General features: G+C 32.4%; 15 protein-coding genes and 2 pseudogenes across 20 annotated transcripts in view; 14 read left to right on the plus strand and 3 right to left on the minus strand.

The window, feature by feature from the left end:
* Positions 1-3,843: 3,843 nt before the first annotated feature.
* LOC114378456 (probable calcium-binding protein CML48) lies at positions 3,844-6,592 on the minus strand. Its single transcript, XM_028337050.1, has 5 exons — positions 6,184-6,592; positions 5,829-5,875; positions 5,314-5,489; positions 4,956-4,974; positions 3,844-4,307 (listed from the first exon to the last, which is right to left on the minus strand). Exons 1-5 carry the CDS (start codon positions 6,470-6,472, stop codon positions 4,197-4,199), a joined length of 642 nt encoding a protein of 213 aa, XP_028192851.1. The 5' UTR covers positions 6,473-6,592; the 3' UTR covers positions 3,844-4,196.
* A 2,370-nt stretch (positions 6,593-8,962) lies between these two features.
* On the plus strand, positions 8,963-13,130 carry LOC114378358 (rho GTPase-activating protein 5-like). The gene is made up of 5 exons (XM_028336940.1): positions 8,963-9,662; positions 10,052-10,172; positions 10,366-10,485; positions 11,803-12,033; positions 12,334-13,130. Exons 1-5 carry the CDS (start codon positions 9,313-9,315, stop codon positions 12,772-12,774), a joined length of 1,263 nt encoding a protein of 420 aa, XP_028192741.1. The 5' UTR covers positions 8,963-9,312; the 3' UTR covers positions 12,775-13,130.
* A 1,941-nt stretch (positions 13,131-15,071) lies between these two features.
* On the plus strand, positions 15,072-16,442 carry LOC114379168 (protein FANTASTIC FOUR 3-like). Its single transcript, XM_028337769.1, has one exon. It carries the CDS (start codon positions 15,361-15,363, stop codon positions 16,069-16,071), a length of 711 nt encoding a protein of 236 aa, XP_028193570.1. The 5' UTR covers positions 15,072-15,360; the 3' UTR covers positions 16,072-16,442.
* Positions 16,443-18,828: 2,386 nt separating this feature from the next.
* LOC114379080 (N-carbamoylputrescine amidase-like) lies at positions 18,829-23,026 on the minus strand. The gene is made up of 9 exons (XM_028337641.1): positions 22,824-23,026; positions 22,097-22,145; positions 21,059-21,150; positions 20,728-20,879; positions 20,606-20,652; positions 20,458-20,491; positions 20,034-20,200; positions 19,610-19,706; positions 18,829-19,319 (listed from the first exon to the last, which is right to left on the minus strand). Exons 1-9 carry the CDS (start codon positions 22,907-22,909, stop codon positions 19,144-19,146), a joined length of 900 nt encoding a protein of 299 aa, XP_028193442.1. The 5' UTR covers positions 22,910-23,026; the 3' UTR covers positions 18,829-19,143.
* Positions 23,027-30,672: 7,646 nt separating this feature from the next.
* On the plus strand, positions 30,673-31,522 carry LOC114379006 (germin-like protein 9-3). The gene has a single exon (XM_028337573.1). The coding sequence runs from the start codon at positions 30,673-30,675 to the stop codon at positions 31,294-31,296; it is 624 nt and encodes a 207-aa protein (XP_028193374.1). The 3' UTR covers positions 31,297-31,522.
* Positions 31,523-32,167: 645 nt separating this feature from the next.
* On the plus strand, positions 32,168-33,271 carry LOC114378385. Its single transcript, XM_028336973.1, has one exon. The coding sequence runs from the start codon at positions 32,298-32,300 to the stop codon at positions 33,024-33,026; it is 729 nt and encodes a 242-aa protein (XP_028192774.1). The 5' UTR covers positions 32,168-32,297; the 3' UTR covers positions 33,027-33,271.
* A 15,003-nt stretch (positions 33,272-48,274) lies between these two features.
* Positions 48,275-50,646, plus strand: LOC114379210. Its single transcript, XM_028337816.1, has 3 exons — positions 48,275-48,533; positions 48,993-49,140; positions 50,242-50,646. Exons 2-3 carry the CDS (start codon positions 49,018-49,020, stop codon positions 50,293-50,295), a joined length of 177 nt encoding a protein of 58 aa, XP_028193617.1. The 5' UTR covers positions 48,275-48,533; positions 48,993-49,017; the 3' UTR covers positions 50,296-50,646.
* A 16,103-nt stretch (positions 50,647-66,749) lies between these two features.
* On the plus strand, positions 66,750-68,522 carry LOC114379417 (NAC domain-containing protein 90-like). The gene is made up of 3 exons (XM_028338067.1): positions 66,750-67,014; positions 67,138-67,427; positions 67,874-68,522. The coding sequence occupies exons 1-3, from the start codon at positions 66,861-66,863 to the stop codon at positions 68,162-68,164; spliced, it is 735 nt and encodes a 244-aa protein (XP_028193868.1). The 5' UTR covers positions 66,750-66,860; the 3' UTR covers positions 68,165-68,522.
* Positions 68,523-75,537: 7,015 nt separating this feature from the next.
* LOC114379007 lies at positions 75,538-77,357 on the plus strand (annotated as a pseudogene).
* A 1,320-nt stretch (positions 77,358-78,677) lies between these two features.
* LOC114378083 (mitochondrial fission protein ELM1-like) lies at positions 78,678-82,794 on the plus strand. Its single transcript, XM_028336607.1, has 10 exons — positions 78,678-79,027; positions 79,116-79,327; positions 79,424-79,520; positions 80,325-80,474; positions 80,599-80,725; positions 81,459-81,571; positions 81,669-81,732; positions 81,836-81,929; positions 82,143-82,251; positions 82,396-82,794. Exons 1-10 carry the CDS (start codon positions 78,833-78,835, stop codon positions 82,495-82,497), a joined length of 1,263 nt encoding a protein of 420 aa, XP_028192408.1. The 5' UTR covers positions 78,678-78,832; the 3' UTR covers positions 82,498-82,794.
* Positions 82,795-83,532: 738 nt separating this feature from the next.
* LOC114379407 (casparian strip membrane protein 5) lies at positions 83,533-84,738 on the plus strand. 2 transcript variants are annotated; one of them, XM_028338057.1, is made up of 3 exons: positions 83,533-83,896; positions 84,094-84,217; positions 84,289-84,738. In XM_028338057.1, exons 1-3 carry the CDS (start codon positions 83,580-83,582, stop codon positions 84,415-84,417), a joined length of 570 nt encoding a protein of 189 aa, XP_028193858.1. In that variant the 5' UTR covers positions 83,533-83,579; the 3' UTR covers positions 84,418-84,738. The 2 variants fall into 2 exon arrangements, with proteins under 2 accessions (XP_028193858.1, XP_028193857.1); XM_028338056.1 differs by having other exon boundaries at positions 83,536-83,896; positions 84,305-84,724.
* Positions 84,739-85,797: 1,059 nt separating this feature from the next.
* Positions 85,798-91,146, plus strand: LOC114379934 (mRNA-decapping enzyme-like protein). 2 transcript variants are annotated; one of them, XM_028338772.1, is made up of 8 exons: positions 85,798-86,117; positions 86,214-86,254; positions 86,373-86,422; positions 86,944-87,088; positions 88,207-88,263; positions 89,161-89,287; positions 89,951-90,415; positions 90,589-91,146. In XM_028338772.1, exons 1-8 carry the CDS (start codon positions 85,959-85,961, stop codon positions 90,646-90,648), a joined length of 1,104 nt encoding a protein of 367 aa, XP_028194573.1. In that variant the 5' UTR covers positions 85,798-85,958; the 3' UTR covers positions 90,649-91,146. The 2 variants fall into 2 exon arrangements, with proteins under 2 accessions (XP_028194573.1, XP_028194574.1); XM_028338773.1 differs by having other exon boundaries at positions 85,799-86,117; positions 90,592-91,146.
* Positions 91,147-94,218: 3,072 nt separating this feature from the next.
* On the plus strand, positions 94,219-98,403 carry LOC114377930 (leucine-rich repeat-containing protein ODA7-like). Its single transcript, XM_028336408.1, has 10 exons — positions 94,219-94,370; positions 94,466-94,537; positions 94,633-94,725; positions 95,633-95,714; positions 95,795-95,851; positions 96,539-96,603; positions 96,691-96,786; positions 96,941-97,027; positions 97,113-97,193; positions 97,279-98,403. The coding sequence occupies exons 1-10, from the start codon at positions 94,272-94,274 to the stop codon at positions 97,960-97,962; spliced, it is 1,416 nt and encodes a 471-aa protein (XP_028192209.1). The 5' UTR covers positions 94,219-94,271; the 3' UTR covers positions 97,963-98,403.
* A 9,087-nt stretch (positions 98,404-107,490) lies between these two features.
* LOC114379008 (F-box protein At2g27310-like) lies at positions 107,491-108,752 on the plus strand. Its single transcript, XM_028337574.1, has one exon. It carries the CDS (start codon positions 107,491-107,493, stop codon positions 108,472-108,474), a length of 984 nt encoding a protein of 327 aa, XP_028193375.1. The 3' UTR covers positions 108,475-108,752.
* A 2,225-nt stretch (positions 108,753-110,977) lies between these two features.
* LOC114379009 lies at positions 110,978-120,896 on the plus strand (annotated as a pseudogene). The gene is made up of 6 exons (XR_003659404.1): positions 110,978-111,499; positions 113,270-113,523; positions 113,854-114,153; positions 114,252-114,605; positions 117,185-117,352; positions 120,424-120,896. The product of XR_003659404.1 is annotated as an NAC domain-containing protein 40-like (transcript).
* Positions 120,897-128,197: 7,301 nt separating this feature from the next.
* Positions 128,198-129,503, plus strand: LOC114379455. Its single transcript, XM_028338118.1, has 2 exons — positions 128,198-128,358; positions 129,019-129,503. Exons 1-2 carry the CDS (start codon positions 128,244-128,246, stop codon positions 129,351-129,353), a joined length of 450 nt encoding a protein of 149 aa, XP_028193919.1. The 5' UTR covers positions 128,198-128,243; the 3' UTR covers positions 129,354-129,503.
* A 12,393-nt stretch (positions 129,504-141,896) lies between these two features.
* The window catches only part of LOC114379469, a 3,869-nt gene continuing 3,833 nt past the window's right edge, over positions 141,897-141,932 (minus strand). For all 3 annotated transcript variants that reach the window (XR_003659501.1, XR_003659500.1, XM_028338136.1), the window contains exon 2: positions 141,897-141,932. This exon is cut by the window's right edge. The gene's annotated coding sequence lies outside the window, so the exon portion shown is untranslated.

A 141,932-nucleotide genomic window follows, 5' to 3' on the forward strand; every position in this document is an offset into this window, starting at 1 on the left:
TATTAGAACCAGTGTGACTTAGGTTGAATTGGGTGGGTATTTGATTAAATTGGAATGAATCTTTTATTGAATTGAATTGCTCTTTTTTAAAAAAATTAAAAATTATGATTTTTTATGTTATTTTTTGTGAATTTATGATTATTTTAAAGGTATTGAATGTTATTTGTGTTTAAAATTTATTTATAGACTGATAGTAACATATACATTGGTTGTTATTTAAAATATTAGATATTTTATAACGAAAATCATTTTAAATTTACAGTATTGAATAATTAAATTATGTTGGTTATTTAGTTATATTTTTGTAATATATATGAAGTCAAATCAATTCATCAGTAATAATCGAAATTGGTTCAATAACTGATTCAAATATTAAAATATTGCTCTTGGTGGTTGTTCACTAGTTGTGTGCGTTAAATATGTTAAATTATTTGTGTATGTTAAATAGAATTTCAGAGATTTTTTTTATTATGTTACTCTTTTATTTATTACGAAATAAAGTTTCAAAGATGAATAGTTCTCAGTTTTTTTAAGTGACCTAAAAAAAACTACAGTAATATTTACAATGACCTTACTATATATAAAAGTCAAATTTAAGGTGTTTTATTAGCATTAGATAAATAGTGGACAATCTAAAACCAAATTTATTCCAATCTCAATAGTGCCAATTGGTGGGGTAGCTTACTTAGGTACATGTGTGTAAATCGAATAGTTGAATTAAAATAATAAAGTCAAACTATATTTCTGCAAAAACTATTTAGATTCGGTTTCCAATTCTATCAGTCTAAGCAATTGGTTGTTATTGAATTAAGATATAAATCTAGATGACTAGATCATTGATGGCAATGCTCAATATAGTGAGGGGCAGATCCAGGATTGAAAAATAGGGAGGCCAATAAACAGATAAATTTTCTAAAAATTTATTTTCATTTATTACAAACTTTTAACACTCAATTTTGTTCAGATTATTTATATTATTTTACGAAAAACTGAGAAAAGAATTGAAAAGAATAATGATAAAAAGAGAGAAAAAATGAAAAGAAAAAAAAATCACAAAAGAAAAGAGAGAAAAAGTTTCACAACTTTCTGATTTTCAGATTACTGGTGAAACTCAATTCAATCATGAACTATTAACCCAATAAAATCAATTCAAGTGAAATACCCATAACCCAAACCCACTTAGGACCCAACTCACCCTTGCATCAGAGAAAACCCTTAACTCCATACGTGTATACTCTCATGAGTGACTTATGATGTGTGGCTCTTTGTTCTGTAGTCTTCGTGCACCATTCATTGCTTTTAGTTCTCGGTGTTTTTGGTTTAAACCTGAAGATGCATGTGCAGTGATTGATAAAAAAAAAAAAAATGCTTTTAGCTCACGACTTTAGTCTTCCGTGCTGTCAGTTTAACTGCAGAAGAAAAAGTTCATTTGCAGGTATTGATATGCAATGAAATAGTCACTGATATTCAAGTTCAAGTGTATGGTAATATTGCTGCTGGGACCTTTCTTTGGAATATTGCTGTATAACTTTTGTTCTTAATCTGTTATTAATTTACTTCATCATAAATTAAAAAATATTTACGCTTGCAATAACGTTCTTATGTCAAGAAGTTTCCAAAGCTCGATTAATTAGTTCTTAGCTCATGTAAGTGAATCCTATTTCACCTCATGTTGCTTATTTCTTTTGCCTTTATGTACATATTTTATGATAAGAATCTTCCTCCTAAAAAATCTCCACGCTCTGTTTTAGTTTTGAATGAATGTATTTCCTTTTTACGTTTTCTTAGATATATGACTTTTGGCAGTTAATTATTCTCCTTTTTAATTAAATGAATTAATACAATCTGTTTATTGAAACTAATATCTCTATAGAATAATTTTTAAGCAAAATGTTTCTAAGGATTGACTTGGGTGTACACCTTTATCAATTTTACATTTTAGGATGTATTCTTGTGACAATTCATAAATCCTAAAGTTCAATAAATATATAAAATCAAAAAATAAAACATTAACTCTCTTTTCCTCAAAAATGAATAATAAAATTTGATGTTCGTCATAGTCACCATTTTTTTAGAGTGGGACATATATTTTAAAAGTTAAAATTAGTTTGCTTAATTAATTAGATGAGACTATTTTTATGATGTGCATCATAGGCTGTTAGCACCTTTCTTAAATGTAATCAACTCTCTTGAACTCGAATTTGTTTGCAAAAGTTATAATCTTTTGAAAATTCTTTTTTTTTTAATTTATCTCTCAATAAACTATGATGGCAACTCCTTTATTTTTAAATTTTTTTCGTTGTTCTGTTGCAACACTAACAATGGTAAAAAAACGGGAATTAAAATAATTAAATTATATACACAAATATTTAACTTAATTAGATTTTTTATAGATACAATATTTTTTTTTGATGATTTTTACACATACGAAATAAATTAACACGTGAAAATAAATAAATAAATAAACTTCATTTTTATGAGATACGAAACAAATAAAACTATCAAAACATGCTTGCTAATATTACAATATGAAAAAAGAAATATGCACTAATAATTTCTATAATAATTTTATACAATCATTTAATTACAAATTATCATTATAATAAATTTTTTTAAAATTATATATAATTATATAATTAAATAACAATATAACATTATTTTATATGATCAATACATACTAATTAAACTCTTTTAATATACTTATAAGTCTATATGGGTTATGTAATTAAATACAATATATTCTATTAATAAAATGATTTATTAAGATATGTTCTACACTTCTACTAATAAAAGAATTTAAAAAATCCAAAAAAAGTTTAAATTGAATGAATTTTTAAAATTTATCCTATATTTTTTTTAAGGATATCTGTTTAATATTTCATGGACTGGAGTCACAAAGAAAAGGCCACATTCAATATTTAACAAAGCCTTTAAAATAGAGTACAGTCTTATCTAATAATTAAAAATTAACAAAATAAATCACCTAATAATTAAAACATTTATATTAATTATGAAATTTTCAAAAAATCGAGGGGGGCCATGGGCCCCTTGGCTAACACACAGGTCCGCCCCTAATATAGTCAAAACCTACCATTGATATATACAATTAGACTTGAATAAAATTTTGCTGCCATACAAAGCTTTCTTTTCTTTTTCTCTTTTAATAATATTAGCAATTCTTAATACTAGCTTAGGAAAAAAAAATCTTAATACGAAACAAGTTGGAGAATATTCTATTAATGTATGATGTAAGATTTGGTGAATGATTAGAGATAATGGCTGCTCAATCTTTTAAAACCTAATTATATGTTCAAATTATAATAGCTGGGATAAAGTGCAAATTGTAATTTCATGTGGTGGATGGGATCGACTAAAATTGATGGGGGTGGAACCCACGTATCTTATGGATGGGGTCAACTAAAATTTTAGAGTAATACATTTACAAATTACAACACATCGAACTCATGACACATGGAGTTATGTCATCATGTCCTCAGGGTAAATATTTACGTAGAAGTTAGTGTTTTGGCTTTATTTTTTTAGTTACCTTTCATAGTACGCAGGGGAAAACAATTGTCACTGGTTTTGCTTGGCATTAGTGAAAACAGACATACTAATTTTATACGGAGTACTATTTTTGCAAACATTATTTATATTAATAATTTAATAAACATAATTATATAAAAGTTATTCCACTAATAAGTAACCGGTCATTAACTTCTTATGTTTAACCACTTTTCTTGCAACAAACCCTTAATTAACTTTAAGTATGTAGCTGATTAAATTAGTTGGATATTTAGTTTGGGAGAAGTAATGAGAAACTTGTGTGTGAAATTGTGCATGTAAAATTATTCATATCAATAAATATTGAAACAAATTCTTGGAACTTGCACATCTTTTACATAATGTTTACAAGAGAAAAAAGTTTAAATACATACATTCTTCTATATACACACTTTCACCACTCACCTACTAACGCTTAATCACTTCTCTTGCCACAAACCCCTTAGCTATAATAGGTAACTTGTTGGTTAAAAAAAAATGTAAATGAATGAGATGTATGTGAGCATTACTGGAACACAAATGAATATAACAAATCGTTGCACCCTAAAAATTTATTCACAATCAAAGTCATAAAACAATCAATTGAATGTAGGACCAAAGAACTTGGAAATCTTGCCGACGAACATCACTTATCAATCATAAGATACAAGGAAAGGAAGGACCATAGTCATAAAGGCATCGTATGAAAGTGTAGCCGAACCCGTATACCGTGTATCCTTCTCCTTAAATTTATCAGTCAGACCCTGAAAGTGTAACAGGTAATTAGCACAGCAACAAACACAAGTAAATAAACAAGAATCAACTCTTGGTTACAAGAGCATGTATTTTTCATGACAATGCTAATTTCTACATATTGAAATGAACAAATGATGCTCCAAAATGTTTAGGCCTTCGGGTTTTTCTTGGCAAAGTTTATTAGAGATGGGTCCTGTTTTGATGAATTTCTCTATAAACATTATAGGAGAATGAAATAAAATAAACTTATCATAAAAGTTAAAATTATGCATTAATAAATTTGTAAAAATCCTCTCATACGAGTTTCTTCAAAAGTTATTTTTTTTTTTATTTTGAAAAGTTAATTTTAAATTATACATAAACTAATTTTAACTTATGAAAAAAACTTTTTTTTTGTTTTTTTCAAAAGTACCATATAACACCAACCAATTGTTTATTTCTCATCACATATCAGAAAGTGAAGATAATGCATATGCTAACGAATGTAACAGGATAGAGTATAGACATCTATGTCCCGAACTACATATATCAAGCTAAACAAACAATGGAACAGGTGAATTGGCCCATATCAAAGGAAAGGATGAAAAAGAAACACAAAGGAAGAAATAGAGAAATGAGAGGCACGTCCATGGCTTCAAAAGCTCATTGAGTTTTACCTTAATAATCATCCCACACCTGCATACATCCAAAAACAGAACATTAGATATATAATGACATTATTGACATTTTCAAATACAACAAAAGCCAATTTAGTCCTTGAAAGATTTCAGAATACCAATTTGGTGCTCCAAACATAAGCTACACCAAAATGGCCCCCAAATCATTATGTTATCATAATAGTATGTATGACAAGATTAAGTCTTTTTACTATTTTGATACAGAAAAAAGAAAAACATCATTTGAGGACAAGATTGATGTAATAACATTTCGAGGACCAAATTAATGATTAAAAAATCTCTCAACTACCAAAATGAAAATTTACTCTCTTCAAAGACCCAGATAAAAAAATCTTACTCGACAAAACTGTCAAAACCAAGTTCAACCCTCCTACCACTTCCATCACCGTATTTGGAAAGCAGAAGTTGTAGAACCGAGCCCGGTACAGCATAGCCAATACCATATAGAGCATCTCTGAGTTCTAATGGATCAATTTTCCCACTCCTGTCTTTATCGTACCTCTCAAATATGCCCTACAAATTGAAGTAACAGATTCAGAGACTATCACCTGGGGTGAAGTTCTATTGTAAAACACAAATTTCAAACCCAAGCAATTTGGATAAACTTCTTTGTAATCACTTATAAGAGAAGAACATAAAATAAAATAAAAACAAGTTGAACTTTTTTTCTCTAACCTAAAATCAACTTACATTTATATGTTATAAAACTCATTCAAATAACTTCTCTAAAAAAGCTGATAAGTATAATAAGTTAATTTTACTTATGAAAAAAAATTCAATTCATTTTATTTTCTTATTTTCTTTTCCTATATCTTGAGAAAGAGTAAAAGAAGAAATGAAAACAAGACTCACTCGCCAATGACCAAGGCAACTCCAGAGTGCTGCAAATTCCTTTGGTCCTGTGAAGGAACGAGCAATAGCCAATTGATATCAACACAATTGAAAACTCCAACCCAATGAATTGAATTAAAGGATATTACTAACTAGTGTCGTTACGACATTGGTTAAGGAATTAAACAGAAAAAATAGTCATTGTAGAAATCATTGGAGAACAGCAAATGTATCTCATTAAAAATCATAAACCGCGGAATTTTATGGATCTCATAAAAAATATTTTTCCTTTTAGTTTCTTAAGTCTTAACCAATGCCCATTAATATTTGCCTAAATTAAAACACTAAGAAAAAGAAAAGAATAGAAGTTAGGTACCAATTGTGAGGGGTAGGTTTGGACTCTTGAAGAGGAACATGAGAAAACGAATGGTCCTGAGGTTGAAGTGGTGGAATCCAGAAGAGAGAGCTTGCTGCAATTCACGTTCATCAATGAAGCCACTTCGGTCCCTATCCACCATCTGAAAGCTCCTAATGACGTCATGGGGTGTCCCTGGTGGAAAACTCGATGATGCTGATGAAGAAGTGTGATGGTAATTGGAATATGGAGGTTGTTCTGGCGCAGATGGAGCATAGGACTGAGATTGAAAATGGTATGAAGAAGACATATTAGCTAGTTACAATTACAACCTTGGATTCAGATTGCTTAATTGCACGAGCACGTTGAGAGAGAGAGAGAGATAAAAGTTAGATAACGGTACTTTCTAGTTTCGGGTTTGGTAATATAGGCATGTGTCTTATTATCATAGGATTTGACGAATGACGGGAATCCTCACACGCAACCACAGCGTTGTTTGCCAAGACGGTGGTCAATATCGGTATGCCGTGTCTTTTTCAACAATATTTATCCTAAGCCCTAATATTTTATAACAATTTGATTTTAATTTTAGCCATCAGAAATAGGATTTTCATTCTTTGATATTCCCTTCAAGTTTCAATTTTTTGAATTGAGTATGAGATTAATTTTAAGTTTAACTTTCTCCACCCTCACTAGAGTGTTTTTTTTAATATCAAACCTAGATTCTCCACCATTGTGAAGTGAATTAGATCATTAAATATATAAATATTTGATGAAAGTAAAGATGAATTCATTTGGAGGAGAACTCTTAAAGATGAAGTTAAAGGTAAATCCAAATAATAAATGTTTATGATAAAATGATGAAAATTACTAAAAAAGATACCACAAGAAGAAAAATTAATTTATTAATCTGCTTCTATAAAATTTGTTTTTTTATTTGAATAAAAATGTATGCTGTCCGTGAACTATACAGTGTCTTTAAAACTATTCCGGTCTTTTCGTTTCATTTTTCTTATTTCATTTTCAAAATAATTTTATATTAAAAATAAGTTTATGAGTTGTTTTATTTTTTAGAAAATAAAGTAAAAATAATATATATTATATAACTTTACAACGGCGAAAATTAGCAATCTTGGTCACGAGAATTTGGGCTATTGTGGGCTTCATCACTTGTATGAGTTTGGTGTACATCTTTCATAATGAAGGCTGTTCCTACTTGCACCCCATAGTTTCTCTCTCACCCTTGTGTCCCCTAAGCAGCAACTTGTTCAACCCCTTGCACTGGACCTCCTTAAACTCCGCTACTTTTGTCCTTTTCTGTTTGTAAAGCTTTCTTCTTCTTCTTGATCCACTCAATTTTCCGGATTGACGAATCCAGAGTCTAAAATAAGGTGTTGCTTTTCGGAATAACCATTCTAAAATTTTATTCTTAACATAATTTTGGATTAAGTTTTTTTAAAACAATATGTATTTCAGGAAACATAATCCAAAGTTATGTAAGAATAATTTTTGAATGACTATTATGCAAAGGAACACATTTAATATATTACATTTCTCTCTCTATATATAATTATAATTATAAACTACTTTGATAAATTTTTTTGGTATAAAACCACTTTCATAATTTGAAATGTAGTAAAAAAGTCAATTTGTAATATGAGTATTATCCTCGACATGTTTCTAAATCCATCACTGAATATGAGGATTACAAACACGATTTTTCCTCCACAAAAAACACAATTGAGAGGTTTTGCATCAATGGCCCTCGGTTGTATGATTGCAAGGTGCTCAAGCCTCAAAGTATTCAAACAACATTTTTTGGAAAAAAAAAATCATTTTCCTAATATTTCTTATCTAAAGAAGAATCTTGTTGTATCAAAATTAATTTTAACTGTAATCAATTCTACAAAATCATGTTTATCTAAAATTAATTCTATCCACATACATGCAGACACACATGATACCGCGGAAATTCTTATTAATTAGCTACTAGCTAGCCTGCAAAATTATCATATTAATTTTTAACGTATTAGAAAAATATGAACAAGTATTTTTAAAACATTGAATGGAAAACTAAAAATAATTTATTTCTTGAAATGTCATTAATCAAACTATCTTTTTTATAGTCATTAATATAATTTTATTGTATTCACACAAAAAATTATTGTGATTTTTAATATTTATTATTTATTATTTTCTTGATCAATATAACAGGACATAACGCATAAAAGCTATTACGTAAAAAGGTTAGGGTATTTTTTAATTTAATGAAGACAATCTCACGCGTATTAATTATATTAGTTTAGGTAATAAATACTTTATTCATCATTCATAATCAAAAGGACAGATTCGCATAAATTCTTTAAATAAAAATATATTATTTTAAATTATTGGGTCATCATCATATTTAGCTAACTATATATATATTATAAATTACACTTGTGTATTATTTTATGGTACAAAGATGGTGTGAGAAGGAGCTGGTAACATAAAAGAAGAGGTTTTGTAGAAGCTAAAAATATATTTAACTTTGGTGTACTAAGCTAATTAATACAATAATGACATTATTTTTTATTAACATATGGGATACAACAAACTGATATATAAAACAATCTGCAGTGACTTTAATGTATATTCGGATCTATGTCAATGATCTAAATAGATTGAACAATATAATATATGTGAATTATTATATATTTTTTGACATTATCTTTGATTCATATATATATATATATTAATTATGAAACCCCCAGTAAAAAAAAACCTATTATATATTATGAGATTCTTTTACAAGTTTTCACCATCTTCAAGTGTTCATTTCATTTCTCACCGGTTTGTTTTTTTGTTGTCTATCTGTCTTTAGTTCTACTCTTCCTATCCTTGTTGGTGACTTTCTCTCTCCACTCACTCCAACACATACACAAGCGTGACTACTACTTTGTTCAACGCTCCACAGCACGCAACATAACATAAAAAATATGAAAATTAAAAAGAAAAACTGAGTTAATGATTCTCACGTCCCACACCCTAGAAACACTACTGCACTTTCCTTCAATCCAACTCCAAGTCACAACCTTGGCATTTTCTGAAACAAAATCTTTGTGCTTTCGTTTTTTATATTCCAAGTAAAGGCCTCTTTCATTGCCAGCCATGACCGAGGTCCTCCACTCCTCCCCACCTCGTTTTGTTGCTTCATCACCACCAACAAAGACAAGGACAACAACAACAACAACAACAACAAAGACAAGGACAACAACACCAACAACCTCTTCATTCTCTTCTCCCAATGCCTTTCTCCTCCGACCTCTCTTGGCGCTTCTTCTGACCCTTCTCAGGAAATCCTTCCAGCTTCCTCGCAAAAACATCGGCTCCATTATGGACATTGGCTCCCCAACGAACGTGCGCCATGTTGCGCATGTCACCTTTGATAGGTTCAATGGTTTCTTGGGCTTGCCTGTTGAGTTTGAACCTGAGGTCCCCAGAAGGCCTCCTAGTGCTAGGTGTGTGTTTATGTCCATGCATATATATTAAAAGGCATGAATTGAAGACACTTGTTCATCATTGAATTAGAGTCACATTTCTGATCGAATGCATGTTGGTTTTTATTAGTTTTTAAATTTAAGAGGAAAATTATGCATTATTTTTAATGCACATTATAGTTTTGATTCCGAGTTTAATTTCTATGCATCCTTAGATTTTATAAAGTCAACGAATCAGAAACAATATGGTTTTGATTATGAGTTTAATTTTTATGCACGATTGGTCGGTTTTTATTAGAGAATGTCAAGATCTTTTGCATTTGTGAATGCATTTATATTAGAGTCTTTGATTTAAAGGTTGTGTTGTTTTGTTTATTTATTTACGCTTTTGTTTGATTTATCACATGTAGTGCATCTGTTTTTGGAGTTTCAACAGAATCCATGCAGTTGTCGTATGACTCAAGAGGGAACAGTGTGCCAACAATACTGCTGTTGATGCAAAGGCATCTGTATGTTCAAGGAGGGTTGCAGGTTTGATCATCTATATTTGTCTGTAAATTTCTGATGATGTTGCTGGTTATCTGTTGGATGCAATTTGTGTGAAACTAGCAAAAATGATAGTCCTGCTTTATCATGTACTACTCCATGGGGACTTATTTGTTCACCTTGCAAATGATTGCATTAATGGTTCTTCTTGGTTAAAAAGTTGAACTTACACATGCAGGTGGAGGGGATTTTCAGAATTAACGCGGACAATGGTCAAGAGGAACATGTTAGGGATCAATTGAATTTGGGAGTGGTCCCAGAAGGCATTGATGTACATTGTTTGGCAGGGCTAATTAAGGTATAACTCTTGCAAGATGATTGTTTGCTTCTGGCTCCTCTGTTGATGTACCTGTTCATAGATGCTTGTTTGGTGAATTGAACTGGATCATCATATTGACTAAAAAAAGTATCTTCTATGATATAATGATTACTTTTGCTTGTGGAAATGATTATTTTTATGCAATAATTCTTTTTCTCTTTTATTATAGATCTAACATGTACTAGAATCATTTGTGCAAATAGAATTGATTCAACATGTAATTGATTGTAGAAAGTAACTTATCAATTTCAAACATTTATCTAAGTCTAATAAATTAGACAAATAAACATCATTTCCAAATTCCGCAATGTATTTGACTGAATAGTACCACATTCCATATCTAGACCCGTTTTAATGGATCAGATGAATAGTAAAATTGTCTGCCCATACAATATCTGGTTTATAGACTAGATGGTGAGCTAGAACATCCTGCAGTTTATGAGGGAGGCTGTATTGTCATTCCTATTCGTTTATTGCATCTCCTATATAACTTTTTTCTCATCTTCCTAAGATGTCCTTTATTAAATAGTTGAGTCAGACAAATGATCTACTGCCACTCCTATGATCATCCAAATTTCTAATTAATATTTGTTTTATTTTTAAAAAATATAAAAATGACTTCCTAATTACATGATTAGTTTTTCCTTTTTAATTCAATGTTCGTCAGGGCCAACAAACAAAACTAAACTCTACAATACAAGTGTTTTCAATGTGTAAACTTTATGATCCTGTTGGAAAGTGGAAACTGAAATGTCTTATGACCCTTGCTTGTGAGTCTTTTTAAAATTATTTGCAAAACAATTTTATCCTTTCTTTTTATTCCGTTTCTTCTAGACAAGCTCAATGAGAACCTTCATTTTTCTATCTGTTTTCTGTTCTTCCTAAATCATATGCTGACCAATTGCATCCATATCATCCTCTGCTTCTGTCTTAACCTTCCAACTTATTTACTGCTAGCCACTAACAACCTGTCAATTCATGTCTTTAGACAAATATAACAAGTTTCCCAACATCTTTATTTCAATTGCTGCTTCATGAAACTTTAGCACTACTTAGTTGGAATATGTCACCTTTCTTGGTGTAGTTTTATCCTAGCAAGTAACTATCAGAATCCATTCCAGAATCCCATTTAATTAAACTCGCGTACATAGCAAACTATCTTTTATATGAAAGGATATAAGGTAAATGCTACAAAACACTGCTTTTGTAGCTTCTGCTTAATTCTTTGTGCTTTTTTTTGGCATAAAGAAAATGCATGTTATTAGATACTATTTTGATATTCTTGCATTTTTCAAGGCTTGGTTTAGGGAACTTCCTACAGGCATTCTAGATTCATTATCACCCGAGCAGGTAATGCAATGCCAGACTGAGGATGAATGTTCTGAACTAGTGAGACATCTACCTCATACTGAAGCTTCACTCTTGGACTGGGCCATCAATCTGATGGCTGATGTTGTCCTACATGAGCATGTTAATAAGATGAATGCGCGTAACATTGCCATGGTTTTTGCACCAAACATGACTCAGGTGTGTTTCCATATTTTTTCATTCTCAAGTGACTGCAAGGAAGAAAAGATGTACCATACAAGTGCTATATATTTTCATTTTCTACTTTACTAAATTGCATATGGAAATCTTTTGAAATCCAATTGTTTTCTTTTCTCGGGAAATCTTTTCTGCACTACTTGTCTTGACAATATTTTTACCTTTAGTGAAGTCTTTACTATGCTGTGTTTTTCCAAGAGTAAATAAAGATGCCAATGTGATAGTTGTTCCATCTGATAGTAGGTTCGAGTCAATGAAAGTATTTGGTCATTCTGATTGCAGATGGCAGACCCTATATCTGCATTGATGTATGCAGTTCAAGTAATGAACTTCTTGAAGACACTTATATTAAGGACAGTGCGGGAAAGAAAGGATTCTGTGGTAGAATCATGTCCTAGATTTTATCTACAACCTTCTGTAGATAATGAAAACCGTAGAATTTTGGAGTCCTTCCGGCAAGATACTCCTGCAGAAAATGAAGAGGCTCAAGAAAACTTTGTTTTAGAGAAAACTGCCTTAGACCGTTCCCCTGAATCACTCCAAAACAACTCAACTGGAGGAGAACCTGGCAGTTTGACAAACTCTTCTGAGAATCTTGTTTGCAATGAGGATTTGTATTGTGAGTTTCCACCCGTAGGAAACATGGGGAAGAGTAAAACTGGCCAATCAAGTAAGTCAAATGCTAGAAAAGAGTCCAAAAAGACAAGAGGCAGCAACCTGTGATCCATCAAATAGTGCCTGTTGAGAAAAAAAAAGGAATTGGTATTTTAAGTCACATAGATACAATAAATGAATAGATCAAAGCGTGGCTGTGAAGAACAGAAGAGGCACTGAAATGTAAATTGATTATTTGACATTGTGGCATTGTAAGTTTGTTTATGTCTCAAGTTGCAAATTGCCAGGGGAAGTTTGTGAATTGGTCCTTTATGATTTCTTTTTCCTTTTTCCTTTGTTTGTTTAACTTATCTGATTTCAAGAATAGTACTATGATCACACTAACATTGTAATGAAATATCATTCCCTGTGTGTTTACTTGTGTTCATAATTATTCCTTAATAATAAATTAATCTTCTGTTGCCCTTTGGAATGGTCTTTTGGATCCTTACTCTACAATTTTGGTTTCCTGCCAGAGTAAGGATCGTCCAATAAGTTTTGGTCAGATGATAGCAATGAGACATGCTACGCGTTTAGGTAGAAGTGGAACCTTTTTCCCTTGGACCATAACAGTAGTAGTGGCCATAGAACTTCAATACAAAATTTTATGGAAAAAATATTGTATGATTGATTTGGGAGGCATCAGGTCCACAAAGGTAGACCAATGGCAAGGAGTTTTATGGAGGTGAGAAATATCAAGAGGAATGAAAACCACAAAACTATCAAACTTTAAAGAAAACGTTGCAAGCTACTTTTCCCACCAAAACGCATCTAAGGGTTAATTGTATGTACATTTCTATAATGGGACAAGGCAGTGAAAGGGAGGGCTAGCTGAGAACCACAACCATTTTCCTAGAAAGGAGTCAACAAGTTTAAAGGACTCAATCGAATATTCCTCTCCTTCTTTCCACCAATGATAAATTATGATCACAAGTGGAAGTGGGAACGGTGGAACTTGAAGCCATACATGCATAAGTTCTTGGTTTGTGGCAATTCTATTCTGTAGACTAGCTACTAGCCTTATCCTCCTAGTGCAGAAAGCTGAAGGGGACTGTAGTGTTTAATCACACTTAGTAATATTTGATAGGGAAGGATTCCAAATTTAGATTATTAGTCCATTACCAATTCCCTATAAAACAAAATTTATGAGAGTACAAACTCCAAAATAGATTCATCTTAAGGACAATTTGTGTATTATTGCAAGAAAGATAATACCGTATAACTTTAGTCTTTAACAAATGCAAATTAGATAATGTGGTACCAAGGGTCACGAGACACTTGTATATAAGCGTGCCACGTTGCCTGCAATGTTCAATCTAGCAGAGCCACTTGGACAGTTACAACAAGTGAAAACGGTTAATTGAACGTGTACCCACATTCAAATGTGTTAGAATTTTAGAAGATTTTAGAGAAGGGTGTGGCTGTAAGTGTAGGTGTGCAAGTAGTAGTCTTCGCGTTCACATCATTGTACTCTGGACAGCACCATGGTAGGATCGAATCATTGCTCAAAATTTGCCCCTCACAAAACCAAGAAAGTTGTTGTGGTCCCGTCCCTTGTTTCCTTCCCCAAAAGGAACGTCCAATTGGAGTGCCATCTGCACAGGCAAGCTCTCTTGGTTATACCATTTTTATGTATTCATCTTCACAGACAAATTAATGATTATACCTTTTTTCTTATTATTTAGGTAGAAGCCTAGATGGTTGAAACATTTGTTGCCTGATGCAATCCGTGTATTAGGTTTACACCCAAGACTGGGTCTACTATGTTTTGGAAAATACCAAGTCATCAAGTCTTTTCCATGACCGTGTATAAAGGTAACTTTCAGGTTGGAAGCCTTTTTTTGCTGGAAGCAAGATATCTTTATAACCAAAAATCATGAGACTCACCCGAGATCACCGAAGTGGATTTTATCTCTCCCAACGAAGTATTTTCCATATGCATGGTAGGTATGCTTAAATAACCCAATGTTGGACCTTGTTGGTGGTTGGAAGCCCTTTTAATAAGGCTGAGAGTACCTAGACAACTAACTTTAAGAATACATGGTATACTAAATTAGGATCGGTTTTGCATGCTAACGTGATGCTTAAGAAATCAATTCACCATAATTTTTATAAATTTCAATTTATTGTGGATAATGAATAATAATCTGAATTTATATAAATCTTGTCACTAAATACATGCACGAATTAATGCAGAATTGTTCTTGTTTAAACAACTTCAGGTTTAAATCTTGAATATACAACCTTCTTAAATATTCGGAAGGCAATTTTTATCACTGATTACCTCTTGTATAAAGGATAATTAAGTGCCATCTCTATCCAAAAGAATTAAGATAAATCTCACCATATAGTTAGTTACCTAGGACTTTTATATGGCCAACAACAAATCCTGGCTAAGCTACGTAAGTATAACCACTCGTTGGCCATTTATAAGCCACACCAACAGAAAAAACAAGAAACCATAAATCAGAACTTCCTACTGCATATATATAATAGCATCTTCCCCTTGATTTTTTCATCTCATGCTATTTTCGTGCCACTTTGCTCTTTTCCCCTATCTCTCTACTGCCAAAAGTTAGCACTTACAATATCCTATTCCTTTCTTTCTGTGTTTAGTTCTACACAAAGTACCAAACACTGGCTAGCAAGAAGGGCATGGCAACATGTGGGAGCCTGCATCACATCTTCGACACCCTTTTGCCAGAAAAGTCAACCCTGCTTGAATCCCTCTCATGGAACCAAATAAAACCCCTAAAATCCACAGACCAAACCCACTCCTTCACTGAGATATTTGGAGAACTCCATTTCAAGGAGAGTCCTATATCATCACCATTCACTCCCCACGTTTCTACTTCATCATCATCATCGTCAACTGAGATAACAAACAACACCAACAGGCACAAGAATAGTGACAGCTTCTCATCCTTGAGTTCTGAGAGTTTGCACCTTTGCACTGAGGGTCTTGGCTTTGAGAGTTCAGATGATGTTGAAGACTTCAAGGATGGAATGAGTGAGAGTTGTGAAGTGTATAAGGAGAAAGAGGGTGTCAAAAGGTGTGTGAGTTCAAGGGTGAGTGAGTACCCTCCTCCTATTTCTTGCATAGGGAGGAGTGGGAAGCCTTGGGTGTGTTTCAGGTCCTACAGAAGTGAAGGGAGGTTTGTTCTTGAAGAGATAAGGATTCCAACACATGAGTTCTTGCATGCTTGTAGAGAGGATGGAAGGCTGAAGCTGCATTTTGTTCATCATGAGGATGAACCCATAGAAGAAGAAGAAGAAGAAGAAGATGATGATGATGATGATATTGGTGTAGAAACAATGGATGAAGAGGAGGAAGAAGAAAACATGGAAGAGAAAAATGATGATTAATTGTGTGGCAGATCATGAAGAAAATGAGATTGATGCTCAAGTGATGACTAGCCACTTACTTGATGAAAGAGCAGAAAATTTGAATGCTAAGGAAGATTTACAAAAATAAGAGAAGAAGAAACAAAATAATTTTAAGCACTGTTGTGTTTTTGTATCTTTTCTTTAATATGTTGGCTTTTGTCTCTTAACTTCTAAAGATTTTGTCTGATGGAAACAGGAGTTGACACCTCTGATCGAGTTTTCATTCACATCAACTGTGACTTAAACTTGATTTTCAGACTTGTATTGATAAGCATGTAAATCTTGTTATAAATTTTCATTGCAGTTGGTGATCTTTTTCTGACCTTGTCAGAAGAAGTGTCTTTCATTAATCTAAATATTTTATATATAAAAAAAAAAAAAAGTTTTGTGTGGTGTGTTCCAAAATTAGTGGACTAACGAGAAAATTGCAATCTTCTGTCAAGGACTCGATATTGTCCCACGCTACCTACTTCCCTTGTAAACGAGTCACGTCTATTTTATATGTTTCTTAGTCATGGGAAGTGGAAATTCGGGGACTTTCACGTGAGACAAGGTAGATGCATGTTATCTAAGGATTATCTTAACTAAACTATAATCCAAGATCCTATGAGCACAATGGCCGGGGAGGGTTGAATCGAGGTTAGCAATGACACATTTGAGTACTGCAACGCGTGAAGCACTTTTTCTTACCACAGAAAATACGAAGACAAAACCAAGGGAAAGTAGGATAATCTAGAAATAAATCAGAACCCATAATCGTAGTAGCAGAGATAAGATTGTAAAAGAGACACGACACACAAAAAGAAGAAAAGGGCACCAAGATAAGAGCATATAATATGTGATCCAGGGCCATGGTATTTTAGACAAAATTTTGTGATATAATGTAATGTGCAAAATGTTCGATGCTCTCTTATTGATTTAATGCACAAATTACATAAATAATGGTTAACCAACAACAACCGACATATAATTATAATTTATGTTCCTTAATCAATTGGTACAAAATAGGAGTGTACAAAAATTATTTTGATAAAAAAAACTAAATCAAACTGATTTTGAACTGTTTCAACTAGTTTGGTTTTATATTTAAATAATCAAATTAGTTTAAAAATTAGTTTAGAATCGAATTGATTTTAAAAACTAAGTCTGAACTGAATTGATTTTTGACCAGTTTTAAATTATTTTTAAGAATCAGACTAGTTTCGAACTGGTTTTCAAACTATTTTTTTCGAGTAAAAAAATTTATATGAAAACTAGTTTGATTAACCGAACTGATTTTGTAAAAAATAATTTGATTATCGTTCGATTATAATCCAATTCAATCTTAACTGATTTTTTTTTCACACCCCAGTACAGGGTTGGAATTTGTTCATTATGTGAGATTATGGCTTATACAATTGTTGTAAATGTAATGCCGCATTATTCATATTTATTTTACGTGTTAGTTTACATTTATTAAAATTTACAAAATGTAAAATGATATTCATATTATTTAATAAGTTTCAAAAAGTTATAACTAATAATGAAAATATATATTAAAAATAGTATATCAGAAATTAAATACTTGTTAGTTCATTCCTCTTTCTTTGCCTTGCCTATAGTCAAACCAAATTTGCTGTAACGACGAGGGCCCAAGTCTTGTATTATAAAAATAGAACAAAGGAAAGAATATTCACAGAACATAAAGATATTTGTCTTGTGAGTAATGCTATTTTGACAACATTTTCACACAGTATATCTTACAAAAAAAGAGATAAGAAAAAAAAGATAAAGTACGTAAAAGAAAAATAAATTGTGAAAGTATTCTAAAAAATTTGAATGAAACAAGTATCATCCTTTTCATTTTGCACGAAAGGCAAGGGGAATAGTACAAAGCTCCACCAAATATCTCTCTGACCCCTTTTTGTGTAAATTTTGATCCAGTCATCTAGCATTTTATATAAAAGATATCTAGAGGGAGAAGATGATACTTTTCTCATGATATTAGCAACATACTCTGTGACATACTTTATTTAATATATTCTTTATTGAAAACTATAAAATTATGAATAAGATTCATTAAATATGAGAGACCTATACACTTTTATAATTTCTAACAAATAAAAAATTTAGAAAGTCTTAGATTCTGTATGTTTATCTTTTTCTCACATACCACCCAGTTAAGTGTTTTGGGCTGCTTGGAGGACTGAAGAAATGCTACAATCTGAGCAATAATTGTGGTTAGATATCTTTGGTAAATATAATATAATACAAGTTTTTCTGTTTTATACATTTTAAAAATAGATCAGAATATGACATTGGATTAAAATTTAATACATTCTTGTTAATATTAAAAAAGATTAAAGCTGTTTGAGATGCTGCTTTACCTAGTAATATAACTAAAATAATGGATATATGTGATAGGTAACTCCCATCTCATGAACTATTAGTATTGAGTTAGACCTATATCAATAAGTAATATGACTAAAATAGTGTACATAAGTGAGAGATAATTCTTACTAACTCTTTACTTCATGATCTAACTTTTGAAGTTAGGTTGGACCGTGACCCAAATTCTAAGAAAACCAAAAAAAAAAAAAAATGCAAAACATTTAATTTTGTTCTGTCTGGAAACCAAATGCTACCTAAGTCTACAACATCTATATCTTCACGTATCACAATAGCTCAGCCAAATATGCTTTAAGAAAAATGACAGGAATGATCTATATAAACACAGAACAAATCACTTCTCGAAGCTAACAGCAAATTTAGAACACTTCAGAAAACTTCCGTGTCCAAATTGCATAAAATGAAATATAATGTTCATACATGGTGTCAAATGACTCAGATGAATTGTTTATGATTAAAATGGACTACAAAACATCAAATTTATTAGCCGATTGATCATTAATTCCACATATTTATTAAATTGCATGGAATTAGCAGATGATATTTTTGTGTTGTCCCTTGTTCTTGCATATTTGGTGAGTGATAAACGCTCTGGAAGTTTGTAAAGGATTAAACCATTCCAGGTATCATTCTATAACAGTTACAAGGTAAGATGTTTATCTATCATTGGACGGGATTGTTGCCATCTAATGTTAAAAGCACCTTATATAGATCAGGACGCCTATCACGGAATACCCCCCAACAATGCCTCGTTGATTTGATCTTGTCCAGATCAAACTGAGCAATAAGAACAGCTTCCTCTTTATCATCAGCAACTGAAACAATTTCTCCTGTAGGTCCTGTATATTGATAGAGAAGACAAAAATATAAACAGATAAGTTATGCCTGCAGCTAAACTTTCCAAGTGTTAGAAGAAATGAAGAAAAAAAAATCGATTAAGAAAAAGAAGAGGAGAAGGGAAGGGAGGGCAGGGGGTGGGGGGGAATGCTACAAAGCAAGAAAATATTGGTTTTGGGTTGAGATGAATGTGGAAAAAGCATGTCATCTTTTAAAAGAAGGGTTTTCCCACACTGGTCAAACTAGTGAGGTGTGCTTCTGTGCTGAAAAGAAAACAGTTCACAAAAATTACCTGCTATGAAGGAGTTTCCGTAAAATGTTATCTCAGTTTTTCCATGTTCAGTCTCTATTATCTCCTTTCCTATCCTATTTGAAGCCACAAGAGGTACCTGCATTTTCCAAAATTATTTGATCAAATATGTTGGAAAGTTTAAACATAAATGTTTACACAAGTGGTTAAACCCTTCATATTTATATAAAAAAAAATGATCATACAGTAAATTTCCTTTTCTCTAATACAAACTTTAGCATAGTATATCTTGGATTATTTTAGCCAACAACTAATGCTGAAGGAGTTCTAGATTAGGAAATAGAAACAACTGTGAGCATGACACATACACATATAAGAAAGAGATAGCAAGATATGCACCTTATAGATACACATTATAAATGAAAATATGTGGATGGGTAACTATTAGCTTGCGTACAAAACCTACCAAATTGGCCCCAGCATGTCCTTGCATTACTCGTTTCCAGTGGTCACGAGAGTCAATGCTTCCATCATGAGGTTCAGACCCAATAGCAGTAGGATAAAATAGAATCTCAGCACCTTGAAGCACCATTGCTCGGGCTGCCTCAGGAAACCACTGATCCCAGCAAATAGCTGACATGAAAATTAATTAAAATAGTAAAAAAGATAATTCTTCAGTTTCCTATCTGGGAGAAAGATGAAAAATGCAGCTTCCAAAATGTGTTTGGTTGCTTTAGCGAAGCAAAAATCAAAATTGGGAAAATGTTTTTTGATAGATTCAACATTTTTCTTTTCTGATTGTCTAACAATCTTGATACAGCCACACTAAATGAAGTTTTGAGTACAGGCAAAAAGAACAGAATGCAGTTATAGTAATTATAAGTTCTTACCAACTCCAATCTTTGCAAATTTAGTCTGGAAAACCTGTTCAGCAAAAGCCTCAATGTTACACTATGTTCACCAATCATTAAAAAAAACCCATAAAACCAAGGTTATTCCAACCAGTGAATATCAATTATGGCTATCTTAAGCACCTACCTTAAATCCAGTGTCACCTGGATTAAAATAGAACTTTTCCTCGTAACCTGTAGGGGAGATTGTTTGATGAGTTAGGATGTAGACATACTAAATGACATATAAATGTCCTGAATATTGCATACCTGGTCCATCTGGAATATGGGACTTTCTATAAATCCCAAGATCAGTTCCATCAGAATCAATTATGGCTATTGAATTATAATGTGCATTGTTTGCCTCCTCAAAGAAGCTAACTGGTATGACTACACCTAACTCTTTTGCAAGTTTCTGCATTCTGCATCATGAACATTGAAACAAGAATAAGATTCATTACAGGATGATGCACATAAAAGACTAAGCCAATATTTGTTCCTCTGCCCCTTAAAACACCATAATACGGTTCCAGTTCATTGAGTGGCATGCAAGCAGTGACTAAGAAGCAGATTACAGAAGCTACTTTTTCAATTATTTTACCTGAGGATTGTGGGATGGTCCTTATGTGGCTTAGCTCTTTGAAAGAAATCCACTCTTTGTGCCTGACAGAAGTAATAACCTTCAAAGAGCTCCTGAAATTATTCAAACATCATTAATATGATCCAAACACGCAACCAATCAGGGTTTTCCATCTGAATTAACGAGTCCAGTAAAATTACTATCTCTACAATGATGGGATAACTAGATAAGGAATCTGTATTTTTCTGAATGAACATCAAAAGTCATAAAAATCCCATTTGTCAGCCAGTAGTTTTAAAGATAAATAAAATTCCAGCAAAAACATTCTGTCAGTGCCAGCAATTACAGTCAAGAATCATCAGCATTATTAAGAAATCAATGCCAGATTGCCAAATATTTAGTGTAAGCAAGCAGTGCATATTAGATTAATAAATAATGCAGAAGTAGAAATGTAATTTACCCAAATGTATTCCAAATTCCATTTTACACAAGCATATTGCAGAAGAGCAATTCTGCTTCCTGTCTAACAGATTCTCTCATAGTCTCACTAGATTTTTCATCTAGCATATCATAGTTTGACTCAAGTCAAAGTCCTTGACCGTAACCAGTTAAGATTTGTAATATTGTACTATTCATGGTAAAAAATAGTTATATAAAAGAAATACCATCACAAAAATGGTTTTATGCAACCTACTTAGTGAATTATAAATCATGGGAAGTCGTCTTAAAGTAAATTGGTAACCTAACCAGATTTATGCTTCTAACCTACAACCTCAATATTTGCATTGCTATATTGGAGGTTTCACCTCCTCATTTTCCTTAAAACAAGATTGCTTTTAGTTAAAGTAGTTGATCAAATAATCATATGGTTTTGAATCCCAATGAATGAAAAATACACATAAAATCCATTTATGCGCATATCCTACTTGATGTTAACCTTATCAAGCAATAAAAGAAGTCAACAAAAGATTGTATGGAATTAGATATTCTATAATTGATATGTAACACAAGTAGGAAGCATTGTCAGGGAAGGCCGTCCCAGGTTTTAAATATGCACACCTGAATCAGAATGATGTTCGCACCCTGTTTATGTGCAGCTCTAATTAGCCTGCACAAGAGCCAAAAAAGCATCACATAACATGCATAGAAATTTCATTTCTGCCACTGATTAGTCTACAAATTATATTATATACTTAAACAATAATCAGGGAAGAAAAACTGAAGCTCAAAAAGTTTCAGTTAGAAGCAGAAACAAAATCCAGAGGACAATTGAATTAGAGAGCCTGCTTGATTCCCTTCTAAATATGGACATCATGGTCTCATAGAAATGGGGTTGTTTTCAAAAATCAGAATGTGGATGTGGAATCAATCATAGATTTGTCAAAGGTAAGAGTGTGGGCTTGGCTACAAGCCAAGGTGCCAACGTTCAAGGTTCCTTTTGTAGAATGGCATTCAAATCTGTCAGAGTGTTTAAATCTCCTAAAGAAATTATATATAGTGCAGTGAGAAATGAGTCTGAGGTCTGTCATTAGACTTTGTTCTATAGCAACTGATTTGCTGTAAAAATTTGTTCCATTGTAACGTTTCCTCTGAATGTGGGCCATAATCAGTGCAAGCAAGAGCTAAAAATGAAACCTTTTAACCTGGGCAGCTCATAAACTAGTGACCCTCATCACCAAGTTCAGGATTCAGAACATGAAATTGGGTTGCAAGGGTGAACAATCCGAAATGAATTGAAATTGAAAGTGGGTAAATAAGGAAATAGGTGAAATTGTTACGGTGTTACCTCTCGGCGGTGGCGATATTAGTTGAGACATCATCGGTGCATGCAAACTGCAAAGCAGACACCACCACGGTTCTACCCTTCTCCATCTACAGAAACAACGTAATAAAGCTCAAGTTTTGGGAATATGAGATTATTGTTTCCTTGTTGCCTCGTGGGAAAACACTGCACTGCACACAATAGAATTATATTCCGCCAACTTTTTAGACTCCTACATAAGTGTAAATTAAAGAATAAATAGACATTCTATTCTCCTTTGCATATTATTCTTGTTGAAATGTTAAAAATAGTTCTTATCTTTACATAAGTGTTGTAAAATAGTCATTGTTGCTAAATTTTCAAGTAATGTCGTTAGTGAGATGTATTGTTAACAATTTAGTGCCACGTAGACTTAAATAACTATCAATTCTTTTCAATGGGTTGAAGAAGAAAACCATGTTTCTAATAATTCTTATGTCACAAGAGCATCAATGTTAGTGGCTAATTTGAAACTACAAATTAAAGCTTGGTAGGAGAAAATAAGAAATTTAACAAACCTTGTGTTGTTAGGTTTTTCATTTTTAATTATAATGTTAGTTTTAGGGGATGTATTTTAAGTAAAATTTGTAATAGCATCTTTTGATATTGTAATTGTTGTTTTGCTAAAGAATGTGTAGTAGGAAGAAATTTGTTGTCACGGTCAGTTACCCATTTCAATTAAATATAATTTGTTGTTGAAATTTATAGTTTAATCAATTCACCTAAACCGAGTTCAATTAAATATAATTTTTATTTATTTAATAAAATTTGTTGTTGTATAGCCAGTTGAATTAAATATAATTTTATTTTTATTTATTAAATAAAATTTCTTGTTGTATAGCTTGTTAAAGTTATTGAAGTAGCAAATGTATGAGAAATTTTGAAAAACCAATCACGAAAAAAAATCACTAAACCAAGTGGTCCTAGTCTAGCTCCAAAATAGTGTGTAAATTATAAAAGAAAGAGAATAAACAAATATTAAATCATGTGATTATTTTTCAAAGTCTAGAAGCTATAAAGTTTAACAGTGGTCCTAGTCCAGAGAACTGCTAGCAAATATCATTTGACACTTCCTAAACCAGAGAACCAACATGACTCAGCCATAATTTCATTTCACATACCAAAGCATGATAGTTACAAGCAATTGTTTAGCAAGGCAAGCTTTCACACCATAAACCAAAATAGATAAGTGAAGCTTTCATATACAAGTATCGTAATGTTTACATTGTTCAAGCTTTCAAAATATCCAACTACTGAATCATAATAAGTGAAGCTTTCATATACAAGTACCATAATATTTACATCATTCAAGCTTTCAAAATATTCAACTACTAAATCCTAATAACAAAATAAAATTAGTGATATACAACTACACATCCTAATAACAAAATAAAACAAAAAATGGGTCTTCAGTTTTCTTCATTTTTTATACTGCATCATCCTTATCAGCAACCTTCCTTTGTTTGGGTCTTGTTATGTTTAGCTTATTCTTTGCTACTAGTGGAACAATAGTTGCAAGGACCTACATGCAAATGCCACACATGAATAACACTTGTAATATATAAAAATAGAGTGCTGCAAAAAATTAGGTTGAGATAAAAATACTTTGTTGTGACAAATATTTACCATGAACTTCATGTCACTATCTTGTGACAAATTAAGCTGAGATAAATTAATCTCCACCGGACCTTCTTGAACATGAGCAGCAGCTTCTTCAGCCTCATTCAAAGCTTGCTCATCTTGAGCTAGTAGGTCGTCATCCTCATTTGAAGTTGGTGGTGCAACATATTTCTTTGGCCTAATAGGAACTCCAATATTTTTGCAGCTTCTGATGTTATGATGGGTTTGGCCACACCTTCCACATGTAAAGTCATGCAATTTCCTATTTAGCCTATGTCTTATGACATTGTCTTCATCTATAGATCTCCTTCTATTTTTCTTAGGCCTTCCTCTTTGTACCTTTTTATGTGGTGGAATGGGTTGTGCATGTTGTACCTGCGCCCAATATTGTGGTCCTTGGGCTGGTTCAATAAAATGGTGATATATCTTATTATAAGCCTCTATTGACAGCCACTCATGACACATGTCCTCAGGCTTTCCTCCTTTGTGACTTATTGTTGTAATGGCATGTCGGCATGGCATCCCTACATCAAAGTTGTAAAATCAACACACACATGTAGGTTACGAATGAAAAACAAAATTGTACAGAACACAACCTGTTAGTTGCCAAACTCTACAAGTGATGTCCATTAAGCTAAATTGACCTCAACCTTTTTCCCTCACATGTGGACCTCATATCTGACGCCCATGTTATCACCACACCAAATTGGAGTCCATTGATTAGGAAAATGAATCTCTTTTTCTAGTCTTTTGTACTGAATTAGACATAATGGTCCAGGGTTTCCAAAAAGTTTAACCTTATGGGCAGCCATCTTCTCATGATGTAACATCTAATTTCTTCAAGCATGGTGAGAATAGGCTTGCACCTATACTGCAGAATCTTGGAATTGAATACCTCACATGTGTTGTTGCATATGTTGTCCACATTGGGTATTGTACTGAAATGGGCTTTTGTCCATGCTTCCTTCGGCCATTTATTCAAGTACTCCCAAGCTTGGCAGTTGATTGTCTTCAAATGGGTCATATGGCCTTCAAACTCAGCAACAGTAGTGGGTCTTTCCCATTGCCACATAATTCCTTTAAGTTCCTTGCTTTTCCATTGCTTTGTAAAAATTTTCCAAAGATGCAAGACACAAAATCTATGAGGTGCACCAGGCATGACTTCCTGTAAAGTTGGAATAAGTACCTGAAAAAATGTAGTAGTGTAGTAAATACTTCTTGACTAGTCCCTAACTTATGTCATTAACTTTAATTAAATACCTAACTTATGATAATAATTACAAATCACACCATGTCATACCTTTTGCATGTCTGACATGAAATCCCACCCATTCTGTACGTAATCCCCAAGATCTTCATGTAACAAAGTTAAAAACCTTTTCTAATTGTCTTTGTTCTCCATGTCCACCACAGCATAAGCAATAACAAAGATGTGGTTATTGCCATCAACCCCAACAGCAGAGAGCAAGTTTCCTCCAAATGCACTCTTTAGGAAATATCCATCTAGACCTATGAATAGTCTACATCCAGCAACAAACCCCTTCCTACAGCCAACAAGACAAATATATAGCCTCTGAAATTGTGGTGGACCTTCTGGACTTGGCACTGTGTTGATCTTAACTATTGATCCAAGATTGCTCCTCAACAACTCATGTGCATAATCAAATACTTTGTCATATTGTTTCCTCTCACTCCCTTCCACTAGTTGCTTTGCTTCTTTCATGACTCTCCACATCTTTGTAACTTCAATGTGAACTCCCAACTCTTGCTTGAAATAATCCAAAGCTTAAGCACATTTAAGGGTTGGCTGGATTCTGAGTTTGGCCTCAAGTTTGTTGACCACCCACTCTCTATTTGCTTGTTTGTTGTTCATTTCTCTGCAGAAATTATGCCCATGCTTAACTAACTTGATTTGAAAAGTTTCTGAGTTCATTCTTTGCACAGTAGATCTCACAATCACAACATGCCTTCTTGCATTTTGCTCTAGCCCTCTATTTATCATTCTTCTTCCACCTGAACTCCCTTCCCATGAATATGCTATACTCCCTCAAGGCAGATTTAAATTCAACCAGAGTACCAAACTCCATCCCTAATTCCAACTTTTGTTCACCAACTCGACTACTTTCATTATATTGAGGATAAACTTTGTCAACATCCTCATCTTCATCATCACTACTAATGAGGTTTTTGAGCTCCTCTGAATGATAACCATTTGTTTCAACTTCAACTTCATCTTCCTTCCTCGTACAAGAGAAATATGTAAATCACTCATCATTATCATCTTCATTATTAGGATTACCAACCTTTTCCTCCTCACCACCACCAACATCTTTCTGCTCACCAACAACATCTCTCTCTTCACCACCACCAACATCTCTCTGCTCACCAGCACCAGCGTTCACATTAATACCTTTCTCTCCACCACCAACATTTGCATCAATGGTGATCAAGTACAAATAAATTATATTAATTAATTATAAACATTAAATTCCAAAATTATTCAAAATTATGGTAACCATGTTGGATCAAGTACAGATGAATTAAAACTTACCTTCCTCATGGCCAACAACAGGTACATCATCTAAATCATCCTCATTCTCAACAGCTTCTAGAATTGGATGACATTCCAAGTACAACATTTGTAGGACTTCTTCTAAAATTGGATCTACTTCATGATGAAAATAAACTTTTATCTCATTCTCATTTTCCAAAGCATCCCTCACTAAGTATAATATATCTCCATCTGTTGTACAACTCCTTAACCCATGATTAAAATCTAAGTCCTTATCAATCAACCAAAAACAATCTCCTATATTGTTATATTTCTTACAAGCTTTCACCAGATCACATAGGATAAATGTGTTCATGCAATCTGCAGATATATCCTCCCAAACATCCAATTCTCCGCCTATATATTCAACTTTTCCATCACCGGCACGTGGAGTGAATCTTCCTCCATGATGCAATATTAAAGTTATATTGTCATTCATTCTACACAATCAGAAACCACAAACATTGTCATATATTAGGAAATAAAAAACCTAATTCAAACATAGGCACATCACACAACAAAATGCAAAGTCATCTATAAAAACAAAGCATCATAAATCAAAATAATAAAGGACCATAAACCTCACTGCAAAGCACGAAGACAATGCAAATGAAAACCCTTCAATGTATAAAACCCCAAATGAATCCATGAAAAGAATGCAAACGAGAATGAACGCAAAACAACCACGAACCTGACTACCAAGCACGAAGACTCATAATCACCGACAAAGGGAATGCAGTCGAGGAAAAAGCAAAGTGCGAACAATTAAAAAACCCTACAAATCGCAGTAAGACAGTGAAACCCCGTTGTGGGGGAAGATGCGTTTACTTCATTTTTGAATGCTTTTTAACCTAACTTTTCCTAATTTTTCAATTCAATCCTCGCCACATGAGATTGTTGACATGGACTCAAACTTCTCACATGGTTTGCTTACATGGACTAAGGTTTGCCACATAGACATTTGACTAACAAAGGAAATTAGATTCTAACAACAGGGATTTATTTGTATAACGAATGTAAAAATAAGGATTATTTTTAACATTGCAATAAGCTAGGGACTAATATGCAAAAGGGCTACAAAGTCAGGGACTAAAATACCTATTTACTCGTAAATTAAATAAGCTTCGTATAGCTGTGAATAAGATTCGAGGCTTTTTTTAAAATAATAAAATAAAAGATAAGTTTGTTTAAATTTAAAATAAAATAAAAAACTTAAAATAAATATATTTTATATAAATATTTTTTAAGGAGTAGATAGGGTTGTTTTAAAAAAAAGTAAAAAACTTATTATTTTAAGTAAAAATAATTTAGATAAACACATGACAAAATTATTTATTTTATTTTAAAACAATTATTTTAAAAAAATAAACTTAAACAAACTAACTCACTCATAATAATTATAACTTTTAATAAAGATAAGTACTTTTTTAGATATACATATTTTTTTATTTTAAATTATCTTTCAATATATATAATTATTTTCATTTCTCTTATAAACATTTAAAATATAACTACTGTCACTACTTTATTCAATAACTTTTCTTTTTATTTTAAAAAATATAAATAAAGACATATAGTGTCTCTTTTTCAACAAATAATAATAATAATAATAATAATAATAATAATAATAATAATAATAATAATAATAATAACTTGTTAAAACCGTGCCTTGATTTTTTTAATTAAAAATATAAAAATGATTAAGAGATACATAAATAACTTCTGTCAAAAAGAAAAGAAAAAAAATACAAATAACTGATTGAATTTTTTTTTTATAACAACTATTGTGATTGAAAAGTTATTTTAAAATAGAACAAAATCGTCTAAAAAATAGGTACACGAAATAGGAATATTTTCTTAATTATTAGTGTAAATAGTAATAATAATAATAATAATAATAATAATTCTTCAACTCAACAGCTAGAAATTTCCAAAAACTGCATCATGTATGATACAAAGATATATATGCTCAGCCATTTCCAGATCAATGATCATTGGCACGTAGGACAATCAATGAGCTAAAGGCAAGGGTTTCCATTAGGCTGATATCTGCTCATGCTACCCAACAAGTACTTCCTTAGTCTCTCCCTTATCAGTTTGTTATTTTACTTATGTATTAGATATTATCTAGTTCATCAGTTTGTTACTTCCCTTATCGGTTTGTAATCTACAGCTATATAAGTCCTATCACCGTGTGCTAGACTTGATGATCTCAATACTAATAAGTTCCATTACTATTCTATAACGACCACCTATTCATAAACAAGAAGGTTTAATACACCACTAGATCCCGAGAATTTCTAATCAAGTCTCTAAATTGAAAAAAAAAATTGTAAATAAGTCATTGATCTTTTAAACCCCGTAAAATGTTATTTTTCTGTGGTTTCAAGCCGCCATAAACTAACTCTAAGGATCCAATTACACAAATAGTAGAAGATCAAGGATTCATTTACAGTTTTTTTTATATAAAAAAAAGTTTAGGAACCTTATTAAAAATTTCCAAAAAATTGAGAAACCTACTTATTTATTAAATCTAAACAAAACACTATAAAGATATGCTTCACATCTGGTTGGCTTTGTGCTAGAGAGCAGCCTTCTCATTTCATTGACTTTTACAAGTTATAATCCTACACTAGATTTTGTCTGGGACATTTATTCAGATTTTGTTTCAAGTTACTGGCAATAAAGCATAAAAGAGAATAAAAAACTTGACCGAAGCATCTATGTTAAGCTCAAATGAAATCATTTTTAAGTTAATGGTAATGCCTTCCTTTTAGTAGGGTCAATTTGTAAGTATTAGTTGCTCCAAATGAGCTAATACGCGAAACCTGTTATCCAGCTGGATCTGATGTTTACAAAGCTCATTCTTGTTATCATTTTGGTGGTCTGCAAAATTTAATAACTTAAAAAGCTAAAACGAAGTAGAATATGCTCTCTTTGCATAAAAAGAATAATTTGCTTTTAATTCCACCGAAATGCCAATGGTGTCATGAACTTAGAGTCCTAAGTCCTTTTGTTTTATTTTGTTGTTCCTCTTAATGATGAAAGTGAAGATTGGAGGATGTATGGAAGACAGTTTAAAAATATTGACATTTGACAATATATCTAGACAGTATTAAGTCTTCATGCATTACCGATTTTTGGGTTGTTATCCTTCCCTGCTTCTTCGTTCCTAAGTATGATCTAGATCATTTTACAACTTCATACAATGTTATACTGCTCAAGCATATCACTTATAGTATGTATGACTATTGATCAATGTGCTTGATCATATCACTTATAGTATCTATGACTAAATAACATTACTCTAACTCATTTAACAAGTTCAACAAAAGCAAAATTAAAACTAACTTTTGTTGTTATGTGGTTGGACTTTGGCATGAAGAGCTACTCATGCAAACTTTCTTGTCGCCTACGTCTCTAACAATTCTCAGTCTCTTTGATGCCCTCAACTAGCTAAATGACAGAAACAAACAGCTGCAGACTGCAATAAAACTTGCTTCGAAATCTCCACACTTGTTATAATACAAGCAGCCAGCATACAGTGTAGAGATCCCTATAAATAGATTATGAAATTCAAAGCACATCATCTTCAAACCACATTGATATCTAATTAAGTTTTCCTATTGCCTCAAACTTTCAGCCTCATAGATAATTACAATCATGTCTCCCCCCATCTTTAAAGTACTCACATTGATCATATCTGTTTTTGCCATCATGCAAATATCAACAGCTGGTGACCCAGATATTCTTACTGACTTCATAGTCCCCCCCAACACCATACCTGATGGCAACTTCTTCACCTTCACTGGCTTCCGTGTCATTTTTTCACCCAACAACACTGTCTCAGATTTCAAAGTGTTGAAGGCAACCAAGGTAGAATTTCCAGCCCTTGATGGACAAAGTGTCTCATATGCAATCCTTGAGTTCCCAGGTGGCAGCATCAACCCACCACACACACACCCTCGTTCTGCAGAGTTACTCTTCACCGTTGAGGGTTCCCTTCAAGTGGGGTTTGTGGACACAACCAACAAGCTCTTCACTCAAACACTACAAACCGGAGACCTCTTTGTGTTTCCAAAGGGTCTCGTGCACTTCCAACACAATGCGGATCCTCAGAAGCCAGCACTCGCTATATCTGCCTTTGGAAGTGCCAGTGCTGGGACTGTGTCAATTCCTAGCACTCTCTTTAACACCACCATTGATGACAATGTATTGGCTCTGGCCTTCAAGACTGATGTTGCCACCATTCAAACTCTGAAGAAAGGCTTTGCTCCTAAAGCATGATGATAATGGATAATGGATATTGCCACTAATTGCCGCCTTTAGGTTCCATATTGTATCACTTTGTTTGCTTTGTTACACAGGCTTCCAATTACCCCTGCTAGTGTTATGCTGTTCAACAATAAGTAGTTCTACAAAAGGGCATAAGATGCGAAATGCTTGATCTAATTGTTGTAATTGTTATCAATTGAAATACAATAAATAACTTTCTGGTATTACCAATTTCAAACGAGTATTAGAGTTTTAGTGTTGTCAATTTTCTGACATAATTTCAAGACTGATGCTGCCACTTGCCACCATTCAAACTCTGAAGAAAAGCTTTGCACCTAAAGCATGATAATGCACCTTTAGCTTCTATGTTTGTGATATTTTTGCCTGCTTTATTACATAGACTTTTTCATATAAAATAAGCTAATTACTACGAGTTTTTTTTAAATAACTTTTTATATACCAGAAGAAAATAGGGATTTCGTACCTCTTTATATTTTTTAAAAATAAAAGAGAAATGATAGGTGTTAAATAAAAAATAGAACGTATAGTTTTTTTAGAGGAAAATAGAACGTATAGTTTTTTTTGTTTATCCTCTTGGGATGTTCTTAATATTATGGGAGTTTGCCTTTTTAGGACTTACAATACTTTACTATATTTTTTGGCATAAGCATTAGGACAATTTTATAGGACTTATTTATAATTTCCTTAAAATACGAAAATAAAACTACATTTTTCTAAAGTTGAATAAAATAAAATCATGATGAATTTAAAATTAAATAGAATCTTACTACCTGTAGATTACACTGGCCTCGTATTTCCACGTTGATCCCTTATTTACTTGCCACGCCCAACAATACCCAATAAGAAGATTCCATTCAACAATAATAAGAATTTTGCTACCCAAAAAAGTTCATAGCCATTATTATTAACATATTTCCTCTACCTTTCTTTCTCCTTCAAAAATTCACCTCACCTTTTCTTTTCCCTATTAGCTCCGAACCCGAACCTGTAAAATGGATCTACTCGACCCGAACCGTTTCCGCAACCGCAAGCAACCCACCCTCTCCTCGCGGGAACGCTTCCTCGGCGTCCCATCCCACGCGCCGCGACTCGAAAACCCTTCCTCCGACGACGTCGTTTTCTCCAACAACGACGACCTAATCGAAGACGACGTCGTTTTCTCCAACAACGTTGACTCCACCGAACCCTCTTCTTCCTCTTCTCCAATCCCTAATCACCACAACCACAACCACAATAGCCACCACAAAGGCTTTGCATACGGTCCCTCCGACGCGTCGTTCGGCATCCTCGCCGCGCTGCCGGAGAACGACCACGCTTCTCCGAACGGTTCGCACTTCTTCCACCACAAACCCTCCGTCTCTGTCTCCGTCTCGCTCTCCTCGTCCTCCTCCTCCTCCTCCGCGCGCCTCATTCCGGCGATTCCGAAGCCCCCGCCGGACCGCACTCCCTCCTCCTCCCTCAAGTTCCACCAGTCCGCGCCGGTGAACGTGCCGCTTATGCCGATGAGAAGACACCACCACCGCGAGTTCGACGATGACGACGGTAACGAGGACGCGGCGGAGGAGGAGATGCTGCCGCCGCACGAGATTGTGGCGCGGAATTCCGCTCAGTCGCCGATGCTGGCTTATTCGGTTCTTGAAGGAGTAGGGAGAACGCTAAAGGGGAGAGACTTGCGTCAGGTTCGCAATGCGGTTTGGCGCCAAACAGGTTTTCTCGATTGATTGAACTATGAAGAAACGCTTTTGGATTTTCGGTTTTGCGGTTTCATTCTTTTAGATATGTTCGTTTTCCTTTTAGGAAGTGCTAAAGCCCTAAAGCCTCAATTGATTGTAAAATTGAAGAGTTGGTCAATAATGGCTTAGTGCTTTATTGTTGGTTAATTGGTGTTTGATTGCTGTATATCTTATGCAATAATTTATTTTTGTGGTCCATAATGAGCTCTATTGGAAGATGTTTTGCTGTTTGCTGATGGCTTTTTGAGGTTTGTGTGAATCATCTGTCTCTTATTTTCGGGATGCATTTTTGTTTAGACCACATTGATTGCAGAGTCCTGTTGAAGCTATGTAGTGTTTGGTAAAAGTCAAGTCATTGAAAACGAAACTAACGTAAAAGAAGAATTGCTCCTTCAGGCATTGGAACTGGGCAAGGTAGGTTGCTCAGTCTTGGGTGTTTGGTGATCCAAACTGAGATTTGTCAGCAGTCAGCACCCTAATTATCTGCAGTGATTGTTTCAAAACAATTTTGAACTTTTCTTTGTTGTAGAAGTAGGATGCAATGGTTTTTTATGGTCTTTGTTTTGGTCTAGTGGATTGAGGAATTATGAACTTATGATAATTATACATTGTTTGTGGTTTTTGGGTCTATAGTCTGAGAGACTAGAAGGGTAGGGAGTGGCAATGAACCTAGGCCTTTGGGACCAATGTTGTTACATAGCCGCTATGGCCCCACCATGGCGGAATGGTGTGGTGGTGGATTGCCAACCACCATAGGCAATTTGTGAAGGAAGACCTGCTATGGCGGCGCCATAAGATGCAATGGCATGTTTATATGGCAGAATTTCGGCCTTCCACCATCCGCCATCAATCAACACTGTTTGAGACTTGGGTATTCATTTTGTGCATGTTAGGAATGGCAAAGGATGGAACTGAAGATGAGTAAAACTATTGAGTCAATTTCTTCCCTAAGCATGCAGCAACCTTACTCCTTCAGTTCTCTTCTATATATGTTGTTTTTTTATATCTTGTATGATGGTTCCGCTAATATTGATAATTCATCCTTTAACAAATAAGAATTAAGATTAATTGTCATGGTTTCTTTTGTACCCTCAAATATGCCACCTTTAGTACTTCTTTAATCTGAATAATTGACGAGTTTGATTAACTTGTACTATTTGTGAAACGTATAACACACATACCCAATCTCTTTAAGTTATCTGTAGCATCTTCTTCCAGTCAACTTATTTTAGCTTTTATTGAGTACTACTAATTATTTCCATATATGTATTCCATTTCAGCGTTCCCATCTTCTGGTATATTTGTTGTTTGATGGTCATCGCACAACACAAGTAGTTTTTGAGATAGAACAGGCCGTTTGATAGGTAGTAGGTATAAGCCTAATTGGGCTACCTAGTTGTTCAAAGTTGCATTGACGGGGTTTGGTCAAATTGATAGATGTTTTGACTTCTGGTGACATGGTGTTGTAGTTGTAGGTAGGACTAGTTATCCCTTGTTTTTCTAAATAACAAATATTTAGACTTTCGTCCTGTGCTTCATCTTTTGTTTTGTTTTGTTCTTTGACCATTTCTAAAATTAACTTCAAATACATGATTTTGTGGTGTCCGGTCCTTCATATTTTGGCAAATCAAATGCATTCCAAGGATCTTTGGCTTTCGTTTGATAATTTCTGAAATACATATGCAGATAATGTTTTAATCCAGCCATATGTTTGTGTGATGAAAAATACTTGATTAGCCACCCTGCTGTCTTGTGTTCTGCTTTCTTCAATTTTCTTTCTTCTTATCTGTCTGTTTTTTGTTTAAAAACTTTCAAGGTTTCTGTACAACTCTCCCTCACAGCGGGTTTCTTTTTTGGTGGGGATGGGGTGGAGATAATGTATATGAAGTAATATACACAGCATAGCAATTCGATGATACGTGGGTAGCTATAGCTTAGAGTAAGATTCATAATTTTTTTTAGGAAACGATTATTTCAAGTTATTTAATTTCATTAGGGGGATAACATTCTTGGGGATAGTATGCTTGGGTATTTAAAAAGAAAGTGGTTGGTTAACCATTAAAATTCATGGGAATATTCTTATATTCTCGAGAATAATTAAAATACGTGTTTGGTTCACATTATATACTTTTTTAGAAACGCATGTTATAATCATCAAAATGCCTCTATTTTGTAAAAAATATTAGTTTTAATTTGATTTTTTTTCCTTTTGCATATTAAAAAACCAATCAAGATATTGGCATGAAATGCATTTTTAAGTTATATATATATATATATATATATATCCTCATTCCTTTCCTTTGTTCTGCTCAAATCTAACTGTGTAATATTTCATTAAAATGGATCACCTGAGATAAACTGTTCTCCACTTTCTCTCAAACCAATTTGAACACAGAATTTCACTTCAAATCTGCAATCATTGCGGTAGAGTCTGCAATTTGGGATTTTCCTCTGAACTTTTCTCCCAAACTGAGTTGAACACATAGCAAGATTCTTTTCGAGTTGCAATCGTTGCACACTAAATTGGCCAATATTTTGGGGAAAAAAAACTCGTAAATATTAATTGTTTAGGCTTTTTCAATGATTAAGCTGGTAAAAATATAAGATTTCTTTAGGTGGGTGGTGGTGTGTTGCTTATAAAAATCTCACTAAATATTCACGGTGTAGCAATTCTTCATTGCGTTGCTTATAAAAATGTAGAGGTTCTCTTTAGTCTTTTTGCTCTGTACCCATGAAAATAATCCAACGCCATCAGCAGCAAGGTTCTCAAAGCCGTCGACGCTCAATTCAACACCAACCAGCTCTTCACCGATCCGTCCCAGTCCTCCGTCTTAGTCTGCAACTGCCTCGTTTGCGATGAGTAGCTATTACTCACCGTAATGCTCTTGTGCCACTGCCTCGCCGTCGCACCTGAACACCATGTTCATGAAGTACGGTCTCAGCCCACCATTGCTAAAAATATAACAACTAAAGGTATTGCTCAAAAGAGAGTTTGATTTGGATACGTTAGTTGATTAATTTGATACATAAATCATCAATTTGAGGGAAGTAAACGACCATGCATTCCGCCGAGGAGCACTGTCGAAGAGACAAAAGTAAGAAGCATTGGTGTTTCGGAGGATGGGAAGAGGAAGAGGAAGAGGAAGCGTCAAAGCGTGAAGGAGTAAACCTCTCGGAGCAGGAAAAATCTCTCATGACAACTTAAGTGAATTGATAAGAACCCTCGGATTTAAAGGAAATATAGGGTCAGGAAACAGGATTTAGAGTAACTTTAAAGAGCTATTCATGGAATAAGTGGATTTTTTCTCTCAATATATCTATAGAGAGTTTAATATGACATCAAAATGCATAAAAATTGGTTTAGTATGTTATGAAAACATATAATGTCGAGTGGCTAGCTGGTGGAGTGACATAAAATAAGATCCCCAACACGTGAAAAGAAAGGTAAAAACAATACCGTTAAAAAATAGTTTTTCAATCACATTCTTTAGGCAATTAATTTATAAAAAAGCATTTTGAGGTTCTGTATTATATAATATTAAGGATAAATTCTAAAATAAACATAGCAATATGAGCAGCTCATATAATTCTGGCGGTACCAGTTAATAGCAATTGAAATATAAAATTGAAGTATGAGTACCTCCAGGAGCAATTCAACTTTACCATAACGAAACCCTTTCAAATAATTTTTTGTTAGTCCAACGTCATTCAGCACAAATCATTTTCTACAAAACAGTTATGAAACATTGTGGCACATACTAGTTAACAAATGCTTTTTTCTTTTAATGCTGAAATGCTTATTTATTTTAAAAAGAGGAACCTGAAATGATGTTAGAGCATCTCTAGTGACAGATTATTTCACTGTTCTTACTAAATACGAGCTCACCTTCTACAGACCATCCGTTGGAGTGCGACACTGGATCACCAGGTCAAACGAATGATTCTTCCCCAAGAATGGGTTTGTCGAGAATTAAATATTTTTCTTCAAAAAAAGCACCAGATTAGAGAAGAAGAATTATGGTTGCATAGGTCTGGAATTAAAAAATAAAAAAAATAAATCACATGAAGAACAAAGAACAAACTAAACCCAGAATTAACAAACACAATCAAAACTCAAAAATCAATGATACAGTGAATGAAAATCAAAAACTTAAAATCTATGCTTGTTCTTCGAGGTGTGATCTTTACCATCGAACCTCTGGTCAAGATCGTGGGCGAGCTTGAAGACGCATGCGGCGCATGATGCTTCAATCGCCTTCCCTCTTTTTCCTTTTGCAGAACAACGTTAATTTTTTTATTTTTTTTTATTGACACAAGGGACAATTATGAAGGATTTGGAAGAACTAATCGTAAAAATAGCATTTTCTTCATCCAAATTTTCTTGGCACAAAAAAAACTCACTCAGTAAAAAAAAGTTGCAAAGTAACTATCATCATAGTTTTAAAACTCAAACGGGACTGGTCAATTTGATCGATTCATTGAGAAACTAACTATTACTTGGGTTGGTCAACTAAATGGATCAAATATGCAATCGAATCAATCAAAACCGGTAAATTTAGCTCTGAATCGTTCAAAACCGGTAAATTTATATCTGAATTGTTCAAAACCAGTAAAGACTTGATACTGGTTCATCGATTTTAACATCTCAATTTTTATTACTCTTAGTTGTCATTCATTTTCTGACTTACACAATCCTAGTCCTAAGTCTAGTATGCTACCCTTTCATATGGGGTATTTGTCAGTGTCTCTCCTTTTCTCAAAACGTGAATGACAACCTTAAGAAAATTTCTTCACATCATTGACACTCATATGTTGACCTACACGTTAAATGCTTTGTAACTAAAAGTTAAATGCATTTAAAATTCAAGTGGTAAACTTATAAATAAATAAAACTTAAAGTTATTAAAACATTACCCACATAATCCAATGACGTATTTTCTCAATCGAGTCAATGATTGATTAGATTTTCAAAGACTATTATTTATTTATAATAGTAACCCTCCCACACATTGTTACCTTGTCACTATATCACAACATGTGTATAGAAATTTCAAAAACACACAAACCCATATTTGAAACAATTCATAACCAAAATGAAAATTTGAAAAATAAGTTCACTAGAGCAAATTCAGATCAATGGAGTACACTAAAACTAGAAGGGACTGGATTGTAGAAACCACATGGATCCTCCATTAAAGGCAAGTATTTAATGCAGTTCTACAATCAGGAGTTAAATTTGAGATCACCCATTAAATTTAAACAACTCACACAATATAATTCACATGCTCGGTAAGTAATTTTACATAAAAGTAGAAAAAATGTATTTAACAAACAAGTGAGTGTAAATAGCAAAGCCTATTTGAAGAGCAGTTATCAAAATCGGACCGACCAGTCGAATTGGACCAGTTTTACTTTGGGAGTTGCTACGTGCACCCAGCATTATTGCTGGGGCACCCAGCAAACAGTGAAGTGGCGAAACTGCCCTTCAGCAATTATTCTTCCGGAAGAAGGTTCTTCCGGAAAAGTTCCGGAAATAATTTTTCCGGAAACTTTCCGGAAGAATAATTTGTGTCTTCCAGAAGTACTCACAGAGAACTTCCGGAAGAACGTCATCCGGAATGTTTCCGGAAGAAGGTTCTTCCGGAAGAATTCCATTGTCTTCCGGAAGAAGCTTCTTCCGGAAGTTAGTTTTTTTTTTTAACGAATATTTTATTTTGTAATAATTTACTTTTAATTGCATAAACTAATTTATAAAATAATTAATACTATTATGCATAAATAATTAAATAATAAAATAATTAATATTAATATGCATAAATAATTAAATAATTAGTGAACGTAATTATGACTAATATTTATAATTTGTTTTTTACGCGCATGTCAAATATTAATTTAAACCATAAAAATTAATTAATTCCTAAACGTGATTATTGTTTTATAACAAAATGAAGAAAAAAGAATTTTTATTTTATAATAATAAGTAAAAATAAAATAATATTTAATGCGTATGTAATGACGATTTTGCCCTTGTGTAAATTTCTTTAAATTAACGTCTTCAGGCTGTGTTTTACTGCGCTTTCTTTGTTTCTTCTTCCGTTTGCTTTGTTTGTTTTTTCCGTTTGCTGTTGTTTCGGTGGTGGTCCCTTCAGCAGTCTGTTGGTGGTCCCGTGAAGTGAAGTATTTGAAGATTTGGTGGTCCCATGTTCCGTATTTGAAGTTTTATTAGTGGCTGTTGTTCCTATTTTGTCGGAGGTACGCGTTTATTTCGTTTTCCGGTTAGTTTTTAGAGAAGAAAAACAGTAAAAAGTGTATCCGGAAGAAATTTTAGGCACAGAAGGAGGAAGGTCCGGAATGACCACTTCCGGAAGAAGGTCTTCCGGAAATTACGAAGGCCAATTCCGGAAGAAGTGCTTCCGGAAACTACTTCCGGAAGACCTTCTTCCGGAGTTGGCCTTCGTAACTTCCGGAAGAAGGTCTTCCGGAATTTACGAAGCCCAATTCCGGAAGAAGGTCTTCCGGAAGTAGTTTCCGGAAGCACTTCTTCCGGAATTGGCCTTCGTAACTTCCGGAAGACCTTCTTCCGGAAGTGGTGAAGGCCAATTCCGGAAGAAGTTCTTCCGGAAACTACTTCCGGAATTGACCTTCACCACTTCCGGAAGACCTTCTTCCGTAATGTTAAATTATTAGTAATTTTTTTTAATTTCTGTTTTATAATATATATATATATATATATATATATATATATATATATATATATATATATATATATATTTCTGTTAGTTAATAATGAATTATTGGTTTAATTAGGTATAATGATATATATTGTGGATTATAATTTTTTTGTTTTATAATGGTATATATATATATATTTCTGTTTTATAATTTTTTTTTATTTCTATTTTATATATGTTGTGGATTATTGATTTAATTAGGTATAATGGTATAATATTAAATGATTTAGGTAACTTAAATGTATAATGGTACAAAAATGTTTTATTAGTTGTTTATTATAGTGATAAGTTTAGTTTAAGTAAATAATGTAGTTATAAATTTAGAATATAGTGATAATTTTAATATAGTCGTGTATGATGCATATGTCCTATTAATATGTTTGTTATTTAAGGTGTAGTAAATTTTTGGATGTGGTTATATGATAATTTGAATGTACTTGTGTATGATGCATATGTCCTTAAGATGGACGAAGATCAATGGAGGTATGACTTTGCGATGTCACAAGAAGTTCATATGGATTATGATTATGATAATCAAGAAGAATGTGGAGTGAATGAACCACATGTCGATTGTTCAAATGCTTTTAATACATCTCAGGTAATCATAGATAATTTGAGTCATTGGTTGAATTGATAGTTTGTATGAAAATTAATGTGTTAGGGTTGCGTTGTAGGTATTCGCTACTCGAGATGATGTTTTGCAATGGGCTCGAACAGTTGCCCATGAAAATGGATTTGTTGCAGTGATTATGAGATCTGACACAGAGACCGGTAGCAGAGGAAGAAGTTCATTTGTGTTAATTGGGTGTGAAAGGAGTGGTACGTACAAGTGTAGAAATAAAGAATTCGTTAGAAAAGACACCGGGAGTAGGAAATGTGGTTGTCCCTTCAGGCTTCGTGGGAAACCAGTGCGTGGAGGGGAAGGTTGGATGGTGAAGTTGATCTGTGGGATTCATAATCATGAATTGGCGAAGTCCTTAGTTGGACATCCATACGCCGGGCGATTGACTAAGGAAGAAAAGAAAATTATTGCTGATATGACAAAGTCGATGGTGAAACCGAAAAATATCTTGCTAACGTTGAAGGAACACAATGCCGACAGTTACACCACGATAAAGCAAATTTACAATGCAAGAAGTGCATATCGTTCTTCAATAAGAGGAGCTGATACCGAAATACAGCATCTGATGAAGCTTCTCGAACGTGATCAATACATTCATTGGCATAGATTGAAGGATGAAGTTGTGGTGCGTGATCTGTTTTGGTGTCACCCAGATGCAGTAAAGTTATGCAATGCATGTCATCTGGTATTTTTTATAGACAGTACCTACAAAACAAACAGGTACAGACTCCCACTACTTGACTTTGTTGGAGTGACACCAACGGCGATGACATTCTCTGCTGGGTTTGCATATCTGGAGGCTGAGCGTGTTAACAATATTATATGGGCTTTGGAACGATTTCGAGGCCTATTTTTAAGACACGATCGCCTCCCTCTTGTTATTGTCACTGACAGAGACCTAGCACTGATGAATGCAGTGAAAACTGTGTTTCCCGAGTCTACTAATTTGTTGTGCAGGTTTCATATCGATAAGAATGTGAAGGCGAAGTGCAAATCTTTAATCGGGGAAAAAAATGCGTGGGACTATGTAATGGATAACTGGGGTACTTTGGTTGATTGTCCGTCCGAATACGAGTTCCATGAGTCATATCAGAAGTTTCAAGTTGCTTGTTCGCCTTGGCCGATGTTCGTTGACTATGTTAACGACACATGTATTATCCCCCACAAGGAAAAATTTATTACAGCATGGACGAATAAGGTCATGCACCTAGGCAACACAACAACAAACAGGTATTAACAACTGATTTTATTTGTTAGTAACGATTAATATTAAATGGTATTTAATTGTTGTATATTTTCATGTTTGTTGTGTATTTTAAATGTAGGGTTGAATCAGCTCATTGGGCTCTCAAAAGAGTACTACAAAATAGCGTTGGAGACCTATGTAGTGTTTGGGATGCCATGAACAACATGATCACGCTGCAACACGTCGAAATTAAAGCATCCTTTGAAACCAGTACGCATGTGGTTGGCCATGTATATAAAAAAACCTTATACAAGAGGCTTCTTGGGATGGTTTCGAGGGATGCTTTAAATCAGATTGCTTCTGAGATTGACCGTCTACGTTATCTCGACAACAATCTCTCTTCTTGTGGTTGTGTGATGAGAAGTACGCACGGGCTTCCTTGTGCATGTGAGCTTTCTAGGTATACTGCTACCAGCATCCCATTGGAGTCAGTCCATCTTTTTTGGAGGAGACTTTGCTTTTCAGACCAAGGGTTATGTGAGACGGAAGTCACCATCAAGGAAGAAATAGAGGTCATATCTAAAAGGTTTGATGAACTTGATGTGGCTGGCAAAGTAAATCTGAAGAGTAAACTTCGAGAAATCGCATACCCTGATCATAACTCTATGTGCCCTCCTCCATCAAAGGTGAACACTAAAGGTGCACCGAAGAAACCGATGAAAAGAAGTCAAACATCCACAAAGCGTGATCCGTCTTACTGGGAGTATGTTGATGCTTTTCATTCTGTTCAAAGCAGCAACTCTCCAGTGAAACGAAGTGCATCATGTTCTCAACCGCGTCAGCCAACAAGGATCATCCCGATGTTGGATCAATTTGCGTCATTCTTTCAAGGTTTCATTCGTGACGTTGTGGATGTGAAAGCGGACGGTAACTGTGGATATCAGTCCATTGGCGCTTTATTAGGTATGGGGGAAGATTCGTGGCCGTTAGTGCGTAATGAATTGCTTAAAGAACTTGGCAAGTGGTCACATGAGTACATGAACCTCTTCGATGGGACAGAGAGATTTGAACAATTAAAGTTGTCCCTACTTGTTGATGGATTTTCAAAGGTATGTTTTTAGGTTAATTTTTTTTAATAACAATGTTTAAATTACTTACATGTGTATGTTTGGTTCATTCAGGTTAGTGTGGACAAGTGGATGGATATAACAGACATGGGATATGTGATTGCTTCACGGTATAACGTAATCCTTGTATCGTTGTCCCAACAACAAAGCATGACATTTTTCCCTCTTAGAAGTCAACCACCACCTGACTCTTCTGGCCACCGCATCATATGTGTCGGTCACGTGTTTGGAAATCATTTTGTTCAGGTACATTGAACATAGTTAGTGTAACAATTATGCAATGACTTCGCTGGTTCGTTTGGCACGGTCAGCGCATGATATAATGTTTGTTCATGTACAACAGGTTTATTTGAAAGACCATTATCCGTTGCCGCCCCCAGCGCTGTTGTGGTCAACCCATTGTTATTCTCAGGCAAAGCAATGGGCAATTCCATATATTAGTAGAATGCAGGAATACACAAGCTTGATGTCATTCAAAACACACTATGTAGACCTAAATGAAGACTAAACATTCATTGTTTATTTATTTGTATTCATTATGCGATATAATTCGTTGTAACCCGTCACTAACCAATTAATATTATCAACTACTCGTTTGGTTAAGCAAGGAAATTGTTGGTCCAACAAAAATCATTTACGCGTGCAGCATACATCATTGTCATAATTGACAACACATAATGACATGCATGCGTATTACAGTTTGAGCGTGACAACACATTGGTTGACTTCAGTACACATTTTGAAACTAGCAGTCGCTCGACAACACATTGGTTGACTTGACTACACATTAGCGACAACACATTGGCTGACTTGACTACACATTTACGCGTGTCTATTTTTTTGTAAACAAAGTTAAACAAAGGCTCGGTCACAACCATCTATATATATGGCAGACTAGGCTACTAAATCACACATTATTTTGCTTTCAAATAATCTCCCAACTAATACACAAACTATGATATTTGTAGGAGAAACTAGCAGTCAGACGATTGTCAACTCAAGGTTGGCTTTCATTTATCCAAATGGATCGATTATTCACAATGATACTGGGGTTTACTTCCAAACTTCAACTTATGAAACGAGACTATTTTTTTTGGATTCTTTGACGTCCAAACAAAACTTACGATTGTCAACTCAAGGTTGGCTTTGTTTTGACGTGTTAGTTGACGGAACCATGGAACGGGACTATTTTTTTTGGATTCTTTGACGTCCAAACATGAGAAATGGCCGTCCTCCGTTGTCTCAGGGGACTGCCACACCCACGCAAAAAAATCCCAAACATGGGTACTTGAACATGGAAAAAATATTCATTTATATAATTCTTACAAACAAAACTCATGATTCTAAAAACTTATGTTTTTTATGTAATTCTTACAAACATGGAAAAAGGGTTCATTTATGTAATTCTTACAAACATGGGTACTTGAACATGGAAAAAAGGTTCACTTATGAATTATTAATCATTTTAAAAACTTTTATTTTTTATGTAATTCTGACAAACAAAACTCATGATTCTAGGTTCCTTTTTTTTAAAAATAAATTTAAAACAACCGTAAACTTCGCTTAAGGACCACAAACAATCGGAATAACAAACTATATTATAAAATAATAAACTGTGCAAAACACGTCAACTATATTAAACAAAAACTGTAATAATTACAAATATTCATGTCAACTACAACACAACAAAATAAATACAATGATCAATGGTCCGTGCGGCGTCTCTAACGAGCCCTGACCGTCCCATCAGCACTGGGTCCCCCTCTCGCAATTGTCAGGCAGTCCTGCATAATGTCATATAACTCTGTGCCTGCAGTGACTATCCTAAGGTTGAGCACACGCTCCAACCTCTGTGCAATCGCCTCATATCCCTCATAATCATCCTGTCAAAGTCAGTAAAAACATTTATTATGAAATTCAAAATAAACAACAACTCATAAAACATTAAACGCGCAAATAATCTTACCACATATGGAGGGGGGTCAAATGCCACTGGAACCTGGGGGCTGGGCGGCTGTATGTAGTCCTCAGGGTCTGCAGCTGGTGCATTCCTCTGCTGGTCAGCTGCCTGGGTCGGTGTCATGAAAGGGTGAGATATGCGGAAAAACCACTCAATGTAATCCGCAGATACCTGCCCAGGCACTAAACAAGGCTGACCCGCAGGTAGTAAGTGATCCGCAAACTCAATCCACCTGTCATCTATCTGATCCTGTGACAATCGTGCACTAACAGGCGGCGGAGGGATGCTCTGGATGTAACCGAACTGGCGTACCACCCTCTCCGATCGAACTGCGACGATCATAGGACCCCATCTGAGCTGACCCTGGAACGATGAAATCTCCTGAAACGCCCTAACACCCCGATGCTCTGTGTACGGCAACCAGGACACATCTGTGACGGTCAAACCATCACAACGTGCCCTTTAGGGTGCTCCTGTGATGCCTTTCATGTGCGCCTTCGACGTCAACCACCGGGAAGCACGTGGGGACGTCTCCTGATATGTATCGTCAGTCACGCACTGATGCACACTAGGGAAGTGCTCATAGATCCAGCACTACACAATAATTGAGGTTAACATAACATAAAAACATGTTTAAATCATAATCGAACCTAACATATTAATAAACACAAAATTTACCTGAAATAGCGTCAAGTACCCCGCAAGCTGTCGAGTGGTGGTCCTACAAGCCTCATCTAACTGGTCGTACATATGAACCAGCGCGGCAACCCCCCAAGCGTAACCACCACTATGAGCGAGGTCCCGGAAAGCGTCAAGGTGGACCACATGCACGTATGTTGCACTCTTATTAGCAAAAAGAGTGCAACCGACAAGGTGCAGCAAATAAGCGCAAGCTGCGACAATCCACCGCCGGGCCTGACATCTGGTCTCATAAATGTCACGAACCCATCCTAATCGTACATATGCTCCACGTGTGAGTGCTGTCTCGGCTCTGGCCTCCTCCGCAGACACTTCCAGCAACTCCGTGAGCAAGAATCTGGCCTCCTCCGTAGAAAGAGCGTGGAAACTGTGCAAGGTGCCAGTGATGGGCAAATGTAGAATGGACGACACATCATCCAATGTGATCGTCAGCTCTCTTACTGGAAGGTGGAAGGTGCTAGTCTCACTGTGCCACCTCTCCACAAATGCGGATATAAGTCCAGGATCGCCAGTAATAACTGAACAATCTATCAGTGGACTTAATCCTGTGGCAGCCACCAGGCCTTCAATCTCAGGCACTGGCCTCCCAATCAGTGTCAGCTTCCTCCCATGTGACACTAACTTCAAATCAGGACGTTCCTGATTTGAAGTACAAATTATACAATTATTAAAAAAAATTAATCATAAACAAATAAATAAACAATGACAAATAATTAACAAATTAAAATACCTGTCCACTCCACACGGCATGTGCAACATGCTCGGCAAATGATGTGAGCACTGACAGGTCACGTGGACCACCAGGGAATCCCTCTGCAGCATCATCACCATCTGACCCCTCACCACTATCAGCACCCTGTGCGTCCGCACGCATCTCAGGTGCCTCCGTAGGCTGCTCAGGGACATCATCAGTCATGTCAGCGACGTCCTCAGCCATATCACGTCCCTACGTAGTCATCTGATGAACGCGTAGTCTACGAGCTGAGGCAGTAGGCCTACGCCTCTCGGGAACATCGCCAGCATCCTTGTCAGCAGCTCTATCTCTGCCTACAACTCTACCTATGGCACGACCTAAACCTCGTGTTCTGGCCATGATCTGTAAATCATGTCGAACACGTATTTTTTTCGGTCAAAATATACACAATTTTCTTTATAAAAAATCAACTTTATTTATAAACAAATAAGACTAACTTAAATCAAATTATTTTCACACATACACGACCTAATTTTAAAAAAAAAATTAAACAACTTCATTTATATAAAAAAAAACAACTAATGTAAAATAAAATTATTAATAAACATGCACAACTTAATTTTTTTTTAAAAAATTAAACAACTTCATTTATAAAAAAAAACACAACTAATATAAAAATAATTCATTACTAAACATCCACAACTTAATTTTTAAAAAAAATTAAACAACTTCATTTATAAAAAAAAACACAACTAATGTAAAAAAAATTAATTAGTAAACATCCAACTCTTAATTTAAAAAAAAATAAGAAACTTCATTTCTAAAAAAAAACACAACTAAATTACTTAGTAAACATCAACAAGTTAATTTTTTTTTTAAAAAAATAAACAACTTCATTTATAAAAAAAAAACACAACTAATATAAAAATAATTCATTACTAAACATCCACAACTTAATTTTTTAAAAAAATTAAACAACTAATGTAAAAAAAATTATTTAGTAAACATCCACAATTTTTTTAGTAAATAAAATACTTCATTTATAATAAAATAAACTAATTAATTATAAAAAATTAGTATTTTTATAAAACTTCCAAAACACTCAACTTTAATTATAAAAATAGACAACTTCATTTTTAAAGAAAAAACACTAATTTAAAAAAAAAACAATAAACAAAAACAAACACAACTACTTTTATAAAAAAAAATTAATTTACAAATTAATATTTAGTAAAAATACACAATTTAAATTATAAAAAAATATGACATCAAAAACCCAAACTTCATTTTTCATAAAATCTAAAAAACAAAATAACCAAAATAAATAAAATAATTCATTTAAAAAAAAACAAAACAATTTCTGTTTAAAAAATTTAAAAAAAAAAAAACACAAAAAAAAACAAAAAAAGCACTCTCGGAAGAAGTGGTTCTTCTGGAAATATTCCGGAAGAAGGGGTTCTTCCGGAAAGGTCTTCCGGAACTTTGAAAGGTCTTCCGGAAGTGCGCATCTTCCGGAATTCTTCCGGATGAACCACTTCTTCCGGAAAGTTCCCGGAAGAGGTTTTCCGGGAGTCTTCCGGAAGAAGTGTTCTTCCGGAAGACGTTTGGTTACTTCCGGAAGAACACTTCTTCCGGAAACTTTCCGGAAAAGGTTCTTCCGGAAGACTCCGTCGTCAGCCTTTTGCGCCATTTTTTCCGGCGTCCTCTCGTCTTCTCCCCTCTCGTCTTCTACCCTAAGGTTACTATCCTAAGGTAACTATCCTAAGGTTCCATTGCTATGCTAACAATGCTGCATATTACAAGCAAAGGGTAGGGAGGGAGACTAACCTGTTCGCGGAGAAGAAGAAGAAAACCTTGCCTTGGGCGCGCCTCGTGGAGAAGAAGGAAGTTCACGAAGAAGATAAGAAGAACGAACCAGGTTCACGGAAGAGGAAGAGAAGACGAAGCTGTTCGAATAAACAGTGTCTTCCGGGAGGTAATTCGCGTTTTTTATAATTTTATCTTAAAGGGCAAAATGGTAGTTTCAATAATTTGCTGGGTGCACCAGCAATATTGCTGGGTGCACCTAGCTTTTCCCTTTTACTTTCGGCGTGCAAGCCAGAAAATTCAGCCGGTTTTGGCAACCCGGTCCAGGTCTCGCACGCTATTTTTTTCAATGAAAAACAAAGAAAAAGACAAAACGACGTCGTTTCAGCTTGGAGACGCCCCAAATAATCGAGACGCACCGTTTTGTTACGTTCATCACACTTGTCTCGAATCTCTCACGAAGCACAAACCCGAACCCCCAAATCCCCTTATCTCTGTTCTCTCATCTCGCCGCCGGCCTCCGCGCCTCTGGTGTCTGGATTCTCGAACTCGCCACCGTTCGTCGCATTGCACGGAGCTATTTCTTCGCCGCGCCGCCGCACTCGTCGCCTCTGGTGGTTTTCCTCGCCGCAGCACCCCCTTTTCTGGTCTCCGCAACTTTGTTTTTCAGGTACTAGTCTCAATTTCTTGTTTTCTTGTTTCAATTTCTTGTCTTTTATTTTTGTAAGTGAAGGAGGAGTTTTACTGCTCGCTTATTTCGTATGTTGTTTCTTCAATAATGAAGGAGGAGACTATGTCTGCATTGAAATTTGTTATGCAGAACTATACTGCTCTGTTATTCGATATGTTTTTTCTTTAATAATAAAATACTGTATTGTTGTGTGTTATTGAACTATTGTTTATGTACTTGTGTTATCAACTTTGATAGTTCAACTGTTATTTTTGGATGCTATGTACTTTATTATGCTAATGTTCTTAAATTTGGAGTATGGATGGCCTTCTCTTCATCTCTTGTTATGAACTTTATTTGTTATTTGGAATATTAGGTACTTTAAATTTGGAGTATGGATTGATCACACTAGTAAATGCTCTTTACTCTCAAGTCTGAACTGCGTTAATATGATTGCAGGGTTTGGTCTTTATAAGAAAGAAGTATGCCTCATAGAACCCGACCTATGACGGCACTCTTGTTGTTCACTGCACTAAATACAGTTTTATGTGCAACCATTACTCCAGTCTATGATTTTGTTTGCTTTCATCCGTATTGGGAAAGAAGGGTGAGATTTTTGCTCATTTCTTTTTCTTTTTAATTATTTGTTTTATTTTTCGTTGTTCCGTTCCCATCTTCTGGTTCCTTGTGTCAATGAAAAATTGAAAATTATGTGAGATTACCCTAGTTCAGTTGGAGCACTGTTGTTATTGTCCTAATCCTTCCATAGAGGCATAGAGCAGATCTCAATTTCATTAATTCTTCAACTTGGTTATCGACTACCATGACTCTTTTTTATGTTAAATTTGTTACAAAAGAAAACACAAAAAGACCAATAATCACAAAATCCTCTTATGGTTCAATGTGAGGAAATTATAAATTGTCTGTCTTTGGTAATCATGTAGAAAAATTCCTCGTTAATGGCTTTTGATCTTGAAGGCGAGCCTTAATGCAAACTGTAAGGTTGTTGCCTTGTGACTTGACATCATAGATTTAAATCCATTCTCATGTCCCATTAGGGGAGTCTCGTGCACTGAGGTACCCTCTTTTTAATGGCTATTGATCCCAACCATATTCATATATTGGATGTTTGTTTTTGACCTATTTAACTAGCAGCTGATGAGAAGTAGATCAACTCCAATTTCTCTTTTTAACTTCCCTCTGTTTTGTATATATACATTCGAATCAGAAAGTGTATCTTTTTTGGAATCTTACCATGGTTCATAGGAAGTGTGAACCAATGCCATCTAATCATATGTAGTGAATAGTGGTAGCTATGGCTATGCTTAGAACATGCAAAAATCTATGTAGATAAACTGGCAGAGAAGATAGCTCTGTCACTGTAATGACTTATGAGTATGGTGGTTATGTTTTGCTTAACCTATCTGTCATTGTGACTTTGTTAGACAAAAGTCCTCCTTGAAAATCTCCCTCATAATTTGAAAGTTTATTAAATTTATAGTTGTAATGTTCTTATTCCATGTACCCTATGTTTGATAAGCATTCAAGTATTGGCTTTTTGGAAATGAGAAAAATCCTAAGTAATTAAGTTTGTGGAATTTCGTATGCATTTGCTTGGTTTTGACTTTTGACTAGTTTTGAAATAGTGGGAGCAATTTATCTGTTAGTAAGGCTATTTGGCTAACTGTTCTTCAATCTAATGTTACAGAGGGAAAGGCGTCGCCAGCAACGTGAAGCTACTATAGCTAACAGTTCAACATAGCCATTTGGAGAACCTTTTTTAACTAGGGTTTTTATTGCCCTTTCCTTTCCTTCATGATGTAAATAACCATGGAATATCTTGGAATGAAATCTGAAAACTTGGACCTACTTGGCCGTTTTCGTTGGACATTTTTATGGCTTATTATCATATTGATTTATTTAGGCCTAAAACCAAATAGAGATACATTTTTTTTTATTTTGCTTGTTTGGCAGTTGATTTGTGTTGCCTTTTGATTCAAAAATTCAAGTTGGTAAACTTGAGTTATCAGGGCTTTTTCTTGTGAGTTTTATTTTATGTATCAATGCATTTGCCACATGGTAGACAAGGAAACCACTCAAGAAATTAGAACTTTCTTCGTTTCTGTTCTATCAGATTGTTTGTCAATTGTCACACAATTTTTCAAAGCAGCAGACCAAAAGAAGAGTGAAAATGCTATTTCAGAGACAAGACTATCTATCAATTACACTACACCATGTTCATTTCTGGGAACCGATATTTTGAAAACTAGATGGAACTTGCTAGTCAGACCATATGCATTGGTGAATTGGCTAATGTATGGTTCAAATAAACTACAAAAATGGTCTAGAGGAAAACCAGTCAAAAACTAGAAAATCTGGTAAAATAAACTGACAAAAGATCAGTTTGTAATGGGTCAATAAAAATGCTTAATAAAATTATTTTGATTTTTTTTCTTGACAAAATGAAAAAATTAACTTAAAGTAATTGTTATTGTTTACTCTAGATTTACGGACATTGTTAAAACTTAAATTTAAGTATTATGATATACTTGATTTGAACTTTTGTGTGTACTTTGAATATTAAAATACTTATAAAATTATATTGTTTTTAATTTTAGGTATTACAAAATATGATATTATTATTATTATCAATACTTTCGATTTTATTGAACCTTAGACTAGTATTATGACTGGGCCAATGACCAGTCTGATTTGAAAAGAGGGCACTTTTTAAGTTCTAATGACAAAAACTGGGAGATTTCCTTTTTGAATTTTCATGTTGCTGAATGCAATTATCCGATCATCATGCCATGAGATATTATAAAATTCCTTGCTTGAGGTTGCCATATTCCATCCATGGTGGCTCCTCGCTCTTTTAAAGCCTTACACATTGCCATTTTGAATGGTGTAATCCTAGCTAGCTCGTTTTATAATGGGACAATAGCAGATGTTCCCTCTGTTATGTTTACTTAATGCTTCATTTTCTTTTATTAGCATTGCCTTCCATAATATGCTTCCTCTAATTCGTTAGCTCCATTTAATACTGTCACGGTGGAGTAGCTAGCTGCTTGCCGTTTGTAAATAAACACTTTATTCTTCTATCACGTTGTGGATTATTTTTCTTTCTTAAACTGTGCTATGAATTGATCAATGTGCCAAGAAAGTCTCTTTCTTAGCTTGCATGTCCACTAGGATAAAACAGGTCCACAAATATTTCTAATTTGTCAAAGTACTTATATGTACTACTCTAATTTTGAATAAATTACATTACATAAATTGAATTTAATTTATAAAAAAGTTTATTTTATTATTATCTTATCTTGTCTTCTAAAGTAAATACTGGTTGAAGAGTTGATTCAAACCAATTAGTTATTATGTTCGTGAAATGAAATCCAAAAGCTGCTTCCTCCATTGGCACAGACACAGTCAAAGTCAACACAACCATCTTAACCATTACAATGAGTTCGCATCTTGCAGTATTACATGTTTAAGCAAGGGAGTAGCCAAGGAATTTAATAGTAAATGCCAAATATACGTCTTTAAAATATTTGTTAAAAGAAATATCATTGTAAACCCATACAAGGTCAATTATTCCTTGTGAAATTTGTGCATGTCCGATCCATATAAACTTTTCTTAAATAGAATTACCTCTTATATAAGACTCTTATACAAGATTATGTTTGATAAAACTAATTAAAAAATTAATTTAAAATTGAAAAGTTAATTAATATCTTATTAAATTATTAACTAGAAATTAAAATCTAATGTTAAAAAAAATACTAGCCACTAAGAAGTTACTAATTAAAAAACTTGTTTACTAAATAATAAACAAACTTTTCAACTAAAAACTAAAAATTAATTAAAATGTCTTGTCGAATATAATCTAAATAATACTTATGAAAATAGAAAAAAGAAAATATACAAAATGAATTTTGATTTATAACCTACATATTATAAATTAGAAATTAACACTCATAGTTAATGTTTATATAAAACAACTATAACAAATTTTATGGTATTTTTTTTGTTATCCTTGTTTTTTCGGTAAAAGATTAATAAGAATATTTTATTTTATTCAAAAGCTATATTAGAATTCCGATATTTTTAAGGGCAGCACCAACTTATATGCGAAAGAAAAGCGACTTTATACTGAACATACTTTTTACTTCGTTGCACCTTGATTGGTCATGAGTTCATGATTTTGCAAATAATTATTTTGTCAATTTGTGTATCACTATATTATGTTCGTACTAAATAGCAACTTTTTTTTAATAATTTGATCCACAAGGATTTGTGAGTATAATTGTTAGGGAGGTCCATGCAGTTGACAGAAACAGCGGAAAAGCCGAAAAGCGAAAATATAATTAACTAATAAGCTCACTACTTGTGTAAATGTTGGTGGTAAAGCGTCCAAAGGGGGCTATGGCCAGCAATCATATTGGTAACGAATTTTTTCATGTGAAAGCATTCAAAAATTAAAATCTTGCAACAAAATTTGGGTTGAATAGTCAATGGGCAAGTTGGGTTCTTCTTCTTAAGAACATTCAATGTAGTACTAGTGCCTCCTGTTTGTCAATGTAACGAGAAAAAAAATACTATTATTTATTAAAAATATGACATACATAATTAGAACAATCTTTGTCATTTTAATTTGGGGTGTCTATTAGCTACATAAAAGAGACATTAAGACTCATGACCAACCACTTACCATTCATTAATATTGAGAGTAAGTTAGTGTCACCTACGATAAGAAAAAATATTATTTCTAACAGAATATTTCTCATGGAGAATAATCTGTTGACAAAAATTATTGATGAACTATGTTTTCGTCGAAAATTATAATTTTTCTACAAATTTTTCTCACAGAATATATGTCCATCAAAAAATTAAATTTCTCCCAAACAAAAACAACTCAATCCTAGTCCTCCTCAGTCATCTAGCGCTGCTAACACTCACTCAAGGTCACGACTTGCTCAACTCCCTCTACCTCTCTCATATCTTCCAACCCTAACATTTTGTTCTCATAGCCAGAATTAGCCCCCTCGATCAGCATGCCAAACGATAGAGGGCAAAGTCTCTTACACTGACAACTACGATTTCTGTATGGTTTGTATTCACTTTCAACTCATGTCCATCTTATGATTTTATCACCCCCTAAGTTCGCTTACTTCACTTAATAGAAATACCAAAAGATCATGATGAAATTGAAAAGTAGTAATTCATGTCTTCTTAATTTTGTAAAATTAAAGAGTTTAACTTCTTTACACCGTGAATGTAACGGTCAACTAATCAACAGTCATAGTATGATTTTTAAAATAGATATTATAAAACTGAATAAACGATTGTAAATTAATGAAGATTGTAACTGTATAAAAACTTTCAACTTTAGATGTATAGACTATTTATTACTTTTTTCATATATACTAAGGAGTTATTTAGATAATTTTTTTCATATATAAATACTTTTAGGAAAAAAAATATAAAAAGTAAAAATAAATTAAAACAAACTTCTCCATAAATTAAAAATAATATGTATAAATTTTAGAAAAGCTAATATAATTAAACTTCTATGATTTATGGTTTAAGTTAATTTTAACTCTCCGAACATAATATATATAATGTTTTAATATAAAAAAAAAAATACTTTTACCGTCTGTTGAATGGAGAAATTTAATAAGGTAATTCAATTTTTTAAAGGATTTTGATTATTTTTCAATTAAATAAGGTGTTTGGATAAAAATTTGAAAAGAAATAGAATGAGGATTTTAAATTCTTTCAAAAATAAAAGAATTTGAGATTCTCTTGTGAACATAATATATATAATGTTATTGCAACACTAATATAGTAATATATATAATGTTCTCTCTCGCTCCTTCATTCTCTAATTCTTCTCTCTCTTGCAGCAGTTTCTCCCTCTGCACTATTTCGAGAACCTCCGCACTTGTTCAGCTGTCGACGACGATTTGTGGTGACTGCCGTCGAAAACAAAGAAGAAAAAGAAGGTGATTGTGTTAGGATATGACAGGTTCTCTTTCGCTCCTTCATTCTTGCAACAGTTTCTCCCTTCGCACTATTCCGAGAACCTCCGCATTTCTTTAGTTGTCGGCGACGGTTTCTAATGACTGCATCGGAAACGAAGAAAAAAAAGAAGGTGATTGTGATTTCTGGACTTATCGATTTTGACAAGAGCCGCCTCGCATTGGAACTCGCAAAGCGCCTCAACGGCAAAATCGTCAGTGCAGACTTCGTCAACATGCACATTCAAACAAACATTTTATTCAACTTCTTCTTGTGCTTTTGCATTGCGTATGAGATGGCAATGATACTCGTTTTATGCAACTTTAATTGATGTTGAGCCAAATGTGGATAATTAAGTTTGTTTAGTGCTAATAAATTATTATTGCTGATAAATTATTATTGTTGTTGATGTTGATAAATTTTTATGCAACTTTTATTAATTAATGATGTATGCAAAGGTAAATTGACACAATAATAATAATGTTTATTGAAAAGTATATTAAAATAAAACAATGTATTAATAAAAATTTTCGTCCAACCAAATCAACAAATATGCATAGATAGGCCGGCGGATCATGAAGAAATTTTGAAAATGAAGAAATTTAATTTTTTATCCAAACACAAAATTTTATAAATAAAGAAATTTAAATTGAAACATTTGAAATTTTCATAATTTAAAATTCTTACCTCATCAAAATACTCTCTTACAGAACTAGAGAGTTTAACAATCATTTTGAAATGTACAACTCTTTTCATGTTTTCAGGCATTAAGGTCTCAGTGAAGTGTGAAGGTGTGAAAAACCTGGCTATGGCGACCACAGAAGATAAGGGCTTCTTCAAGGTTGACCTTCCCTCAGACCATACAAAAACTCCCTCATCGAACTGCTTTATAAAACTTCTTGGGGGGTCAAATAGTCTTTATGCCTCAAAGAAAAACCAAGTCTCTCAAATTGTTAAGGGAAGAGAGAAAAACACATATACCATCTCCACTCCTCTTAGTTTCTTCACGTCGTGACCCCAATACACAGAATGCAATGCTTCTAACCAGTTCGGTTCATCCAAAAGCTTTGATCTTCCGTTGCCTCGGGAGTGGGGTTTGGCTCCTAGTAGCTTCTATGTTCCTTTCTTCCCCATCATTGGAATACCTTAGTTTGTAAGTTCCAGTAAAATATGATATATGTAATCGCTAGGAAGAAGAATAAAAACACTGTTATATGCTCTTGTTCTTTACATGTTCATATATGCTGTCATGTCATGTGTGTAACTTATGAAAGAATATGGCACATATATGCAGTTGTGTGGTATTAAGTTTTAATGCATGCAGATAAATATCGTGTTCCTTTATCAATTTATATGTATTAGTAGCACTATGTTATGATATTTGATATGAAAGCACTATTCTGAATATATATTGACTATTGAGTAAAAAACACATTATGAACGACTACAACAAAAAAGGATATATATCTACAATAGTACAGTCTCACTCCCACTTCTACTCTTATTAGTTTTGTCTGGTTTAGAAGAAAAAAAAATAAAATAGAAGATAAATAATTAGAAAAAATATAAAATAAAAATAAAATAATATATTTTATTGTTTGTTTTAAGAAAAATAAATAAAAAATAATATGGAAAGTTGTTTAATAGGAATAAAATAAGAAATTAAATATTGTGGGCCCACGTGTTACTAACTTATTTCCTATCAAAATCATTTCTACCAAACTTTCTCTCCTCATTTCTGTCTAGGGTCAGGTTGATTGCACATAAATAGGTGAGAAGAGGAAAGAAAGAAAAGAGGCAAGAATTTGAAAGAATAGGATGCTTTTGGTTGCAATGAAGTGTGCAGAAATATTTTTTAAAAAAACATGTGACTCACATGTTTTGTTTTCCTCTCTCATAAGAGTAGACGGGAGAATAAATTATTACTATGTTGTCCTTGGTTTAGTGTGGACAGTTTCATGGTAAACGCATGCCCTTTGGTGAAGCAACTACGTGTCCTCCCTTTTCTCCTCGTTACATAAAAAGATGGTGAATGGTGGAGGATGTGGTATTTTGTAGACCGTGAAAATGTTTTCTTTTGTAAGGACTATTTTTTGTGAATTGCTTATAGATGGATATTGATGACCCAATTTTATTTGTTATTAATATATTTATCTGTCTATGAAAAAAATATATTACGTGACAAGTGTTAATTTAATAGAGACGAATTCGGGATGCCAAATGGTCCAACTTTGCTAAATAAATATAATATGATTCATCTAGTAAATATCTTATTTTTAAAAGGTTAAAATGATCATTTATTCAATGAATATATTTTTTTATTATTTTATTACTTACCATACAACTTTAATTCAAAAAAATTATTATATTCTTATCTATTTCTTTTCAACTAAACCATTTTTATTTTCACTCTATTTTTTATCTATTTTTCCTTTTTCTCTTCTCACTCATTCTCTTCTCCCAACCAAACAATCCTTAATTCCATCACTTGTACCAAACATAGGATAGAGTCTAAGGTGCAAAACTAAAACATATTTCACCCCGTTCAAAAGGAAAAATAAATTACTTTCAACCGTTGGATTTATTAATAAAAAACACATAAATGGATGAGATTGATTCTCAATTTTCTACTTTATTTTTTTTTCTTTTTACTTTTTTTCTTCCTCCCCGTTATACCCTTGTACCTTTTTGTCCTCCTTCCCCTCTTCTCTACCAAAATGAAAAAAAAACTTAATTATTGACCATTGCGGCTATTCTTTCCATTGCGGATCATCGTGCGGTAGAGATTTGTGGGAGGGCAATGTGAAAAAAGATGCTAGGTGGTTCGCCGTTAGGGTAGGTGAAGATGGAAGTGGTTGGGTCTCTGAGGGGAAGAGATGGAAGGGGTTTTCCAAGAGTTGTTTGTGTTAGTGAGTGGAAGAAAGAAAGTGGTGTGTTGGTGAGTGGAAACATTGGTTTGTGATGGTGGTCTACGACGGATGTTGGGAAAAACCCAAATCCCATATTGGCTAAAAATAAAGCCAAATTAGTATATATAAGTGACGGACAACCCTCACCCTTGAACTAGTTTTTGGGGTTAAGTTAGGCCTAAAATCATACTCCAAGATTCTAAGATAGTATTAAAGCATATTCAAAAGATTAATCCAAAAGGTCACTCACTATTGTTATTCACGGACCAAAAAGTCCAAGAAGTGGTAGGACATGAGGAGTGTATTGAGAAAAACTCATGTCCCACATTCAAGATTAATAAAAAAAAGGGTCATCAACCATTATTGGTTACGCACCAAGCCCAAGAAGTGTTGGGCGTGAGAGAGTGTGTTGGAAAAAATTCCAAAAATAAAGTCAAATAGGGACAATCCTCACCTCTTGAGCTGGCTTTTGGGGTTGAATTAGGCTTAAACTTACATTCTTAAGGTTCTAAGAGGGGAGTGTGTTAGTCATTTGAGATCGATCTGGTGTGAATTTTGAATTTTAAAAAAAATTGAATAATTTAAAATTTTCCTGTCATATTTTCCTAATATTATTTTTTTTACTTTCTTTATTATACCAATTTTCTTAATAAATATTAAATAGATTTTAGGTTTTCAAGACCTTAAATATATTTATATTTTATTTATAAGATAGTAAAAAAAATTATAGTACAGTACGTACGACATTGCTCGTACTTGTTACAGTCGAATGACGCGTAGTTTGCCAATTTTGAACTGATAAACTCATAGCTGTTGCCTATGAGGCAGTCATTTGATAAACTCATAGCTGTTGCCTATGAGGCAGTCATTTTAAATCAATGGTTGCTATTGACGATCTTGAAGCACTGAAAGGACAGCACCGTATCATCAATTTTCCCCAAATAAACCAACAACTTTGCAATGTCGGTAACTAACCATTATTTCCCGCGCTTTCCATAAAATAAGAAGATTCAGACACGGTCGTTAGATCGAGTCCAAACTCCCAAGACCTTTGTCAGGTCCCCCCATCATCATTCTCATGCATGAGTCCCATGACTTCAAGTCAAGCATATCGACGTAGCTACTTAATTACTAGGCACCATTCCTTCAACCAAATTACTCGTTTATAAATTTGTTAAATATTTAGTTTTGAAAAATATGTGCATTTTAGAAAATTAGGATTAGGGTGTGTTTGGTTTGTATTTTTATTTTTTGTTTTTATTTTTTGACTTTATTTTTTAAAAATTATTTTTATTTTCAAAAGATTAAAAATCTAAAAATATGTTTGATTTGACTTCTTATTTTCTGTTTTTATGAAATAAAAATACTGAAAATTTATGATATATTGATTTCTTGTCTTTTTGTATTTTTAGATTTGCTTAAAATTACATTTATTGTCACCTCAATTTTATTTTATCCGAAATGAGGTTTCTATTTTCAACCGAAAACATTAAAAACGAGAATTTATTGTTTTCATTTTCTGCTTGTTTTTTATTTTCATTTTCACTGAAAATGTTTTCAGAAATCCAATCAAACACATTTTCATCATCATTTTCTATTTTTAGTTAAAATGAAAACAAAAACAATCAAACCAAACACCCCCTTAGTTATACACTTTATAAATATTATTTTATTTCTCTCCATAAAAATATCAAAAAAAAAAGATAAAGGCCAATATATCAAATACTATCAAAGAAAAGGAAAAGCTTAAGTTTAGGTAAACTTGTATTGATATGTTTAATTGTTCTACTGGGTTATAATGGATCGATGGGAATTAATATTTGTGTTTTTATTTTTATAATGTACAAATGTGCAATATTTACCTATTAGGATCAGCCAATGATGAAGAATTTGAACAGTTTATACAAGATTTTAAGTCCAAATCTTGTTATCATACTTCTACTCTAGAAAAGTGAACAATGTTTGTAAGTGATTTCTATAACTTATGCATAGTTTAGAAAACCATAAGTTCCGTTTCATATAAAAAAAAAAACATTTTTTACTTAGATTTGAGAGGGATTCATCTTTCTCGTATCTCTTTCATTCCTTTACTAGACAATGCAATCAATTGGAAGAGGATCCAATACTTGGAATATTGGATTTTATACGTAGATTAATTAATACGGGAATCAAGAAAGATTTGAAGATATTGTTCACTCCTTTGAAGCCGTGGCGAGAGCGTGGCCTTGACGCGGAAAAGGAGTAGACATGGCAACGGGGCGGGGCGGGTTTTAACATACCCGCCCCCGCCCCCGCTTCACTGTACCCAGCCCCGCCCCCGCCCCCAAACCCGTCGGGGATAAAAATTATACACCCAGACCTGCCCCCAACGGGGACGGGTTTCCCAGCCCCGCCCCAACCCCACCCGCGAAAATTGTAGTAAAAAAAATTATTTTTTTCACAGTAACAAAAAGAACTAATTTAAGGGAATAAGGGTAAAATAAGGCTGATGAGTGATGAAGGAAATTAGGTTTTCACTTTTCAGGATCCTTCTCCATATATACTTGCTAATTTAAGGGTAAAATAAGGGTAATTTGATAAATTCGCGTATACGGGTGCGGGGCGGGGGTGGGTGCGGGGCGGGTGTGACTACCCCCCGACCCCGGTCCCGGCCCCGCATTAAAACCACGGGTTTTCCCCGCACCCGCACCCAGACCCAGTTAATTCGGCTTTTCCCCGTTAAAATCGGGGCGGGGGCGGGTGGAACCCGACGGGTGCGGGTTGTGTTGCCATGTCTAAAAAGGAGTGACTCTGAATGATTTTATGTAACCAAAATCCGCATTAATGGTTCATGATAACACACAGGAAACCAAAACCACACTAAAATAAGAAAAAAAATTCAAATAGAGTCACATTTGTGTCTGTGTACCTGCAGTTTATATCCCATAGTTTTCTCTTTCGTTCTTTAATCTTCATAATTTAGATATGGCTTTTACGTCATTACGTGTTTACTCTACTCCACCCTGTCATTTTTTTACTCTTTTGGATTTTATGTAGGAGTTGCTTTCTAAGTTCGACTTGGAGTATTTATTTACGTTTTCTTTACTTCAATTAAGAACACTGAAGATATTGTAGATTACATCAACGTTGCTAATTTGCTATATACTCTACGTATTAACCCAGTAAGTTACTGGTGTATGGTGTATAGCTACTATATAGTAACCAAGTATCAAATTGAAAGATATTTTATATTTAATTATTTTTTAGTTTTAGTTAAGATTATTATACTGCGAAACGTAACCCCGAATGTAAATTTGACTTTAGCTTTCCATTCTTCAGATTCCTTATCAGTTTAATTATTCTCTCTCCAAACTTAATAAGAAACAATTAAGTGAATAGAAAAATAAGAAAAAATAATTTTAAAATAATAATTAAATTAATTGACAAATTTAATATGATTAACTAAATTAATTAATTTTTTTAAGTGATATAAATTTGTTAAAATAATTTTATTATAATAGGACGATGTGATACACAAATACTTCTTCAAAATCATGTAATTGTAAATTAATGTGCACCGTAGCATATGCCCGTATGATTAATGCTATTGTGTTAAAATTTAGGATTTTTGTCTTAATCGGTCTTGCATATCACCCTACCTTTTTTTGGAAAAAATGTAAATTATATTAAACTCAAAATGATACAACAATAAACGGGGCATACCCCGCAGCTAGAGAAAATCAAAAGTCTCCCTAATACAAGAAGGTCTATATCAAGATGTTAAAACAAATGCAATAGGTGCATTTGTTTATACATAAGAAACTTAATCTTGCTAATAACCTCTATTACAGAAAATTGATAATATTCAAAAATCAACTTGTTCCTAGACAGTCAGATGCAGTAGACTGTAATTGCTATAGCCAGACAACGTAATTTTTCTTGAACACTTGATGTGAATCTGTCCCTAATTAAAGAGTCAGTAATGCACTGTAAAGAAGTGAAACGCCTACGGAAAGGAGCCAAATCACGAATGTGAACCCAAACTTGGAGAGATTTCCTGCAAGAAAAGAATAAATGAGCATTTGACTTGGTCTCATTTGAACATAAAGGCAGAGGGAACCCTTGTTCAAAAAAGCAATTTTGTCAAGAGTAAGCAGCCGGTTCTTTTTAGCAAGCCACAAAATGAAAGACATCTTAGGGGGCATTGCTGGGTTCCATATAACAGAACACCAACTAACAGTAGGCTTGACACCTCTAATGTATTCATAGACTTTGCCAACAAGAAATTGTTCATTGGTACTCCAAGATTGAATCATTTTTTTGGCCTCTTTCGTACTTAGTTCTTTGGAGATAATAAAGTCCCTTATTTAAATGATTTTCTTTATCAAAACTGAATCTGATGAATAAGTATTATAATTCCACACATCGCTCCCTCTGAAATAGTAATGGTGAACCCACCGAACCCATAGAGAATTTTTCTTACAATGAAAGTCTCACAGGATACGGGAAAGAAGCGCAAGGTTCCAGTCCTTGAAATTAAAAAGGCCTAAACCTCATTCTTTTTTTGGAGAACAAACTACTGACCAAGCAACCAAGGACTTGTTTTTGCCAATATCCGCTTTGCCCAACAGAAAATTATGGCACGAAGCGTTGATCCGGTCCAGAACAGATTGCGGCAAAGGAAAAATCCTCATCCAGAAATTCACAATTCCTTGAATAACTGCTCTGATCAATTCTAACTTACCTGCATAAGATAAAGACTTCTTGCCCCATCCCTGAATCAGGCTAGTAATCTTGAAAAGCAAGGGAGCATAATGACATACATTTAATCTAGATGATAAAAGGGGAACAACCAAGTATCTAAAAGAGAAGTCATCCAAGCTAAATCCAGTAAGCTGCTAAATATGAGAAAGCTCATGAGGCCCAATACCAGCTGAGTATATGGCAGATTTATCAGAGCTGATGGAAAGCCCTGAAACCCAACAGAAGTGCTGAAGCTTGGCAAACATAGTTGACACAGAAAGGATATCTCCTCTAGATAGAAGCATAATATCATCTGCAAAAACCAAATGAGATAGCTGAATACCTGCACAGTTGGGATGAAATTTAAAATTGGCATCATCCTTGAGACTGCTCATATCTCTGGAAAAGTACTCCAAACAAAGCACAAACAGATAAGGGGATAGAGGATCCCCTTGTCTAAGACCCCGCTGCCCTTTGAAGTGACCATAAATAGATCCATTGACTGCCACACTAAATGAAGTGGAAGAAACACATTCCATGATCCAAGTATAGAACTGGGCTGGGAAGCCAATGGACTTAAGCATCCAATCCAAGAATTCCCAGGAAATGGAATCATAAGCTTTATGCAAGTCAATTTTTAGGAGGCATCTCGGAGAGAATCTTTTCCGGGCATATTTGCGCAAAATCTCTTGAACTAGGAAGATGTTGTCCATCATCTTTCTGTTCTTAATGAAAGTAGTTTGAGTTTCCCCAATAATAGTCTCAAGCACTGGGGCTGTGCGGTTGGCCAGAATTTTAGACACAATCTTGTATAACAAATTATAACAAGATATGGGTCTAAAATGGTTAACCTGGGAGGCCTGATCATGCTTAGGAATAAGCTCAATAATAGCATGGTTGAGCTGTTTTAGAATTTTTCCAATTGTAAAGAATTCATTAATCGCTGCAAAGATATCATCACCAATGATATTTTAAGCCTTCTTGAAGAATAAAACATTGAAACCATCTGACCCAGGAGCTTTATTGTTATCCATCACAGAAATAACGTTCCAAACATCTTGCTTAGAAGTAGGACAAAGTAAGACCGCAAAGCAATCAGTGGGAACCTTAGGACCCCTGTTGCAGATCGAAATGGAAGGAGTTTGGGTCAGCTCATGAGCACTAAACAAATTCCTAAAGTGATTCACAAAAGCAAGGGCAATTTCATCTTGGGAGGATGTGTTATGCCCATCCTCTAGCCTTATGGCAGCAATAAATCGGCTGTGTCTGTTGCGCTTGATTAAAGTATGAAAGAATTTGGAGCATTTATTAGCCTGTAGGAGATATTTGTTTTTGATGAGCTTAGCAAATTTCATAGACTCCATTTTTCTAAGCATAATGGTCTGCCCTCTAGTGCGGTTTGCCAGAGCAAGAAGGGAATACCTTAATGTTATATTTTGTGGAGTGGGGGCACTCAAGTTGATTTAGTCGCCAAAATATCCAAAATGAATGAGTTAGAGGATTTCAAGTTATGTTCACTGGTCTTGCTTTCACATAGCACGTGCGTCAGTTGGAATTTTGAGTCCTAATTAAAATTATATTAGTATATGAATTCAATTAAAATACAATAACATTGTAAGTATTTGTTTACATTGAGATTTACTTCTAAATTATTATATTATAAAAAAAATATCGACTTTATAAAAAAATATTTTAAATATGAAGTATATATATACAAAAATTGTTTCTATTTCAATTTATAATATAAAAATTTCTATATTAACAATATCAAAATTAAACTCTAAACTAGGAGTTGTAATGTAGAATTGAGCTTACAATGCTTTTCTCATTTTCCGGCTCCTCCTTAGGCCACCATGGGGGGTTGGGTGTTGGCTTGCATTTTATTTTGGGATTAAGATATGGTGGTGACTTGTGACTTGCATGTGAATATGGTATTTGATTTTGCTTTATTAGATTTAGGTTTTAAATTTGCCACAAAATTTATTTTAGAAATATTATTCGTTAATTTAATTTTTAACTTTAAATTCCAATAACCTCTTCCCCCCCCCCCCCCCCTTGCTTTTTTTTAAGTACATTCAAGATTTTGCATTTTTTACCCAATATTTAAGGATTACATTGCAAATTTGCAATTATTATGAATTGAAATCAACTAGAACAATAGATAGCCTGTAAAATGATCTGACTGTTGATTAAAAAATTATTATATCGAATTGTCTATATTAATGATGAACTAGTCCACCACCCAAAAGATAATTCACCCTAGAATAAGGGATACTTTAGCCGATCAAATACATACTTATTCATTTTTTTTAAAATAAGAAAAGCAAATATATTTTCAATAAAATATAGCAATAAATTGTGAAATTATCAAATTTTATTTGATTGATTTTAAATAAACGATTATAATAAATTATAGGGTAAATAGTTACTTTTATTCCTGAATATGTAATTTGTTGACAAATGTGTCCTTGAAAGATGATAATACAAAATTTAGTCTCTTAAAGTGTAAAAAGTACAACAAATATATTTGGCCGTTAACTTTCGTCTATCACTTTTAATAAAATAGTATACATCGCACAGAGGGATAGATTTATCCTTGAAATGATTGTCAACTTGATATCTCTAATTGTTAGCATAATGACATCTTTGTAATATAATTTTTTTTTTACTTTTCGTCTTCTTACTTTGCTGACAAATGCAACCTGAAAGATGCAAATACAAAATTTAATCTCCCAAAGTATAAAAAGTGCAACAAATATATCCAAAAGTTAGTAGTAAATTGTGACTAATTATTATAATTTGAAAAAAAAATTATAATGATTGTGATAATTTTTTTTAAAACTCGTAAATTAAATTGAATCTAAAATAAAAAAGAATACTCATTTTATAAACTATAAATATTTTTTTACGATCTCATGTTAATGAAAGGTTCAAGTAAAAAAAAATGTTTATTGTAAAGCATTATAGTTAAATTAGATCCATGAATAATTTTTAGAAAAAACTACAATTGCAATTACACTTTTAATTTGTAAAAAACACTCACCTCCTTTTGATTGATTTATTTTAAGGTTATGATTTTTAAAGTGATTAGTCAAAAAAAAAATAATTGTGTATAATTTTAAAAAATTAAAAATCAACAAACTTTTATTATAATTTATAATTTTATGTCATTGCATATACTAATAGACATTCATACTTTATTATGAAAAATTTATTAAAAAAAATTAAATAAATAGTATTTGATTAAACAGAAATAATGATTTTCTTATCGTTTTACAGTAAAAAAAATTTTTTTTTTGTGTTGATAGCATTTATTCCAGAGTTAACAACCAAAGTATTGATTTTTTTTTTTGTAGTTGAAGAAAAGTAAGAAGAATTTATGAAAGCAATAAAAATTCACTTCCATTTGATAATATTTTATACATGTCTCAATCGTTGATGAAGCTTAAAAATTATATAACGGAAACAGACATATACTGGTGTGATATAACTCTCCCAAAATTTTGTCACAATCATTATAAATTTTTCAAAATTATAATAACTAGTCACAATCTATCATTAACGTCTAAATATATTTGTCACACTTTCGGAGACTAAATCTTATATTTTCATCCTTGAGGGAAACATTTTGTGAGCGGAGTGAGAAGATAAAAAGTAAAAAAAAATATTAAATGACATATTAGAGATGATCATGTTGACAATCATTTCAGTGACAAATTTGTCCCTCTATACCATGTAGATTATTTTATTAATCATGACGGACGAAAGTTAACAACCAAAGATATTTATCGTACTTTTTTACACTTTTGGAAACTAAATTTTGTATTTTAATAAAATATACATTTTGAATTATACATTCAAAATATAAATTTTATATTTTCATCTTTCAGGAACATATTTATTATGGAATTATACATTCAGAAACAAAAGTGGTTATTTATCCTAAAAATTATATTTTCAATAAAATATAACAATAAATTGTGAAATTATCAAATTTTATTTGATTAAATTCTAAATAAACGATTATAATAAATTCTATTATACTAATGTAGAAGAGCCAACTACCTAAACTATTAACTATGATTTGATCGTTTACTTGTGAAACTGAAATTATATAGGAGAGGACACCTGGGTACGTATCTTATGGTGACATCACTATGGTACAAGATAAATAAATAAATAATATTAGACATGAAAATTAAGACTTGTTCCACCCACAACAAGATTCCCTGATCCAGCAGATACCTAGCATCGGCGAATTGACAAATACAATTCGCAAATAAGGATACACAAAAATTTATAATTGTAAATGGGTTGGGCTTACATAACAAAACCAAGAAAAAGGAAAGAGAGAGAGAGAGAGATGACCAATTCAAAAGGGGATGTTTATTGGTACAAAACCACAATGATAACAGAAAAATATACCCATAAGGGGAAGAGAAACACTTTTTTGGGGCACAAAGACGTTTTCCTTCCCCTGCAACCGCGTGGAAGTTTCTAACCAGTACCCAATCCCTACTCGATAACTTTTCTCATTTCACTCGGCAAATATCCCTGCCCCACTCATCTCTTAACATGTCATTTTGGTTCCTCTGTCCTCTCCATATATATTCTATCTCACCTCATTATTTGAAAATATGCAAACGGTAACTTAGCCTAAAATAAATAAAAGAAAAACATGGATGATCTCCCACCAGGTTTTCGATTCTACCCAACAGAAGAAGAATTAGTTTTCTTCTATCTACACAACCAGCTAGAAGGCCAAATACACGACACAAGCAGAGTCATTCCAGTCATTGACATCAATGGCGTAGAGCCATGGAACCTTCCATGTACTACTACATGCATACCACTTTAATTCTTTAATTTTGTTAGTTGTTACCACTCATTCTTTAGTATGTTTCAAACCCAAATGAGTTTTGCTAAAATGGTTTGGTTTGTTTTGTTGTAATCAGCACTTGCAGGGGAGCTTTGTCGTGGAGACACGGAGCAATGGTTTTTCTTTTCACCGAGACAAGAGAGAGAGGCCAGAGGAGGCAGACCCAACAGAACCACAGCAAGTGGTTATTGGAAGGCCACTGGTTCCCCTGGCCATGTTTACTCTTCTGACAACAAAGTCATTGGGATGAAGAAAACCATGGTCTTTTACAAAGGGAAAGCTCCCACCGGAAGGAAAACCAAATGGAAGATGCATGAGTATAAAGCCATTGAACACTCTGATCAATCCAACACTGCCCCTCCAAAGGTATACTCATCATTATTATAGTAAAACTTCATTCCATTTTTTCTTTTCAATTTCGCGAATTTGGTCCTTTCATGTTATTTTTGTCAATTTGAACTTCACTATTTTAATTACGTAATTTTAGCCTACGTGTTAAGTTAATATTTGATATTTTGACAGGAAATGCTGACATGACGATCTAACAATACTGTCACGTTAGCAATACAATGTGACATTATGCTATATTATCACGTCAACGTTTTTGTTGTATATTATATGTTAAGTTAGCTGATAGACTAAAATGGAGAGTAGAGGTTTGCAAAATTGAGAATTATGAAAGTAATAAGATTAAAAAAAAATGCATATCCAACGTGCCAATCTGGTAGTATAGTGGTAGTTGCTGCTGTTGGTTGCATATTTCACACAAATTCTGGTGCTAATATAGTTTGTGTTTTTGTTATGTATAACAGTTGAGGCACGAATTCAGCTTGTGTCGTGTTTATGTGATATCGGGAAGCTTTCGATCGTTTGATCGACGCCCACTGGATATGCCAAGAGTTGAGCTACGAGTTGTTGATGGGGACAGAGGTGCTGCTTCAACAAGTGCTCAAGCTCAACAGAGAAGTTCTTCTCATACTTCCCACTCTGGTGGTGATGCTCATGTCACAGATGCTGGAGCAGGGTCAAGTGGAACAAATTGGAATGCAAGTAATAGGGTTGAGGAACCACTTTGGGAATGGGAACAACTTGATTGGCCATGACCCAAAAGTCAAGAACATGCTCAAACCTAGCAAGACTTTCTTAATTGAATAACGTCGTTTCAATTAAATTAATCATATAAGTTGTAGGCGTAGTTTGGTTCGATTTCCTTCACCTCGAAGGGCCATGTAATGTAACATAATCATTAGTATTTGTTGTTTAACATAGGATTGGTTTTCCCCGGGAAAATAAGTTGGGAATAAGATCCAAGCATAAAAAGGAAGGTGGTGTGGATCTTGTAATTTTGTTTTTGTGACTTGTTGTCTTGTAACGATAATCAATCTCCTTTTCAACCCTAGAAATTTTCTTTCTTGTTTAGGAATTCAAATGAAATTAATCAATCTACTATTTGCTTATGAATTCAATGATGTCTACGTAAATGTTTTTTTTTTTGTTCACATTCTATCGAGTTCGCTCATATCTGTTGTGGAAAAAATAGACCATTTCAAGACAGATTTTACATGGCTTGTATGGTTCCAGAGTTTCAGGTATTCAATTTGGATCAAAACTAAAAAAATAGTGCTGTCTCTTCAATCGGTTCAAATAATTGAATGTTTTGATAAGATTTTCAAATAGCATGGTTGAGCGGGTTCATATTTCAGTGGAATCCAGGTACCAGTCAACCGATCTTACGTTTTCATATTGATGTATTGAAATTTTGGTCAATTTCCCAGTGGGTTTCCTACATGTGGGAAAGGGATGAGAGAGGAAATGCAAACTTTGGCAGAGATTTTGAAATGCATGTTCTATTATTCATATTAGCGCATTGTTTTTTAAAAAGCTGCAAATTTTTTTATATTTTGTTCTATAAGATAACATATGCGTGGAATGTGTACAGAAATTAATCAACTAATAAATGATTTAATAAAAAGTGTAAGAATTGAGAAATTCGCAAATAGAGCTCATTTGTTGGCTGTGAATATTGGCAACAAAGTGGTTAATTTTTATTATAACTAGACTCTACTTATATTACAAATAAAAACAAGTATACAAGTCACGAAGAAATTTTATATCTTAAAGTTGGTAACGTCGCGTAAACCGATTTTTTAAACTAGGTAGAAAAGAAAAAAATGGACAAGCCAAAGGATCACAACCCTGATCAGAAAAGGAAATTAAACTTTGTTCCTCTTAGCCTTGCACCTAGTCTAGCTCTACCTTTTATCAAGTCCGAGACACCAATGTGAAATTAAAAGTAACACCTTGAAACACAATAATGACAATATTGATATGCATCACCCAAATAGACCATATCCATTGTCACCCTTATTTATTAGTTTCTAAACTAAGAATTAAGAAATTAAAGTGATGAATATAATATTAGCATTTAAATTTCTTTGACTTTAGAAACTAGAGAGATGGTGAGGCGATGAGGTCATCTCCATGCTATTGGAAAACATGCTTCAGAAGACCGCTTCTTAATAAGAATCATTACCTCCTAGTTCTTATATTTTTTTTTTTATAAAATTGATTTTGATTTCTATACTTTTTAATTAATGAATTTAGTTCTCTAAATATGTGAACTTATTAGTCTTTTACCCAACTCTCTGTGACGCTAAAAAAATGGTACTAAATATTCTATTTAAATATGAAGAGGAATTAAATTTACATATTTTTAAAAGTTAGAAAATAAATTTATTAAATTGAAAAGTATAAAAATTAAAATTATAATGAAAATATAAGGATTAAAAAATAATTTTTTAAATCAACTAATTGAATACAAATATTAATGTGTTAAAGTTAAAATAGAATTATTTGAATACTATCAGAGTTTGATCCTTAATAGAAATAATCATTGGAAAGACTTTACTTACCTTTCACACTACATATTAGTCAAGATTTCTTTCCAGATAAATTGGATGGTTAAGATAAAAAATATATAATTTTTAAAATAAAAATATATATATATATTATGTGTATCTATTTTTATGAAATAATAATAAAATATAAGAAAATAAGATTATTTATGAAATTCATCTAATATAACTCAAAATAATAAGGCTTAATTACAAAAACAGTCTCCCTGTTTATACCAACTTACTAAGTCGATCCTCCTATATTTTAATTCATCATTAGAGTCCCCTTTTCTTTTTTCAAATTGATTATTTGAGTCCCCATGACTAAAATTAGATGTTGATTGTTAAGGGAAAACGTTGATTGTCATGTGTTAATATCTTATTGGACACTAAAATGGTGTATGAAAATTAACCTTCATTGGCAATTACCTCAGGCAACCCCAAGACCCCGTAATCTTATCCCTCTACCTGGACCCCTTAAACGATACCTTCTCATATTTGTTGTTCTTTCCCTAAGATCTGTGTGCTTTTCAACTTTGTTCCAATTTTGGGTCTTATTGCTCTTTCAATCTTAGGTTTCCTAAACCTTTTTCTGTTTATTTATTATTTCTCTCTTTTGGATCTCGTCATGTTTTCTATGGTTTGGAAACAAGTTTGTAATTTTTTTTGTTGAACGGTGTTGTGACAAGAGATGGTAGTTAAAGAAGCAACGCTGGAAGCTGGAGGTAGAAATTGTTGAGGCTTTTTCTTGTTTTTCAAATTTCCTTATTTACTGGGTTGTGAAGTGTGGATTTATTTGTATCACTAGATGCATCACGGTTAAAGGTAGCGCCATTTTCCTTATTCCCTATTTTTTTTTTTTATACTTTTTTTTCCATTTTGTTTCCTTTTCTTTGTAAATTTCTTTAAGCACCATTGTGAGGTTTGGATCAATTTGTAATTGGTATGTGCAATGATGATCCCATTTGATTCGATGTTGTTTTTTCATCGTATGTTTGGGTTGGTGTTTCCAGAAATTTTCATTTGATTTGACCTCATAAATTTTGTGATAGTAATCATGCTTGCTGCTCCTATTAATGGATAGCCCATGAAGAAGAGGGATTTTGGGAAAATTAAAAGTTAGGGATTTGGGGATAATGAAAGGGATAAGCTTACGATGGGTTACAGTGAGAGGAAGAAACTTTTGGGTCTACGACGTTGAGGTAAATTTTAAGGTAAAGTGAAGGTTACAAAGAAAAATTACCAATGAGGGTTAATTTACGTACAACAGTTTAATGTCCAATTAGACAATGACACGTGACCGTTAACGTTTTTTTTGTTAACCGTCAACGTTCAATTGTAACCATGGGGGCTCAAATAGCCAATTTGGAGAAAAAAAGGACTTTGATGGTGAATTAAAATATAAGGGGACCGATTTAGTGAGTTGGAATAAATATGAGAACTATTTTTGCAATTAAGCCAAATAATAAAAAGTAAGAAAATGGATGGGATGGCTAGGACATAGATGACCTAATTAATACTTATTGGACGGAATTGTTTCTCTATTTTGTAGCATAAGTGGCAAAGTTCAAAGTTGTCACTGGCAACACAGGCACTGTGCTTTGTCGGAAACTAGAGAAGCTGCAGGCGGAGATTGACTCTAGCTTTTGCTCACTTCACACTCGGAAGTGAGTCCTTATTGTTCTCTTTCTCTTCTTTCGTGATTTCGATTGCTGACATGAATTCTGGCTTTGTTTATTGTTGTTCCAATTGGTTCACAGTGCCAAAGGTTTAGTTCACTGTGTATCAAAATCCATTCATTCCATTTGTTAGAAGAAAAATATTGGCAATAATGTTTACTTTTTTGGTCTCATTATAATTATTGTGTAAAAGAAAAAATATGTTCTAAAATAATTGTTATTTTAATTTTTTAGTATAACATTAATTACTTTTTCCACTTATATCCCTTATAATATTCATGATAAAGAACAAAATTTATAAATAAATTAATGATGATATAAGCTTAATTTTTGGACAAATACTCATTTTAGTCTTTGGAAGGATCAAGCACTGACACTTCGAAAATTGAATTGTCCATAATGTTAAAAAAGTGTGTAGTTATGCTATTAACTCTACCGTTAACTCTCACACTTTTTCTTACGTGATGCTTTTAGACCAAATTGTCATGACAAATCTACACGTCCATGTTGCTTGGTCAGCTATGCAATTGGGATAGATGGGTAGAATAGACTTATTTGTGAGCCAAAATTTGATGGACTAATTTGTTATCTATGTGTGTGAGAGATAGAGAGAGAATAATGGTTATAAAGGGGTTAATATATACTAACGTGAAATAAGGTCTCGTTCTTGACATTAAAGAATTATCTCAAAACCCCTAATCATCACTAATGTAGAGAGATAGAAAGAATAGTCTAAGGAAGTGAAATCTTGTTTCTCTTATCTTTTAAGAAATCAAGCGCACCTGAGAGAAGTCTCTCTACGGAGAAAGATACACATTGTTTATCTATTACTTGTAAGAATCATATATTTCAAGATTTTACTGGTTTCCTATAATTGTTAATCTCAGGAACCCTTAAGATTTATACTGGACACCTTTTTTGTCTTTTGTTTTCTAGATTTGTCTCTGGTTGCTTCTTTTTCTTCACCCTACCGACATCATCGTTGCTTCTCTTCCAACCACCATCGCCGCTTCACCAAAAGTGCTTTCCTCTTTACTGGATTTATTGTATACCAAAATCATGGGATCCTCTCATCACGACACGGTTGCAACATGACCTCAAAGGTGTGCCGCTTCTTATCAAGAATTGCTACTTGCTATCATCGGATGCTACTCTGACATGCAGGTGAGCAAGAATGCTCTTCTTCCTTAGTGGCAGTGATGGATGAGACCATAAGGTACATGTGCGACGTGACTAGGTTTGGGATTGCGATTCAGTAAAAGGGGAATGGGTAATCTAGGAAAGACAAAGAGAAAAAAAAAGAATATGGTGACAAATTGGTCTTTTCCATTCATCAAAAAATGTGGCTATCTGTTTGCATACATGGAGTGTCACATAGCCAAGTCAAATGTCATATAGGCGACTTCATTAACGTTAACAGATTGAATGAATTTTTTGTACTTTTTGAACTTTCAGTGACTAAATTTTATTTTATTTTTATCTCTCAGGGACTTAACTATCAGTGTTTCACACTCTCAGGGACCAATTTGGATATTTACTCTTAATTTTATAAAATTACTATGCTCTTTCATCTATTTTTTATTTTTTATTGGTCTATGCAAAACAACTTAGGAACACGAAAGGAATACTAATTAGTGACAATTTGACAATTCTGCATTTTGATTAGAAGAGTAGTGAAAGAAATTTGAATATTATAACACTTCTCTTTCAATATTGTTTGTCTCGATTCATCAACTCTAAAACTTTGTTATAGTGCAAATAAAGGTCCTTCAAAGTCATTTTCAACTTTTACTAAATGTTAGGGGTTAATGTTCTCTTTGATAGCTAGTCTAAGGGTTGTGGATCTTTAGTGACGATAGAATTGTTGTAGTTTTGATAGATATTACAAAAGGTAAAGTCTCACATTGTGTAGGATAACCTTGACTTACTAGTTTACATATCAACTTGTGATTTGTGCTTACAAAGTATCTAGCAAGAGGTGGAAGTCCATGCAAATTTCTCAAAACATGTTCCACATTTTGTGGGTGATATTAAACCTCCATATATCCTTTGTCTTTGTGATAAGCTCAAAGAGTTATGCTATCACTATTCCTATTTGTGTATAGTTGTTTGCTAGTGGGAAGTTTCTTGTGCCAAAATCACTCTTGTTTGGATTAGGAGAGGAATAAGACAATAAGAAAGAAATAAAGGAGAAATAAAGAAAAAATGTTGTTTGGATGAATAAAAATAAGAAGGAAAAAAGTGAGAATTTTTCTCTACTTGTTTGGTTGAATAGAAAAGAGAGTGAAAAAACATATTATATAAAAAAATGTTTTTATAATGATTATAACCCAATGCCCTGATCACTTGAGCAAAACAGGATAGCTAACTTGTTATTTAAAAATTAAAATAGTCTTCAGCCTCGTTTCCCACTATACCCAAGTTCAACAACAGTTACAACGTACAGGTAACCTTTGAGACCTTAAGGGATAATTTGGTTAAAAAAAATATTATTTAAGGAGAAATTTTCAATAAACAGTGTAAATCTCACACTTGCATCGCATTACTTTATTTTTTTTTTCAATTTTCTTTCATTCTACACAACCAAATTATCCCTAAGGAAGGAAATATTTCTCTCTTGCTCAAACCTACTCAGAATTTCTGGAAGGTCCACTGTTTGAGCCACTTCTTTGTCACACCAGATTGGGCTCAACTCGTTTGGTCCATGTTAGGTAACTCTATTTCACATCTAATTAATTATCTATTCAGGACATTATGCTTTAGCTTGACTATTATAGCTTCTTTTTTTTCCCTCTAATCAAGATTGTAGAATTTCAACTCCAATTGAGCTTATATGAATGATAAAGGAGTGTTTGAAGCCTTCTCAAATAATTGAAAGTATTTGAGTTGTTCTATTATATGGATAACTATTTTGTTTTCAAGGTTTGGGTTGAACTTGTGTGAAACAAGGTTTTTAAAATTGGACCATGATTAAACTAGTGAAGAGGGTGATTTAAAGTTCAATGGTTCAATCGTATTTGAATCAATTTTATATTTTTTAATAATATATAATATTTTAAATAATAAACTAATATATATTATAAAAATTAGGATCTAAAAAATTATAAATTAACATAAATTATTAAATTACATGTTTCCTAAAAAGAACTAATAATAATTGATAAAATAATTAATACTTATGTGAAATATTTAAGTATGTATTTATTTATCTTTAAGATATTTTAAATTAAATAAAAAATTGAAATTGAAAAGGACCTATTTGACCGGTTATGAAATGATTCAATTTTTTTTTAGTATCTGAATAAATCTATTCCCGATTCAATGGGTCCAATCTAATTTTTAAAAACATTGGTGTGAAGTGCAAGCATCTAAACTAAAGGTCATTTAAACTTTTTATAAAATTGATTTTTTTTTCATTACTATCCTTCGTAAACAAGTGTCATTTAAACTTTTTAATATAATATTGATAAGATTAATTCAGTAAAATTCCTATTTTTTTTATCATTTTATTTCATTAGCTTTTATTAATAAGAACCTAAGACGGTCATAATACGGAGGAATATATATATCCATATTAAAAACTCATTGTATGTTAAATGCCTGAGTGAATATTTCATTTGAATATTAATAATATTTTTTCTCTTAAATATAAATAAATCTCAATGGAATGATATTTGATTATCCTTAAAATATTATTTATTTTAATAAGTTTAAAAGCTTTTTTTACTCTTGATATTACATTTTAATGAGAGACACTTTTTTAAAAAAATATTTTTAATTAAAAATAACATAATTTAATAAAGTTAAATTATTTCATAAATAAGTGTAATATATATATATATTTATAATCGAGACCACAAAAGTAATATTTAATGTTATATATTAAATAAATGAGAAATAAATATGGCCAGAGGGGTGGGAAAAGGCATCGGGTTGGGTGTGTCACTTCCCGAATCCTATTTGTCTACATGTATCTGCCAATTACCAAACTCTATTATAGACAACACAACAAATCACCTTCCTCGTTTCTGCACAATTTCCTTGTACTTTTCTCCATCACTCAAATCAGAAAATCACCGCAAAAAATGGGGCACTATTTCATGTTATTTTCCCGCACCGCCTCTGTTGATCAAGCCTCACCAACCCCTCACCCCTCCATTCCCTCTTCCTCAAACCCATCACACAGTATCAAGAAAACTCATCAGAGGCGGCAAGAGGGTCCACAGCACCAGCAAGTTCGGAAACTTCCTTGACTTGAAACCCGAGAACAAACCTGAAGCCTTAAATTTTGACCTTCCATGGTGTCACCCTTCTGAGTTCTGACCGTGCTCATTTTGATGTGATCATCATTGGTGCTGACCCTGCAGGCACAAGGCTCGCGGAGCAAGTGTCCCTCTATGGAGTTAAGGTTTGTTGTGTTGATCCTGAGCCTCTTCATGTGTGACCAAACAACTATGGTGTGTGGAGAGATGAGTTTGAGAGTCCTGGTCTCGAGGATTGCTTAGACAAAACATGGCCCATGGCTTTTGTTTATGTGAATGATGGCAAGTCCAAGTATTTGGTCGGTGTTATGGGAGGGTTAGTAGGAGGAAACTGAAGGAGAGATTGGTTGAAGGGTGTGTCTCCAATGGGGTTAGGTTTCACAAGGCAAAGGTGTGGCAAGTTGAGCACCAAGAGTTTGAGTCTAAAGTTTTGTGTGACGATGGGTGGAATTGAAGGGGAGTTTGGTTGTTGATGTTAGTGGATTTGGTAGTAGTTTTGTAGCATATGACAAGGTGAAAAACCATGGTTTTCAGATTGCTCATAGTGTTTTGGCTGAAGTGGATGATCACCCTTTTGATTTGGACAAGATGGTTTTGGTGGATTGGAGGGATTCTCATTTGGGGAATGAGCCCTACTTGAGAGCTAGTAGTTCAAGGTTCCCTACTTTCCTCTATGCAATGCCATTTAGTTCTAATTTGATATTTCTTGAAGAGACTTCCCTTGTGAGCCGTCCAGTGTTGTATTACATGGAAGTGAAGAGGAGGATGGTTGCAAGGCTAAGGCACTTAGGGATTAGAGTGAAGAGGGTTTTGTAGGATGAGAAGTGTTTGATTCCAATGGGAGGACCTCTTCCAAGGACCCCCCAAGAAGTGATGGCTATTGGTAGCACTTCTGGGGTAGTACACCCTTCCACAGGGTACATGGTGGCTAGAACAATGGCTGTGGCTCCAGTTGTGGCTTTTGCTATAGCTGAGTGCCTTGGTTCCACCAGAATGATCAGAGGAAAACAGCTTTCTGGTAAAGTTTTGAATAGCATGTGGCCAATTGAGAACAGGCTAGTCAGGGAATTTTACTCTTATGGAATGGAGACTCTCTTGAAGGTTGACTTGAATGGAAACAGGAGTTTCTTTGATGCATTTTTTGACTTGAAACCTTATTATTGGCAAGGGTTCCTCTCTTCGAGGTTGACTTTGAATGAGCTTGTTTGGTTAAGCATATCACTGTTTGGACATGCCTCAAATCCATCTAGGTTTGATATTCTCACAAAGTGTCATGTTCCATTGGCTAAGATGATGGGCAATATCGCTTTGGAGTACATTGGATGATGATGCAAGGTTGTGAAATGCGTGTACAAGTTTTGTTTTCATTGGTTGAACTTGCATGTTGATTTGTCGAGTTATCATTGCTATATATATTTGATAATTAGGCTGCTAATAAAAAATTAATTCAGTTGAGTTGAATGTGAAATAGACATCCACTCCTTGTGCACTTTTGTCTCCCCTGGCTATATAGTTTTAGGCTGATCTCAGACTCAGAGCCACTCTTCCATAGAGTTCCACTCCTTATGCACTTTTGTCGTTTGTGTATGCGTAATGACTAATGAGTGAGCTAATGATTCTAATTTGATTTAGTTGTATGAAAATAAAGATGTCTAAAATTAAAAACTAGTGACTTTCAAGTGAAAAAAATTAAACCAAACAGAAACTAGTTAGTTAAGAGAACATAAGCTGCTTTAACAGATAGACAATGATAACATGTTACTATGTGTGTTTGGTTTTGCGTCAATTAGCGAAGTTATATATAAAATTCTTGAATTGACGTGAGTTTATGGCAAAGTGCCACCAAACATGCACTTATACCACTGAACTAGCTAAAGTCACCGGTGCATATAACAAACAATTACTTGAATAAGTAACAGTTAATTAAAACGATAAATTGTGGCACAAGTAGTTTAGGCCTTTTATGTACTACGAAAGAGGTTCAATTTCTTGCTATGTAAATAGAGCCCTAATAGTGAATTTAGAAATTGTCCTTAGAGTTAGTACTCTAGTTTTTCAAGAAATTAGTTTCATAAATTTCTATTATGAAGATCTTGTGTTTAGGAGAACGAAAAAATTAATAGTCCAAGTTATTAAAGTTGTAAAAATAATTATATTTTTTGATAAATTTAGAATCTCTTGATCAAAAGTCAGTGACAAGTTGTTTGAAATATTATGATCTATTTAAATATTAAAAAATGGTATATCATAATGAAAATCATATAAAAATTATAAATAATAGGGTTATGCAAATTCAATTAATTATATTAGAAATGTTCTAAGATAAAAAGAAACATAAGATGTATTTTATAATATGAGAGACATATTTACATTACAATATCCTTTTTTATGATTTAAAAATTATAGTAGTTTATTTCTCAAAGGAAAAATATATGTTATCTTTTATTATATTTTAATATAAATAAAATTGTAAAGATATGTATTCATTTTCTAAACAATTCTCAACATGACAACATGTCTCCAATTTTAAATCTTTATTATTAGTTTGGGATTTTAAAAATAAATACTTTAGATAAAAATTTAAACCTAATAACGAGAGTATTTAAAATTTAAAATTAATATAAAGACCGGAAGAAAAAAAAACTTATTCTTAGAAATTGCTTCTTAATTAGTACTTCATAATTACTAAAGAACGTTAACACATTTTATTTTGAATTTGATTTTTCATACTAGTACATTATATTGTCCTGCATATTTTGCATCGAGGCTAAGAAGCGAGTTACGAAAATACCACTAAGCGGAACCGTGAAAGTGAAAAATTGAATAGTGTCGAGAAGTGACTTGCACGAAACTGCAGCTTCCGTGTCCTCCTTTTCCTATGGATCCTTGATTGAGGGCATTGAGGTCACTTCCTTCCAAGTTCAAAGTTCGAAGCCATGCGAATGAAGCCAATCCAGCTCCCGGAGCCGCCAAGCCCCACGGCGGCGCGTGGCACTCCGGACATCTTCGAATCCGGCGTCCACACCCTCGTCCGCCGCGCCGTCGTCATCGGCAACGGCTTCCCCTCCTCCGAGAATCACAGCATCGGTTTGCTCCGCGCCCTTGGCCTCTCCCACAACCACCTCCTCTACGTACGCATACGCACGCTATTTATTTTTCTTTTTAAACTCTCTCTCTCTCTCTCTATATATACACTGATTCATCATCTCTTTGTTACAGCGCGTTACGAGGCCGAGAGGTGGAATCAACGATTGGCTCCATTGGCTTCCCCTCTCTGTCCATCGAAAATTTCATTACCTAATTTCCATGTTCCGCGCCTTCTCCTCCAAATCTCACTACCTGCCCCTCACTTCCCACCCTAACGGCTTGTCCTCTATTCTCGAAGCTGATGCCAATCACATAGTCAATTTGGCTCGCGAAACTTGTGAAAAGTCAATTTCTATTCCATTTCTTTTAACTATAATATGATGTGTTATGAAAAGTAATTTGAATCTAATTGATATTTTGATTTTTTTTTTTTTGTCCAGGGAGGGACCGTTATTGGTGGTTGCATCTGGAAGAGACACCATTTCTGTTGCGAGTTCCATAAAACGTTTAGCTCCTGACCTTGTTTTTGTTGTTCAGGTATGCACTTGCATTTTATGCTGTGATTGATTTTGTTCACCTTTGCTGTGATAGCTTGTAAAGTCTGGGCGGTGGTGTTTTTGTGCAGATAAGCAACGTGATTCAATTCAAACTGTGCTATATGTGTTCTTACTTATCCTAGGTTTTGCTTCTTTGATAAACGTGTGACTGCTATGGTTTAGTGGTTTTTTGTTTGATTTGAACCTGCAATATAAAGTAAAGAAATGTGTTCATTGTTCAGTGCCTTAAAAGTTCACCAAGAGTGAAACTCAGCATGTGGTTGACAAATGTTGGTGTTGCAATTGCATTCCAAAATAGGAGTAGCAACCTACTTTCTTGGCTTGGGAATTTTCAGTTTGTATTTCAGCTGTTATGCTAGTACAGCTCTTGGATTCCATGGCATGGTCTTGACTCTTGAGTCTTGATAGGAGATTGAGAAGATTCTATGCTTCTTCAATACTCCTTTTCCCCAATGTCTAGAGCTTGTATTTCTTTTGCTTAATTTTTTTTGCATGTTACTGTTTGTTTTAATGTCTTTCCAATATTTTTAGGCAAATAATTTTAAGATGCTTAGCTGAGCCAGACGTTTTTAACTCTTAATTTATCCAATGAAAATATATAAAACTATGTGCTTGTTCCTAAGAAATAGTAGATTATCTATGTTGTATCAGTCATTCAGTCTCAATTTGTACTGTATGCGGTGTGGTAACTTATTGCATTTCTATACTACTGTGGTGTTTATTGCTTCATTTAAGCATTGGCTTCAATTTGTAACTTTGACTATTATTTTCCCCTTCTGGACAGATACAACATCCAAGGTCTCATTTGAATAGGTTTGACATGGTAATTACACCTCATCATGATTATTATCCTTTGACTCCAGAAGGACAGAAGCAGGTTCCTAAGTTTCTTAGAAGGTGGATAACTCCACGCGAACCTCCAGATAGTCATGTGGTATGTGTAATGTGCAGCATATTATGTGACTGCATTAGATTTTACTGTACTGGAGATAATGTGGTTTTAGTTTGATGTTGGCTATTGTCTATTGCTGAGGATTGTATGTGATAATTTATATTAGGTTCTGACATTGGGAGCCTTACATCGAATAGATTTTGCTTCACTTCGCAGTGCTGCCATTACATGGCAAGATGTGTTTGCAAATGTTCCAAGGCCATTGCTCGTGGTCAACATTGGAGGACCAACAAGTAATTTCTATTATACTTATCCTAGTCATGTTTCTTAATTATTTCTCAGTTTTCCTGTGGTTAAATTCCAATGTCTTCTTTGGGATAAATCTTTATATCATTGTAAGTGAAACACTGGGATGCATTAAAATTGTAAAGGTTGTGAAAAAGAAGGACTAACAGTATACCCTCAGAAGAAAAAAAGGATAATGCTTATGATCCAATTGCAAGGTATGGGACTTAGTCTCGCATTGGAAGTATGGGATTCTAATGTGGGGTTTATAAGACCTTGGGCTCTCCAACTACAATGGCTAACTTTTGTGATGTGGTTCTCCTAAGATTCTTATAAAAAAATCTTTGGGAATTAGGGGAATCAGCAGAGGGAAGACAGAGTACATCATTAGAAAGTAGAAACCATATGAAGGCTTTGCAGACAGTGGGCTGACATTGCAATATACATTTTACTGTGCTGTAGCAATGGTTTAAAAGAAGACTAAACTTCATGTAGAGTAATGGCCCTGGGTCAGAATTGCAGTACTCATGATTTTTTTTCTATACATAAACTTTCTCATGAATTTAATAATTAGCAATGTTAGTATTGCACACTTGGGGGGGGGGGGGGGGGGGGGCAACAAAAGTTTGAAGTTTTAACTGGCCTAATTGTTAGTATTAGCAATGAGGATAAGGATTTATGTTTGGTAACTTCACTGGTCAAAAGATATACTTATTCACCTAATTTCCATTATATATACAGGAAACTGTCGGTATGGTGTCGACCTTGCAAAGCAGTTAGCAACATGTTTGCTCAGTGTTCTTGGTAGTTGTGGGAGTGTAAGAATATCCTTTTCAGATAGGACTCCACAAAAGGTATATCATACCATGAAGTTTCTTAAGCTGGTATTATTGAGCGAATTTTTTTCATCTCTGACACACTTATTGTTTCCTTTATTTGTCTTTTAAACAGTTATCGAATATTATAGTCAAAGAACTTGGAAATAATCCAAAAGTTTATATTTGGGATGGGCAAGGTAAATATTTATCCAGGTTTAGAATAGATTATTTAATCAGATTTGTTAAATTTGTTTTAACAGTCAGAATGTGGTTAATCCATGTCACTAACACAATTTTCAGAACCAAACCCACAAATGGGGCATCTAGCTTGGGCCGATGCATTTGTTGTCACAGCAGATTCAGTTAGCATGATAAGTGAAGCTTGCAGCACTGGGTATGTCTGTCAGAAATATTTCTATGATTAGATTCTCCCCACTCTGATCTTTAAATGATTTTACTGAAATTTAGTATTTATAGAGTCCACTGATGCTTCTTGATTTGTACCTGATTCTATATGATTTTGTTGTTGCTATTGTTGTAGATTGATACATGTAATTTTTTTTATCTGATATTTGTTTTTAAGAAATCAGTTTTGTTCCTCCCACAGGAAGCCTGTGTATATTATGGGAGCTGAGCGTTGCAGATGGAAGTTCACAGAATTCCACAAATCATTGAGAGAACGAGGAGTTGTTCGGCCTTTTACAGGGTCTGAGGATGTAAGTTGGATTCCTACTTACTCATCAAGTACATGGACTGAAATTAATATTTCGAATTGTTGATGGACGTTTTTCTTGGAATTATATATCTTGTGCTGTCAAGTATCCATGTTTTAATCAGTATATATTTCCTGAAATTTTCAGATATCGGAAAATTGGAGTTATCCACCCCTTGATGACACTTCTGATGCAGCTAAACGGGTTCATGAAGCGCTTGCTGCCCGAGGGTGGAAACTGAAGATATAGAACACAATTATTAGTTCACATGATACTCAATTTTTGTTATATTTATCGTTAAGGTCGTAACCATTTGTTGTTTGGAAGATAGTGTCCAAAATTTCATGTTTCTTTGATAGCACGAATAGAAAATACCGTTTGGGTGTTCGTCATTCTTTCCACCATAGCAATTTTCAAGGATGTAATGTAGTATAAGGTTAACTGTGCGATTGCAGCTTGTAAACTGGGAGGAAATTTTTTACTTTTTTGTGCCGATTGACACATTTTAATAAATGAGGTGAATAAAAAATTTGTTTGTGCTGTAAACAAAATGAACTGTTTATTTTTTATTGTATCCTTCTTCTTGTTATTTATCTTCACTTTTTTCTTGTGATCCTTTTAGCTTCGAGACGTCGGTGTACTGATAAATATGAAAAGGTTTATATGAACTGACATTGCCAATAGCTGACATTTTTATTTTTAATTGATGTAAGCTAAAACCTGCAGTGTCTTACACAAGAAAATGTTATAAATTTATGATAATTTTAAGAATGGATTATAGTGCTTTTAACTACTAGGCCTAGATGCAAATTATAAATTTTCGACTGATTAATTTTTATGTATGACCCAAAAACATGACACAATCTGCGTGTCCAAGTCCCACCAAACCCCTTCATATGTACTTGGTTTTTTATGGTGTTTGTTTTTGGCTTGAATCATGCGACCTGCCTATTTTGTTTTCGTTTGTATTGCACTACTTATCCAACCCCTGCACAAAATTGAGATATATAATATACAAATAAATAAATAATTCACAAGTATAGTTATTTATTGGTTTATCATCATTCGATAGTTTAGTTAGCGATTTTGTCACATTCTTGGGAGAGAACATTACAGAATCAAGGAAAAGTGCTTTTGGTACTATGTGGAGCAAGTAAGTTCTTAACAACTTCATTACAAACCTTATGAGAATCAGACTTCACAGAAACATAGAGCATCTTCACTAACCAACCCTGTTAATTAAATGGCTCAACCATTATGCATCCTCTATATATACACCTGTAACAATTTCAACATTACATACTACAAAAGAACTGCAATAGCCCGTTGTGATGGACTCAGGGAAAGAGGGTGAGGCACCAGCAGCCACCAGCAGCCCAGAATCGAGGAGGACCAGGAGCAATGGAAAAGTGAAAGCTTTTGCTGATGCTGCGCCACCTTCTGCAACTGTAGTTTCCACAAAAGCTACCCCACTCCCAAGAGGTGGATGGAAAAAGGGTGTTGCAATCCTTGATTTCATCATTAGGCTCGGAGCCATTGGTTCTGCTCTTGGTGCTGCTGCCATCATGGGGAACAGTGAACAGATACTTCCATTCTTCACGCAGTTCTTTCAGTTTCATGCTCAATGGGATGATTTTCCAATGTTCCAGTAAGTTTATGTTCCATAATAAAGATTGCGTCCAATTTTGGATATCACAAAACATTTTCTCTTCTATAGTGCTAGTGCTAATGCTATGTTACTATATGTATACCACTTTTCTAACACACATATACAAAAAAGAGCTCACAAATAGTTACACTTATTAGATATAAAGATCATTCTTTTATTTAGGTCTTTACATGCAGGTTTTTTGTGTTTGCAAATGGAGCAGCAGGTGGATTCCTCATCCTCTCCTTGCCATTTTCAATTGTCTGCATTGTTCGGCCTTACACAGTAGGGCCAAGGCTTCTACTTGTGATCCTAGACATAGTAAGCTTGAATTATTGACCAACATGTTTTGTTCAAAGTTCAAACAATTACTTCACTTTAATATTTACTAGAAACTACATGTTGCAGTTAATGATGGCTTTAGTGATGGCAGCTGCTTCATCTGCTGCAGCTGTTGTATACTTGGCTCACAATGGGAGCCAAGATGCAAATTGGATAGCCATTTGTCAGCAGTTCACTGACTTCTGTCAGGTTACCAGTGAGGCTGTGGTGGCTTCTTTCGTTGCAGCATTTCTCTTAATTTGCTTGATTGTGGTGTCCTCTGTGGCTCTCAAAAGGGGTTAAAAAGATAAATTGGATTGGATGGTAATGGTGGTGCTTGATAGAAGTTACTCTTGTATAATTATTATTGTAAAGGTGTATGAGTTCGAGGTGTAACTGATGTGTGTTACATTAAAGTTAAAAATCATGTTCAAGTTTGTGGTTCCTAAGTTCCAACAAATTCTACATTGTAAATCTGAGTCCAATGCTAAAAGCCTTCCTTCCTCATACGGTTTTTTTTTTTTTGACCGGTGTTTATTTCAATTCCTCTATTTTTTAATTACCTTTTTATAGAGAATAATAAAACAAGAGAAATTTGATAAAAAAAAAAAATAAAACAACAGAGATATACATTTAAGAGAAATGCTAGGAAAACTATTTTTATTTACTCTACTTTATTTATCAGTTGAAATTTATTAAAAATTATAAATTTTTGTAAGTCTCACATTTTATCTTAATTTATAATTTTAACCAATAAAAAAAATATTTTAAAAGTATGTTATTAGCATTTCTTTATCTTATTTACAAGAATACACACAAAATTTAATTAATATAATAAAAATTATTATCAAATATATCTATTTTTTGTTAAAAGTAAGATATGCTCCTAATTGAAAGTTACGGAATTAATTTCCAAGATCTTTATTCATTGGAGTAATTTTTACATTAGATTCTTGATGACAAACTGATCTTATCTAAATAAAAACTGAAACAAAATTCAAAAACTGAAAATGAATAAATTGAAAAAAGTATATGTTTTTAGAATTAATTTTGAAAGTTAATGTAAACAAACCAAACTTATATATAAGTATATGTTTTTATTCTTCACAAAAAAAGTATATATTTTTATTTATAAATTTTATATCACTTGTATTCACACTTTTATTTCTTATATATTTTACAAGATTATCACATAGTTTATACTTATTTATAAAAGTATATTGAATTGAAAATATTTTGTGACTATTTGAGTAAAAATATATAAATTCGATTATCAAATAATGTAAAATTATTTTTAACACTCCATAGTTTGAAAAGATATATTACTATTAACTTTATATAATGATTAATAGATGATATATTAGTATTTTCATTGTATGTTTTATTATTTATTATTTATTTAATACTTTACCCAAATAAAAATAAGACTGAAATAAAAAGTTAATATAATTTAAACCATTTTAAATTAGATCAAATTGAAATTTTGAACGAACCAATTAAAAAGAAAATTTGAAGTAATTATATGAGATGATTTTCTCACTAGAAGGCTATATTTATTTATGCCTAGGGATTAGTTAGGAGGTTTATTTTGTCATTTTAGCAAAGGATTTTCTTTGGGAAGAAGTTGAGTCTGATCGACTCAACCTCAACCTTCTCCTGGTTCCTGCATTGCGTTGCTCTCTCTATACCTTCTAATTCCCAAATTTCTAGGGTTTGGTACAGAGAGAAAAAGGAACATAAGATGTCTCAGAACGGGAAGCTGATGCCAAATCTAGACCAGCATAGCACCAAGCTTCTCAATCTCACTGTTCTTCAACGAATCGACCCTTTTGTCGAGGAAATTCTCATCACCGCTGCGCATGTCACCTTCTACGAGTTCAACATCGACCTCAGCCAATGGGTTCGCTTTCTCTCTATATATCATTTTTTTTTCATTCATTCCATCTCCATTCCCTATCAATTCTCATCATCGCTCTCTTCCGCGATTGCTTCGCAGAGCCGCAAGGACGTTGAAGGATCTCTCTTCGTTGTCAAGAGGTTCATACTTTTCTTCTTCTCTTTTTTGTTTTTTTATATCACACAAATTCATCACTTTAACGATCTAAATTTTGGGATTCCAAGTTTATCTTGTGCTTATGGCGTTGTTTAATTTCAGGAACACGCAACCGCGATTTCAGTTTATTGTGATGAACCGTCGCAATACTGGTTAGTGACTCCGTCTGCTTCTTTTTTTTCTTTTTTCTTTTGTCGTTTAAAAAAGTGGGAAAATTGTTCTGGTTGTTGAAAACTGGGCGTAACGTGCAATTGATCTTCTTCGATGATAGTATGAATTGCTGACACTTGGCTAATGTGGTATTTGGATTTGGTTGTGAAAACTTGTCATTTTGTTTGTCTTGTAAAATATATTAAATGTTAGTTATTTTATTCTTCTATGTTTGATTGTGTGAGGTAATATATTAATATGGTTTTAGTAAGTAGGTGTGCTTTTAACCTTAAAATTATAGGATTGGGGCTTGGGTATTGGCTATCGACATTGCACACGCAACATCTTGCCATCAATATTGTGAGTACTATGAATTAGTAAATGCATAAACTGTAAATGTCTTTTAAACCTTGTTTTAAGGATTAAATAGATACTGTATTGATACTAAACTTGGTGGTGGAGAACTGCCTAATGTCCATGCATGTAACTTGCATTTTACCCTTTTCCATGCTGGCATAAGCAGAAAATTTGGTGGAGAATCTCTTGGGCGATTTCGAGTATGAAGTTCAGGTTCCATATTTGCTGTATAGAAATGCTGCTCAAGAAGTGAATGGTATCTGGTTCTATAATGCACGTGAATGTGAAGAGGTTGCCAATCTTTTTAGCAGGTATTGCTCTTCATATGGATTGAATTATGGAAATGCTATGTGTCTCACATGGTCACATTTTTTTTTCATAGCTAAATTGTCAGATTTTGGCAAAATATTGCCATTTTGTATTGTGCTTGTTTGGATTATTTTATTTTATTTTGCTCAAAATAGTTTATAAGCATCATCTTTATGAGTGTTTTTGAAAAAGAAGAAAAACATTTTTTTCCAATAGTTTAAGTAAATTCTGACATGGTTGTAGTGTATTGTTTGGAAACTTGATGTGTGTAAAGTGTAGGTGTTTAAAGTCACTGACTGAAAGTTGATTTGGGACACTTCCAAGAGATAAAGAGTAATATATCCTGTCCTTTTGTCTTTTGAAAGTCAAACACTGATGTACCTATTAGGTATTGAATTAATCAGCTCTCCTCGTGCCAGTTCCTAAAGGATGTTTAATTCAACTCAAGGGTTCCTGACCAAAATATGGTGTTTTGTATGATGGTCAAATTAAATTTTCAAGCATTAGTTGAAGCCTTGAAGGAATCCTGAACTTAGTTGATTATATACCATAGATTTCATATAAGCTATATGTGCAACAATTAGCTTTGTTCTGTTTAATGATTTGCTTTGCTTGTCAATTCTTTTTGCACATTACCATGGGTTTTAGTTGGATTTTTACTATATAGTCTTTTAACATTGTCCAATGTACTGAGAATCTGAGATTTAAAAGTATGGTGTCACTTATAAAAATTGGCAAAACTTGGATTAAGCAATACTGATACCCTGTTATGTAGATATTTTTCTGATAAAAATGGCAAGAAAATGATCAAAATATTGTACATATACAAAGAACGGGAAAACAAAGATTTAATTAGCTGCTCCATCCATTACAACTATATCCCAGTAGTGTCTGAGAAACTGTAGATGTTACCTGTGGAGAGAAAGGGTAGTGGAGGACAAAAATAATCAAAGTCTCCCTGTTTCTCTCTCTTTTTCTTATTATTCTGCAAATGTTTTGCAAGACACAAGTCTCTTAGCAATGTCTTTAGTTGCTGATGTTAGCATAGAGATCTAGATTTATTTGGAACTTATAAAAAAATCATGTACATATGATTCATATATATTTGGCTATTTTTCAGGATCCTTAATGCGTATGCTAAGGTTCCTCCCAAGTCGAAGGTTTCTTCCACAAAGAGGTAATAATATGCTTCTAACTGGTTAAGTGACTCCGTCCAAGCATCTGCTTGCTCCCCCATGAGTGGCGGGACTGGTTTAATAGATGATATTCTAGTTTTTTAATTCTAATCAAACTTCTTTTATGTACTCATATCCATGCTCCTGACAAATGCCATGGATTTGAAGTGATCTTGATGGATGTGTTTTCACTCTCTCTTTCTCATTTCTGCTGCATGCTCTGTCTTGTCTCTTTCTTGTCTGCTGCTTTTGTGGGCTACTTCCTTACTTTCCAAAATACTATCCTGGATCATTTCGTCCCTCTTTTAGTGGAGATCACCACTTTTAGCTATTTGGAATTTGGAACCTGTATTTTGGGGAGATCAACCCCTGTATTCCTAGTTTACTGCTTGGATTTATGTGGGATATGATGAGTAGATTTATTCTGTACATGTTGATATATATTAATTATGCAACTTACACCTAGTCATGTTATCATATAATTGTGTATGTGTAATTGTATTTCTATTTTGGTTGGGAAAGGGGACAAGTTCCTCTATTTGCCCATTATTGTTTTCTTTTTATATGGTGTTCTACAAATACCAATGTCTGTTTCAAGGGCATTTGTGTTCTTACTGTCTTTGATGCAGAAATATTGGGCAGCATTGTTGCTTTCTTAGTTCTCTTCTTTTTCTATACTTTTTTCTATTTATTTTTTAGGCTTTGGAGAATATTTTACCCTCATTGTACTATTCTCATTTTCTCTCTGAAAAAAGGGGCATTTTTCTTGTGTCACCAAACCAATAAGTGATTATTCAATACTTGACAGCTCAGCTAGCATACCTTAGACATTAGCCATTTATTTTTTGACATTGTATACTTTGAATTTGAGTAAATGGTTCTGCTTATACTTATTGCAGTGAGTTTGAGGAACTAGAAGCAGTACCAACTATGGCAGTAATCGATGGTCCTCTTGAGCCATCATCATCTACTACTTCCAATGTGGCTGATGTTCCTGATGATCCATCCTTTGTAAATTTCTTCAGTGTATGTACCATTGTGAACTGTTATTTGCTTATAATAATTTGTTATTGCAATTTTTTTATCCATTCATTTTTTTCTTTAATGTGTTGATGTTTTTACTGTGGAGATGGATAAGTGCATGTATGCTTAACTTGGTTGTGTGCTTTGGTTTCTGGTACTTGTCTGCTTTTTTTTATCATGCAACATGTCAATATATAACAGTTTCAGCTATATACTAAATACTAATAGACTTAACTGCTGATTTCTATTGGAGAAAACAGGATCTGAATTTAATCTACAATAACATACTGGACAAAAATAAATCTATTGAACTACGCCTTATTCCATCTAATGTCTTAAATTCTTCTTTCACTGCAAGTTCCAATTATAGTATCTCATTATAAGAGACTCATTTTTACATTTATCTTTTGCATTCAAACTTTATTTGGTTGTCCATTTTTTTGGTGTTTTCTTTGATAGACTAGTCCAGACAATTTGAAATCCATTTGGCTGTCAATTTTTTCAGCATTTTCTTTGCTGAGCTGTAGGACCCACTGATGACTTTGGTGCTCCACTTATGATTTAATTAAATTGATATTACAAGGATTGTTTCTCATGATAAGTTATTAAATATTTGTAAATGAGTTCTGATGAGGTTGATTTTTTGCTGATACTTTACTATTGCAGGCAGCCATGGCTATTGGGAATACTTCAAATGCTCCAATTAATGGACAACCTTGTCAGTCTTCGGCTACAATTTCTTCATCTTCAGTGCCAACTAATGCTGCTACACCCACTGTACCAACCTTACAGATACCCACTCTTTCTGCATCTACTCCTCTAATACCTCAGCTTGATGCTGCTGAACTCATCAGCAGCAGTAACCGAACTGCAAAACTTGTGAAGCCATCTTTTTTCGTCCCTCCCCCTTCTTCAGCAATGATGATACCCCCTGTATCTTCATCTACACCTTCAGCCCCTCCACTTCATCCTGCTGTTAATGTACAACGCCCATATGGTGCTCCACTGCTACAGCCATTTCCACCACCAAATCCACCACCATCACTTGCTCCTGCTCCCTCTCCCTCTCCAAGCTATGGTCCAGTTATTTCCAGAGAAAAGGTTCGAGATGCTCTTCTGGTGCTTGTTCAGGTTAGTCTACTTTCTTGGAGCTTGCCTATGATATTCTGTGTAGGGAATTCAATGATCCTAAATGACTGTCAGGGAGCAAATAATTTTGTATGATCCTATCGTAATGTCATTCTATTTCATACCAGGGACAGATTATCATCATCTCATTTTATTTTTGCTTTTTGGTTGTCTAGCAGGACAATCAATTCATTGACATGGTCTATAGAGCGCTGCTGAATGCTCATCAATCATGACTTTCACGAGGTGTTTAATTATCATCTCGCTGGATGAATTGTTTTTTGGGCTGAATTACATTTGCTATACTTTTTAGGCCAGGCTATATTATGTCCTAAACTTTGAAATGTTTCAGTCGTATTCAATTTGTAAAATTGGTTGTGCTTTGTGGTGACCATTTTGATCTAGCTAGTTTCCTGTGTCTGTTTTTTAGACAAGTCATTGCAATTTAACTGCCATATCAACTGTATTAGTTAGGTGACATGGCAGGAAATGGTGAGGTCCAGATGAATGGTTAGCAATTCGGAACTGATTTCACAAATTATGTTGATCGACTGAAACAAATCTCCAAGTTATAAGGGGGGGTGCAAAGGTTGTTACTGAGCCTTGTTTATTGTGTATTTTATTAAATTGTTATGTCAAAGAAGACTTTGTATAGCACCATTGGTCAGTGTTTCAAAGAAAATGGATTGTGCTGCATAATGCAAGTATATAATCAGCCCGATCTTTTTGATGGATTACAAGTGTCAAGTGACTGAGAATCATTCTGATGATGATGACGACAAAGCAGTTCCTGTTTCCTTACTATATCAATTTGAAAAGTTTTATTATCATGAGCCAAGCTCAAATCCTGTGAATCAGTAAGGTTTAACCTTATTGTCCATTACTTTAGCAAATCAAATGCAAGACGAACCTAAAACAAGGTTTAATAGCAGCCTGTACATTAAAAGAGCAATTAGGCACAACACGGTGGGACTCACGAGAGATAGTTGCAGAATTAATTAGATAATTCAATTGAAATAAGCATTTGATTCCTAGACGAATTCTACCGTAATAGTTGCAGAATTAATTAGATATTTTACCCTCATCCTTACCAATTTGCCCCTCCCACTCACACAACTTTCCTCTTCACTCCGCCTTTGTCAAACACGCGCCACTCCCACCTTCGTCAAACTTGATTCACAAGGAAGAGGCATTGTTGCCATCGCTGTGAGGGTCTACCTTTGTCGTTAAAGGGAGTACAAGACAAAGAGTAAGAGAGGGAAGGAGAATGATCTACGCATTGTTTTTTGAGATCGAGATCTGGTCCCTCCAAATCCAAATCGTCATCAAGATGTAGATCAAGAATAAATCTTGTGATTTGATTTTTATATTTCTTGATTCTGATTGTTTTCGTTTCAAAAATGAGTTTCTCTTCGAGATTTGAAACATCATGGTTGCACAACAACGTCGAGGGACTTTCGTGGTGATGTTAGGGTTGTCTTTAGTGGCGAAGACGGCGTGATTGTCCATGGTGAGGAAGGTCAAGCAGTGGTAGATGGGGAGAGAGAAAAGGAAGGGGAAAAAGGGGTGCAAAAACTCACCTCATTTACTCTAGATCCACCACAACCATCATAGATCTTCTCAAAGGTGCTTCTCCCTATGACATTCACCAACATTTGTCATAACCAAACTTCAATTGATTTTTAGATTGATTTGTTGATGGATTTGAAAAAAATTAAACTTGAATTGATTTTGGAACTGCAATTAGTGGAATTAGGGAGGTGCAACAATGGTTGCCATGGAATCGGGTGGACAACAAGGGAGGTGCGACAGTCAGACATGTGGTGTATGTTGCCTGTTGGTGGATGGGGTGGGGGCAGGACAAAGTGGAAAAGAAAAGGAAAAAAATGAGAAAATAAAAAATAAAAATAAGAAAATCCTTTGGCCATTCATTTTTTGATGGTTATATCTAAGGGTTACAATTTGTTTCCCAACGTGGGAAAGTTGTTTACTTTCCAACAATAGAATTCATCTTGAATCTTGATAACTAACAATAAAAGAGCGCTCTTGTAAGCTTCGAGGGAGAGCTTATGCATAAATTTTTTATTGTTATCTAGTTGTTATGGGCATAACACCAACATGCTTCCAACGGTTTATTAACAGAGAAAGAAAATAGCATACTTTTAAATGTTGTTTTGACATGATGGAACTAATTTGGAACTTAAATTATGTTTAGTTATTTTGTTTTAATACATTAAATTTTAAAAGTTTTATTTTGATTTTTTATGTTTTTAAAATATATCATTTTTGTCTTTTTTCAATTTTCCATCAGAAATATTAATGTTTTTTTAACTTTTAAATTTTAAAAAAGGACCACAATGATAAAGTTTGAAAATATAAAGGATCAAAATGAATTATTTTCAAACTTAATGTATTAGAACGAAATAATTGTGAAACATAATAGATCAAAAATGACATTAAGTTTTTTAAAATAATTAATTTTACATAGTGACCGTTTTAAAAATCACTACTATTTTTATTTTATTTTTAAAAAAATAAACAACTAAAAAAATCATTATCTCCTCCAACCTCTTACACACATGAAAAGGTAAAAAATGCAACACCACATAGATCAAATGATATCAACACATAATCTCATTGGAACCACAAAAAATTCTTATACCCCTCATTAAAAATCAAAACTTTTCCTACTACTATGTTATTGGAAACAGAAGCAAGGGAGATTGGAGTAAGAGTTGTTTTAGTTGACAAAAACATAATCCTAACTCTCAAATTAATCTATATCTAAACAAGGAAGTCACAATGTGACTCTTTGTGAGGTTTGCGAATAAAATCGCCACTGTCATGCATGATTGGACCGGGCAAGTAGAGGATTTCTCATCTAACATCTACAATTGAGTCGAGCGAAAATGAGCAGTACAAAGAGGGGTTAAGTGGTGCATTTCACGGAAAGATGATTCTGATTAGCCTGATTAGTCAAATCTCATCCATAATTGAATGTTGTCGGTCTTGTTTGTTGTCTTCCTCAACGCGCTGTTGCCAGTGATGACGATGAGACAATTATTGTCATTTGGTGAGACAACAATTTTGACCAAGTAGAAATGTTGCAGCAAAGACAAAAGTGGTGGTAAGGCAACGATCTTCTTGGATCAGTAGCGAGAGGTATACTAACAAAAGAAAAATGAATTTTTATTCATTGTGATTCAAAACAATAGGTGAATGAAATTATTATTATTATTAAATGATTAAATATAAATATTTTTAATTTAAACATTATATAAATTTGAAAAAAAAAGAAAATTATATATATATATATATATAATATGCAACTATTTAATAGTGCTTTACTGACGCATTATTTAGGAAATTAATAATGTCATTTATAAATATTTTTACTTCTCTCTATTATTATTTAATAATAAAACCAAAGACGGAGATATAAAAAATTAAAAAAAAAAACTTCTTTTCTCATGTTTTCTATCACAGTATTATGTTTTTATTTATTTATTTATTGATGTTAATATTAGCAAAAAAATAAGATAAAAAACAAAAATAAATAACTTTTAACATAATACTAATATTTAGAAGTAAAAAACTTTAAGACTAACTCGAATCTTTAGAATTTTTTTGAACTGTTATAAAAACTAATCAATATAAATTAGTGATATGATTACTTTGATATAAAATTTAGAATTAAAATTAATTAATCATATATTTTTCAGATAAATCTTATTAAAAAAATTACCAAAATTTTAAAAAAAGGGTGAAAAAGTGTAGGGTTCTGAGATGCGATAGAACTAAAAGGGAGCATATATTGGTTAGAAGTTTTGATTACGCTTAGCAGGTCTTGAAGGAGGCAATGGCTCGCCTGAGCTCCGATCAGGTCTTGAAGGACAACAATGCCGCCGACCCAACTTCCGTTACCACTCTTTACCTCACTCACAAAGCTCTTTCCGATGTCAGCTTCAATTCAAATACCCTTTTGTTTTCTGTTCCCCTTTACACTTTTAACCACCAAAAATACTTACTTTTTTAACTTTGGAAATTACCCAGATAACGTTCTTGGCCAATTTCATAAACTTGGAAAAGCTTGACCTCAAGCTCAACAATCTCACTTCACTTGAGGTTCTTTTTCCTTTTTCTAAAAAAAATTATTTTGTATTTTAAAAATATAATTATTGGCTTTTGTGATTGATTTGTTGTGCTCGCTGCTACACCAGGGGTTGAGATCATGTGTTAATTTAAAGTGGCTATCCGTTGTAGAAAACAAATTAGAAAGCTTGGAAGGAATTCAAGGACTTACTAAGCTCACTGTAAGTACCTCTGGGTTTTATTTTGTTACTTTTTAGTTCTAGTTTAACTATTAATCCAATCCTATTTATGTGTACTTTATGTTTGAGTGGCTTAGTAAAATACTAGTAGTAAATTTAGTGGCAACTTGAATGGTGTATGTGTTGTTAATAGATTTTAGCTTGTTTGGTGCTCTTACTGATGTGTTAGTTGTCAGAACAATGGTACATATCTTTTCCTTTTAACAGCTAAAGCATGCGGAAAATTTCTTTTTTATTTCTAGAATTCCACGTTTTGGATATCTTGGCTCTCCCTAGGACTACTAGGTTATTCAAATTGCATTGGAAAAGCATTGCTGTACAGCTGTAGGAATAGCATCATGGAGAGTCTTATCTTGAGAATGATATGATTTTTACCTCAACTTCCAAGTATTATGACACCCCCTTTGATACGTATCATGCTGGAACTGTAAGTATGTTATGTAATTGTTTAATTTGAGATGAAAGGCCATTTCCTTTTGGCAATTACATCACTTGGTTGTAGTTTGTGTGTATCTTGTATAAGTGTTATTTATATCCTTGCTGAAAAAGGAAAACAGAGGCATGCCCAAGAGTTCAAATCTCTAGTATGAGATTAAATTTGCAAGCATTCTTTCATTTCACAGTGAATGTCTAATTGTTAATTAAGTATATTTTTCTTAGGATAAGATTACTAATTTTACTATCATTAAAGCTTTGTTGTTTACCTGAGTTTCTGAAACAATGATTCTTATGTCTGTTCCTTGATGTGCTTTTTTGTTTGTGCATGTATGTGTTTGGATTAATGAATTTATTTCTTGCTAAGTAATCTGTCTATGATTAGTTCTTCTGATAAAATTCATTGAGTTGCATGAGGATTTAGGAGTCACTTTTATATGATTACATGAACCAGGTGCTAAATGCAGGTAAAAATAAGCTTAAATCTATTGATCAGGTCATGTCAGTTGTTAGCCTCCGAGCACTGATTTTGAATGGTGAGACTTCTTACCTGAATCTTTCTCTTTATTTATATCTTTCTCTTTTTCTGCACTCTTACTTTTCTTGGTTTTGACAGAAAATGAGATTTCCTCTATTTGCAAACTTGATCAGCTGAAAGACTTGAACACTCTTGGTATGACTATACCTTGTATTTTTCTTTTAAGTTAAAAGTTCAGACACTTTCTGTCCCACCTAGTTTAGGATAATATTTGGTTGTTGTCTATTATTTTTAGTGATGGATATGACTTGGATGTTGTGCTTCCATCACAGATTCACAACAGGCTATATATTACTTTTGATCTAGTTTCTTAGTTATCAAGGATGAAACAATTTAAAAATTGGGAAGTGCTTTCTTGATAGATCCTAATACTTTTTTTTAGGATGTTTAGCAGCACAGTTTTCGTGTTGAAAAATGATCTGCATTTGAGCCACATCAGCTGCAATTTTCTATAATATCAAAGGATCATGGAGAAACCACAATGACAACCACACTTTAAATCCTTGATATATATATATATCAGGAGCAACTTATGTAATATGAAAGAAGTTTATCTTGACCATTTAATCTTGCTTGATCAAAATTACTTCATTTCTTCTCTTATGCTCCCACTGGATATGTTCCATCTCAATCTACATTGTATATATAGAAACCAATACTCTTCTCTTTGTGCTACTCTATGTCTATTGTTTGTTTGAAATGCATAATTATTTTGACGAAATAATATCTCACGATGGTCTGAACTTGAATTAGTTGAATATGTATGAGAAAAGTGTTCATAAAAAATCTTGAATAATCTTCAAATATCTCTAACTTCTGCAGTTCTATCCAAAAATCCTATACGCAAAATTGGTGAGGCTCTGATGAAGGTGAAATCTATCACAAAGGTAAGAGGTGCTCCAAGACGTTGAGCTCCTTTAGTGCTTATTTCAGTATTGTATTCCTATTGCTCATGATACCTCTCCTGGTTGCAGCTTTCGCTCTCATATTGCGAGCTTCAGGGTATTGACACTTCACTCAAGTCTTGTGTTGAGTTGAGCGAGCTCCGCCTTGCTCACAATGAGATTAAGGTGTGCTTTAAATATGTGACTTTCCTTTTTGATTCCACTTCCACTGACAATTATTTTTTGTATCTGTATGCTGCTTTCATATTTGTTTAATGACTTTCTTGCTTAAGAATTTTGTTGTGTTGTTTATAACTTCTTACTAAATTTTGGATTTCAGTGTCTCCCAGAGGAATTAAAGCTCAATTCAAAGCTCCGGAGTTTAGATTTGGGGAATAATGTGATAACGAGGTGGTCAGAACTAAAGGTTTGGTGTACATATCTGGAGTTTTCAGTTTTTCAAACATTTAATAGTTGTCAAGAACTCACCTTACCATGTATTGCAACTATAGGTCCTCAAATTGCTCACGAATCTTAGAAATCTTAATCTACAAGGAAATCCTGTTGCCACAGTTGATAAAGTTACGAGAAAGGTGATCCCACTGTGTTTTTTTAATTCATATGTGAATTCTCACTTGATTGTAAAATTTCATCCTTACTGTGGTTGTAATGTTACAGGTTAAGAAAGCGCTGCCCAAACTACAGATATTCAATGCTAGACCAGTAGATAAAGATACCGAGAATAAGAAAGGTAGCATAGTTGATGGAACTCATGATTTTTCAGTGGATCAGGCAGATCATCCATCAGATCAAAATGAGGACAATCATCTTGAAGCTGCTGCTGATCTTGACTCAGGGAGAAAATCAACTAAGAAAAGGAAGAGAACTGCTGATGCATCCAATAAGGAAGACAGGGTTGCTGATGAGGAAAAGAAAGGTCATAAAAAGGACAGGACAGATAGAAAAAATGACGGTCCTGAGATGGATAATAAATCAACTAAGAAAAAGGCAAAAAAGGATGACAAGCCCTTGGACAAGGGATTTGCTCTTGAGGAGAATGTTTCTAAGGTTGAGAAGAAACTGAAGAAGAAACATAAGAATGAGGAACAAAGTGAGCTTGATGTTATCGATGATGCAGAAGCTTCATTTGCGGAGCTTTTTAAAATCAATGATGCAGAAAATCTGAATCTTGTTGATGAAATGAGAGCACGAGACAAAGTGCCTAAGGATGTGAAATTGGCAGGTGACACAGTGACCTCATTTGCGAAACGTAAGAATGCTAAAATGCAGAATATTGAATCTCTATCAGCTCCAGAAGCAGAAGTTGGAATGGGAGGGCCATCAACATGGGGTGATGAGTGATGATATCTGGACATATGCTACAGATGCATCAAACCTTGTCTGCAAGGAGTTGAGGACCAATTTTGAGTTTGACTCTGCTGTTGAATTTCGCATTGCATTTGTCAGATGTTTGAGTCGAGCTCCTCAGCTATTTTCTGCTTCTGAATTCCATGGTATTTTTGCTATGCTTTAAGCTGGTGGTTATGTTGTTAATCGGTGAATTGTATGTCAGATTCAGGAACTTCCGTTCAAACTTTTTTTTTACCCTTTTTTAGTGAGTTTATTGCAATCAGTTCCAATAACTTTCTTCATCATTTCCATTATGTTTTATGCCCCTTACCCCTTTTTTACTTGACTAATGTGAAATGCAGTTAACAATTGTTATTTTACCTTTCAAAGGGAACTAGCAAAAGGATTTATCGTTTTTCACTATATAGTTAGGTTCAAAAAGATTTGATGAAATAGCTTGTAATATATTTTTTAAAATTATATATTAGATATCGTAATTATTTGAATGTGACTTTCATTACATGTTTGATTTGCTTGTAGCATTGCAAGGCAGATTTTGCTGGTATTATTTATTCTACCATAAGCAGAAAATTATGGTTGGTCTCTTAACAATTTATTTGCAAATTTTCGGCTTCCATTCACCATGCTTCATGACTCATGCCTCAGTTGATCTCAATCATCAATCTTCGTTGAAAATTATGCAACGTTTTATTAGCTTTATTTGGAATAGATGCCAAGTTAAATCTTAAAAGAAAAAGTCCAATGCAGCCGAAAATGACTTTCTTTTTGCCTCTTGACTTTTTGTTCTTCAAGTTGCTGCGTGACTTGTGTATTTTTGGGTCTGAATCAGTGTTTGATTGTTTTAAAACTAAGTAGAATTGTTCAACATGATTAAAATCTGTTTAAATTTCTTTTAATTACAAATTTCTATCGTACGTACGATGTAAAATAAGTGACCCTTAGTCTCTAGTTAATTAAAATAAATCTCTAATTTTCACCTTTTTTTTATTCAATTTTTCTGTTTGTAGTTTGCACTTTGCAGCACCCAAAGTGTAGAGGATTTATGTTTCACACGATGTGTCGGTTTTTTAATTGAAACTAACCGGCATTGTCTAATTAATTTTAAAGTATATACATGAAATAAAAAATTAAAATGTAATTATAATTAATTTAAATTAAAACACCTCATAATTAGATAATCTTAATTTTAAATCAACACATTGGTATCTTTAAAAAATTACTCACTTGATTAAATGATTATCATTATCCACATACTGCTCATCATAAGCTGGATTTTGTTGAGTCGGCGGCCATTATGAGGTAAAAAGTAAAAACTCGCCCATATTATTATATGCACACGCTCGTTACACAACTTGGAAGAGGACTCGGTAATATGTATTTACAAATTATTATTTTTCAAGTTCTAACATTAAAATATAATTTAAATAACTAAAGTTAATTTTTTTTATCAAAGCAATATTTATTACATTATTAATATAAAAATATAATAAGTTCTTACTTTTACTTACTTAAAAATCATTTTTAAAGACAGATATTTACAAAATAATTAATTTTTGAATCAACAAAATCATTTATTAATATATTTCATATTATTAATATACATTTAAAGTAAATTATCGTTGAAATTGATGATTTTTCTTAGTCTTATAAGTGATTTGTTTCTTCAAATTTAAATTTTTATGTAGAAGTATCATTTTTAAACTTTGAGGTCATCTCACTATAATTGTTGTAGAATTTTTTAGTCTACCTAATGAGATGGCCTAAAAGTCTTTGACCAATATAGTCTCACTTAGTAATGGGTTTAAGAATAGTCATCTCACAAGTTATGATTATTTTAAAAACATTTTTTTTCAATTGTTCACAAAAAAATATTTTTTAATTTGACCTCAACCAAAGTAATTTTAATCTTGGCTTCATACAAAGTAATATAAATCTGGCCTCAACCAAAGCATTTCTAACTTGGTCTCAATTAGTGTAATTTCATCTTAACCTCAGTTAGGACATTTTCAGTTTGGTCTCAATCAGGACATGTTAAGCACGCTCTCCACTAAAGTATCTTTAACTTGACATCAATCAAAGTATCTTCACTTCGACCTTAATCAAATCATCTTTGGCTCAACCTTGACTGCTACATCTTTTTGTCAAAGCCTTAGTTGGGACACTTTTGGATTGACTTTAGTTGGGGCATCTTTTAGTCAACTTCAACTGAGGCATCTTCAACTCCCTTGATTAGAGTATTTTTAATTTAACCTCAATCGAGGCATCTTTTGGCCAGAGCATCTTTGACTTGACCTTGTCCAAAGTATTTTTCGACTGACCTTAGTTGGGACATCTTTCAAGTGAAACATTTTTCGCTTGACCTTAACTAAGACATCTTGAGTCATAGGTATAAGTAAAGAAAATTTTGTATTGACTTTTTAAATTATAATTTTTAAAAGTGAGTCGACTTATGAGCTGACATAGGCCCACTTCACCTAAACCTATTTGACAACTCTATTTTTATATATAAAAAATGTGAATTTAAAATATTTATATCAATAAATTTATTTCTGTCAAACAAAATTCATATAAACAAAAATGATTAAATGATTAGCCATTAGTGTGCATAGTGTTTACTGCTTGTTCCCGGAAGGGATACAACAGTGATATGATAACGATAACTGAGATTGAATATTCAGCCAATTAGTAAACAGAGATGAGAGATTGTTTGTTCTTTTGTGGTATAAAAATGATATATGTGAGAGATTTGAGAGTTGAGACCGTGAGTTCAAATTCAACGGTTATTAGTTCCGAGTCTATTTTGATTTTTGCAGCATTAAATATTAAAAGCGATATAGCCAATAGGTGTGAACACATGAGAAAAAGTATTTCAACTTGAACCACTTGCCACACCAATGATTTATCCACCACCGCCACATCGCACACATGCATATGATATCTTCACGTACGCCATAATAATAGCGTGTTCAAGAACACTCGTTTTTTTATTTCAAGAAACTAGAAATAAAAAATATTCATTATGAATTTGAAAGGAGCACATATTCATCAATGATTGATTTTTTTTTTTCCACTTGTTTTGGTAAGCACGTTCAAAATTGGAAAATACTAGTAGTTGACGGATAAGTATGAACACGAAGAAGAGATTGAAGCAACGGGAAAAAGAGTTTCCAACTAGAAATTAAGCAGCACGAGCAAATTGCATGTGTTCCTTCCCATCATATCAAGGTCTATATCGCGCATAGTATCGTATCACTCGTCTTCTAACGCCTTCCAACCTCTCTAGTGAGTGACAAAAGAGCTAATAGTAGCATCAAAAAATATTTTAAAAAATTATTTTATTTTCAATTCAAACAAATATAATTATCAACGAAATCAATTAACATCGATATAATATATTCTGTGTTAATAAATTAATCAATCAATAGATTGATGCTAATAAGTTAATATAATAAATTAATTATTAATAAGTTAATTATCAATAAGATGTTAATACATAAATTAGTTTGATTAATTTATATTTTACGAATTGATATATATATATATATATATATATATATATATATATATATATATATATTATATGAAAAATATTTAATATTAATAAATTGGTATTTAATTGATAATCAATTTATGCATTAAATATATTTAATTTCAAAATTTATTATACTTTTTTATGGTAAAAAATTATTATAATAAACTACATTAACTATCAGTTTAATAATTTAAACTTAATTCAATCAAATAGAATTTTTCTATCGTTATATTTATTCTACTTGTGATTTTTCTCTCTCTTCTATTTTTCAGTTTTATTTATATTCCAACAAAAGTTATCCATAAAAAAAATTGAAAGGATATATAATCAATATTTATTCTAATTAAATATGTATCTTAAATTTTTAATTGTCATAACTTTTAAAAGTTTATTATAATAAATTATAATATCAATTGAGTAATATAATTATCAATTTAATATATAATATTTGTTAATATTTTTATTTATGCTCAATCATTAAATTACAAAATTTAGAAAATATATTTTATCATTTAATTAAAAATATTATGAAAATAAATATATAGTAAATTGTTTCATATTCAATTAAAAATAATATGCACAATTATAAGTGATAAAGAAATACATACCAATAGATATTCGCAACAAATACTAAATGTGTATCTTTAGTAAGTACTCATGGGTAATAAGTCCAATCGTATATGTATTTCACTGGTTTGTTAATGGACACGAAGACGAATATCATGATATACTCGTATATGTACATATGTGTTATCTGGTAATATTAAAATACACAAGTATTTCTTTTTTACTCAGCTTAAATACGTAAATATTCTTTATAAATATTTTTTATTTGTATTTATGTTTTGGAGTATAATTTTATTTGGACTTATATTTGAGTGTATTTTTATTTAAGTTTATATTTTAGAGAGTGATTTTTAGATAATATTATTTGAAGTTCACAAAAATTATTTAGAATTACTCATGGGTATTATTAATTGTGTAGAGCGTAGAATATTTGAATAAATTTATTTGTAGCAATTAAAATTATTTTTTTAAGAAAATATTAAAATAAATAAAAATTACAATAAAAATATTTTTAAACTATTTTTTTTTACAAAAATATCCTTGGGTACCTACATATATATGTGAATCTTTTAAAAAAATTCACACGTGAATATTTAGCTAACGAGAAGGATAAAGAGTGATTACAATATGTATCTATCCAGCTCATTATCATTCTTATATACAATCTCATGCATTTTTTCATAGAAAAAAAATTCAATAAAACACTTATAATATAAAAATATTTAAATATATATATGTATTGATAATTTTCTTATATATTTTTTAGATATATACATACATAAAATTAAAAAAAAAATTGATAAATATATTATAAAAATATAATAATATAAAAAATATAAATTGAAAGTTAACATCCGTGTAAGACAAAAACACAGTTTAAATAAAATAAAATAAATCATTATAATAAAAAAGATAAAAATAAATTAAATTGGTCATATTTTGAGTTTAAAAATTATGAACGGTTAGTATAAAAATGTTGATATCATCACCGGTTTATATTCATACATAATAATATTATCAGTGTATAATTTGTTTTTTTTCATAATTTTTTTATAATCCATATTTATTTCAATTAAAAAAAACATGATCTCAATAAGTTTATATATATATATATATATATATATATATATATATATATATATATATATATATATATATATATATATATATATATATATATATATTGTTTTTGACATATGCCGCGTCTTTTTACCAATGACGTTTAAGCAAGTGAATGTCGGTTGATTATACTGTATATTGTATAATTAACTCTCATTAGAAAATAAATTTCAAAATGATTTAATTTAAATACTCAATGTAAATGATTTTTATATTATTATCTGCAGCGATATGTATGGTAAAATTATTCATATATATATATATATATATATATTATTTTCTAATTAATTAACAATGTAAAATCTTTTTATAATGAGAATACATAAAATTAATATTTTTTAAAGTAAATAATCCATACGATATAATATAAAAGATTTTTAAGTTGCGATTTAGTTACAAATTTTGCTTAAATAAATTAAATGTGATATCATTTGAACTCACGATTTGTTGATCTGTTATATATGATTGCATTTATTGAAATGCATATTTAAAACTTTGTTTGTAATTTTCCGGGACGACCACTGCTACCGTTTTTTAATGAAATCTTTTAATTGTTTTAAAAATTATATAAACTATAATTTTCAATTATCTAACAGTACATCGAAATTTAGTTTAATTTTAATATATAGGAGAAAAAAAAAATCTAAACCCACGTGCATTACTTGCGTTATTGAATAATGTACGTGTGGAAAATTTTGAAGGACTTGAGATGACAGATTTTATTGAGGTGTTAACTAGAAGGATGATGCAAATCCCACGTAATGCTGCTGCTCATTCAAAGAATGGTACATTGGGGTTCAACAATTTTGGTGGTTGACAAATTAACCCCGTTTAGCGTCAAGCAAACTAGCAAAAGCTAATGGCTTAAGTACTTAACCATCCAAACACCACCTTGTTCACATTATAATGAAATATATGAATTTAATATCTATATATTGTTTTATATTGTTTTCAAACTGATTATATTATTTTAAAAGTTAATAAATTTATCATATATAATATATTATAATTGAAAAATTGTATAAACTCGTGAGTACATAATTTTTTTTGGGAATATATAGGTAAATTAATGTAATGTAATGTTTCAAGGGACGGCTTATTTGTATTGTTCGAAGGTCAAGTTTTGGTTTTGAAAACGGTGATAGCTTCATTAATTACTACTTATGAAATCAATTTGGCCGACCCAACAAAAGTTTACTTATCATCTTTGACTTTTAATTCATTGGTCCACACTTAACCTCCGGCCTGAGCCTGGCACTGCAGCCACATTTTCAGAATTCACCAAACTTTGCAAATCCATCCTTAATCTGTGTATTGCATGTAGCCTGCAGACTGCAAACACAAAAATAACAGTTGTAATTTGTTTGCTTGTTTACACTGTTATCTATATTTTATTCAATGTTGCAAATCACAAAAATAACAAGTTGTTGCCAATAACAATTTCCATCCTCTTTCTCCTTCAAAACTTGGGTTATAATGGACCGCTGAGGTGTACAACTTGAATTTTGACACTTGATCCTTTATCAAAATATTAAATCAGATTAGATTGTTTTCACATTTTTTGATACTTTTAAATCTGTGGTCTAGAATAAGGGGTTTTTTTTCCTTAAATATATTTTTTTTCTGTTTTTTTAATGTACATCACTTTACAATTTAATTCTCAATCTATACTATTTTGCATGTTATAAAATTTAATTTAATAAATAAGTAATTTTAAAACCAATTAAAAAATTATATAATATAATATTTATATTTTAAAATATTTTAAATTAAAAAAAAAATAAAAAAGAGAAAGTGTATTCAGTAGATTGGAAATTAAATTACAATAAAATAGTGTATATTGGAAAAAAAATAGGAAAGAAAGTGTATTAAAAAAATAATCAGAATAAGGTATACCATATACTAATTTCTTTTAGTGATTAAACGTATCTTTTAATTTATTGAAAATAATTTCATTCGAACAGGATAGAATTATCACAAATAATATATCTTTTTTTTTCCTTCAAGTGTGTAATACAATTAGATATTTAAAATTTATACCCAAAACTATTGATGAAATTGCATGTCAGTTGATTCACTCATCAATAGTGACTCCATGTTGATATAACAAACTAAGAATGTAATATATACTATATAAATCTCGTAAAAAGTGTCAATGACAATGTTATTGAATAAGTTATTATATTTTTTCAAAGTTATTTTTTTAAAAAAAAACTGTTAAGCAACACATGATAAATATATGGTTTTACGTACCTATTAAATAGATTAAATATAATTTAATTATTCAAATAAATTAATATAATTGTACTGATAAAAAATAAATATAATTAAAAATTTGAGTCTAAGGAAATGATCTGGGGATTAAAGAGTTGTAAATTTAAAATCAACGGAGTTTGTACAGTTAAGAAAGTGTGCACCTCTATCTTCTAGGATAATTAATAGAGTTAACATTCTTCATTGAATATACTATACACTAAGTGAATCCTTAAGTAACTCAATGAATATTTATTGTAAATGGTCACAAAAATTGACTAAACCAATTAGAAAAAAATCATCATTGAAAATTTTAATCAGTACATGTGTAAACTCAACTACTAGGTGTATGTTTGTGTATGCGTCTATTTGATGCAGCCAAAAAAAAAATTCTTTGATCTTTAGTTTGAATCATTAAGAGTTTGGACAGATACATGTGGATTTAAGTTTGATCTTCATTATCCTTATTACCAAAAAAAAAAAAAATCACTAAATGAGTATATCTTGTATTGTAACGATTGAATTAGTAGTGACAAATTTGGTAACTAGTTTTATTTTATTTAAAAAGTTGAAATATATGATTTATCTTAATGATCATACGTTTATTCAACTGTATATCAGTTGCAATTTTTAAAAAAATGATAATTTCTATTAAATGAAAAGAGATAAGTAATTAAAAAAAGTAAATATACAAATAAAGATCAAATGAGAACGACTCGAGAGAACCAAGAGATATTTTTTGAGCTAATTTTAAAATCAAATTAAAATTAAAAAGTAGATTGGAAAAGAATAAAAAAAAATTTAAAAAAATTAGGGGCCTCGCACTTGTAATCTGTTTGTTTGTTTATATTTTGTATTTTATTGCATTGAAATTGAATGTTGCGATTAGCACTGCGCCCCACAAAAAACTGTTGCCAATTGCAATTTCCATTTTTTTGGGGTTATATAGAGCGCGTGTTACCCTTGATTAAAATATTCACTCAGATTATATAGTTTTTCAAATTCCTTCGTTATGATGAAATTTGTGGTCTTGATGAAGGTATACTAATACAGAGTAATACTAACTACAAATCAATCTTCATAATGGCTACATGTCAATATAAAAAACCACAAGTATGAATATGATATAATCACTATCGAAGAAAGTGTTACAATATTTTTGAATAAAAAATTATTATATAGGCCTTCTCAAATTTAAGTTTGCATTTTTTTTTCTTTTACAGAAGTTTGCATTTTGTTGATAGTTTATTAGATGTCCAAATTAGAATAAAATTGTTTATAGATTTCAGCAATGGAATAGTTAAAACAGAAAATGTTTATGATAATCTTCATACTATTAGAATGTTTTCAATCTCATAAAAATAGTAATCAAATGATTTCCTTTTTGTCCAATCCTTCTAGATCAAGGGTTGTTTTTTAGTTTGTTTTTTATGAGAAAAGTGGTGATTCAGCACTCTAGGGTCCAATTGAAAAAAAATAAAATCCAGATGCGAAATATCTACGGTGCTTCCATCTCCAATGAAACGAAAAGGTTTGATTGATTAGTATCTACGCTGACCTTACTAACAGCCAGTCTTGACTGTTCCTCCAAGTTGTTTTGCTAAAAAAATTGACCAAATCATAATAAGGTTTGCCATGAAGTCCAATAGAATTGATAAATGGGTGAATTTTTTTAAGTATGAATATTTTTTTTTTTGAAAAAATGTAAATTATATTAAATCTAAAATGATAAAATATATCTCTATGCTAGAAAAAATAAAAAATTTCCTTAATATAAAAAAACTTATATAAGATGTTAAAACAAGTATAAAGAAATACACTTATTTATAACTTAATCACCAAAACACAAGTCTATCCCAATCCGAATCCGAATCACTGGTGATGACACATCACACACACGCTTCAAGGCTTGAACTATGAATTGTTATCCCATATATAAATAAAAGGCCACTCCCCTCATCACTTAGGTCATATATTCATCCATCCCTATCCTCCCAATACAAAACAACCAATTATACGCAACTTTTGCTTCTTTCATGACACCAGCCATGGACAAGACTTCATCCTCGTCGGACATCACCACCGTCCACCCCGACATCTTTCAATCCCACATCCTTAATCGCCTCGACGGCCCCACCCTCGCTTCCGCCGCTTCCGCCACCTCTCACCTCCGCGGCCTCTGCACCGAACACCACCTCTGGCGTAACATCTGCGCCGCCACGTGGCCTTCTCTCAACGATCCCCTCGCCGCGGCCACCATCGCCACCTTCCCCGCCACCCACCGCTCCATCTTCTCCGACTCCTTCCCCTCCCTCCACCACTCCCCTCCCAATCCCATCCCAACACAACCACCGACACCTCCGCCGCCGGAGCTCATCTCCGCCGTGGACATATACTACAAGGGCAAACCCGTCTTTTCCCGCGTCATCCGAACCGAAACCCACAAGGGGTGGTTCCTCTGCTCCCCCCTCTGGGTGGACCTCCTCGACCCCACCGAGGTGGTCCCCACTCCCCTGAAATTCGCCCAAACCAACGACGAAATCGAATTGCTCAACCACCTCGTGGAGAATCTCGCCCTCAGCTGGATCATCATCGACCCGACCCGAAAACGCGCCGCGAACCTCTCCAGCCGCCGCCCGGTTTCGGCGCGGCGCCACTGGCTCACGGCGGAGCTCGAGGTGCTCTACGCCGTGCCCATGGAGACAGTCCAGTGCGTCGTAAAGGTCACGTGCTGCGGGAAGGTCGGCGGCGCGATGCACGTGCGCGAGGTGAGCCTCACCATGGAGGACACCGAGGGGAGGCACGTGATGGGCAGGGACGGCGTCGTAATTTTACAAGACGCGATGGAGAATGGGAAGAGAGAAAAACTTGACGCGGAGAAAGCGAAAGAGAGGTTCGAGAAATTCTCCATTGTGAAGAGAGAGATTAGAGAGAGGAAGATGAGGAGAGACAGGGCAATGGACATGGTTGCCATGTTGATCGCTTTTGCTGTTTTTGCTTTGCTCTTCTGCTTCATGGCTTTTGGTGTTTGACCAAAACGTTGCCGTTTTTGCTGGAGAGAAGACTAACCCTTTTACCTCTGCCTTTGGACTTTGGGGGTTGGTTGCACTCAAACGGAAGAGAAAAGAAAAATATTCAACAAGTAAATAGTATAGTTGAAACATGAAAGTCAGAAAAAACAACAACATATACGATAGAAAAACGTGTGTATCTTATTCCAATTGGTTAATTTATTTTTTCTTTTGACCCATACCATGTTTCCTTGTTACCTAACTCAATTATACAAATTCTATATAGTTTTTTAGTTTTTTTTTTTCGTTCCAAATCGTGGTTTGTTAACGGTTTTGATGCTTGCACGTTGAAATCCACACATTAGTATTTTTTTATTTTTTTTATGTTGGTTAACATTAACAATAGCTGGTTTGCAACATGCCAACAACATGTGTAAAATAATTGATAATTTAATAATTATTTTCGATGAGAAACCAGTAAGGTTACAGCCTACATTTGTTTTGGATTAGATTCAATAGAATTGTGATATTGTCGTGTGTTACGAGTCACTTTTGAGTTTTGACCGAAGGAGAAAAAATCTCCCTCCGTACAAACATGAATTTGGCTCACTATCAAGTGGTGAACTAGTGTGCAAGAAACTAAGAATCATTTTTCTTTCCCTTAATGGTGATCATGATATTTATGGTTGTAGTTCTGACTTTAAGGCTCTAGCCAATTTATTGATGATCACGTTGCTTCTAGAGTATGCAATTTGTACAATGATCCAAAATATCAAAATAGAACGGGAAAAATAAATGGCCGTGTGCAGTGCAGTGGATCACTATAGTATCTATTGTTATGGATTCGAATTAATTATTGTAGGCCTCACTTAACATTGATTTTTTTTCCCCTTTGATTAAAAACGAGTGATTTTACAGGGGTATTTAACCATCTTTAAATGGTTGGATAGATCAGCCACGTGTTTAACGGATCAAAATGTTTTAGTTACGAAATTAAAGTGAATAAATTTTATAAAAAAATAATTATTAATTTGTGTACTTCAGGATGAATATTAATTTAGCACCACCAATCATCCACAATATCTATATACACGGCAGGATAGGTGTTAAAAAAACTAGTTCCGATTGTAATCAAACTTAAATTGAATTGGTTTTTTTTAAATTAGTTTAAGAAAATATCAGTGTATTATTTTATAAAACTATTAATCAAATTAATTTTTATTTGAAAAAATACTTAAAAAGCTAGTTCGAAACTGATTTAATTTTTAGAACTAATTTAAAACTGATTAAAAACTAGTTCAATTTCGAACTAATTTTTTAAATATGATTGTCGACGTGGAACTTCAAGGCGCTCAAGAGCATAATTTTTTTGAATTTCAAAATATCGGTTAATGCGATCACAAAAAAATTACACAAATATTATTGTACACATAATTCAACTATTAGAAATAAAAATTTATAAATAAAACTTTGTCTGTCAATTTTCAATGAGTTGAATCATATCATTTAACTCTTTAAACAAACATGTACAATTTGAGTTTTGGATAAAAACCCTACAAAAATATCTATAGCAACTTCAATAGTATAAGCTTTATAGGAAAAAAATGTATATCAGTTTCAAATTTCAATTCAGTTACTGAAGAAGAACATTTGGCTGCTGATGAGTTGAATTAAAGGGCTTTTTTTTTTTTTTCTGATAAAAGGGCGTTTTGGATCGGCGTTCTTAATGCAAGTGCTCTCAATTTTTCATGTTAAATTTGAAAAAGGTAAATAAAATAGAAGCTACTAGCTTTCGGCTTGATGTATAACCAATATTTCAAGACTCAGAGAAAGACACATTTGCCAAGTTAAAATCTTCTACAGTTATTCCTAAATTCTTCATTTTAAACCTATGATGCAAGCAAAGACTAACCTTCACTTTGTTTAAGGTATTCTTCTGTTCGTGGTCTAAAGGTTAGCATTTATGCATAAAAAGTAACTTTTCTTGGGCGAAAGTTTGTATTAAACAGTAAACGACCGAAAGGCTATTTTTTAAAGAGAAATTATACTAAAACAGCAAACACATAATAATTCATACAAATAAGAAGAATAAGAAAGAAGAGAGAAAAAATCTGTTAAAATCTATAATATGAAGGAGAAAGATAAAAGAAAAAATAAACCCAGCAAGTTTATATATTGGGGTTAATAAAAGAGGTTTTATCTTATTATTTGAAGGTGCTGTTTCATTATTTAATTACTTTATTAAGAAAATATTTACCTTTCATAATATCTAGGAGGATTTATAAAAAAGAAATCACAGAAAAAAAACCCTCTCTCGATCATGAATACCAGAAACGATAACATTACTGTTTTAACATACCGAGTAGGTATTAAACGTTGTTTATAGTATAGTATATGAAAGAAATAAGAATGAGTGATCTCCATTCCTTACTAACTAGTCAAAGTGTGAGTTGATTATAACAAAAAACACAAACGGTGGCAGAGGGTGAAACAGAACAGAGGGATATAAAAGTAGAAAGAAAGAAGGAGCTGACTTGAGGCCACGTGACAAGATTGAAATGGAACCGAACCTTAGTTACCTCACCTCAGCACCTCACACATTCTTCGCCGACTCTCTCAAAAGCTCTACCACCACGCCACAACCAGCGCCAGCTTGCGTGCCACACGCTTTCAAGCAAAGCACAACCACACTTGAACCGAGCCACCCCTGCCCCCGAGGAATAACCCTGTTGGTTTATATTATAACCATCGACCACCTTAACCTTAAATCCTAGGTAGCTAGCTTTTACTATTGTGTCGGCAACCGGTTGAGGAACAAAAAAACAGAGGAGGGTGCAAGCAGGGTGGTGGATGATGATGGAAGGGGTTTCGAGGGAGGCTCAGATGTCGATTGCTGCTTCTTCCATGTTTCCTGGATTCAGATTCTGCCCCACTGATGAGGAGTTGATTTCTTATTACCTTAGGAAGAAGATGGATGGCCATCAAGAGAGTGTTCAAGTCATTTCTGAGGTTGAACTTTGTAAATACGAGCCTTGGGATTTACCAGGTTAATAGTAATATTTCTCTCTCTCTCTCTCTCTCTCTCTCCGTGTTCAGTTTTTAATCCTAGCTTTTTCTTCAATGTTTTGGGTGCGACTTCACGCTTCTTCACTTCGATTAGTTTTGGCATAATTGGAAGCAAAGTCATAAATTTTGCACGTAACTCATAAGGTGAGAACTATTAGGCTTCATGCATAGATAACATGGGAGATGACTTTGTTCCTGTAACTAGGTCTCTTGGGTCCTTATTTAGGCCGTCCCTCTCCCTCGAGTAGTAACGGGTAATCCAGTCTTTAACTCTCTATTAATTGTCATGATTGGTATCCCGTAGCTCCTGGGTGACCGTTACTGCTGTCAAGATTGGAGACGTTATGGGTGAGTGAGTGCATAACTGAAAGCCAATCATCAAGTGCTAGATTGAGGGAACGGTTGGCATACGACCGAAGAGGTACACAACCCTAAGCCTGAGTGTGTAAGTACGAAGAGACTTGAAGTAGTAAGACCATTCGACTGCTGAGCTACACAGCCCCTCAGCTTCGAATGTGTAAACACAAAGAGGCATGAAGTAGCGATGACGGTTGGCATTCGACTAAAGAGGTACATACTTAATAATGAGTTTAGAATAAACTTTGATATCATCTTAGATGATGGAGCTGACTTATTCTCACTTGCAAAATGAGAGATATCTAAGCTGGTCAATTAGTTTTGGCATAATTGAAAGGAGAGGTTGTGGATTGTTGATTAGTCATAGACTCAGTTGATGCTGAAAAATAGAAAATCAAAATGAGGTATGCGGGTGGGTAGGAGCTAAATCAAAATTTATCAACTTTATACTAGTACAAATACTTATGTTTGTGGAGAATTTCCTTCCTTATGCAAGGCTCAAGGTGAGTAGTGCCATTCCATCTAATTGGGGCATTGCATGAATTTGTAGTGGGGCTTCTTATATGCCGCTCATCATGTTGGAGTCCTATGTAAAACCTACTCATACGTGAATGGGTTCTGCGTACATGATGATTCAATTTGCGTGCAATGTTAAAATTGTTCAAAATTGATTTTGCTTCTTGTTAAGTTAGTAAATAAAATTATGATATTATGCTATGTATGAGAAAGAAAAATAAAATTAAATTAACCCGTCCTACACAAAAAATGATAAGTTTTCCTACAGATACTTTGTATCTTTCGGTCTCTTTACATTTTGTCATGTTCGAAAATATCATAAAAAGATCCCAACCCCTTGAAAATTTTGGTTCCCCTAGCATCCCCTAAGTACTGGGAGAAAGCAAAGGTGGGACAATGCTAAAATATGGTTTATTAGTATAAGGGTTGTTACATGAAATTACATGATTCAAGCTATTTATATTAATTTAAATATTATATCAAGTAATAATTTTCTGTGGTGTAGCTTCATTGTAGAATTTGATTTAGTTTTGAAGAGTCACCGTGAGTTATAGTGTTTGATGCATAATGCTTTGTGACTGGTTGAACATTCAAGAAACATTTATCTCCTTATTTCTTGACTTGTTTTATGCTAAAGTGAAAACAGAACACGCAGAAAGAAACCAAGATCTGTTGTAGTTTGTGTTTGGCTATTTGCACTGAAAAACTGAAATGAAATGTTGCAGTTGTTCAATGTTATTCCAGCTTTCTGATATCCATTTTCTAAATAAATATAGAGAACAGAATGTAATTAGAAATTGCTATGCATGTTTAGACCTGTCACCGATTCAACAAAAATGTTGAAACATTTGACTTACTAATACTGGTTTGGAACCAGCCAAATCATTCATTCAATCAGATAACGAATGGTTCTTCTTCTCTCCCCGAGGAAGAAAGTACCCAAAAGGTTCACAAAGTAAAAGAGCAACTGAATGTGGATATTGGAAGGCAACTGGCAAAGAGCGTAATGTAAAGTCAGGTTCTAACGTTATAGGAACGAAGCGGACTTTGGTGTTCCACTTAGGGCGTGCACCTAAAGGGGAGAGGACCGAATGGATTATGCATGAGTACTGCATCAATGAAAAGTCTCAGGTGATCAGTTATTATATTATCCAAAAAGGAACGTTAGAAATACACTTCTTCAAAACATATTGTCTACTGTTGTTAAAATTTATTAAAAACTACATAATTACAAGTGAGAGTCATTAAATAAGAAGTGAGACTCATGATATTTTGTGATTTCTACTAATTTTCAATCAACAATAACAATAAGAAGTATGTTAAAAGAATGTGTTGCTAACAGTTTTCATTATCTGAATATCTTCTTATATCAAGACAACATAAGTCACATTCAAGGATTCTGAGTTGTATGTTTGTTGCAAGTTGTAATTATTTAGTAATTTATTATGTTATATGTTTCAGGATTCTTTGGTCATTTGTCGCCTCAAGAAGAACACAGAGTTCCGTTTGGGCGATTCTTCGAATAGAGCTTCATCAAGTCAAAGGCACCCCGTGAATTCACATGAAAGTGGTTGTGCCATCTCAGAGGGTGGTATTGATCAAAGGGATGCTTGTGAGCAAGACAAATAGGTAGGATGTAGCTCCAAGAGGGACAGTTGCAGTTATGGTTCTCCTTCAATGGAGCAAATTGATTCTGTGTCCGAACCGAATCAGAGACCGGTTAGTGAAGCTACTTTGGCAGTGTCTTCAGGCCAACCAAAGGTATATTAATACTATTAAGATTCAGCTTCTTTGTATATTAATTAGTACTGCATTGGATAAAATTGAAATATTTTCTTGCCCTTGTTATTATATTGTAGGAGAGATATGAAGAGGATTGTTATGCTGAGATACTAAAGGATGATATCATTAAATTAGATGAATCATCAATCTCGGTAGAGGGTCACACAAGACCACAGGATCCTATACAGATGCATCCTTCACCACAAGGCACATCACAACGGAGAATAAGATTAAGGGTTGGGAATTCAAAGCATTCTCCTGCAGTAGTTCGTTTCCCTTGCACAATGCACTCGTCAAAGAGTACCTTCTTCGCCAGAATAACCATTAGTTTGGTGGTATTTCCTTTCTTTGTCTTCACTTTGACAGTTCTATATTTTTTGTCTTTAGTGGGTGGAAACAAACAAGTGAAATATTGTGGGAAATTTTCTGGTGTAAATTATGATTAGTACACAAAGGGTAGGCAATTTGTTAAACTGGTTCTTTCCTAATAGTATGTTGCATTAGCCTTTGAGATTTCGTGTACAAATTAATGATGGGCTCCTCTGCACCACACGAAATCAGGGTTTGTAGTGGAGGTTTGGGAAGGATTGTTATCATAGTTTTTCTTTTTCAATATATAAAATAATACATACTATACACACATACTGATAAGAAACCTTATCAAATGAGAGCATTTTTTGAAACATAGAACATTAATTATTAAATTTTATTTGAAGTTTAAAAAAAAAAACACACACACACAGATATATATATATATATATATATATATATATATATATATATATATATATATATATATATATATATATATATATATATATAATCTATGTTAGTTTTTGTTAAGTAAATTTTTTAAGGAGTACAAAATTTTTTAGGTAAAATTGTATTTTTAGTCTCCTAATTTGTTTTCAATTTTGATTTTGGTCCCTCTTTAAAATTATTGAAAAAAATTTATAGGTAAAATTATATTTTTGGTCACGCAATCTTAGTCCCACAACCCAGAATTGAACATTGATGGTTACAAAGGAATGTCGAATTCATGGGAGATGAATGCATTGTTGTTGTGATTGGTCAATCCAAACATGACAAATACAATCATCATCCAATAAGAATGTGACACGTGCCCGTCAACATTCATCTGTATAAAATAGGAAGGCAGACCAAAATCGAAATTGAAGACAAATTGAGGGACTAAAAATATAATTTTATCAAATTTATATACTTTCATATAACAGAAATAATTTTTAATATGATTTTAAGATAATTATTATAAAGTTTAAGAATTTTTTTTATAATACATAATAATTTATAATTAGATAATATTATTGTGTATGTTATTTTTTAAAGTGATGATGAAACTTTGATTGTTTACACATTTAGTATTTTATGTATGGTTAGATTTGATTCTGTCACTTTTTTTTATAAAGTGAATTATGACTTGTGTATGGCCACGACGCTACCATACACATGATTCCTAGTTCCTGCAGCTAGAAGTTTCCTAAACTTGATGATGACGGAATGCTGGATCTTCAACTCTTTATTGATTCCAATCTTACATTAACTGGTGGTGGTGGGGGCACAAATCACAATCTTGTTGAGATTTCTGACATCTTGTTATGTTAGTACTTTTCAGAATGGTTTGATCAGTAACCATTTGGTTCAGATAGATTTGATTTTAAATTATTTAATAAAAAATACTAATAAGTGAATTTAGGTATTAATTAAGAAATTAAAGAGAGAATTTTTTATTTATTAAAATACATAAAATTATATTGCTTATATTTTTAGTTTATTAATTAATGTACTAAAAATATTGATTTTTAATATCGTAATTTATTTTGAATAGCATATTTGCAATTTTCATTACAGAAATATAAAATAAACAACGCCTTAATTAAAGTGATTGTGTGATTCATACTTCTTTCATACTTTACACTTTATTTTCACTAGTTTGATCTCTATAAATTCTTTTCTTATATGTGTTTTATATATATAAAAAAAAACATATTCTACAACCAAGAGTGGAAAAGAAAGAGAAATGTAAAAGAGAAAAAGAAATAAAAGTAAGTTATCAGAAAAGCGTAAAAGTTTGTTATAAAAATAATTTTTCTCAATGTTTGGTATTCTCTCTCCATGCAAAGCTTTTAGTAGAAAAATTGTACTAGTGAGTCAAATAATTAAATCTCCAACTTAACTTTTAAAAATAATTATGCTCAAACTTTATTTATTTATTTTAACAAGTAAAATTTAAAGTTTGATCTTTACTTATTAAAAATATGAAACTTAGTTTAGTTTATTTATTAGTGGAAAGATAGGTACTCAAAGGTTGTCTATTTATAACTTTTACGTTTTGGAATTGGATTTAATTATATAAACAGTTGGGTATATTTTTTTCACAAAAGTATATAAACTTAAAAATTATGCAATAATAAATTTTTAAGATAAATTATGTCCAATATATTAGTTAGCATTTAGAAGTTCACCTTGGTTAAAGTATATCACTGAACATACTTACATATTTAGATTCATTTGATGGCGGTGTTAAACTAGGGTTCCTCTTTATAAGAATTGAGGCATAGGGTAGCGTTGGGTGCTCCCAACCGCAACGAATAACAGCCTTGATCTTCCAAGTAACTTAACTTCCGTAAATGGTTGACAGATACAAGAAAAGTAGAAAGTTGAAAGAGAGAGAAACATCGAGCTGCAGTTCTGTTCTAGGGTTACACTTGTTTCCATTGCTGGTAAAGAATCTCCAATCTTCCAACACTGCGTCACTCGCTTTGTTCCCAATTCAGTCCACAATTTACTTTTTCCACTTTCCCCTAACCTCCCACTCGGAACTCGTCGTTACCTATCGATAATGAATTTGGGGTTACCTCGCTCACATCCATCGGTAAATCTTCTTCTTCCCACTTCTGTGCGATTCCTCGATCCAATTAACCCTAGTTTTAGGAATTAAAAATTGAGCTAATTGAGCTAATTGAATGTTGAGCAGGTGTTTACTCTGTAATTAGGAACCATGTCGAGGCCCATGTTGCTTGTTTTCTTGCTGATTATACTTATAATCACCTCACAGTTCGAGTGGAAGCAGCAGCTTGTGGCCGATGTTGACTCTAACCCCAGCGTGTCGCAGAAGCAGCATCAGATTTCCAAGGCTGGAGAAACCGTTAAGGAGAAGGTCTTGCCTTTATGCTTAAATTAAATTAAATCTCTCTGTTGATATAATCAGTAGCTTGAGTTGTTTGATGTAGCGTCTGTTTCTGTGTTGTGTGGTTATTTGGGTCATTTGTCTGCAGTTTTGACTCATGCTGCTTTTTATCCTGCACCTTGCATTAGGTTACATTTCAATTATAACCGAGTGAAGAAAATTTCCCAGAATATGAGAGAGGTGTTGATCGAGATTATAACACAAATGCGTACAGTTTATATGCTTGCTTTCATAGGTATTATATATTTGTTTAGATTAGTGCATGTGATTGCTTGTATGTTAGCTTTGATCCATTCATTTTGTTATGCTGTACATGATTTTTACGGTCTCAGTAGGCTGGCCTACACTGTGTAACCATGTTCCTTGGAGGCATGAAGAAGAGAGTTTGGTGTTCACTTTTCGATAATTGTTTTATGTACTCTTGTTGACTAACACCCCTCTCTGGCTACTTAAAAGATTAAGAATAAAACCCTGAAAACTCAGTTCTGAGATAGTATGTGTGTCCTCAATTTTATAAATTTCTTGAAACCAAGACAAGTGATCTGGGTTTAGTAGCATGGAAGGAACCTGTAATTAAATAACACAAATATGTAACATGCTTCTGTTATTAATGATAACAATGAAGAAGTGCTATCCATTCATAGAGATATGGAAGCTTAGAACAGATTATATATATGAAGACAAATGCAGAAAGGAAGAGAGGGATAACAGAATACTTTCCTATTTCCATTAGCACCCTCTCACTTCAATGCATTTGGTGCTTTGAGCCTTCTTGCTTCACTCAAAATCCCTCAGGGGGTTGTTAGTTGCTTTCCTTCGTGAGGTCCTTTTTAATCCCTGAATCCTTGGATCTACAGCTGTGTTATCAAAGGCAGATGGCGGAAAATGGTGGAAGGCTGAAATTCGGCCATATAAACACGCCATTGCGCCTTATGGTGCCGCCATGGTGAGCCTCCCTTCACAAATTGCCTATGGCAGTTGGCAAAAAATCCACCATGCCATTCCACCATGGTGGCACCATGACACTGATCTACAGCCATCGGTCTTTCTGTGCTAACTAACTCTGATTCCACCTTTAGCATATGGCCAGGGAGGTTTCTGGTAACTTTTTGTATAGGTTTGGATTAGATTCATTGGGATTGCTCAGGTCCTGTTCCATATAATTCTTTCAAAGTAAAACAATTTAACTTTGCGTGACAGGTTTTTATGCTTAGTTTTATCCTGTATGCCCTTTCTGTGGTTTTTGGGAGGTTCCCAACTTGCAAGGTTATCATTCTGTCTTAAAGATTTGCATGTTTGTGCTTTATACAATTATCACTGGAAATAAAATAATTTTATTAAGTTGAGAAGACAATCCTTTGATCACATAGCTTTGGCATCTCATTGTCTCAGACAATCCACATTCAGATCTTTCATCATCATTTGAGGGAATTTTGCTTTATAGAGCTATAAGCAAATTAAAAAGTTGTTTCACTGTGGGAGAAGTGGCACATGTATGGGCTTAAGTTTTGAATGTCTAATTTTCAAAACTAATGTAGAAGATTTATTAGTGGTTAATGGAGCATCACATTCATTGGAACATTGAAACCCATCCATTAAATGTTCCAATGTTATCAATTGTTATGTGAAAAGATTATTATGAAGTAAATTTGGAAACTGTAAATAATTTCTACTAAACGCTAAAGACATTTAGTGTGACACAAAAAATGAGATAGTTTTGTTGTGGCTTGTCTACATTGTGCATAACTAGTGTTATATTTACATACAGTTCTCTATAATAGAGATTAAGAAGTGATGAGTATTATTTACTGAGAAAAACAGAGCTAAGCTCCTTACAGAAGAGAAAGTCAACTAGAAACTAGAAATTAAAAAAATCCAACAGTTTGTAGGTGCTTATTCTGACACATGTGCCTGGGAAAAAAACTGTTCTTCACAGTGAAAACATTTGACTCCAATACCCAACTTTGATCTTGCACCTGTTGAGCCAGCTTCATCAATGTCCCCGTCTCCTGAACTATGGAGTCAGACTTCCACTCATATAAGAACCTTTTTGTCAGCTTGTCAAAGCGGAGTGGTGAGCTCTAACTGCTCCTTCCTTCATGGTTTTGTGTGCTGCAAACTCATTAATACTTCAAGAGTACTGAAATTGACCCAATAGTGATCTCTCAAAAGTGAGCCGGGAGATGCACTAAATTCTTGCTTCCCTATATTGAAACCAATTTAGCCTTGTCCCCTCCAAACAAACAGCAACTGCTACCACCTCATCATCTGGAATTTGATTAATCTCAATATCAGTCATCCATCCTTATGGATCTTCACGGGTGAAATAAGGTATCTCTCTGCTCCCTCTCCTGACCCACCTCTCCTTCATGTTTGTTATTCCGCAAGCCCTTGTCCTCTGGTCCATCTGATCGTTCTCTTTATAAAATGAGCCAGACTCACACACAGCTCTTTCATCATTTCCCCTGTTGACTGTCAGAGCTTCCTGCCTTTCTCCCTGCTTTTCTGTCATCCTTCACTTCAGAGATTCAAAATGACCATCCTCATAGATACCAGGACTGGGAGCTCTGATACCACGTTGATGGAAATTTAGAAGTTATGAGCATTATTTATTGAGATAAAGGGAGCCAAGCTCCTTACAGCAGTGAAAATCAACTAGAAACCAGAAAAGAACAAATTTCTGCAACTGCCACTCAATGGTGCACTCCATCCTCATACATTAAAATATTCTCCTCCACTGTCCTATCTCTGGAGTCTTATATCCTGAATGCCACCTGTCCCATTCAGTTATGCTTCCTCCCTCTCTCCACTAACTGCATCCCCAATTTTCCCATTTCCTTTATCCTCATCATTTCCCACATTCCTCTCATCACCCCCGAACCAATGTTACCAATGGGCCCATTTCCCTCTTCATTTATGAACATGAATTGTGTGCCTGTACCTCTAACTCTAGATTTTTACAGAATTGTCCAATAGTGCTTTTGCTATTTTAATCAGGTATTTATTGATTTTTTTCTTGAAATGGATGTTCCTTGCTGCAGATTATTTTAGTGCAAGAGAAGAATATTCGAAGACTGAATGAGCTAGTTCGGCATCTCCAGGAGCAACTGCAGCAGTGTAGAGGACGCAATGGAACTATAAATGGCACTGTAAGCCCTCTAGCTGAGCGGATTCTTGAGCTTGAGCGACAGCAAATTTTAGAGGATTAAGCAAATGCAGCAAGTATGGTAAATGATGTTCATTGTTATGCTCAAGCTGTGAAGTTGTTCCTTAATTCGTTTGGAGTGAACGTTGTAGAAGATTTGTTCCCTATCTGATCAATTATGATTTTCAACTCTATCTCAATGGAAAGTGAAGTATTGTAATCTTGCTCAAAAAGTTGTTGAATGATATAGAAGCATTATATCTTATACCGGTTAGATCGTTTCTGTAGTTTAACATTTTCACATTTCTCTCTTGACATCTAATACTGCCGTCCTTTTGGCACATATAATTGAGGAGATCTTTGAGTAAACTCTCTTTGTTATTGAGCTTTGTGAAAACGCAAATAATTAGGAAACCAGAAGACTCACTATGTAAGTCAAGAGGTCACTAATGTAAAACAATCCTAGTCTTGCCTTTGCAAGAGTGGAAAGTCGACCAGTTGAATACTTGAATAATCCTATAGAAAAGTAATAATAAATAATCTAGACCAGTTTTATAATGTAAGTACACAATGCATCAAGTTTATATAGAGAATTAAGACTAAAATTTGAATGCATTGAAGTGTTTTTCTTTTTCTTCCGGAAGGCAATTTCTAAGTTTTTTCCCCTCATACATGACAAAGTGCATGTTCGGTAGAGACTATTTTGGAAAAATAATTGCTTTTTCCCTCTTAAGAGCCCTCTAAAAAATTAGTAAAAAAATGATTGGAATTTTTTTTAATGATAAATTAGACCAAACATACACTAAATATTTATCCGATAAGGCAATTAGAGTGCATATTTCAAAATTAAAAGACCTTTTAGTTAGCATTGCATGAATAGTCCAATTTTATAACTGAGCTACCTATTTCAATGTCCCATACAATATCTAACAATTAGCCATGAACAATAATTAAAATAATATAATAATACATCAAAATTAATACTACTTTATAATGTAACAAATGATTTCAAATATTTAATTAATTTTAATCAATATTATAAAATAAAATAACAAATTTCCCTTTCAATAACGTTTTTATTCTTTGGTGTTGTAACAGTGTAACTTATTGTATAATAAAAGAAATTCCTTCCCCCCTTCCCACCCCCAAAAAGTGTCACTGTTACTAATTACTGATTTGAAGATAAGTAAAATTATTATGAATCTATTTTTTTTTCCTTCGAGTATTTAATGCAAGTAATTACAATACATTTTATTGTTCTACGGTTGAAACTCGAAAATTACTTATTAAATTAAAATAATCTCATATTAGTTGATGTATATATTCAGTGGTATTTATTTAAAGATTTAAACATTAATTAAAATACAAATACTTCTTACTCTTTAATTGCATTATTAAAATAAATCAGTTATAATATGCTTAATTAAATTTTAACTATGTATTTATAATTGACATTAAAGGTATGGTAGGAGTAAAAACTGGCTTCGTTGCTGTCTTTTTTTTAATTGTTTCAGTGTTGTACACTTAATTTGTGTTAATATTTAATTTTATTAATATTTAATTTTATTATTCAATTTAAAACTGTATAATTTTCAAGAGACAGCACGGGGATAGCAAGAAAAAGGACAGCAGAAAAATCAGATCCCTAAGAACATATGTAGATCAGTTTGATCGATTACCATAAACTTAAACAGTTGGTCCAACTTAAATTAAGTTAACTTTTATTTCATAAGATAATTTTCTCTCTCACACACGCACGTTGCACACATAAATAAAAGAAAATTGCTAGTTTGGTGTGTGTGTGTGGTATTTTGGATGACAACTTTATTTTTAGCCTTATTTAGTTTTACTAATTTTGTCGATTGTAAATTCATAATTGCAGCAATATAATGAAGGTTAGTTGCCTATTTATTTCTTCTTCAATCTTGTGTTGTTATTGTCATAATACTGGCCATGTCTATTATTTAATTAAAAAATATGTAATATTATTAATTTTCATCTTAGCAGGGAAAAAATGTTACATACATAAAGCCTGCCAGTATCCAAGAATAATTTTGATTTGTATTAGTATCAAATGATCCCAAGCGTATATACATATATACACAGACGACAAAGACAAAACAAATAAAATAAAATAAATGCAAAAATGATCGTGGCAAAATAAAATAAATTCTAAAATGGTAAGTTTGATCATAAGGTAACCTTAAAATGACATGATTTTAGCTTCGATCCTAAGACAAAGACAATTAAAATTCACAATTTTTGTTGTTGCATTCATTCATAAAACGCTAAAGAATGATTAAAAAAAAACTATTATCAATGCAGTAATTATTCAACCACTAAGAGTAGCAAGGGCGGTTCGATTTGTTGTTTTCTGTTTTCATTTTCATTAGAAATAAAAAATGGTGATGAAAATGTGTTTGGTTGGATTTCTGTTTTCATTTTCAGTAAAAATATTTTTCCAAACGAACCAAAAAATTAAAAACAATAAAATCTAATTTTCAATGTTTTTAGTTGAAATCAGGAACCTCATTTTGAATAAAATGAAAACGCGGTGGCAAAGAATATAATTTTAAACAAATCTAAAAATACATTTCCTTTTGAAAAAACATTTTCAGTGTTTTTATTTTTTGAAAAAAGAAAACAAGAAGTCAAACCAAACATGCTTTCAAAATTCTAATCTTTTAAAAATAAAAATAATTTTCAGAAAATGAAAACAAAAAATGAAAACAAAAAATAAAATGCAAACCAAACACACCCTAAAATAAATTAATTTTTTCAGTGTCAAAAAACTGTCTAGAACTGTAATACTAGTACGGAAGCAAATTAATAAATATCTACTAAAAATTGGAAAGGACAATCATGCCAGAAATTATATTGAAATTAAATGTGTATGCCATGGTCTACTGGGCTTGCTTGAACTTTGAATTATCTTTGTCCAATTATACTGTAGTATTATTTGTTATACTGTAGTATTATTTGTTTAGCTTATTTTTTGAGTGTAGAAATGGACACAAGACGTCAGATAGAATGGAAATATGTTAATTTCTATTGTTTATTTGAGAGGAGAGAAAAATAGGAAGGAAGAAAGTCTTTTTGGGCCTCACATACAAAAAATAATTCCCCTAAAATATGGGAAAATGCTTCTTGCATTTAATTTTTTTTTTTTACATTTTTGAAAACTAAATAATTTTTTTAGAACATAAAAATAATAAATAATTTTACATTAGAAAAAAATATAGATATATGTTAATTTTTCAGGTTATAGTAAAGTTTAATGATATTATAGATATTTCGTTTAGCAAATAAGGGGTTAGATGACAATTAATTAGTTAGTGTACCTTATTAGGAAAGGTTGTTAGCTTAATGAGTATTATAAGTAGTGACACAATATATATGTGATATAACTAAAGTCAGTAAAAAACTCATTAGGGTCGACTAAGGGTAAAGGATTTGATAGTGTGCAAAAGGTCCTATGTTTTAATTTTGTTGCCGCTATCATACACAAAGACAATAGCTCAGTCAATAGAATTTCTCTCTTGAATCTGCATGTGTTCTAACGATTGGTATCAAAGAGTTTTATGATGACCTGTTAATGGCATACTACATGCTGCATAACAAAAGTGTGAAGTGAAGTAGTAGTCATGGTTGGATCCAATGGCATTCCCAGCAAACTTGCCAATTCTAGATGGCAAGAATTATGAGAAATGATATATCCAAATGAGAATGATATTTGGTTTTCAAGAAGTGACAGAAGTGATAAGAAAAGTTGATTGCTTTATTCTCTTCTTTATTTTCTTCGACCACGGTTATGATGTCATTCAACACTTTTACTTTCAAAAGCGACGGTCTGGAATGGTGAGAGAATTTGAGTTGGATGAATAGTTTAAGTGATAACACTTAGTTTTAGTTATGGCCGACACAACTAGAGTCGATCATACAGCCAATGCAACTATTATCAATCATAAAGTTGATGTTAGTTGCATTGGTTTCACGTCCACCACTTAGTTGCATTAGTCTTTTTTTTTTTTGTCTTTCTCCCAATTTAGCGTCTGTTTGTAACAACATTATGTAGCCTCGACCAAAAAGTTGGATGCATTTGCATATGTTCTAGCTTTGAAGCGTTGAGTAGGGGCACATACGCAAAGCCAACACTACTGAAGTCAATCTAGCGTTCGCTTTTGCATTATAATGCCTACTTTTGGCTGATAGTAAAATGCGAATATACAATCCTTATGCTGTTAATTTCTCCTCCTATGTCTATGATGAAGGTATCTTGTCGAAACTTTGAAATGCCAAGTGGCCAAACTCACATCTCAACATGTCATAGCAAAAATCTAGTATCGCGATTCAATAGCAGAAGAATATCATACTTCATAGTTGTCATTATACCGGAGAAACCATAATAAGACAACTTTGATACTAGTTTGTTAAAAATGATGCACAACAGAGATAAGGAAAGTAAACAAAAAAACCCCCCACCAATTTAAAGTTAAAACCCATTTACAGGAGAGAAAAATACATGGGTAGAAAAGAAAAAGAAAAAAAAAAACGCCATAGTTAACATTGGTACAAGAGAGAGATACAAAGCGAACAACTACAGTGTCTAAATTACTATTGAGATAACCCACAACACAATTTAGAGCATGTAAAATCCTAACCTAAAAGCATAAAGGTCCATATGCCAAACGTCCAAAATTTCTTCACCAAATTATTCGCCCCGCAAACTTTCGAGGCAAGTCAATAATTTCGGTCACCAACTCTAATAGTGAAAAATATATAGTCATGAAACAAACAAACCAAGTAGTAGTTTTGTTTAGGATCTTGGTAGGGTGGTGTTTGAGAATTCTCCTTCCTGGCGTGGCAGCTATTCTTATAGATGATAGATATATAGTTGATTTTTTCTGTAGCAAACTGGGGCTAGCTTTGCGTGTTGGGCGCATTGCCCCGTCTTTCTACGTACCCAAAAAGATTAATTTTTCATGAAATTAAATAACAAGCCTACAACTAAGTCAACAAGTTAAAACAAACAATCATGCTTAAGCGGGGAGGTTTTAGGGAAACGGAGAGAAAACACAATGCATTAGCAGTTGTATAAAAATCAGAACAAAATTTATTTTAAAATTAGATTGCTACTTGAAAATACTAATAGTCAAACATTCAACAAATTATAGTCATACAAATTAACGCTAGTTGAAATAAAGGGTAGCAGGAGCAAAGCAATTAAAACACGACGGTTTATATTAGTTTGACAAAAAGACAGATCTTACTTATCTTTGCCAAAAAAAACTACGGTATTTATAACAATTGATGTAGTTTCTTTCGACTTTTCTTGGCTATATTTTTTTATTTTTTTGAAGATTCTACTTGCTCCAACTATTATATATGACGAGATATTTCTTCCAACTGGATCCGTTGAAGTTTCAAACTAGAATATAGCTTGCCTATAAAAAAAAAATAAAAAAGGAACTAGAATACAGTTTAAACCCACCAGTGTCGGTCTAGTGGTGATAAATAGCTTATCTAAGTTATGATAAATATTTGTAGAGACACCATAATTACCATGACTAACTAAAATAAACTACCTTGAGAATTTGGAAGGAGGGTTCAATATTTTATAGGCAAAGAAAATGCATTAAGGGAGAGGAAGCAGAACCATAGCACAAAGGAGTGCCAAGATCCAGCCAGCATTGAGTGTACTATTATAATTAAAGGCAAAACCCCTTAACGGAGGAAGACAAAAATATAAGGCATCAATTGCCACACCAAACCCTATAAGACACCGAACATATGGTGACAGCAGTATTTATGTCTGGTTGCAGTAATTTTATCATGAATGGATGAATGTGGAAATAGCAGAACAGAAAAGTTATAGATCTCTCGCTCCAATGACTGGCATAGACCAAACATAGGACACTATAAGTTTATCAGCAGAGCTGATATACACGTTTTAATTTCTTTAGCAACCCCCATGGAAGAAATATTCATTCGCATACACACTTAAGTACAAAAATGTGGACTAATAATAGATAACGGATCGCAAATTTAGTATGAAAAGGGACTTGAAGGTTTTGTATATGATTTACTGATTTTGTTTTAAAGGTACAAATATAGTATTATAGAATTAAGAAAGATACCAATACAAGCACAAGTGGTGGTGTTTTTTATTACATGCATAGTTTTATAAGACTCCAATGCTAAAATAGATAGACCAACTAAAAAAATGTGGTCATTGTGATCAAATAGATAATAGAACTCCCTAAATAATTTCCATCCATATGGCCTCAAACCACCTAATATGCATTAGACTTCAAGCTCAATAAGAAATAGGAGCATACAATAGAGACCCGGATCACTTGTATTGAGCATTTGTAACCTGACAGCTCCTAGACCACATTAATTACATAAGTTGTAGCATGGAGTTATAAAGTTAATTTAGTAATTAAAGGAAGAGGAGAAATAGAATACCGTGGGATTCCAATCCTTTTCATTATAAAAAATTAACAAATAATATTTGTGAATAAAAAAAATCAGTTACAGCCTTATCATTAGACTACAACATCATTTGCTTCATCAAGACCACTATCAGCGGGAAACACGCGGAAGGTTTTGTATATAGTAACTATATGTCTATAACCATTCAACCAAATGAAGGAGCAAATTTAAATAAGTTTCAAATGTGTTTAGTCCCTTAAATTTTGTCATAGTTTTTTTTTGTCAAGTTTAAAACTAAACTTTATCATCCCATTATGGGAAACAAACTTGTTTTCTTCCTTCAGGCTAACAAGTTGGGTTAACTACTGATGTATAGTTAATAGGTTGACATATGTGGCCTAATGGTGCTTGTGATTAAAGCCAAACGTTTCCGCAATCAGACGAACTAAAATCAAACTTTTATATATTGAACAGAACCAAAAGCATTATTATATACACTAATGCTTACGTAGAATAAACAACTTGCAGACCAACTAGTATTTCAACTTAATAATCTTAAATTCAAGTAAATCTTAAATTAAATATTCAAAAACAAGATTTTATTATCCATAATAATCTTATTTGAGTCAAAAAGAATTATATTTGTCATTAATAATTGATGTGATGATAATTTGTAGATTGGTCAATTATATGGAATCGTCAAATCAGGCAATTTAAGAATCTGAATGGCCGGTTTTCACCAAACAAAAATATCATGTATATTGTTTGAAATGAGTAGCATTTGTGATTCAATATGCCCAAGCCAATCAATATAATATTTCTGCATAATTCAATGAAATGAATAAATACGGATCGCAGACTTTTTAGTCTATATATTCTCAATTTAATTAACCAAACACGCGTGTAAGACAATAACTTTTTTTTTCTCCCCGTGTTTAATTAGAACAAAGAAAAGGAATAGTCTCTAACTGGATAAACACATGTAGCTTTCGCAATTAATGAGATGGTATCTACCGCAGCCGAATTTCATCGCATTCACATATGATTGGAGCTGTTCCTGCAAGCTTCGTTGGTATAATTTTCTATCTTATTGTTGGCTCCTTCACTAACCGCAATAATTAAATTTGACCTTTAAAAGTCAATCAAACTCATCCTCCATGTATGACTGTATTGCTTTAATTTCCTCTCTACTTCAGTGCCTTGCTCTTCAAATCCACTATATATAAGCATCCTTTTCAATTCACATAACAAAACCAAATTAACCCTTTGTTGCTATTGGCTATGTTATACCAAATACGTCATCCAACTGCAACCATTCCAACAAGTCTCAAACCCAATAAATCTAGCTATGTTTCTTCTGACTCTTGTCCTGTGATTCTTTTAAGTAATATAGAAGGTATTATTTCTGACGCACTACAACAAATCTCTTAAATAATAGAGGTTATTTTTTCGTTTAGTGGAGGATTTTACCCTCCACAAAATAAATTACGGAGGTTTTCAAAAACCTCCGTAGTTATATTCGCCACAAGCAATTAGCGGCGGTTTTTGAAAATCTCTGATATCGAGAATATTTTGCAGAGATTTTTTTGTAGAGGTTTTAAACCTACGCTAACTGTGGAGGTTTTTTAAAGGAGATTTTAAACCTATGCTAACTGTAGAGGTTTATTGGAAGAGATTTTTATACCTACACTAAATATGGAGGTTTTTTGTAGGAGATTTTAAACATATGCTAAATGCAGAGATTTATTAAAAGAGGTTTTAAAACTATACTATGGAGAGTTTTTTTTTTAAAATCATGCTAACAATAGATGTTTTATAATTGATTTCTAATTCTCCTTATTTTCTTGTATATAATGATTTTGTATACTCATTTTAGTTTCATAACCTACATGTATTACAATTTTTCATTTTCTTATGATATCCCAATTTGTTTTAATTATCTTATTGTAAGTGAATCTGGAACTTGTACTTCATTCATGTTAAGCGTAAAACTTTTATACCCCTAATTTATACTTGTGTTGTCAACATCAAATTTATAGACATCAATTGGGATCAGGATTGAAACAAGGAGGGAGAGAGATGAGTAATGAAAGAGCAAGGAGTCCTAGGGTGGAATTTGATCTGAGGTTGTCTCCCCCACGAACTGCAAACTCATCATTAGTCAACCCTTCATCGGAATCATTATGTTTGTATTCATCGGATCCTGACTCACGCGTGTCTTCTGAGGCTAATAAAGAGATTAGGTCCATGCTTCTCGTAGGTTGTCTTCGATGCCTCATGTACGTTTTGTTTTCAAAGGATGATCCCAACCCCAAATGCCCCAGGTGCAAGAGTACTGTTTTGCTTGATTTCCTCAATGACAACAAGCAAAACACCAACAAAACAACCTGAACCAGCTCATGGATGCAACTTTGGCGGAGTTCGACTATTTTAAATTTTAAGGGTGGTTTTTTGTAATCACCTTAATTAGAACACTTGGCTTTTTTAGTGGAATATCGAGATATCCCAATAATATACAAAAAAAATATTATTTACAGAGAAGATTTGTTGTTTCTTTTGTTATTATAAAATTACATACGTATCAGAGAATAGAATTATATAAATAAAAACCACTTCATAAACTTTATATTTGGATGGTTGCTACGAGATATTTAACCGATCAAAATCCAATGTGGCTTTTCAAAAACTCAAAAAAGCTAGGGTACACTAAAATCAGACATATGAAAAGCCTTAACACATGTCATGACCATCAATATAAGAAAATTAAAGTTTATAATATAATACTAATCAAAAAGATTTTTCAGATTTTAAACCTTGCTCCGATGCCTCCAGCACTATATATATATATATATATATATATATATATATATATATATATATATATATATATATATATATATATATATTTTCTTTTGATTGAACTTTTGAATTGAAAATCAATTTCCAATTCAAAGGTTGAACCAAGAGAAAAACTATGCAATACCAAGAGTTACGATTGCATGCATGTAATAAGAAGCCAAAATGTTTTCTTCTAAGACTACGTATACATGAACGAATCTGCAGAGTTTTAATTATGGTGTGCTAGGTGAGATGTAACATTTTGTGTAAGTGTGTCTTTGTTTTGGTATAAATTATAAGTAGTCCCTCGATGACACTACCAACTTGTTTTCAAATTGAGTATTGGAGATTTAGTGAATACTTCTTGTGAGTTTTTGTAATCTCCTTCTTGTATCCAAGTGTTCTATGCATTATTCGAGTTTTTTTGAAGTTGTTTCATCTCTTGTAAGTCTTCTACCTAGCCTTGTATTTGTGTAAGTTTATTATCCAACATCTTTAATTATCTAATAGTATTGTGTTAAATAAATATTGTAATATCGCTTTCTTTTAAACTAAAATAATTATTAGTTTTACCTTAAATTCCCCTTAAATTTACTACATACTGTTTTTAATTTAAGTTCTACCCAAAAAGAAAATCACCACTACTCCTAGCGTTCTTTAAGTTCTATTTAGCTAAAATTCTGTTTTAATTTTAAGTTATAATTTGTTTAATCAGATTTTAATTGAATTTTTACCTAGTAAATAATTAAATTTTAAATGAGTACTAGTTATAGTTATGTTAAAGTTATACTACTATATATTTTGCCTTTTTCTAGAAAAGAGTAAAAATGTATTTGTTTTTTTCGCAAACAGCAACAACTTCATATTAAATAATAGAGTACTAGAGGCAGAGCCAGAGGAGCACTACTACGTTAAATTTGTTCATTTACAGCGTTTATTTATTTTTCAAATAGACAGTACTTTTTATGCGCTATCTATGATGACGATGTATATTTATATGCAGTGCTTGCCAAAAAGTGTTGAATATGATAAATTGATATACAGCAAAATAAATACTATATATATGTCGAGCAAGACTGCACTTTCGATATGCAAATCAATCTAGTTATACAATGTTTTTTTTAAAACATAGTTTAAAGTTATTTTAATAGTTTCTAAATTTTTATATTTTATTTCTTTTATATTAAAATATTTATTTAATTTTCTTATTATTTTTTCATTCATATCATTTTATATTTTTTAACTACTTTAATAATTAATTTTATCGATCACTTATAATTTAATAAATTAATTTACAAACTTTCTACTAATGAATTTTATAATTTTGAATTAATCTTTCACCTTTTCAATTAATTTTTCAACCAATTTGACCAAAAATAACCAAAAGGAGCAAATACACTGAACTGCGTAACGATTACATATTCCAAACCAATATAGCATACAGAAAGCTGCAAAAACATTTTCAAGCAAGCCCGCCAGGAACCAAACATGTATTTTTTATTGCGTAGAAAAATATTTTTAACTTCATTCCCTTTACCGACAACGTATGCCAATTTATTGAGGAAATGTTTTTGGTTCTATAATAAATTTCACTTCATATCTTAATTTATTTTAATATATGATTGGTAATAAATTAAATAAATATCAGAATAACTGATATAATTAGGTCGTATAACACATTTACAATGAATATACCTCAATTAAAAAGTATTTTAAAGTTAACTTTATTAAATAAAGTAAAATTAATTAAAATTATTTATATTTGAGACAGTTACATAAGATTTTTTTTTCTTTTAAACATATATTGAGATGTGTTCAAATCATATGGGGGTACTTGCAAAAATATTTACAAGGGAGACGGGTAATTACTCACAATATTAGGATTAGATATGACTATTATAGCATCAAACCAATTCGGCTATTAGGATTGGATTTCGGTTGAATTCAGGCCCAATTAGCCCAATACGAACAAATCCAAACAAGAGATTTATAGGCCCATTTTTGACTGAGAACGGATTCAGGTTGTGCGGGTTCGGGTAAAATGGATTTCGTGCGCATCGGATAGGGTTAAAATGGGTTAGACCCAAAATTGGCCTAATAAACATTTTTGGCCATTTTTTCTAATACAAAATTTATTTTAAAAAATAATTTTAGTTTTTTTTAATATTTTTAACGTGTGAATTGTGGAGGCCCAAAGCACATTATTTTTAATCGTTTGGAGCCAAAGGTTATATTAAATTCATGTTTTAATTAATTACAAGTTTAAACTTAGATTAGTTGTTAAATCAGTGGTGTTAATTTAAACTTAGATTGGTTGTATTTCAGTCAGGCTTGGTCTCAAAAAAGGATTTAGAAATCTAAAATTGAACCCTCCCGCTCCCACTTATACAAACCCAAATTTTCAACCCGCAAACCGACCCAAATCCGTACGGAAACAACTTTTAAAATTCGATTTTGCTTTTAGGGTTTGGTGGCCAACCCTATTGACTAGACTCCCAAGAATGAGATGAGGAGGAAGAAGACTGGAAGATGGAAGCCGAAAAGTCAACAATGGCAACAGGCAGTCCAATCTTAATGAACTTCATACCGACGTCATTACTCATCATTAGACTAGTGCTATTTCTTTTCTACAAATTTTATTCTTGTTTTATTAAATAAAAAATAAATACTAAATGTATGTCTTATATTTTTATTACTTATCACAAGATTTAATATTATTCTTTTCACTTACTCAAGCAAAGAAAATTAATGATACAGTAGTGTTTTTTATAGCTTATTCTAATTTATAAAACCTGCTTAGATAGTGTTATGTTTTAAATGGTTTTTTGTCGGCACTTAATTTTCACAAACCAAAAATAATTAATAATGTTAAACTATTCAAATAAAAAATAATAATATTTTAATTTAATTTAATTATTTGATAACTCATAAGTAAAATTCATTCCTTTCTTCTTTGCATCACAAATCACTACACCATTTCACCTACTTTAGTGTTGATCTAAGTTCCTTAATTATCTATCTTAAAAATGTTAAATATCTCTGAAATAAAAGAAAATTTCTTTTTTTTTATCGAGATAATAAAAACATTGATTTTTTCCCCACAAAATCTAATCATCAACGGGTAATTGATTCAATTGGTAGATTTGCTTGATATTTTAAATAAAGTCTTACACTCGGAGTTAAATATGAAAACAACAAATTATAATTGAAAATTTTAGTTTTATCATAATCTAAATATTTTTTATTGAAAAAAACTCTTCTAGAATAGTTGGTGTTCTTTTCAAAATCTAGAAACTTGATATCATAGGGTGAACGTGATTGAGTAGGGTTTCGAATTTCACACGAGTAAACTTCAAGAGATACCTTTGAGAGGAGAGAAGACCTGTAAAACAAAAGATTCTAACATTCAAATAAGAATATAAATGAGAAAAAATAAGTAAAGTAAAGCTCGTATGAACGAGCGAGAGAGGGGGACATAGGCTTTTCGCTCGGGTGTTGAGTGTGTGATGGGATGCCGTGTAAAGGGATTCAATGAAACCTCTATTTATATTAGTTGGTATTTATATTAGTTGAGTGTGACTGCTGGTCCTTAATTGTACAAGTCCTTGTAACCTTTGCATTAATTGTACAGGTCGTTGTAACCTTTGCATATAATTAATTACCTATTAATAGATAAAATATTTAAATACATTTCAATATTAATAGGTTATAAATAATTTGTTTGTTGGGGAGTCCTGATGATTGAAAACCGAACATCCGCACTCTTAAATCAGAATTGACATAAAGGGTGTATTTATGAGTGTCCCATTGGATGTTAGGTGTATTTTATGGACCTTGAATATAATAAATTATGTCTTGAAAGAAAATAAAATACTTTGTCTAATCTCTTTACATGCTTACTGGTTGATATTTTTTGTGTGGAAAATAACAGCAATTAGATTTAAATTTAAGACTCCATACGAACTACTTAAACCTTCTCAGTAGACCCAAATCCAATGGATTTTACTCTCTTCTGCATATTGAAGACGTATTTGATATTTTGCAGATATTGTACACCAATATTAATGGAGTGGTTTTTTTTATTTTTTTTGAGAAAGATGTTGAATAGGAGAGCCATGCAGCAGCTCAAGTAGTCCACGCCTTCATGGCCGGCCATCATCACAAAACCATATGCTGTCATTTAATAAAAATGGAGTAACCAATTAATGTCTTTATATTTCTTTTACAGCAGCAGTTATGTACAATTAATTCATATGTTTGTAGAAACTTTTGGCATTTCTGATGCCTTCTGATAAATACGAAGTTTATTCCCGATTAAAAAAAAAACCATATCATGAACCAATCTGTGTCTCAGCTGCTAAGAAGAAAACTGAAAACCCTAACCCAACTACCACCGGCCCACTAAGCTCACATGACCACTGCCAACACAACACAGCACAGCAAGGACCACAACGTATGAAATGGATAGCCATGAGCCATCTTTGTCTTAGTTGCAAAAACAGTCGCTTCAAACCATTGCCAACACTTCATCTGCTGCTGTTTCTTCTTTGTTGCTTTCCATGATGTATTAATTTTGGCATTTGCATGGGTCTAACTTCTCAACTGTGGTGAACAATTTTCTTGGAACAAAACTTAGAATGCAGTTTCTTTATATGTGCTTTTAAAAAATAATTGTTCTTATTTTATTTTTATGTTTTAAACATAAAATAATTTACAAAATTGAGAAACAAAAGAGCCGTTAATCTTTACCTTCCCAATACCAAATTTCACTTTATCCAAAAGGTCTATTTAAATCCAAAAGTCATGACATGTTGATGTTTGCATTAATACTTATTCCGTGCATATATTTAAGTGATACTTTTCATTTTTCTTTATGTATTTTTTCTTATTACATTTACTTCATATTTAAATTTTTCTCCCTTCAATATCTTAGTTTCTCTTTGTTTGTTTTTTTGTTAGCCAAAGAAAATATCTGTGGCTGTAGAGCAAATATGATTTTTGAACATCAGAATGTTATTTGATATTTAATTAGTGAGAGAGAAATAAAAAATATATATAAATATGATAAGTAATACAATATTATAGAAAGATAAGTAGAAAAATAAATTATAAGAGCGAGTGAATTAATGAAGTATTTAGAAAACTAAGATCTAAAAATCTATGCTTCGAAAACTCTTAGAAAAACACAAACCTAACACACACATTATTATTAGGCACAATCAATAAGATTCTATAACTAATAAAATAAAATAAATAAATAAGTCAGATTATGAAGTAAAATTAAATTTGATATTCTTTCAGTTTTTTTTTTGTTTTTTTTCTTGATTTTTTGCTAAATTAAAGATATAGATTATGACCAGAACTTCTTAAATAAAAAAATAAATCCTACAATTTTTTTATAATAAATTTTTACCAAAATATTTTATAAAGTATATTGTTAATATTGATTTTTTATGATAAAAAAATCTAATCGCGTACACAAACAATATAATAAAAGAATACATAATTTAACTTATAGAAATAAACACATAATTTAAATAATGAAATTATAATGCCATTAAATTAAAATAAAAAATTCTTTAAAATTATTTTATTAATATATAATATTTATGTTATTTATATATTTTATTTTATTAATTATAAATTATTTATTAATTATACTTAAGAATGATATATTAGATTTGTGTCTCCTTAAAAATTTCTCATTCTCTAATATAATTTTAGTATCATGAATCATTCGCGACAACTACTGAATAAGAAGGACAACTGACATATAGACAGAATAAATGGACGATAGACAATTGTCTAGAGTTAATAAAAAGAGAGAGAGAGGTCAGAGAACAACATATCAGCTGCATGCATGTGTTTGACTACATTGATCCCATGTTATAAGATTAGTTATAAAAAAATTTATTGAAAAGTTTCATTAGTGTATCATTACTTGTTTTCTAATGCATTTTCAATGTGATCGAATTTTAATAAAAAAAATTCTATTTTAAATTTTTTAATCTGTTAGCAAAGTTTTTGTTTTTTTCTCGATCAATATTAATTATTAGTTTTTATTATAATGTTTGTAGAGTATTTAAATCTGTAATTTCTCCTTTTTTTTCTTCAACTCTTAAATTTCCTGTATCCATTAAGTTAATTTTATAATTAGTATTTTAGTATGTGCCTTACACAAATATAAATTATATTATAATTAAAATTTATAATAAATTAATTTTTTAACACAATAAATTATATTTTAAACTACATAAATAATTTATGTTGTGATATATTGTTATTGATAATTTCTTTGAAAAAAATATTAAATTCAATCTTGAACTAAAAAAATAAAAATGATATATTGAAATAGATAAGAAGTTAAGTTAAACAACTATTTAGTTGATATTAAAATATGTAATTTGGCCTTGGTCAATGTCAACATTACACTTCGACTTTATTAGACCTTGGTCAAATATAAGTATTACAATTAGATTTTATTGGGTCATAATCAATTATTGGTGTTAAATATAGATCTTATTAGACCTTGGGTAATAATTAGTATTATACATAAGTCTTATTTGACATTGATCAATCATCAATGTTGTACTTGGTCTTTCATTAATCATTAGTGTTTTAATTGGACCTTATGAGGTCTTAATAAATTATTAGTGTTATACTTGAGTCTCATTGAATCTTTGTCAATGTCATTGTTGCACTTCGGGCATTATTAGATCTTAATCAATCATCAGTGTTATATCTGAGACTTATTAACCTTTGGTCAATCATCAGGATTACACATAAGTCTTATTGAACCTTGGTTAATCATTAATGTTACATTTGGACCTTATTGAACCGTGATCAAACTTCAGTGTTTCACTTGAGCTTTAATCAATCATCAATTTACACATGGGCCTTTTATAAAATACATTAGTGTTACACTTTAACCTTATTGGGTCTTAATAATCATCAATGTTACACTTAGGCCTTATATATCGAGCTAATCTTTGATCAATCATCAGTATTACACCTAAGTCTTACTGGGCATTAATTAATCATCAAGGTTTCACTTAGATTTTATTAGATCTTGGTCAATCATTAATATTACACCCCAACCTTATTATTAGCCATCGATCAATAATCAATGTTACAATTGGATCTTATTTGGTCAATCATTAATATTACACTTAGACTTTATTGGGCTTTAATCAATCATTAGTATTACATATTGACCTTACTAGATCTTAGTCAATTATTAGCGTTTCATTTGTACCTTAATGGGTCTTGGTGAATTGTCACTGTTACACTTAACCTTCATCAATTATCAGTATTACATTTTTACCAAATTGATCCTAGCTCAATCATAGTTAGTGTTACAACTAGGCTTTATTAAGCCATTAGTTTTATAATTGAGTTTTATTGAGCTTAATCAAACACCAAAGTAACACTTTTATAGTATTTTTGACATTATATTCTTATTCTTATTGATAATTTGTATTATAAGTGAAACATTTTTTATATTTTTAGGTTTATGTTGTACCAAAAAATATTATAGATCTATTATTATTTATAATTTTAATTATATAAAATAATTATTATATTATATTGATATTTTCAATATTATAGGATAAAAGACAATTTTAGCCCTATAAAATTTTTAAGGTTCAATTTTATAATCTCAGAAATATTTTATCCTATATTTTTTGTCCTTATTTGAAAATGCACCACCTTTAGGTCCTCAAAGTGGTTTAAATATATTTTCTTAACCACTGTTAACATGCCAACATGTAAAGTGTCTCTATTAAAAAAAAAAACTATGTTGTAAGACATATTTATGTTAGGTCTTCTCTTAAAAAAATATAAAAATGTTTTTTTTTTAAATCACATCCTAAATTATTTTGTGAATATTATGTTATTATTATTACTTATAATTTTAATTATATATGAAATATTTACAACATATTGATAGATAATATTATTAAAAATGGAAATATAAATATCAAAATAGAGACAGAAATACTTTGGTTGCTAAAACCCCAGAGCTTTCTAGCCACAAAAATCATTATTTTCTGTCTCTAAGGAAAAATGTGTTGTCTCCAAGACGGAGATATTATCACTTTTAGAGACTGAATTATAGTCAATACCTGAGTCAAATCAATACTCGGTGACAAATCAGTCTCTATTTTCTAGAAATTTTTTTATTTTAAACCACGTTGAGACCGAATTAGAGACCAAAAATGTTGTCCCCAGTCAAGTTGATTGAAAAATTAGTCATTGTTGTGCACGAATGACAAATATTGTTATCAGCGGTTAAATTAGTCATTTTTTAGTGATATTTCCTGCTGTCTTGATTATAAGAAGAATAAAACATATGTCACATTTATTAAGAAAATTATTTAATTAAATTATGTCACTTTTAATTAAAAAATAAACATTTTTCTTAAATTATTATTCATTAGAACTTAATATCAAATAAAAAAATCTTTGATTTTATTAAACGAATGACATTTTAGAGAGAATCTCATTAAATAAGGTATAGATAATTAAGATTTACTTATATTTGAGACAAAAAATAAAATAAGATGTATCTTAGTTCTTTTATCAATATATTTGGCTTTTATGTTAACATATGTGATCATTTTTAATTTATAAAAACTAATAACATTTTTTTCTTTTGGTTCTAAAGTTAAGTTTTAATTGTTTTATCCTTAGATTGATGTTGTTGTGATTTCATACATGACGATTTTCTAGAATGGTTGGAAACAATAATTTTAAGCAACTTGAAATTAATGTTGGATTGTTATTATAAGCAATTGTAATCAATTTGACCACTTAGAGCATATTTGTAAAAGAATATTTTTCGTACTTCAGTTTTCATGAAAAAAGTTGTTTATAAAATAAGTTTAGTAAAAGTTTTTTTTTCTTCTAAAAATAAATTGATTTTATGAATATGAAAATCTACAGCTTATGATTATTTTCCGACAACTTTTTTTTTTGGTGTCTTTAAACTCTTTTTACTTAAAATGATTAATATGTATCATATTTGATTTTCTATTTGTTAAATATTATAAAGATTTTATGATTAAATATGATTTTAATTTAAATTTAAAATATTTTAATTTTCACATGAAATAATCTTTCTGACGTTATATATATATATATATATATATATATATATATATATATATATATATATATATATGGGCAACTTGCTTGGTATGCATGCAACCTGCAAGTCACGCCATAATAGGTCAGTAACACACGTGGAGGTGGGGCCGTGTTTAAGGCTCCTGTCCTTTCCTTTCTTGTTCATGGTTAATTGATTTGTTATCTGAATGCGTAGAGTAATATTATTCAGGATTGGATTAGTAAACAATATCTTTGACCTATAAAAAATAAATTTTTTTCAAAATGTAAATGACTAATTATGTTAATCTAAAATATAAAAATTTGTGTGATTAAAATAATAATATTGACATATATTTAAAAATTAGAATGATAATAAATAATTAAGTTAGAAATTTATTTAATATCTTAAGTATTTATTTAACGTTTTTTAATTTTAGATACTATTGTGGGAGTGCTTGTCGCTTTAAAGATTAAATTAAGCATATACTGTGTATTATTCATAAGATATAACTTTCTTTTGTTTAAAGATATAACTTTCATTTTTTCTTTCATTTATAGAAAAGACAACAATTCTTGTACGGATAAGCTAACTAAGTATGAAGTCTCTTCTTCTGTTCCTTTTCTCTTTGTAGAACTCTGCTCCTAATTTTGCCAGGACTAAGTACCTTAGGGATAGGATCTCTCTTCCTAGCTACAGATTTTTCTAGCTGTTTTTTTTGTTCATCCTTTTGTAATTTCCCCTTTTTTTTTTAATGAAGTTTGTGTCTTGGTGCTACAGCTGTATGTTGTGAGGCTGACCACCAGCATTTTATATATATAAAAATAGATGTTCATAATTAATTTGAAACAGGCTATATATAATATAGCCAACTTTAGTTATATTTGGATTAAAGTTGGAAAATATTGCGGGAGTGCTTGTCACTTCTAAAATTTAAATTAAGTATTTACTCATTTATTTATTATTTGTCTAGATCTTCTTAACTGAAAAAACAATCAATATTTTGAAACAAACTATATATAACCAACTTTATCTATGTTTGCATTAAAATTGAAAAAATACTTTTACAAATTTTAGTGTATAATAACAAATTTCAATAACTAATTTAAAAATCGTACTTAAAATAATTTTTAATTTTATGTTTTCGTTTTTAATGACTTTTTATATAATAATTAAACTCAAGATATTACTTAAAAAATTTGAATCAATTTTACTCATATCAATCATATCAATTATATGTGGGTAATTATACTTAATTAATATCTTTTAAGTGAAAGACATAAACTTATCAAATGAAAATAATGTGAGAAAATGCATTCATGCAAAGAAATTTTTAACATTCATTAATTGAATAATTAAAAATGTTATATGGATATATTTGATATATAAAACCTTTGAAGGAGGAGCTTATAAGCTCATTTGACTAATTATAAGTTATTTTGACCAAAATAAGTTTGGTTAGTACACGAGCTTATTTTAGTAGCTCATCTTTTATAAGTTACTTCCATAACTTATTTTGATAAGTTACTTGAACTAACATTGAAAATAAACTAGCTTAAAAATTACTAGCTTTTTTGTTCTCAATGTTATCTTTATTAATTTATTTGAAATTATATTTTATTATTTTATTCAATTTAGGCTAGAAATTACTTGAGGAGTTCAATGCCTATGCATAGAAAATATAAAATAAGTTTACAGTCATTCAATTATAAATCACCGTTTGAATTACTTTAAGATAATTAATTTAAAAATTAACAAACTTACCACTGGTGAGTTGTGATCAGATAACTGTGTAAAATATTTTACATTGTCGCTGTATAATCCTTTTTCTTTTATTTGAATCATATCAACTTTATAATTTTGTATAATCCTTTTTCTCTTATTTAAATCATATCAACTTTATAATTATTTGTTGACTTTTTTAATTATATGATCTAATTTAAACAAAATTTCAAATATATATGATTAATTCTAAATAGAAGATCTAATTTGTATCCTATTTCGTAGTTATGATAGTGGAAGACGTATACATCCAAATTATTCTTGTATAAATAGAAAAATAAATGTTTAAGAAAATTATAAAGAGAAAACACTTTTTATTTTTTTGTTTTAAAATAACATCATTAATAAAGTATTTAAATGTCAAAAAATATGTTGAACAATAATATAGTTCTAATAAAATTTATTTCATTTAATTTTACTTTTTTATTAAAAAATGAGTTTAAATAATGTGAGTAAAATCATCAAATCTTTATCATCTTCTTTTAATACAAAATTTAAAAATCATTATCCTACTTTTTAATAATATAAATTATTAGAAATAAATTCAAATATAAAAAATATTAAATATATTATTTTATGTCATTTAATATTTATCATTTAGTTTTATGAAACACTTTCAATTAAATCAAATAACATATATGTTTTCAGTTAGCTTATAATTAACTTATACCTTGTAAGATTTTTCCAAGTAACTTATCAACTTCCTATTAACTTATCAACTAATTTTATCAAATATACCCTACCCTATATTTGTACAAACTCTCCTAGTAACTTTATATATATGATAAGTATATATTGAATGCTTGTACATTTCCAATACTTTAAATCTAATTATTATTATTTTTCATTTGATATATTTTCTTAATAAAATTACTAAGAATATTTTGTAAGAGCATATAATATTAAATATTATTCTCATTAATTTTTAGATAATTAATTTGTCTAACTTTAATTAATGGACTATGACGTGAAAATTTTCAGATACCGAGTTATAACTGCCTCGTAATTAAGCTGGGGTTATTGGGAAATATTGGATCGGTATACATTTAGGAAGAAAATGCTGCATGGTACGAAACCTTCATAATATAGTACGAACCTACACGAATATCCGTGGCTACAAAATTTCCACCGTTCCTCAATCAGTACCAGTGGAATCGTATTACACTACCATCTCCCTAAAACTTTATTTACTGCACTCTCAACACTCAACAGGAAATGAATATATGATCCTTAAGATTTTA

Source organism: Glycine soja, chromosome 12 (assembly GCF_004193775.1).
Source record: "Glycine soja cultivar W05 chromosome 12, ASM419377v2, whole genome shotgun sequence".
Taxonomy (NCBI): domain Eukaryota; kingdom Viridiplantae; phylum Streptophyta; class Magnoliopsida; order Fabales; family Fabaceae; genus Glycine; species Glycine soja.

Bases quoted from the DNA above. Each gene is read 5' to 3' on its own strand.
- LOC114378083 (XM_028336607.1), top strand. From the start codon at position 78,833: ATGCGAATGAAGCCAATCCAGCTCCCGGAGCCGCCAAGCCCCACGGCG. The intron at 79,328-79,423 runs GTCAATTTCTAT...TTTTTTGTCCAG, and splicing joins GCTCGCGAAACTTGTGAAAA to GGAGGGACCGTTATTGGTGG. The intron at 81,733-81,835 runs GTAAATATTTAT...CACAATTTTCAG, and splicing joins TTATATTTGGGATGGGCAAG to AACCAAACCCACAAATGGGG.
- LOC114379210 (XM_028337816.1), top strand. From the start codon at position 49,018: ATGCCTCATAGAACCCGACCTATGACGGCACTCTTGTTGTTCACTGCA. The intron at 49,141-50,241 runs GTGAGATTTTTG...CTAATGTTACAG, and splicing joins ATCCGTATTGGGAAAGAAGG to AGGGAAAGGCGTCGCCAGCA.
- LOC114379934 (XM_028338772.1), top strand. From the start codon at position 85,959: ATGTCTCAGAACGGGAAGCTGATGCCAAATCTAGACCAGCATAGCACC. The intron at 87,089-88,206 runs GTATTGCTCTTC...GCTATTTTTCAG, and splicing joins GTTGCCAATCTTTTTAGCAG to GATCCTTAATGCGTATGCTA. The intron at 90,416-90,588 runs GTTAGTCTACTT...TTGGTTGTCTAG, and splicing joins CTCTTCTGGTGCTTGTTCAG to CAGGACAATCAATTCATTGA.
- LOC114378358 (XM_028336940.1), top strand. From the start codon at position 9,313: ATGACCGAGGTCCTCCACTCCTCCCCACCTCGTTTTGTTGCTTCATCA. The intron at 10,486-11,802 runs GTATAACTCTTG...GCATTTTTCAAG, and splicing joins GTTTGGCAGGGCTAATTAAG to GCTTGGTTTAGGGAACTTCC. The intron at 12,034-12,333 runs GTGTGTTTCCAT...TTCTGATTGCAG, and splicing joins TTGCACCAAACATGACTCAG to ATGGCAGACCCTATATCTGC.
- LOC114379417 (XM_028338067.1), top strand. From the start codon at position 66,861: ATGGATGATCTCCCACCAGGTTTTCGATTCTACCCAACAGAAGAAGAA. The intron at 67,015-67,137 runs GTACTACTACAT...TGTTGTAATCAG, and splicing joins AGAGCCATGGAACCTTCCAT to CACTTGCAGGGGAGCTTTGT. The intron at 67,428-67,873 runs GTATACTCATCA...TATGTATAACAG, and splicing joins CCAACACTGCCCCTCCAAAG to TTGAGGCACGAATTCAGCTT.
- LOC114379407 (XM_028338056.1), top strand. From the start codon at position 83,580: ATGGACTCAGGGAAAGAGGGTGAGGCACCAGCAGCCACCAGCAGCCCA. The intron at 83,897-84,093 runs GTAAGTTTATGT...CTTTACATGCAG, and splicing joins GATGATTTTCCAATGTTCCA to GTTTTTTGTGTTTGCAAATG. The intron at 84,218-84,304 runs GTAAGCTTGAAT...TACATGTTGCAG, and splicing joins TACTTGTGATCCTAGACATA to TTAATGATGGCTTTAGTGAT.
- LOC114379080 (XM_028337641.1), bottom strand. From the start codon at position 22,909: ATGGAGAAGGGTAGAACCGTGGTGGTGTCTGCTTTGCAGTTTGCATGC. The intron at 20,492-20,605 runs GTAGGTGCTTAA...TTTGCTGAACAG, and splicing joins CAGGTGACACTGGATTTAAG to GTTTTCCAGACTAAATTTGC. The intron at 19,320-19,609 runs GTAATTTTTGTG...ATCAATATACAG, and splicing joins CGGAAACTCCTTCATAGCAG to GACCTACAGGAGAAATTGTT.
- LOC114378456 (XM_028337050.1), bottom strand. From the start codon at position 6,472: ATGTCTTCTTCATACCATTTTCAATCTCAGTCCTATGCTCCATCTGCG. The intron at 5,876-6,183 runs GTACCTAACTTC...GTTCCTTCACAG, and splicing joins AAACCTACCCCTCACAATTG to GACCAAAGGAATTTGCAGCA. The intron at 5,490-5,828 runs GTGAGTCTTGTT...TTCAATTTGTAG, and splicing joins GTTGCCTTGGTCATTGGCGA to GGCATATTTGAGAGGTACGA.
- LOC114377930 (XM_028336408.1), top strand. From the start codon at position 94,272: ATGGCTCGCCTGAGCTCCGATCAGGTCTTGAAGGACAACAATGCCGCC. The intron at 94,538-94,632 runs GTTCTTTTTCCT...CTGCTACACCAG, and splicing joins ACAATCTCACTTCACTTGAG to GGGTTGAGATCATGTGTTAA. The intron at 95,715-95,794 runs GTGAGACTTCTT...TGGTTTTGACAG, and splicing joins CCGAGCACTGATTTTGAATG to AAAATGAGATTTCCTCTATT.
- LOC114379455 (XM_028338118.1), top strand. From the start codon at position 128,244: ATGTTATACCAAATACGTCATCCAACTGCAACCATTCCAACAAGTCTC. The intron at 128,359-129,018 runs GTATTATTTCTG...AATTGGGATCAG, and splicing joins TCTTTTAAGTAATATAGAAG to GATTGAAACAAGGAGGGAGA.
- LOC114379168 (XM_028337769.1), top strand. From the start codon at position 15,361: ATGGCAACATGTGGGAGCCTGCATCACATCTTCGACACCCTTTTGCCA.
- LOC114379008 (XM_028337574.1), top strand. From the start codon at position 107,491: ATGGACAAGACTTCATCCTCGTCGGACATCACCACCGTCCACCCCGAC.
- LOC114378385 (XM_028336973.1), top strand. From the start codon at position 32,298: ATGGATCTACTCGACCCGAACCGTTTCCGCAACCGCAAGCAACCCACC.
- LOC114379006 (XM_028337573.1), top strand. From the start codon at position 30,673: ATGTCTCCCCCCATCTTTAAAGTACTCACATTGATCATATCTGTTTTT.